Below are 144,179 nucleotides of genomic sequence, written 5' to 3'. Positions count from 1 at the left end.
GTTAACCTTTAAATGATCCTTATCATTTTCCAAGTTCTTAATTTCTGCTACCATTGCTACAATCTTTTGCGTCGCAGGCTTCAGGCTAGAATGAAAGAGGAACTTCAGAAATCATTCGACAAAAGCAGAAACAGAAGCATATCGAAATCTGAAGTGATATAATAGATAATGCTGTTTGATAACTTCCTAGGTAACATCAGTTGAATTACATTGAAATATTAGTCTCACCTACTCCACATTTTCAGTATTTTTGGGCAAACTTCGATTGCACTATTTGACTCCAAAAAGCAAAGTGCAGTTGTTTCTAAATCATCCTTGCCAAACATAGAAGTTAACAGTGAATCGAGTAACACTTGTTCCATATGCAGGCCGTTGTCAGGCACATCAACCTTCATTAATCACAAGAACAAAGTTGTTAGAATCAACAGAAGTGGATCTCCTGAACATTTAAGTAACACAACATAATTAACCAAATCCATCTGCATAATCCACTATACGTTGGGGGAAACATAAAGGCGAAACATATAGCTCACTAAAAGTAACATCCTACGCACACACAAAACTAATTAAGGAATAACAATACTACTATACCTACATGATCAAAATTTTCACCTATTACTGGAGGTTTCAGCTTCCAGAAAGTGAAAAGATTACATTACAGATTTTTGAACCCTTTATGTAACTTAGAAGCAGACACTTGGATCTTGCATTGACAGGCAAAGACTCCACAGAAGCATCTGAGGCAGAAGCATTCGAGATTTTATTAAAAAAAATTTGAACTTTGTAATATGACAGCCCTTTACAGCACAACCAACACATTTTCAACCAAATAACTATGTAGTTAACATAAATGACATCGTAAAAAATGGATGGCACATGGGACTGGGGTTTCACACAACAAATATTAAGATAGAATTATGTTGGATTACATTCCAAGGGCAATTGGTTACCGAGCTCGGGCATGAGAAATGACACTATCACATGGTGCCAACCAAAAATATGGGGACAAGAATGTTGTAGTTTGATGTACGGAAAGTGTGGGGATAAGAAAGTTCCCTATAATTCATTGATTAACCAAAAACGTACGAAGCTGAATTAAATAAGTCCTAGTCTACCAAAATATCCCTACAATACAGAAAGCAATATAATACTAATCAAAGTTTAAATTAAAGATACAAATAGATAATATCCTTGTCAACTAGACAAATATATAGATATTCAACATTCCCCCTCAAATTGGGTAGTATATGTCAGTCGTGCAAAGTTTGGACTACAAATCTTCAAAATTGGGTTGGTACAGGGATTTTGTTAAAATGTACTTAATCTGCAAATGTGAAGGGACGTAGTTGAGATTAAGTATTCTCTTCACGATCTTTTCACTTATGAGTGTCTATCAACTTCCTCATGCTTGGTCCCCAATCATGGTGAACTGGAGTTTTGGCTATCCTAATGGCTATCCAGTTGTCGCACATCAATTCTTCCAAATGGTTGTCTTCCATTTTCAACTCGTTGAGTAGTCTTTTAAGCCACATACCTTCACAAATTCCATGGGATAAAGCCCGAAACTCTGCTTCAGCACTTCTGTGAGCTGCAATTGATCGCTTCTAGCCTGCCAAGTAACTAGATTACCCCATACAAAAGTACAATACCCAAAAGTAGATCTTCTATCAATAAGAGAGTCGGCCCAATCAGCATCACTATACACTTTGATATTTGTGGTTGTGCGTTTTCTAAAAAGCAACCCATTTCCAAGCGTTCCCTATAGGTACCTCAATATTCGGTAGACTGCTTCCATGTGTTCCTCAACGGGTTTATTCTTGAATTGATTGATGACACTCACAACAAATTCAATATCAGGTCGAGTGTTTTCAAATTAATTTGAGAACACATTCTTCACATAGGCCATTTCTCCTTCATGATTTCCTGTGAGTACGATGTCAACAACATAAACAATGAGGAGTGAGATCTTTCCTTCATAGTGCTTCATGAATAAAGTATAATCAGACTGGCACTGTAGGTAACCATTTGTTAACACAATAGTAAATCGATGGAACCAGGCACGAAGGGACTGTTTTAGGCTATACAAAGATTTCTTTAACCTGCATACTTCGTTGTTCATAGTTTTGGTCATGAATCCCGGGGGAATGTCCTCAAGATCCACATTGAGAAATGCATTTTTGACATCTAGTTGGAATAAAGGCCAATCAAGACTTGGAGTAACTGATAAAAGTACTCGGACAGTGTTGAGTCTAGCAATTGGTGCAAATGTCTCTTGATAGTCAATTCCATACGACTGAGTGTATCTTCTTGCAACTAGTCGTGCTTTGTATTGTTCAACACTCCCGTCAGCCTTGTGTTTAATGGAGAGCTTTCATCAAAGACAGCTGATTTCCAATTTGGATCTTAGTGCAATGGGTTTATTATCAGTAACACAGAAAGTTGTAGTCAAGATAAGTAGTACCTTGGTCGTTTTCATGGGAAACAGGCTTTGGAGAAGTGTCAGTGGCTGGTTGATCTTATCTTGGACCGGTTTTGTTGACATTCCAGGTGAATGGCCTTTCTCCAAGAATAAACCTTGAGTGGTGTGTTTGGAGTAGTTTACTCAGGTGATGGAGTTTGTGGAGTATCATGAATTGTGGCTTCAGGTGGTTCGAAAAGTATAGGATCCCAATTTTGATATCCGATCATGTTGCTCTCCCCCAGAATAGAGCAATTGTGATAAAATGGCTCATCTTCAACGATCACATTCATTGAATTGTAGAATTTTCTCCTGAGCGTAGGGTAGCATTTATATCCTTTTTGATTTGGGGAGTATCCCAGAAAAATACACTCGATAGAGCGAGGAAAGATGATTAGTAGGATAGTGATGTAAAAGTGATACGTGTGTGCTTTGAAAGTTAGCAGATATCACAATGAACCAAAATAGGACTTACGTCGACGTCTGTGGCGCATAAACTATCCATCAGTGGGGACTGATTGTTGAGAATTGCGTGCCAATGATGGCTTGTGGGAAACAAGAGCAGACCCTATCAATAGTCGTTGTGTAAGGTGAGGATCCCAGCATCAATTTGCGATGGCTCTCTTCGTGTTGCACCTCGGAGAAGAAAGTCCGAAGGCTTGGCAGTTGGTTTGTTCCCATAATGCACCCCTTGACTTCATAAAGTGTGGTTTAGGCTCAAAAAAAACTTGAAGATCAGTTTCTTTTCCAATAGGTCTTTATATCGGGCTTAGTTATCCGGGTATTTCAAGTCATAGACTTTAAACAAGTTCAGCTTCTGCCAAAATTGGGTGAAGACAATAAAGTACGTAGGGACACTATTGTCACCCTGACGCAGATCGTGGAGTAATCATTCCGAAGGCTGGGCAGCAGTTGGTTTGTTCCCATAATGCACCCCTGACTTCATAAAGTGTGTGGTTTAGGCTCAAAAAAACTTGAAGATCAGTTTCTTTTCCAATATGTCTTTATATCGGTTTCTTTTCCAATATGTCTTTATATCGGGCTTAGTTATCCGGGTATTTCAAGTCATAGACTTTCAACAAGTTCAGCTTCTGCCAAAATTGGGTGAAGACAATAAAGTACATAGGGACACTATTGTCACCCTGACGCAGATCGTGGAGTAATCATTCAACTTTGAATAATACTGAGGTATTGTCACGGCAAGAATAAATGTCGCGGATGGCATCCCAAATCTCTTTGGCAAAATTGTAGATCAGGAAGTTTTCCCCAATGTAAGGCGTCTTCGAGTTAACGAGCCAAGAAATTACCATTTTGTTCTCGGCATTCCATGCTTTAAATTTGGAGTTGCCGGAATCCGGACATTTGGATAGCCTAATAAAATATCATTTTTTCCCTTGCCTCATGTGAACATCATGACAGACTGAGATTATTGGATATAATTATGCCCATCCAGTTTGTGGCAAATGATCGAGGTAGTGGGCGAGGAGTCGAGAAGAGTAGACAGGTGGTGGATTGTGATGAGGCGTCGGAAGAGAATGAAGATGTTGTGTTGCCGTATTCAGTCATGGGCTAGGGTTTTCCTGGTTCTTCTGATACCACGTAGTTTGATGCACGTTCACCGTGGGAGAAGAAAGTTCTCTATATTTCATTGATTAACCAAAAACGTACAAAGTTGAATTAAATAAGTCCTAATCCCTAAAATACATAAAGCAATCTAATCCTAATCAAAGTTTAAATTCAAAATACAAATAGATAATATTCTTATCAACTAGACAAGTATATAGATATTCAACACCTGTTAAAATAAAAATTGATATTATAAGCTTCCCAACACCTATTATCAAGGAAATTTTGAGTTGAATAAACTCTACAGTTCCATTCTTGGGTATTTTGAGGCCTGATTTTGGGAAAATAAGGTTCAAAGATGGCAAGGGAGAGTAGTAAAATGGAGAAAACATTGTAGAGATTGAGCTTTCCACCTACCATTCTCCTTATAAATCCCAAAAATATCCCACATACAAAGACAAAGATATTCAACTTTTCAATTAAAGGCCAATAAAATTCGCCTCGGCTCGTGCTTGTATGGTAAGGCATCAATCCACGGTGGAGAAAAAATTGGGTGAAAACATATTGAGATCAACAAGTTTCAACGAACAGATCGTGTTGATGTCGTTCACAATTTATTGCCAATGTGATGTAACAAGTTCACTTCATATTCTATCATTACGGACTTAGATCACTGGAGAAAATTCTGCCCATGTAGTTTATGGCAGGTGATCAAGACAATGAGTGAGGAGTCGGGAATGGCAGATACAAATGGTGGTGGTAGCTGTGATGAGGCGTCGGACGAGGGTGAAGCATTGTGTTGCCGTATTTAGTCCTGGGCTATAGGGTTTTCCTGGTTCTTCTGATACCATGTAGTTTGATGTACGGTGAGTGTGGGAGAAGAAAGTTCTCTCTAATTCATTGATTAACTAAAAACGTACAAAGCTGAATTAAATAACTCTTAGTCTACCAAAGTATCACTAAAGTTCTCTCTAATTCATTGATTAACTAAAAACGTACAAAGCTGAATTAAATAACTCTTAGTCTACCAAAGTATCACTACAATACATAAAGCATTTTAATCCTAATTAAAATTTAAATTCAAAATACAATAGAAAATATCCTTACCAACTAGACAAATATATAGATACTCAACACCTGTTAAACTAAAAGTTGATATCATAAGCTTCTCAACACTTTTTATCGAGGAAATTTTGGGTTGGATTAACTCTACAGTTGCATTCCTGGGTATTCAGAGGTCAGATTTTGGCAACGGAGAGAAGCAGAATGAGAAAACATTGTAGAGATTGAGCTTTCCACCCATCCACTTTTCCTTATAAATCCCAAAAATATCCCACATACAAAGACAGATATTAAACTTTTCAATGAAAGGCCAATAAAATTCGCCTCATTTTGTGCTTGTATAGTAATGCATCAATCCACAGTGGAGAAAAAATTGGGTGAAAACATATTGAGATCAACAAGTTTCAAAGAACTGAGTCGTGCGGATACCGTTCACAATTTATTGCCAATGTGATGTAGCAAGTTAACTTCATATTCTATCGTTACAGACTTAGACCACTGGAGAAAATTATGCCCATGTAGTTTATGGCAGGTGATCAAGACAGTGAGTGAAGAGTCGGCGAGGGCAGATACAAATGGTGGTGGTGGCTGTGATGAGGCGTCGGAAGAGGGTGAAGCGTTGTGTTGCTGTATTTAGTTATGGGCTAGGGTTTTCTTGGTTCTTCTGATACCATGTAGTTTGATGTACGGTGAATGTGGGAGAAGAAAGTTCTCTCTAATTCATTGATTAACCAAAAATGACAAAGCTGAATTAAATAACTCTTAGTCTACCAAATGATCCCTACAATACATAACGCATTTTAATCCTAATTAAAGTTTAAATTCAAAATACAAATAGAAAATATCCTTATCAATATTCAACACCTGTTAAACTAAAAGTTGATATCATAAGCTTCTCAACACTTGTTATCGAAGAAATTTTGGGATGGATTAACTCTATAGTTCCATTCCTGGGTATTCAGAGGTCAGATTTTAGCGACGGAGAGAAGTAGAATGAGAAAACACCCAAAAATATCCCACATACAAAGACAGATATTCAACTTTTCAATGAAAGGCCAATAAGATTCGGCTTATTTCGTGCTTGTATAGTAATGCATCAATCCATAGTGGAGAGAAAATTGGGTGAAAACATATTGAGATCAACAAGTTTCAAAGAACTGAGTCGTGCTGATGTCGTTCACAATTTATTGCCAATGTGATGTAGCAAGTTAACTTCATATTCTATCGTTACGGAATTAGACCAATGGAGATAATTCTGCCCATGTAGTTTATGGCTAGTGATCAAGACAATGGGTGAGGAGTTGGGCGGGCAGACACAAATGGTGGTGGTGGCTGTCATGAGGCATCGAAAGAGGGTGAAGACGTTGTGTTGCCGTATTTAATCATGGGATAGGGTTTTCCTGGTTCTTCTGATACTATGTAGTTTGATGTACGGTGAAGTGTGAGAGAAGAAAGTTCCCTGTATTTCATTGATTAACCAAAAACGTACAAAGCTAAATAAGTTTTAGTCTACCAAACTATCCTTACAATACATAAAGCAATCTAATCCTAATCAAAGTTTAAATTCAAAATACAAATAGATAATATCCTCATCAACTAGACAAGTATATAGATATTCAACACTTGTTAAATAAAAGTTGATATCATAAGCTTCCCAACACCTGTTGTCAAGGAAATTTTGGGTTGAATTAACTCTACAGTTCCATTCCAGGGTATTTCGAGGCCAAATTTTGAAAAAAAATTCAAAGATGGCAACAGAGAGAAGTAGAATGAGAAATCATTGTGGAGATTGAGCTTTCCACCAATCCACTTTCCTTATAAATCCCCAAAATATCCCACATACAAAGACAGATATTAAACTTTTCAAAGAAGACCAATAAAATTTGCCTTAGTTCGTGCTTTTATAGTAATGCATCAATCCGCAGTGGAGAACAAATTTGGGTGAAAACATATTGAGATCAACAAGTTATAAATAACAGAATCGTGCTAATGGCGTTCACAATTTATTGCCAATGTGATGTAGCAAGTTCACTTAATATTCTATTGTGACGGACTTAGACCACTGGAGATAATTTTGCCCATGTAGTTTATGGCAGATGATCGAAACAGTGGGTGAGGAGTCGGGGAGGGCAGACGACACGGGTGGTGGTGGTGGTGGCTGTGATGAGGCGTTGAAAGAGGATGAAGATGTTGTGCTGCCGTAATTAGTCATGGGCTAAGGTTTTCTTGGTTATTCTGATAACATGTAGCTTGATGTAAGGTGAGTGTGGGAGAAGAAAGTTCCCTGTATTTCATTGATTAACGAAAACGTACAAAGCTGAATTAAATAAGTCTAAGTCTACCAAACTATCCCTATAATACAGATAGCAATCTAATCCTAACCAAAGTTTAAATTAAAAATAAAATAGATAATATCCTTCTCAGCTAGACAAATATATAGATTTTCAACACCTGTTAAAATAAAAGTTGATTTCATAAGCTTCCCAACACCTATTATCAAGGAAATTTTGGGTTGAATTAACTCTACGATTCGATTCTTGGGTATTTTAAGGCCAGATTTTGGGAAAATAATGTTCGAAGATGGCAAGGGAGAGAAGTAGAATAGAGAAAACATTGTAGAGATTCAGCGTTCCACATATCATTCTACTTATAAATCCCAAAAATATCCCACATACAAGGACAGAAATATTCAACTTTTCAATTAAAGGCCAATAAAATTCGCCTCAGCTCATGCTTGTATGGCATCAATCCACGGTGGAGAAAAGAATTGGTTGAAAAGATATTGAGATCAACAAGTTTCAAAGAACAGAGTCGTGCTGATGGCATTCACAATTTATTGCCAATGTGATGTAGCAAGTTCACTTCATATTCTATTATGAATATTAGGAATTATCTCATCAGGATTTCAATTTTTTAATCCTCGAAAAACAAACCAGTCAACAATTATATTTCTATCATCCAACAAATTACCAGCTATACTACTAAAGCCCACAGCTCGAAATTTCCAAAATGTTTTGTTAAACCTTCAAAAAGCTTCAGGACACCTATTTAGTTGCTTTTTTCTGATAGTCTACTGCAAAATAACAAGAACGCAAGCATATAATTCTGAGAAGTAGCGTTCTTATTTCTTCCTAATATATGTTACAGAAAGATACAAATGGATCATGCGCACACTACCGTGGAAATCTGGTCCTCCTCTTGGTTAATTATGAGGATGCTTAACATATAATGCATGATAAAGTTCAACTAAGCAACACCATTGACTTAAGATAGTCATGACATGAATTACCGTATGTGCCTCAGCCCATAACTTAAAAAATTGCAACTCTTCTAACAATTTCTTGTTCTGCTCCACCAATTCTTGGTTTCGAGATTCAGCTTCCTTGCCTTTCTCATCTGTCTCATTTGCAAAATCCATTAATGCTTCACGATCTTGTTCGTAAAGCAAGCACTCCCTCTCCCATTTGTTGCTCTGCTCCAACAAATTGGTGCATTCCACAGCCAATTTTTGGTTTTCATCCACAAATTTCTTTAAAGCAATTGCATTCATACTCGCCTCTGCCTGAACATATAAAAAGTCGAAACTTTTTTCAAATCTCACACAAAATGCAAGTGTGCAGAAGTGGAAAAAACAAAGGGTGAGTGTAAAAAACCTAGCCCACTCAAATTTATATATTAAATCATATTCCTGACTTGAACAGTAAACATGAGTCAGAGAAAAGCATAAATTAAGACCTAAAATCTTTATGCAACGTTTTCTTTTCCAAATTGAACAAAGACATGAACGTGGGAGAAAATCAGGGATAAGAGTAAGAACCCTAGCCCGTTCGATAATTTCGTGTTTCTCTCTCATTTTGGATTGCAGAGACAGATATTTTTGGCGGAGACAAAGGTTGGCTGCTTCGACTGCATGAAGCTTATCAAGCACGGTGTTGGAGGGCACCGGGAGGCCCACGCTGTGATCGATTGATTCTCGAATATAATCCTCTGTTTCCTGCGGAAGTTCCATTATTGCAAAAAAACACCGATTAGGGTTTGCTTCCAATAAAACACCGATTAGGGTTTGCTTCCAATATTGATTGGAAATTTTGGGGAAATTACGGGGGATGGATTCTTGCAAAAATTTGGCCGTTTCGACTATATATACATATATGTGTGTGTATATATATACGCACGAGCATAGAGGGGTCGTTTGTTCGAAGAAACTAGCCGTTGAATGGTCAGATTGGCCAAGGGTCAATTTTCCGATTTAATTTAGCGCAGTGACCCTGAAATATATATGTGAAAATAACACCACGATTTTTATTACAATGTTTCCATTTTATATTTATTTATATTTTTTGGTTGGTTATAGTCTTATAAAAACATAATATATCGACATTTTGTAATAAAAAAATCTTTATTTCATTTTCTGACAGAATCTCTATTGCTAGATTCACATTAAATATCTTATAAAATTTTTAAATATTTAATAAATTTAATAAAGCCCATATTTTTTATTATAAAATTAAGCTATGGAAGTATTTGAATAAAACAAATAATCGGAGATAAATTTGAGACGGAGAAAGACAGATCTGGTGAGTTTTAGGCAAAAATATCGAGAACATTATATTTAATGTTGTAAATCATAAGTTAGAAGCTAGATTAATCGAGAGAATTCATAGTATCAATACTCGGTGCAATTTTCATTGAATTCAATCACCATATTTATAGAGAAAAGTGGAATAATACAATAATTACATATATTATCTTAGTCATATTTATCTTGATGACAAATAACTCAAATATAATCAAATATGTATAATCATCTACAACAAGAATATATTTATAACACTCACTCTTATATGATTATTTTCACAACAATTGATTTGTAAAAAATCTCCATTTGGCAAGATGGATGCTTGGTAAATTTATCGGATTCAAATGATGTCTCGTTAAACCTTCACGGTAAAACCTATGAGAAATACCTGAGCGAAGAAAATATAATACAATAATAAATACTTCTTTGAATGTCCTCCCAACGATGGATGTGCCTCGTTAAAAACAAACTAGGAAAACCTCAATGAGACAAAATTTTTAAAAAAGAAAAAGAGTACGACATCTCTTGTTATTTGTTAATTGTCTCATTAAAAATCTTGTCATGAAAAACTGCTGGGAGAAATCATAGACAGTGAAAAAAGAGCACAACTCTGATTGTTCTCTCTATTGCAAACATCACTTGAAATTATTAACTCTTCGTACTCGATCTTGTACACTGATTTTCCAAAAGTTGATGCAGGTGATGAGTTTGTAAAAAGATCAGTCGTATTATCTTCAGTTGTAGACTTTATGTGTAAATTAATAGTCTATTTGAGATTGCGAAAGAAAACTGGCCATGTACCTTACTGGTAGTCAATGTCTTTGAGTTGGGAAAAAGATACACATCACTATGGTAATTTGTGAGATATGATGATGCATAAATTGCTCTTATATATGGTACTTCAAGACCAAATATTTTTTCTTCATCTTCAATTAGCAAATAAAGATTTTTTTAGCATCAAATTGTCAAAAAATCATCAATAGATGTGACTTATAAATGTAAAAGTATTTCACTTGAAACATCTACACGTTTTTAAAAGTGCGGAAATATATATTTTTTAAAAGCTCGTACTTACAAACTATCACTTAAAATAATCGTATTTATTTGACAATAAAAATATTGCAGTTTAAAATAACCAACATCAAACGTAAACGTAAATGAGTAAAAATCGTAATATCCTCAACGTACATAAAATGTTTAACTCCTCTCAAATCTCATAAATAAATATGCGGTCCTCGGGTTGTGTCACCGCACCAGTGCTGCCTTGCTCAGAGTCCAGCACCTCCAGTCTCCTCAGAATCTAGCTCACCTGCGCCACACACGCCTAGTGAGTCTAAAGACTCAACACACCTGTACCAGAAATAACAAGTACATATACGTAGCACACAGCAGTGAAAAATAGCATAATCAACATACATTTCATGTCTGCAATAAAATCGTATACGTAATCGTGTCCTGTCAAAACATTGTAAACATCATAGCATGTATAATCGTATCAGAATATATGTGTTAAATTTCTTAATTTGAATTCCGTTCATTAGCTGTGACTTTCGTATCATCGTGTCAATCAATGGATCCATCTACGTGTAACCGCGGTACCCGTGTTAGAGTAGGTGCCCGTCGAACCAAGTGTTGGCCGAGGGTTCATGTTGAAACTCTATGTATAAACAATCTTTACTTTAATAATATTTGAAATTATTGTTTTGGCACATCTTTATCTGTATACCCATGCTAATTGCATAGATAATGTGACGCCTGGTTTAGGAATTCATAATTATTCCCTTACTAAGTGCCACATTTTTTTCTATCTTTATTGAACTTCTATTTTTATTTTTACCATTATTATTATTATAAAGATATTGTAGATAAAAAGATTATCTACAAATATTTACATTCTTATTTCAACTATGTAAAATTATTTTACAGCGGAAGTTTAACATTCATATGTACAATTATGTTACAGCGAAAGTTTAACATTCATTTATAAACAGATCATCCCAACTTTCAAATGCTCTTATTTCAGCTTCAGTTATTTTCCTCTTGTTCCAATTCGGGGGTTCCTGTGTCTGGAAATTACAATAGACGAAAAGAAACAGAGGGTTAAGTCTTTGAGGACTTAGTGAGTTTAAATTAGTATATGGCTTTTAAATAACACTTCATCATAATTATGCATGAAATAATAGGCATAAAAATTTAGATATTATGAATGATATGCAATGAAATAATAGATAAATGAAAATTCTATAAATTAACATTGGTGGCTCTAATTGAGCATGTTTTACGAGCCGGGTGAACCATTCTCCGGACCGAAATATTCGGTGCGCGTTGTTCAGATGAACCATATATCCGGTACTTTTGACCCGTTGTTCATTGGACTCATTTTTCGGGCCGAAGCCACGTTGTCCAGTGGACTCAATTTTCGGACCGAAATCCGTTGTCCATGACTCCATTCATTAATGGTATATCAATCCATTCATAAATATGCAAGAAAATATATCAGTAATTGAAATGAACTGTGGCTGATATTTGAACATTAAATAAATGCTATTGAAATTTCCAGGCCAAATGCCAAAGGCTTTAATAGAAGAATGAATAGTAATTTTCTCACCTAATAACTTACAGTTTAGGCTTGATTAATAATCCGAGTTGCTGGAACAAGTCCTAAAAATATATTATGAATGATATTTATATGTTAGAGTTTTTAAGTGACTAGCTGATCATTTTCAGATTATTTTTTTGTTCAAAATTTAACCCGGTTGATTTTACTTAAGTTTGCAAAATTCATATTAATTAGAATATATCTCCAAACATTACGAAAGTTGGCCAAAAAGTCGGAAATATCACCAGGAATGTTCGGCTGCCGGAGAAACGCCGATCCGGCGACGCATGCAGTACACGCGTCGACGGTGCCGGCGCGTGAGTAGCCTTTCGATGGCCACGCGCGGCCGGATTTTTTCCAGATTATGTAACTTTTGAAGATATTTAATTCTTCTGTTGAAAGTATTTTCAAATTCCTACCCGATCAATACCAGAATTAAATATCGTCGTATGGTTAACTAAGGTACTCCGGCATTCCGAAAATGTTAGTTCCGGCAATATTTTGGGACGACGGGCGGTATGTACCTCATCTATGCAACAAAAGGTACAACAGCTATAAGAAAAATAAGAGTAGATTACCTTGCTTGAAATGGAATTCCGATACCGTTTCTCGGAATGTCTTTGTTTGCTTTTTGTGGTTTTTGAGCGATCCTTTTACGTCACCACCAATGCTATATTGCTTTACGATATGAGGTGAATAACTGGTGATTTATTGGGAGTTTTCGGAAAGGGCATAACTTTTTCTTCTATTTTCTTTCTCTCCTTTTCCCTTTCCTCTCTTCCTCTCTCTTTTTTTTTTCGTTTTCTTCTCTCTCGGATGACCTTGTGAATGGATTCAGCTATATATATAGCCGAGGATCCATATTTATCCTTTTATTATTATTTTTTTATTTTTATTTATTTATTTATTAAATGAAAAAATGTTATGTTTATCCAAACTTAATATTATTATATTCGTGTATCTAATTATTGAACATAATTATCTTATATTGAACTTAATAATTATTGTAATTAATTACTTAACATATATGTTGAGTTTGATTATAATATTTTATTATATTTTGGGTATTTGATTTTGGAATGAGAACCTCATAGTGCTTGATGAATTTTTAAGTGTATTGTAATGTATTTTAATGTATTTCTAGATACTTTGGACAAATAAAATTTGTACAGAAAAATAATGTGATAACATTTTAAAAGTGAAAATGGTAAAATTTATACTAATAGAAATGCATTTATGCACCTTTGTTTTTAGGGTGTCACAATATCCCCTCCTTTTAAAAATCTGGTCCCTAGATTTAAGAGTTATTGGAATAAATGAGGATATTGACATCTCATATCTTTATCTGTTTCCCACGTTGCTTCTTCAATGTTGTGGTTTTTCCATATGACTTTTATCAACTGAATTGGTCGTCCACGAAGTTCCTTTATTCTTTGGTCCAAAATCTTCACAGGTTGTTCTTCATATGTTAGATTTTCTTCTAGATCTATCTGTTGGTGGTCAACTAATTGGGCTGTGTCTACTTTGCATTTCCTTAATTGTGATATGTGGAATACGTTATGTATACCAGATATATTTCCAGGTAGAGATAGACGATAAGCCACAGTGCCTATTCGTTCTATTACTTCAAAAGGTCCAACAAATCGAGGATGCAACTTTCCCTTCTTTCCAGTACGCTTGATTCCTTTTCTTGGTGATACTTTTAGTAATACGAAATATCCAACTTCAAATTTCAAATCTTTCCGCCTCTTATCTGCATAACTCTTCTGTCGACTTTGAGCTGTTTGTATTCGTTGCCTGATAAGTTGTATTTTGTCGATAGCTTCTTGTATAATGTCAGGCCTGATTGCTCGTTCTTGTCCATTCTTTGTGCCTCTCCATTCATCCATATCCCAGTTAAGAGGAGAGCGACATTTTCTTCCATATAATGCTTCATATGGCGCCATTTTATGAAAATTCAACTAGAGACAAATGTTTTCCCCAGTTTGCCCCAAAATCCAGCACACATGCGCGAAGCATGTCTTCCAATATTTGAATGGTTCGTTCAGACTGACCATCGGTTTGCGGATGTGCTGCTGTGCTAAAATTTAATTTGGTACCAAGGCATTCCTGAAGTTTTTTCCATAATCTTGACGTAAACTTCGGATCTCTATCAGATACTATGGTAGTGGGGATACCATGTAACCGTATAATTTCCTTCTGATAAAGTTCAGCCAGTTTTTCCACCCCATATTTGTGACTTATGGGTATGAAATGTGCTGACTTGGTCAAGCGATCAACGATTACCCATATGCTATTAAAACCTCCTGTGAGCTGGGGTAATCCGGTCACAAAGTCCATAGTTATTTGATCCCATTTCCATTCTGGTATAGGAAGTGGTTGCAAAAGACCTGCTGGTTTTTGATGTTCAGCTTTTATCATTTGGCAAGATAGGCATTGTGAAATGAAATCTGCAATATATCGTTTCATTTCTTTCCACCAGAAGTGTTTTTTAATCTCTTGGTACATCTTAGATCCTCCTGGATGAATGCTGATCCGAGACTGATGTGATTTTTCCATTATTTCCTTTTTCATTGAGCTAGGCACACAAATACGGTCATGATAGCATAGTATTCCTTGTGAATTGGTGACGAAATTGGTATCAGTACGGAGTTTTTAAACTTCTTGGTCCAAATCTTGATTTTGCTTAATTCTGGCATGAAATTCAGGTTCAATTCTCAATCCGGCCAAGTGCCCAAGGGAATGGATGTGTACCCATTCTCTTACTTCTTTAATTTCCAAACAAGCCATGCTAATCTTTCTACTTAAAGCATCAGCCAATACATTAGCTTTACCTGATTGATAAAGAATGGAACAATCGTAATCTTCCAAAAATTCAATCCATCTTCTTTGCCTCATGTTCAGCTCTTTTTGAGTAAATAAATACTTCAGGCTTTTGTGGTCTGTATAAATATCAAAAGTGGAACCGTACAAGTAGTGTCTCCATTTTGCTAATGCAAACACTATTGCTCCTAATTCCAGATCATGAGTGGGATAATTTAACTCGTGATTCTTTAATTTTCTAGATGCATATGCAATAACTTTATCGTTTTGCATTAATACACATCCAAAACCTTCTTTTGAGGCATCTGTGTAAACCACAAATCCTTCTGTCCCTTCTGGTAAAGCTAATACAGGTGCACTTGTAAGCATTTTTTTTAATTTGCAAAAACTTTTCTCACACTCATCATTCCATAAGAAAGGGTTGTCTTTGCGAGTTAGCTGTGTCAGGAGGACAACAATTTTCGCAAAATCTTTAATGAATCTTCGGTAGTATCCTGCTAAGCCGAGAAAACTTCTAATTTCTGTGATGTTGATTGGTTGTTTCCAAGATATGGCTTCTATTTTTTCAGGATCTACTTCCAGTCCTTTCTTAGAGATAAAGTGGCCAAGAAATGACACTTTCTCTAGCCAAAATTCACACTTACTGAATTTGGCATATAATTGATGCTCTTTCAAAGTTTTGAGAATCAATCGTAAATGTTGAGCATGTTACTCGTGATTTCTTGAAAATATCAAAATGTCATCTATGAATATGACAACGAATTTATCCAAGAATGGTTGGAATATTCGATGCATCATATCCATGAAAGCTGCAGGAGCGTTGGTTAATCCGAATGGCATTACCACAAACTCATAGTGTCCATAACGGGTATTAAAAGCCGTTTTGGAGATGTCATCCTCCTTAATTCTCAATTGGTAATATCCTTGTCGCAAATCAAGTTTTGAATATACTTGAGATCCTTGTAAAACATCAAACAATTCTTCGATATGCGGGAGATGATATTTGTTTTTGATGGTAACATTGTTAAGTTCTCGATAATCAATGCACATCCTTAGAGTTTCATCTTTCTTTTTGACTAATAATACAGGAGCACCCCATGGAGATGTACTAGGCCGGACGTATTTCTTGTCCATGAGTTTAATTCTTTTAACTTTGAAAGTGCCATTCGGTATGGAGTTTTAGATCTGGGTTGTGCTCCAGGTATTAGATCAATGGAAAATTCTACGTCTCTCTGAGGAGGTAAAGTATTGATCTCTTCAGGAAAAACCTCTGGAAATTCTTGTACAACTGAGATTTCTGAGATCTTGATTTGATCTTTTGGCTTATTTATCAAATAAGCTAGAAATCCTTGTCCATTGTCTTTTAGTATAGCTCTAGCTTCTGCGGTTGATACTATTCCCATGGTATGGTTAGCTTTGGAAATGATTGGATGAGAAGTTTGAAGATAAACTTCTTTTGTGTAGCAATTGAGTTGAGCTTGGTGTCTATATAACCAGTCCATTCCAAGAATAATATCATAGTTTTTGATAGGTAATTCAATCAAATCTGCTAGATATTCTTTTTCTTGGAAGTTTAAGGGACAGTTTCTGTAAATGATGTCAGTAATCATCGTTGTCCCTAAAGGTGAGCAAATTTCGAAGCTATATGGTAGCTGCTCAAATAACAGTGGTAATTTACGTACAAAAACTTTTGAGATAAAAGAATGAGTAGCTTCTGAATCAAATAAAGTTTTTGCAGAACTGGATAATATGGTAACAGTACCTTCTACGACTGCAGTGGGGTCAACTTCCTCCTCTTGGTTTCCTAAGAGGGCATATGCTCGAGCAGGTATCTTTGGCTTTGTTGTGGGTTGGGTCTTTTGCGTTCTTTTTGGACAATCTTGAATACGGTGTTGCTCACTTCCGCAAATAAGACATTTCCCACCTTTTCTCCAGCACTTTTCTTCTTCATGATTTGGTAATCCACAATATCCACACTTTTAATTGTTGTTTCTTGGAACTTTTCCTTTGACAGCTTCTCCTTGCCTGACTGGTTGTGTTCTCTTTTCAAATTTTCTTTTCCGGTTATTATCCTCAAAAGGGTTGGGTTTCCTGATTTTCTTTTCTTCTTCCTCTTTTTTAAGAAGTGTCTTGATGTCTTCTTCCACTCATAGGGCTTGATTAACAGCAGAAACATAACTGGTAACTTCTGTGGACAGTGTTGCCCAACAAATATCGAGCTTTAACCCTTGAACAAATTTTTTCATTTTTCTTACCTCATCTTCCATGTAGTGTGGTGCATAATGTATAAGACCGTGAAATTCTGCCTCATATTGAGCTACGGTCATGTCACCTTGGACTAAATCCATAAATTCACGTTCTCGGGTATTTAATATAACTTGAGTTATATATTTACCTTCGAACTCTTGCAGAAAATTTTCCCACGTTTTTGGGGTGTGATCTTTGTCCACCTATGTTCCACTATACGCCACCAGTTATGAGCTGCTTCTTCAAATAAGTAAGTGGAAAAATTCACCTTTGGTTCTTCAGAATAATTGGAATAGAGAATATTTTGTTGATTTTGCTTAGCCAAGATTCTGCTTGATACGCATCTGGTTTGCCTTCAAACTTTGGCGGCTTGAATCTCAAAAATCTCTCAAGAGCTCGATCATTTGCCTCAGTGCGATGTTCTTGAGCTTGTTCATGAGGTCGTGGTTGATTTTGCTGACAAAACTGCACAAATTGATGCATTATTTCAAACATATTTTGTATGTTTTGTTCTTGGGGGGATTATGTTGAGCGTTTCTGGAATTTCCACCAGTTGCCGAGTTGTGGTCATCTTGAGGGGGGATGTCTTGTCCGATTCTGACTTGAGTACTATTTTGTGAAGACGTCATTCTAAACACATAAATGTAAAAAATGAACATATCTTGCAATGAATGTACATAGTTATGTTAGAGGGTAAACAGTTAGTTTTATTTATAAACAAGACATGTTTCAAATATTTACAATACCCAAGCAAAATACAAACAGAACAAGCAAACTGAGTCATCATGCCTACAAAAAAATGATGACCATGATAATCATCATGCCTACAAAAGATGATGATTATTAATACTAGTTATATACTAGTGCCAAATAGTCATTGTCTTCATTCGTCGTCGGAGAGATCTATAAAAGTTGTGTGGCTCGAGCCTTCATTTGTGCTTATGGTTCCCATGGTAACATTTTGATCCGTATTCGGCCGTGATGTATGTGGTTCAACTGGGTCCGGTTCATAACTAAGCTCATTTTCATTTTCACTTTCAGGTAGGATAGTCATTGGAATAAATTCATCTACTCCAAATACAAAGTTTTCCCACATGGGGTCAGGAAGAAATTCAACTTCCGATGACTGCAATAGATAATCTTTTATCATAAAGGGTCTTGATCTATTGTTGTGTTCATGATTCCAGAATATTCTGCAAAAGGGGCTAGTACATACTCTGGAATACTACTACCTCCGGTTTCAAATGTGTTAGTGATGGGAGGAGCTGTGGTCTGATTTGTGTAAGATGGACCGATAACACCAGGTTCCATTCCGTGGATAGATTGATAAACCAGTTCACGCCCATGCATGATTAAGTGGTCAATGTGGATCGAAGGGTGTGATACTCCTTTTAAGAAACTAATCAAACCTCGGTCATAAAATTCATGCATGTCTAGTAAGTATATAAGAGTGCGGTCTCTTTCATACAGTACATGACCTAATTCTCCCTGATATGCTAGATTATCAGCCCTCATCCGTTCTTCAATAAATCCATGAAAAGTTTCAGTTGTTCCAAAGGTTTCAAAATGCTCCCGATACATGTTCACTAGACATTTCAAATCTGAGTTTTCTTTGCTTAATTTTGCTATTTCTTCCTCCATTTGTTTGATGATTATAGTTTGTTTTTTCTTTGATGTCCCACTAGACTCCGTCATCCTGAAAGGAAAACATTTCAATTATGAAGACAACATAAATATTAACGTATGACATTATAATAAACCTTAGGCTCCTGTCTCTAGGCTCTAAGAAACCTAGGCTCTGATACCACCTCTGTGACGCTTGCTTTAGGAATTCATAATTATTCCCTTACTAAGTGCCACATTTTTTTTCTATCTTTATTGAACTTCTATTTTTATTTTTACCATTATTATTATTATAAAGATATTGTAGATAAAAAGATTATCTACAAATATTTACATTCTTATTTCAACTATGTAAAATTATTTTACAGCGGAAGTTTAACATTCATATGTACAATTATGTTACAGCGAAAGTTTAACATTCATTTATAAACAGATCATCCCAACTTTCAAATGCTCTTATTTCAGCTTCAGTTATTTTCCTCTTGTTCCAATTCGGGGGTTCCTGTGTCTGGAAATTACAATAGACGAAAAGAAACAGAGGGTTAAGTCTTTGAGGACTTAGTGAGTTTAAATTAGTATATGGCTTTTAAATAACACTTCATCATAATTATGCATGAAATAATAGGCATAAAAATTTAGATATTATGAATGATATGCAATGAAATAATAGATAAATGAAAATTCTATAAATTAACATTGGTGGCTCTAATTGAGCATGTTTTACGAGCCGGGTGAACCATTCTCCGGACCGAAATATTCGGTGCGCGTTGTTCAGATGAACCATATATCCGGTACTTTTGACCCGTTGTTCATTGGACTCATTTTTCGGGCCGAAGCCACGTTGTCCAGTGGACTCAATTTCCGGACCGAAATCCGTTGTCCATGACTCCATTCATTAATGGTATATCAATCCATTCATAAATATGCAAGAAAATATATCAGTAATTGAAATGAACTGTGGCTGATATTTGAACATTAAATAAATGCTATTGAAATTTCCAGGTCAAATGCCAAAGGCTTTAATAGAAGAATGAATAGTAATTTTCTCACCTGATAACTTACAGTTTAGGCTTGATTAATAATCCGAGTTGCTGGAACAAGTCCTAAAAATATATTATGAATGATATTTATATGTTAGAGTTTTTAAGTAACTAGCTGATCATTTTCAGATTATTTTTTTGTTCAAAATTTAACCCGGTTGATTTTACTTAAGTTTGCAAAATTCATATTAATTAGTATATATCTCCAAACATTACGAAAGTTGGCCAAAAAGTCGGAAATATCACCAGGAATGTTCGGCTGCCGGAGAAACGCCGATCCGGCGACGCGTGCAGTACACGCGTCGACGGTGCCGGCGCGTGAGTAGCCTTCTGATGGCCACGCGCGGCCGGATTTTTTCCAGATTATGTAACTTTTGAAGATATTTAATTCTTCTGTTGAAAGTATTTTCAAATTCCTACCCGATCAATACCAGAATTAAATATCGTCGTATGGTTAACTAAGCTACTCCGGCATTTCGAAAATGTTAGTTCCGGCAATATTTTGGGACGACGGGCGGTATGTACCTCATCTATGCAACAAGAGGTACAACAGCTATAAGAAAAATAAGCGTAAATTACCTTGCTTGAAATGGAATTCCGATACTGTTTCTCGGAATGTCTTTGTTTGCTTTTTCTGGTTTTTGAACGATCCTTTTACGTCACCACCAATGGTATATTACTTTACTATATGAGGTGAATAACTGGTGATTTATTGGGAGTTTTCGGAAAGGGCATAACTTTTTCTTCTATTTTCTTTCTCTCTTTTTCCCTTTCCTCTCTTCCTGTCTGTTTTTTTTTTCGTTTTCTTTTCTCTCGGATGACCTTGCGAATGGATTCAGCTATATATATAGCCGAGGATCCATATTTATCCTTTTATTATTATTTTTTTATTTTTATTTATTTATTTATTAAATGAAAAAATGTTATGTTTATCCAAACTTAATATTATTATATTCGTGTATCTAATTATTGAACATAATTATCTTATATTGAACTTAATAATTATTGTAATTAATTACTTAACATATATGTTGAGTTTGATTATAATATTTTATTATATTTCGGGTATTTGATTTTGGAATGAGAACCTCATAGTGCTTGATGAATTTTTAAGTGTATTGTAATGTATTTTAATGTATTTCTAGATACTTTGGACAAATAAAATTTGTATCGAAAAATAATGTGATAAATTTTTAAAAGTTAAAATAGTAAAATTTATACTAATAGAAATGCATTTATGCACCTTTGTTTTTAGGCTGTTTTTAGGCAGCCCAAGGCTGTTTAGGCAGCCTTGGGCTGCCTAAACAGCCCCTTCATTTTAATTAAAAAAACATATTTTTTGTGCATGCTCGGGCTGCCCGAAACGGGCAGCAAGGGCAGCCCCAAACAGCCCCTTCATTTTAATTAAAAAAATATTTTTTGTGCATGTTGGCCGGAATCCTGCGACGGAGCTCTGGCGACGGCGATGACGACTAGGGTTTTCAAAAGTGTTTTGGAATATCAAATTGTCATGCGCCTTGAAGTTGTTGGGCTATTAGATGGTTAACATAATTTGTGAAATTTAAATGAGCCAAAATATTTTTGGTGAAAAATGTTTTTTTTTTGCCCTTAAGTTTAAATTTACAAAAGTTGTACATATTTTCTCATAAAATAAATAATTGAAGTTGGAATTTAATTATTTATAGTAAATTGTGATTTATAAGAAATTCGTTATAAATAAATTAATTAGAAAGTAGACAAAGAGTTTGTATACTTTGTTTATTTAGTTTATAATCGTGGCGGTTAGTGATTGGATTTAAATATATAATATTGGATCAATTGATTATTGTGATAATTAAGTGATGGTGTATGATATATGATATTACTCATTAAGGATGATCAAAAGCTCAAGCCCAATTTGCTAGGTGTATGCTAGGATATTTTGTGTTGATTGATTGTAATAATTATCAATTTATAAGTGAACTTGGTTTATAGCCCGTTTCCACCCCATGAGATGTATCCCTATTTGCCATAGATATTTATTTGTAAATATCTGTATAGTGAAAGATCAAGATTGGAAGATGGTGATCATGATAATTATGAGATCGAAGACATGTAAATATTGGAGGCTTATGTAAAAGTTGCATTTGCATCCCATGCATTTCCCTAGGATTTGACCTAGGCCCGTGCTTAGCTCACACATGCCATTAGTTTTTGGGGCGATTGATCATCCTTGTTTTGTTTACTGTTTATAATATGCATTATATAGTTATAAATAATGAGTATGTGCGTTATTATTATGATAATAACAAAGTTGCATGAATCCGACAAACATACGATCAAACATGGCGAGCTTTTAAATAAAATTAATGATGAGACCTTTCAAAATTTAAAAACCCTCATTTTGAATAAAATTCAAAATTAATATCAAGCCCGAAAAGGAGAATTATAAAGATGTTTATAATTTCCATGTCTTCCATCGAAAATGGGTGCATGATGAACGCTAACCGTGCTCGGGGCTCGGCTCATATTATTGGGGAGCCCTGAACACCGGAAAGCTGTGACATCCATTGACAGTGTTGATGTGAACTATGTGGAACTCCCATGATTTCGGCTCATATTATTGAGGGAACTCATGGCGACCGTCCATTAAGGTTCAACATCGATGGGTAAGGCTTGACATGTAAAGATGAACGACGTCATATTATTGGGTCCTAATCAAACGTGAGACAAAAAGTTTACGTAAAGGGTTGCATGGAGATATAATTGGAAACTACCTTTTGGGAATTATGATTGGCTGATATTATTCGGGATCATAATTTGCTAATTGAACCTTACGTACCTACTGAGGAAAGGAGTGTCCCATTTTCACTAGAGGATAGTGAAAATGTCAAAATAGTGGCATCGAAAATTTATGAAGTAAAAGTCCATACTTTATATCTTACTAAATATTTTAAAATAGTCATTAACATTTATCTGTTTTACTTTTCAGTACAATTTTGACAATTTCTTCGATTCGCAATCCGCTATCTGCAATACTCGACAAACACGTATTAACCGGACCTAATTACCTCAATTGGCTAAGAAACCTAAAAATCGTCTTGAATTCGGAAAGGATAGCGTATACACTTATTGAGTCGCCCCCTGTTGAGGCTTCGACTAGCTGCACTCCTGAGGAATTACAGACTTACAAGGATTGGTGTGACCATGACTTGCGAGCTAAGTGTTATATGCAGGCTTCTATGAATTATGAGCTGCAGAGGCGTTTTGAGGATGTAAAGAGTGCTGCTGTCATTCATTTGCATCTCAAGGAGCTCTTTGGTGAGCAGACTCGACCTCTTATGCATGCGACCGTCAAAGAGCTGATCATTTTATGCATGGGAGATGGGGCCTCGGTCCATGAGCATGGCCTAAAGTTGATTGGGCTTGTGGACAAGCTCGCTGGCATGGATCTTACGTTGCCTTCGGAGTTGACCACCGACGTGTTGCTCTTGTCGTTGCCTAGCTCATTTGATCCTTTTATGGTGAATTTCAACATGAACAAGCTAGAGCCTACCCTTGAGGAGTTGGTGAACATGCTTGTTACGTTTGAAGCCACCATCAAGAAAGAGAAGTCGGTTTTTTATGTGGGTTCTTCATCTGGTACGAAGACTGGTCCACCTGGGAAGGGAAAGAAGTGTTCTTTCCAGCGTCCCAAGAAGAACTTGCCCTTGAAGAGGCAAGCTCTGAATCCTGTTGTGGCAGCCACACCAGTAAAGGCTGACAAGACTGCGGATGTTTGTCATCACTGCAAGAAGTCTGGACATTGGAGGCGTAATTGTAGAGAATATATTGCCCAGAAGAGTTCTGGAAACGGTATGTTCTATATTGAAGTAAACATCTCAATTAACTCTACTTCTTGGGTATTGGATACCGGCTGTGGCTCACATCTCTGTAATGATTTACAGGTGATGGGAAGAAGTAGGAGGCTTAGGGAAAGTGAGACCTTCTTGAGGATGGGCAATGGAGCAAGAGTTGCTGCCAAGGCCGTAGGAGATGTTTACTTGCTTTTGAACAATGATTTGAAGTTGATTTTAAAATATGTTTTATTTGTACCTGATTTGGTGAAAAACATTGTTTCCAGTTCTATGCTTGATAAAGATGGATATTCTTGTTTATTTACCAAATGTGTTTGCAACATTTACAAGAATGAATGTTTGATTGGTACTGGAGAACTTGAAAACGATCTCTATAACTTAAAATTGAAAGATATTCCACTAAACAATGTCCAAGCAATAACAACAACAAACAAACGAAAACAAGATACTCTGAATTCGGTACAATTATAGCATGCTCGATTAGGACATATTTCCCTAAGAAGGATGAACAAGCTAGTGGGAATAAGCATGTTTGATATGTTTGATATTAATTCTCTCACGACTTGTGAATCCTGTCTGAAAGGAAAGATGACCAAAATTCCCTTTAAGAGCCATGTGGAGCGAGCCAAAGGGTTATTGGATTTGATCCATACCGATGTATGCTGTCCGCTTAGCATCACCACTAAGCATGGACATGCCTACTTCATCACCTTTACCGATGACTTTTCGAGGTATGGGTATGTGTATCTGATGAAATACAAATTTGAAGCCTTTGAAAAGTTCAAAGAATTCAGAAGTGAAGTAGAGAAACAGTTGGGACGAAGCATCAAGTCACTTCGATCGGATCGAGGTGGTGAGTATTTGAGTGCCGAGTTCCAAGAGTATCTTACGGAGAATGTGATTCTCTCGCAGTGGACTCCGCCTGCTACACCACAGTTGAATGGTGTTTCAGAGCGTCGTAACCGGACTTTGATGGACATGGTTCGGTCTATGATGGGGTTCACGGAGTTGCCGCCATCCTTTTGGGGATATGCGCTTGAGACAGCGGCACTATTGTTGAACAATGTCCATTCAAAGGCAGTTGATAAGACACCATATGAGATATGGATGGGTAAGGCTCCCAAATATTCTTATCTTATAATATGGGGATGCCCTGCTTATGTGAAGCAGGTAGTGGGAGATAAATTGGATAGTCGATTCATTTTATGTTACTTTGTGGGATATCCAAGGAATTCAGTTGAATATTATTTCTATCATCCCCAAGAAACAAAGGTGTTTGTTTCTAGGAATGCAACCTTTTTGGAAAGGAATTTCTATTGGATAAAAAAAGGGAGATGATAGAACTCGAAGAGGTTCGAGAGACACCCACAATTGTAGAACCCACACCCGAAGAGCCAAGAGAGGAGATACAAGCTCCTAGAAGATCCGAGAGAGTCTGGAGACCACCTATGAGGTATGGTACTGCTTCTTGAAGAGGGCCATGATGAGCTTAACCATGGATGTGATCCAAGGACCTTCAAGGAAGCGTTATCTGATGCCGATTCATTCAAATGGCTTGAAGCTATGGAATCTGAGATGAATTCCATGCATTCGAACCAAGTGTGGAATCTTGTGGATCCAGCCTGAGGGAACTGTTCCCATAGGGTGTAAATGGATTTACAAGAGGAAACTTGGGGCGGATGGGAAAGTATTGATCTTCAAGGCGCGATTGGTAGCAAAAGGATATACTCAAAGACAAGGAATTGACTTTGAGGAACCTTTTCTCCAGTTGCAATTTTCAAGTCTATATGGATATTGCAAGTCATAGCTGCATTGTATGACTATGAGATATGGCAGATGGATGTCAAGACAGTCTTTCTTAATGGGGATATTAAGGATGAGATTTACATGTCTCAACATGAAGGGTTTACATCTATTGGAAGTGAGCATATGGTATGCAAACTTCAAAGATCTATTTATGGTCTAAAGCAGACATCTAGGAGTTGGAACCTCAGATTCGATAGTACAATCAAAGAGTTTGGTTTTACTAAGAATCTCGAGGAACCCTGTGTGTATAAGAAGGTCAGTGGGAGTGCTGTGACATTCCTGGTGCTTTATGTTGATGACATTCTACTCATTGAGAATGATGTAGGGATGTTGCAATAAACTAAAATATGGTTAGCGAGTAAGTTCTCGATGCAGGACTCGGTTGAAGCATCTTTTGTATTGGGAATACAGATCTATATAGATAGATCAAGAAGATTTCTTGGTCTCACCTAGTCCACATACATTGATACCATCGTGAAGCGGTTCTCGATGGATGAGTCCAAGAGAGGACATCTACCAATGTGTCATATCATGTCTCCCAAGACTGATGCAGAGATAGCGGCGATGAAACGCATTTCGTATGCATCCGCAATTGGTAGTATCATGTATGAGATGATATCTACATGTCCTGACGTGGCTTATGCACTAAGTGTAGTGAGTAGATATCAATCGAACCCTATTCTTTCACACTGGAAAGCTGTGGAAGACATCCTCAAGTATTTGAGAAGGACCAATAAGTTGTTCTTGATTTATGGGGGTGGAGAACTGAAATTGGAAGGCTATACCGACTCTAGCTTCCAAAGCGATATCGATGACTCAAAGTCAGCCTCTGGGTTCATATTCATGCTCAATGGTGCTGCTGTCTGTTGGAAGAGTTCCAAGAAAGACACTACTGCGGATTCCACCACTGAGGCCAAATACATTGCTGTATCAGCTGCAGCAAAGGAGGCTATTTGGTTAAGAAATTTCGTCCAAGAGTTGGGCGTCATTCCTAATAGAGTTGCTCCTGTCCCGGTGTTTTGTGACAACACGGGAGCTATAGCTCAAGCAAAGAAGCCGAGGCCTCATCAGAAATCCAAACATGTATTGAGAAAATACCACCTCCTCCGAGAGATTTTGGAAAGAGGAGAAGTGTCGATTGATAAAGTCAGTTCCGCAGATAATGTTGCTGATCCGCTAACTAAGCCTTTACCTGGGCCATTATTCGAGAAGCATCGCGAATCGATGAGTTTGAAGCATATGGGTAGTTGGCTCTAGTGCAAGTGAGAGATTGTTAGAGTAGGTGCCCGTCGAGCCAAGTGTTGGCCGAGGGTTCATGTTGAAACTCTATGTATAAACAATCTTTATTTTAATAATATTTGAAATTATTGGTTTGGCACATTTTTGTCTATATACCCATGCTAGTTGCATAAATAAAATCCTTGAATATAAAAATAGTAGAAAAAATATGAGATGCTCATATGATGAGTATCATGAAACTCATATTTGCAATACTGTATATTCTAAACAGTTCCTAGTCGATTCAGCCGCCGCTAAGAAGGATATAGGCCGCTCGAGTTTGAGACTAGTATCTGCGATGTGAGGACCATGTTTCATTGGTAGGGGACATTGTAATGTCCGAACATGCAGATAGGTGCTTCTTGTAGAGTGCGCTGAACAACCCTCCATAAAGGACTTTCCAAGTGGTTCTCACTTATCGAGTGGAAACGTCCTAGTTTATGGTTGTACACCATTAGTCTTTATGACCCGGGATAACAATGAGACTCTATATGCTAGCATTGCACTTTGACTTGTTTACCGACTCTCATGGGGTCATCAGGTGGCAAGGTTGGGTGTTTTGTCGAAACATATTGGAGTCGATGCATTGTAGTCGGGGATTCACTACTTACCTTCGGGTATGGATATCCTATGTGTATGTAGTTTGAAATTTCTGATCAGAGTATGGTGGTAATTAAGAAAGGGACTTCTTAGATTACACCATCGATGCAACTACGACATGACACATAGTATCGATTCATTGACAACTCTCGATATACCAATAGTTGTCGAATCGGTCGGATATATGAGATGAAGGGACCGTACTGTACGCTAACCATAATTGAATAGTTCTTGCAGGCACTATCATTTGATACCTAGGAAATCATGTAAGCGATGCTGCTAGGCGTTTAACATGATTGGTTGGGTACTATCAGACTTGAGTTCTGACGTTCTTATTATCAAGGAGTTGATAATTAAGATTGGAGCAATTGGGGTATGCTCATATAAGGACATGTTTAGTCCCGAATCACATTAAGATGTGAAACCACGGCTAGTTGTATCAATGAACCATTGAGGGCCACACAAGTGCTAACTTTCTAGATCCCGTTGAGAAGGAAATTAGCTCAATGTGTTGAACGGCTTATAAAGGAGTTTATAAGCGCAAGAAAAATTAGAAGTATGACTTCTATAAGGGGAATGTGACTTTTAATTTGAGGAAGTGTTCCTAAAATAAAATATGGCTCAAACAAATAATGTATTTGAAAATTGTGATTTTCATAAAAATTATTATGGACTAAATTAAATTAATTCAAGTGTTGAATTAATTATACACTAGTTGACCTTGTAGAGTCCAAAACATTAAATTAATTCAAGTGTTGAATTAATTAAACAACATTGGGCCTCATAGAGCACAATTAGAAATAATTATCAAACTAGTGGGTTTGAGTAAAATCAAGTAAAATTTAAATGGTCTCAAATGTGTTTGAGACAATTAAATAAAAGTACATGGGCCTTGTAATTGTTACAAGCCCAAGTAAAAAGCATACAAGGGAGGAGAATGGTTGGAGGAAACTTTTTCATTAAACAATGCATGGCATGCTCATGCACTTTATCACTTTTTAAAAGCGACAAGAAAAACTTCTTCCTCCCCTTCTGAATAATGCTTTGGCCGAATTTTTGAAGCATTTTCTACTTCATTTTGCTTCTTCAATTGTTAAAGATTGCACTCTCTTTTCAGAAGAAAAACCCTCTAATATTTCTAGTGCAAAATTAGAAGGGATCTTCTTTGTTGGTGGTGGGCTTGATTTTGAGCAAGGAGTGCTCAAGGGAGGCTTGAAAATTTGTCTTACCATTGAAGAGCTAAGTTGTTTATAAATTAGTTGGAGCCATCATCAATCTTTTGAGATTGATATGTAATTTTTCTAAAACACTCTATGAATGTCATTTTGTGTTTTATTGTATTTGCTACACATTTTAGTATTTAGGGTGTTTGAATTCTTGTATGAAAAATATTTTGAAACTTCCGTTGCACAAGCGGGCACCTTAATAGATCCCCTTTCAACCAGGCGGAGAGGATCATCAGCGACCGCATTACCTGCCCACTGAGTTCCGGTCTTACATGTCATCGTGTCATCGTGTTAGTCACAACTAAATCACTTCCTTCAAAACGTGTCATTATATTCAACACTTAAACAAAAGCATGCATTTACGTAACTTTTCCTTTAAACCAAGAATGCACCGTATTTATCATAATTGCGTAAAAATAGTAAACGTGATGCATAAACATTTAAAATATTATAAATTTGTGCTGAGGGCGTTGTCATGACCAAAATCTCATCCCAGGTGCAAAATGACCATCTTACCCCAGGAAATCCAAAAATTATCGTTTCACCTCTGGACCTTTAAAATTGACCCGAAGCTTACCAAACTCCTTAAAATGTCCCAAATTTTTTTTAAAAGCATTCTTAGACGTAAACTCGAGCCCAATTAATAACTTAACCAATTCGTTTTAAAACTTGGACCGGGGTTCCGGTTTAACCCGAATCGACTCGAAACTTAACCGAAAATTTCCAAACTTTTTGTCATATCTTAACAACACTTAAAAAGATCATACAAACCTCAAAAACACCGAGTCCTGAACTCTCGGCCCTACCCAAGGTGGCTGGACAATTTTCAGCAACTCTCCAAACAACACTTGTGGAAATCTCCCCATGGTTTTTCGATCTTAGCCCAACCCGACGGAACCAGCTACTGACCCACCTTTCTTGGACCACCCCAAGACCCCTCTGAACCCATGGGACCAACGGATACCCTCCCATGCACGCAGCAACTCACCCCAACAGCTAGTCACCTAAGAGAGTACCCTCACGTCTCACCTCCCCAACACGCTCCTACGGTTCTATCACAAGGCCAGCGGCGTGAGGCTCGTTCTAGATCACGGCTCAGACCCACCAGGGTCTGAACCACGGCTTTGAACCGACCCTCGCGCCACCAGGTAACTCAAACTTCTGATCTACTTGAAACCATGCCCATCACCGATCCACCGATAGCCCCCTCTCCACTCGAGCAAGCTTGGGTTCTAGCTTAACCAACCCTTGCTCCTCTACATCTGCAGTCCCTCAGGACCCTCCTCAGCAGTCCCCTTACACCAAGAAATAAAACGTGAGATGCTAGGAAATGATACATGCAAAAACCGAACAAAACAAACCATATAGGCTTGATCCAAAATTGCTGAACGAAATATACATACACACCACACATATCAGCATAAATACACGTGAATGATGCAGAAATGGGGTTACAATGCGTTCCTTGATGATTATTATAGAACAAACGATCGAAGAATCAATGGCCGAAGGGATGAGGATGGAGCCACCGAACTTTGCAGCAGAAAAATCATGAGGAAGCTTGTGAGTGGAGGAGGTGGGCGGCTGCTGAAAGGTAATTAGTTTAGTGGGGAGTTTAGGGAAATAATTAGGTGCTAAAATAAGCTTTAAGATTAAATAAATGGGCCCTAAATGTAAATTAAATGTTTTAAAGGTATTTAAGCCCAAAAAACTTAAAATTAGGCCCATCAAACCCAAACACACTCCTGAAAAATATTTCGTGTTGGAAAGCTTAAAATTAGGCCCATCTCCGGTCTCCGTTCCTCGTTTGGGCGTGAAATGCATCTAGAAACCCTAATGCATGAACTTAAAATAAATTTCATGAATAAAATCCTAACATGCATGAATTATGCACAAAATGCATAAAAATAATTAAGCACATATTAAAAAATAAAAATCCTAGATTACATGCAGTCAGGTTACGTGAATTAAATTCATGGACCTTACATCAGTACTTTTTCTGTGTAATATAAATTAAAAACAAGTATTCCTTTCAGGAAATATTCAATATATCATTCTAGATGTAATTTTTTCTTTTCCATGTCTTTTATCATAAATTTATATTTCACATACTCTACCATTTTAGTAAACTTTTCAAGAATAATAAGTCGAATATATCACATGTATTAAAGTTGTCTCATATTGTCATTTGCCATTTATCAATCATTTTATTGACAATTTCTAAAAAAATTAGTTCTAGACACTCGTTATTTTGCATAATAGTAAAAACATATCAAGAGCAAAATAATTATATATAATTATATAATTTTGATCTCAAATAATTTGTGAAATCTCATATTTTAATATGCTCGTTATTCTTCATAAATAACATCATCCAAATTGGACTGATTGAATTAGTGGTCAATCACACTTTACTATCTTTTTTTCATTTATTAGCAAGTAAAATAAGATATGGTCTTGCAAGACATCGATTTCTTTCAGAACGACCAACCTTTATTATTATTGATATTCACTTTTTTTAAATGGATTATTCATCGCTTCAGACTAATTGTATAAATTGTTCAACCATAATATTAATGAAGCTAAATGGTAAAAGTAATCTTATAAACATGATCAAATACTATATTTTGAGAATTAATGTAGAACTCGTAAACCAAACTACGTATAAGTCATGCATAATTTCTAGCATTTAAAGTAAAATGATTTTTTTATTATTATTGCATGAGTATTTATTCTTCCCTTTAAATTTAATTATTTTATGCAGTAGTTTAATTTTTATCTTTTCAGTTAATTCAGTGAGGCCGGACTGGACTTGGAGTTTTGAGATAAAATTTAAGATTTAGAAATCATTCCCAGAGTTTATTTTAGCTAGATAATAAGTTAATTTAAGTTAAAAGAAGGTTTAAGGAATTATTTAAGTAACTTGAGGTAAGTAGGAAATAAGTTCATTTAGGTTCCATAATTAATGTGTTAATTCACTAAATTATTTAAAGGATAGGTAAGGCTCTAAAGGTTTAAAATACACTAACTAAACAATATTTTCCCTCCATTTATTAGATTAATTTCGGTCACCCCTTAAGTGAGATAACATTTCTTTGACAACTCACAACCTTTGACCATTTCCTTGTCATTTCTTAGCATGATAATCCTTTCATTTATTAACCACCATTAATTATTAATAGATCATTATTCTAGCCTTGAGATGACATGAAGAATCGTTCATACCCCAACTATCCCTCCAACAATCATTTTGATATCAAACCATTTCAAATTCAAAAGAGAGCAAGACTTGGTCTTGCCATCCCTTTTATATTGCAACTCCCTCCATCTCTCCTAACCATCATTCCCCCTCCTCACCACCGAAATTTAGAGGAAAAACCAGAGGGAAATCGTGAGGTAGCCATAGAATATAGGAGAGAAAAATCGAGTAGAAGCAAGAACAAGAAGATCACTCCGTCTCCTCCGCGCCGGGTCGTCGTTTCGTTCGTTTTTCTTTCATAACGAACCAAGGCATGTATATATTTTTATTTGCTCTTCAATCAAGTCATATAGATATTTTTAAACATCACTTATACATGATTTTAATTCAAGAAAACCGAAATACATCAACATATTTTCAGAAAATTCACATGCAGAATTTTTCGGTCTTCCTTTGCTACCTCACGGGTTGGCTTGTTTTCATTGTATCAGGTATTGGTTCGACCCTAGGCTCCCAAGACTGCATCTAGACATGTACTAGGACATGTTAGGATCATATTGGTCCAATAGTTCAAGCCTTGCATGATAGAAATCGAAAAATGACAGCAGCTCCTCCTTCATGCCATTTGAGTCTCGATTTCTGTCATGTTGCTGTCAAAGAGGAGAGTTGCTGATCTTGGCTGCCCTAGTGGCCTATAGCCATGGTTAGAACACCTCTCTATCATGTCTAAGACGTGACCAAGTCACCCTTTTGAGGCTTGGTCCATGGTGAATCGGTTTTCAAATCAAAAGAAACAAGAACAGCCCATGGCCCCTTCCCCTTATTGCATGTGTTGTTCGGTTTTTAGGGAGTGCTGTGGATCTTGGTTGGCCTCTGGCCCTTAGCCACGGTTCATACCATAACCCTTGATGTCAAGATCCTGCCATGGTCAATCGAATGGCCACTAGAACGATCCATGACAGCAAAACAATAGCAATGCCCCACGCGCGCAGAATTGGTGCTTGGTTGGGACGTGTGGTTTGTTTCTGGTGTGGTTCGAATTGTGGCTGGCCTAGGGCCCTTACCCATGGTTCAAATCATCCCTTAGGATGTTGGGAAGAGGCTCTGGTCGGTGGTACAAGCCCCAATGACCGGTAGTCTCGAAAACGACGCAAGGAAACGAAGGCGCTGTTGCTGTGCGTCGGTTCAGAGTTGCATTTCGGGTTCTTGGTTGGATTTTAGCCTATGGACTTGGACTGAATAGTGCCTCATCAAGTTGGGAAGGTCGTGTTTTTTTGGCCGTTCGTGATTCGGATCATTTTAGAGGTCGTACGAGGAATTTCGGTGCGATGTGCCAAATTGACTCTCGAAAGAGCGTTTCATGTTTTGGCCTCCATTCACCAAAAATTTCGGCCCTTACCATTTTAGGAGCATTATTTCATCATTTTAAAGTGTATTTTAATCATGACAAAATGATGGTTCGGTTTTGTTCGGGTTGGCACGGAGTCATGATTAAATACGAAGTCGTTGGGCGTAATTGTCTCGTTTTTGGATTCAATTACAAAGTTGGGTCAAGAAAATCATTTGCATATTTTTCATGTTAAATTTAGGTCGCAGGGAGCCTGGGAACGATCCAACTCATGGGGTAAAATAATAGAGGATATTTAATTATGCCATTTAATTATATTACGTGCATAAAAATATAAAATATTCATTTTTGAGATTTATGCGATATTGCTTGTGGCCATTTCACTATCATGAGATTATTGCATCACCCGGTCGTCAGTTACCGGTTCGGTTCAGTTCAGTTCAGTTCAGTTCAGTTCCATCCTGTATACTGTGGCATTAGTCTGATCAGACGATTATTACTTCACCTGCTCGTCAGTTACCGGTCAGTTCAGTTCCGTTCAGTGTAGGGGCCACTTGCGTAGAACATAATCTCAACAGAAAATTTATGACATGTTATTTTATGACAGGGATCGATTGAGCAAACATTTCACTTATAATTTTCAGTCAGTTATGCACGTATTATAATTGCTCATGATAAGTTATTTTCACGTTATTCCTCATGACATGATATTTTATCCCATGCAATTTTATTATATTATTTACTCGTTATTCACAATATATGCATGCTGAGTCTTTAAACTCACTAGACTTGATTGTTGTAGGTACTGATGAGGTCGAGACCGAGGGCGGGGACCAGTGAGCCAGCTTGGGTCGGCAGTAGTGGAACCCGAGGACCTCATTTACGGCATTTACCATTTTTATGCTCAAACATTTTTAACAGTTGTTGGATTACTTTAAACTTGTTATTTTGCGAACAATAATTTTTTTCGCTGCTATTTTGAACATTAAACTTGATTTATTAGTTTATTTTGGTGAATGAGACATTTTAATTATTTTAAAAAGAAAATTTTAAAATTTTCCGCAAATTTTCAAACACGAATTTTCGGTCCATTATAATTTAACTTTGAACTCCATGCTCACTTTATATTATATGGAGATCGATCTCAAAAATATTTTTTTAAATTTCTATTTTCTAATGTTGAAAACATTGCTTACAAGAATAAAAAATGAGAAATTGTGTCATAAAGATATCATTTTTGCAAATTCAAAATATTTGATCATAAAATCTAAAGTATTTCAAACGATCTTCTAGATATTTCAAACATTTATATTAACTTACGATGACAATCTAATTTGAGTACGGCTTCCACAAACTTTATATCGTTCTTGATATATATAAATAAAATCTTTTAATGTACTTCGAGTACAATATAGTATAAATAGTGACATGAGATACTGATGTACATTTAAAATAATGATTGATTAAGGCATATATTTTGTGTCGAGATTATAATTAATATCTCACTTCATATGAGAAATATATTCTTTTTATTTGAAGAATTAATTAACCCCAATATATCAATTGTATTCATTGGAACTGCATCATTCACTTTAAAGAACTGATCACATTAGTTAGACAACTTATAGTATTTGTCTCTCTCTCTTCTTTTTTTTAATCAACAAAACACAATAATTCGGATATTTAATTATTATTTTGGAAGATTGAAAATTGAGAAATTGAACGTACCTTTTCAAATTCTTAGGAGTATCAAATAGATTTGTTTACCTCAAACAATGTGTTAAAGTTAAAATTTGAATCAAAATTTTGGTGAACAAAAACTAAACTGATTTGACTTAACTAAAATGTGCAGATTATATAAACCGAACTAGTTCGCTAAAAGACCATCAAGCTAATCAAAAGCGGATACGCATTTCGTTTACAGCATGAAATATTTTAATAGCATGTTTTCATGAAATGTTTTACGTCCAGATTTTTATTGTTCAGTATTTAAATTTAAATAAATTATAGATATTATGCATGTTGGTTACGTATGAGTTATGTATGGAACAGTATGCCCCCTAGATGCATCCTCGAGCGCACTAGAGAGGATGAGCCTCGCCAGGAGGACGGCATGAACTGGAGGCAGGAGAGGGATTTGCCACCTCCACCACCCCCTCCACCTGACATGAATGCCCAGATGCTAGCTGGGATGACTCAGTTCTTCGCACAGTTCGCGGGGAACCATGATGTGACAGCCAGGCCGACAGGGCCCGAGGCTACTTATGAGCGCTTCATGAAGATGAGGCCGAAGGAGTTTTCAGGGACGTCTGATCCCATGGTTGCCGAGGGCTGGATCAGGTCCCTCGAGGTTATCTTCGAGTTCATGGAGCTTGGAGATGCAGACAGAGTCCGATGTGCCACCTACTTATTCGGAGGAGATGCCCGCTTATGGTGTGAAGGAGCGTCAGTAGCCCTGAACTTGGCTACGCTGAGCTGGACACTCTTCATGGAGGTATTCTACTCCAAATATTTCACTGAGGAGGTGCGCACCAGGTTGACCACGGAATTCATGAGTCTGAGACAGGGAGATATGACTGTTACGGAGTTCATCCGTAAGTTTGAGAGGGGTTGTCATTTTGTGCCCCTGATCGCGAATGTTGCTAAAGCCAAGTTAATGCATTTCCTGGTGGGTCTACGGCCGATCATGCGCCGTGATGTTAGGGTAGCTGACCCTAGTACTTATGAGGTCGCCGTCTCCAGAGCTCTAGCTGCAGAGCAGGACCAGCGTGACATTGAGCGGGATCGCCAGGGCAAGCGCCCAATCCAGGTACCGCACCGTCCTCCTCCTCAGCAACAGCATCAGAACAAGAGGCCTTTTCACGGCCCACCTAGAAACAGAGGTCAGCAGCAGCAGCAGCAGCGGGGATGCCCAGCCCCGAGGACTTTTGAGCATCCAGTCTGTCCTAGGTGCACACGCCGCCATGCTGGAGCGTGTATGTATGGTTCAGGGAAGTGTTATAAGTGTGGTAGTCCAGACCACTTACTTCTGCAGTGCCCTCAGAGGATTCTGCCTACCCAAGGCAGAGTTTTTGCTCTCCATGCCACGGAGGCGAACCCGGAGACCATGCTTATGACAGGTACCTTTAAGCTTTAAGTTTACATTTGGGATTTAATGTTTTGGGTTAAGATTTTTCAACATAGAATTTCAGTAGGATTGCATGCTCTACTCAGTATTATTTTGGGAATTTAAGTTAGAAGAACTTTGACCTTTGCATGTCTATAAGTTAGTTCTTGTGATTATTGGGTTCAGCTTAGTATTCCAACCTTTCAGGGAGAATATTTATATCTGGTTCCGCTACGAAGGCCTTGATAGATCCAGGGGCCACTCACTCATTTATTTCGGAGGTCTTTGCTAATTTCCTCAAGGTCAAGACCGTTGGGCTAGATGTAGCCTATTCAGTAGTATTGCCTTCTGGTGAGGAGATGGCAGCTACCAATATGATCCGAGACATAGATCTTGAGCTCCATGGAAACCTCGTTTATGCGGATCTGATCGTGTTGCCGATGCCGGAGTTTGACATCATCCTAGGGATGGACTGGCTATTGCGGAACAGAGTTTTGATTGACTTCCAGCAGAGATTTGTTCTAGTCCGACCGCCTGGAATGACGCAGTTCTTATTTGAGCCGGACAGGTACCTTCCCTTACCGCGCATTATTCCTTATGTCAAGGCTAGGAAGCTCATGCATAGAGGGTGTCGGGCGCTTTTAGCAACTTTTATATCTGTCCCCGAGGCGCCCAGTCAGTCAGCCGCAAACGTTCCGATTGTTAGAGACTTCTTAGACATGCCAGGTACGGCTCCGATCTCCAAAGCACCGTACCGAGCGAGAGGTGGAGTTTTCTATTGAGCTCATGCTAGGTACGGCTACGATCTCCAAAGCACCGTACAGACTAGCACCGACAGAGATGGCAGAGCTTAAGAAGCAGATTCAGGAACTTCTAGACAAGAAGTTCATTCCTCCGAGTTTTTCACCATGGGGCGCGCCAGTCTTATTTGTGAAGAAGAAGGATGGCACGATGAGACTTTGCATTGATTACCGGGAATTGAACAGGGTTACAGTGAAGAACAAGTACCCACTTCCGCGGATTGAGGATCTATTTGATCAGTTGCAGGGAGCTTCGGTATTCTCCAAGATAGATATGCGTTCCGGTTATCACCAGTTGAGGGTGAAAGATGATGATGTTTCCAAGACTGCTTTTAGGACTCGTTATGGCCATTATGAGTTTCTTGTGATGTCGTTCGGTCTGACGAATGCGCCAGCGATCTTCATGGATCTCATGAATCGCGTATTTCAGCCGTATCTTGACTAGTTTGTGATAGTATTCATAGACGACATTCTCGTCTACCCCAAGAATCAGGAGGATCACAGCAGACATCTGACCACAATGCTACAGACCTTGCAGAAGCACAAGTTATTCGCAAAGTTCAGTAAGTGCAAATTTTGGTTAGAGAAGGCGGCGTTCTTAGGCCACATTGTTTCTAGCAGTGGTATTGAGGTAGACCCAGCGAAAGTTTCCGCAGTCAGAGATTGGGTTGTGCCGCAGAATGCATCAGAGATCCGCAGTTTTCTTGGGCTAGCAGGATATTATCGGAAGTTCATTAAGGGATTCTCCTCTATTGCCGTTCCACTCACATCTTTGACCAAGAAGAATGCTAAATTTGTGTGGAGCGAGGAGTGTAAGAAGAGCTTCGATACTTTGAAGCAAGCTCTTATCTCAGCGCCAGTTTTGGCCATGCCGTCAGGGCCCGGTGAGTTTGTTCTGTACACCGATGCTTCGAAGCTCGGTTTGGGCGCAGTATTGATGCAGCATGGGAAGGTGATAGCGTATGCTTCTCGACAGTTGAAAATCCATGAGAAGAACTACCCTACCCATGATCTAGAGTTGGCAGCCGTAGTATTTGGCCTGAAGATTTGGAGGCATTATTTGTATGGAGAGAAGTGCCAGATCTTTACCGACCACAAGAGCCTCAAGTATTTCTTTACGCAGAAGGAGCTGAACATGCGTCAGAGGCGTTGGTTGGAGCTTGTGAAGGATTATGACTGTGACATTAGCTACCACCCGGGTAAAGCTAATGTAGTTGCGGATGCATTAAGCAGAAAAGTCGCAGTGATGGCTCATTTGACGATTCAGAGACCCCTTCAGCTTGAGATGCAGAGGTTTGATCTAGAGTCATATCCTCAAGGTAAAGTTCCTCGTCTATCTACTTTGACGATCCAGTCTTCTCTTATTGACCGTATTCGCAGTGGTCAGGCAACAGATGAACATTTAGCAAAGTGGAAGCAGAGAGATGAGGCCAAGGGCAGTGTCTTGTATTCAGTCAGTGACGGTATTGTGAGATATTGAGACAGGATGTGGGTTCCTAGCAGTGGTTCTATTCGAGCAGATATTCTATCAGAGTCCCACATGTCGCCGTACTCTATTCATCCAGGGAGTACGAAGATGTACCGAGATCTGCAGTTATTGTATTGGTGGCCTGGGACGAAGAAAGACATCAGACGGTTTGTATCCGAGTGTCTGACTTGCCAGTTAGTGAAGGCGGAGCATCAGAGACCAGCAGGTTTGCTCAAGCCTCTTCCCATTCCCGAGTGGAAGTGGGAGAATGTTACCATGGACTTCGTGACTGGTTTGCCGAAGTCAGTCAGAGGATCAAATGCCATCTGGGTGATTGTTGATCGTCTTACCAAATCAGCGCATTTCTTGCCTATTAAGACGACTTTCACCATGATTCAGTATGCAGAGTTGTATATCCGAGAGATAGTCCGACTTCATGGTATTTTAGTTTCTATCGTATCTGACAGAGACCCCAGATTAACTTCCTCGTTTTGGAAGAGTTTGCATTCAACCATGGGTACAAAGTTGCTGTTTAGCACAGCTTTCCATCCGCAGACAGATGGGCAGTCAGAGCGAGTTATTCAGATTTTGGAGGATCTTCTCCGTGCTTGTGTTATTGATTTCTCTGGGAGTTGGGAGTCGAACTTGCCATTAGTGGAGTTCACCTATAACAACAGCTTCCAGTCTTCTATTGGTATGGCTCCGTATGAAGCACTATATGGCCGCAAGTGCAGATCTCCTGTTCATTGGGACGAAGTAGGGGAGAGATCAGAGTTGGGTCCGGAGGTTATTCAGCAGGCTGCCGATGTATTAATCAAGATCCGTGATAGGATGAGGACTGCTCAGAGTCGACAGAAAAGTTATGCAGATCAGAGAAGGAGAGACCTAGAGTTTGCCGTTGGCGACCATGTCTTTGTGAAGGTAGCACCTATGAAGGGTGTCATGCGATTTGGGAAGAAAGGAAAGCTCAGTCCAAGATTCATTGGACCATTTGAGATCATCGACAGAGTTGGGACTCTAGCTTATCGTGTGGCTCTTCCGCCGAATCTGGCCGGAGTACACAATGTGTTCCACGTTTCTATGCTGAGGAAGTACATGGTAAATCCTTCGCATGTCTTGAACTTCGAGCCGTTGCAACTTACTCCGAACCTGTCTTATGAGGAGAGACCAGTGCAGATCTTAGACAGACAGGAGAAAAAGCTTCGGAACAAGCTAGTTAAGCGAGTGAAAGTCAAATGGCTCAACCATTCAGAGGAGGAAGCTACGTGGGAGTCTGAGCAAGAGATGAGGAGTCGGTACCCCGAGTTATTCGGTAAGTTTTAATTTCGAGGAAGAAATTTCTTTTAAGGGGGGGAGAGTTGTAGAACCCGTAAACCAGACTACGTATAAGTCATGCATAATTTCTAGTATTTAAAGTACAATGATTTTTTTATTATTATTGCATGAGTATTTATTCTTCCCTTTAAATTTAATTATTTTATGCAGTAGTTTAATTTTTATTTTTTCAGTTAATTCAGTGAGGCTGGACTGGACTTGGAGTTTTGAGATAAAATTTAAGATTTAGAAATCATTCCCAGAGTTTATTTTAGCTAGCTAATAAGTTAATTTAAGTTAAAAGAAGGTTTAAGGAATTATTTAAGTAACTTGAGGTAAGTAGGAAATAAGTTCATTTAGGTTCCATAATTAATGTGTTAATTCACTAAATTATTTAAAGGATAGGTAAGGCTCTAAAGGTTTAAAATACACTAACTAAATAATATTTTCCCTCCATTTATTAGATTAATTTCGGTCACCCCTTAAGTGAGATAACATTTCTTTGACAACTCACAACCTTTGACCCTTTCCTTGTTATTTCTTAGCATGATAATCCTTTCATTTATTAACCACCATTAATTATTAATAAATCATTATCCTAGCCTTGAGATGACATGAAGAATCGGTCATACCCCAACTATCTATCCAACAATCATTTTGATATCAAACCATTTCAAATTCAAAAGAGAGCAAGACTTGGCCTTGCCATCCCTTTTATATTGCAACTCCCACCATCTCTCCTAACCATCATTCCCCCTCCTCACCACCAAAATTCAGAGGAAAAACCAGAGAGAAATCGTGAGGTAGCCATAGAAAATAGGAGAGAAAAATCGAGTAGAAGCAAGAACAAGAAGATCACTCCGTCTCCTCCGCGCCGCGTCGTCGTTTCGTTCGTTTTTCTTTCAAAACGAACAAAGGCATGTATATATTTTTATTTGCTCTTCAATCAAGTCATATAGATATTTTTAAAAATCAATTGTACATGATTTTAATACAAGAAAACCGAAATACATCAACATATTTTCAGAAAATGCACATGCAGAAATTTTCGGTCTTCCTTTGCTACCTCACGGGTTGGATTGTTTTCATTGTATCAGGTATTGGTTCGACCCTAGGCTCCCAAGGCTGCATCTAGACATGTACTAGGACATGTTAGGATCATATTGGTCCAATAGTTCAAGCCTTGCATGATAGAAATCGAAAAATGACAGCAACTCCTCCTTCATGCCATTTGAGTCTCGATTTCTGTCATGTTGCTGTCAAAGAGGAGAGCTGCTGATCTTGGCTGCCCTAGTGGCCTATAGCCATGGTTAGAACACCTCTCTATCATGTCTAAGACGTGACCAAGTCACCCTTTTGAGGCTTGGTCCATGGTGAATCGGTTTTCAAATCAAAAGAAACAAGAACAGCCCATGGCCCCTTCCCCTTATTGCATGTGTTGTTCGGTTTTTAGGGAGTGGTGTGGATCTTGGTTGGCCTCTGGCCCTTAGCCATGGTTCATACCATAACCCTTGATGTCAAGATCCTGCCATGGTCAATCGAATGGCCACTGGAACGATCCATGACAGCAAAACAATAGCAATGCCCCACACGCGCAGAATTGGTGCTCGGTTGGGACGTGTGGTTTGTTTATGGTGTGGTTCGAATTGTGGCTGGCCTAGGGCCCTTAGCCATGGTTCAAATCATCCCTTAGGATGTTGGGAAGAGGCTCTGGTCGGTGGTGCAAGCCCCAATGACCGGTAGTCTCGAAAACGACGCAAGGAAACGAAGGCGCTGTTGCTGTATTTTGTGGACAGCAAGTGGTGCGTCGGTTCAGAGTTGCATTTCGGGTTCTTGGTTGGCTTTTAGCCTATGGACTTGGACTGGACAGTGCCTCATCAAGTTGGGAAGGTCATGTTTTTTTGGCCGTTCGTGATTCGGATCATTTTAGAGGTCGTACGAGGAATTTCGGTGCGATGTGCCAAATTGACTCTCGAAAGAGCGTTTCATGTTTTGGCCTCCATTCACCAAAAATTTCGGCCCTTACCATTTTAGGAGCATTATTTCATCATTTTAAAGTGTATTTTAATCATGACTAAATGATGGTTCGGTTTTTGTTCGGGTTGGCACGGAGTCATGATTAAATACGAAGTCGTTGGGCGTAATTGTCTCGTTTTTGGATTCAATTACAAAGTTGGGTCAAGAAAATCATTTGCATATTTTTCATGTTAAATTTAGGTCGCAGGGAGCCTGGGAACGATCCAACTCATGGGGTAAAATAATAGAGGATATTTAATTATGCCATTTAATTATATTACGTGCATAAAAATATAAAATATTCATTTTTGAGATTTATGCGATATTGCTTGTGGCCATTTCACTATCATGAGATTATTGCATCACCCGGTCGTCAGTTACCGGTTCGGTTCAGTTCAGTTCAGTTCAGTTCAGTTCAGTTCCATCCTGTATACTGTGGCATTAGTCTGATCAGACGATTATTACTTCACCCGATCGTCAGTTAACGGTCAGTTCAGTTCAGTTCAGTGCAGGGGTCACTTGCGTAGAACATAATCTCAACATAAAATTTATGACATGTTATTTTATGACAGGGCTCGATTGAGCAAACATTTCACTTATGATTTTCAGTCAGTTATGCACGTATTATAATTGCTCATGATAAGTTATTTTCACGTTATGCCTCATGACATGATATTTTATCCCATGCAATTTTATTATATTATTTACTTGTTATTTACAATATATGCATGTTGAGTCTTTAGACTCAATAGACTTGATTGTTGTAGGTACTGATGAGGTCGAGACCGAGGGCGGGGACCAGTGAGCCAGCTTGGGTCGACAGTAGTGGAACCCGAGGACCTCATTTACGGCATTTACCATTTTTATGCTCAAACATTTTTAACAGTTGTTGGATTACTTTAAACTTGTTATTTTGGGAACAATAATTTCTTCCGCTGCTATTTTGAACATTAAACTTGATTTATTAGTTTATTTTGGTGAATGAGACATTTTAATTATTTTAAAAAGAAAATTTTAAAATTTTCCGCAAATTTTCAAACACGAATTTTCGGTCCATTATAATTTAACTTTGAACTCCATGCTCACTTTATATTATATGGAGATCGATCTCAAAAATATTTTTTTAAATTTCTATTTTCTAATGTTGAAAACATTGCTTACAAGAATAAAAAATGAGAAATTGTGTCATAAAGATATCATTTTTGTAAATTCAAAATATTTGATCATAAAATCCAAAGTATTTCAAACGATCTTCTAGATATTTCAAACATTTATATTAACTTACGATGACAATCTAATTTGAGTACGGCTTCCACAAACTTTATATCGTTCTTGATATATATAAATAAAATCTTTTAATGTACTTCGAGTACAATATAGTATAAATAGTGACATGAGATACTGATGTACATTTAAAATAATGATTGATTAAGGCATATATTTTGTGTCGAGATTATAATTAATATCTCACTTCATATGAGAAATATATTCTTTTTATTTGAAGAATTAATTAACCCCAATATATCAATTGTATTCATTGGAACTGCATCATTCACTTTAAAGAACTGATCACATTAGTTAGACAACTTATAGTATTTGTCTCTCTCTCTTCTTTTTTTTAATCAACAAAACACAATAATTCGGATATTTAATTATTATTTTGGAAGATTGAAAATTGAGAAATTGAACGTACCTTTTCAAATTCTTAGGAGTATCAAATAGATTTGTTTACCTCAAACAATGTGTTAAAGTTAAAATTTGAATCAAAATTTTGGTGAACAAAAACTAAACTGATTTGACTTAACTAAAATGTGCAGATTATATAAACCGAACTAGTTCGCTAAAAGACCATCAAGCTAATCAAAAGCGGATACAAGACGAGACGGACATACTCGAACATCTACAACAACTTAAATTAAACCAAGATGTCAACATATATTCTATAGCAGAACATATCAGATCACATACCGATCTGGCAAGTTTTTCTGAAGACTATATTCCAAGCATTGTCAGCAAGGATGAAATAAAAGATCTATTGGTTACCCCTTTCAGCTAGTGTCCGTAGAATTTGAATTGGTCGTCACTATTTTTGAAAAACACAATAAAGACATGTGGCATTATCTGCATAACTGTCAGCTACCCAGTACATCTATGAGTACCGTCTCTACTTATTAACATTGGGGACCAACACTTATAAAAAAGGATACATCGAAATTGAAGAAGACTGGTGTTATATTGATCTTCATCAAACATTCTCAAATTACTCAGAAATCTCTCAAAAAAATTTATCATAAGCTGATTTTCACACGTACAAAGTTTTTATCAGATCAAGTAATGATCATTTTGTGCATACTTTGTTCTAACTTATCATTTTTTACACGAGCTTTATTGTACCGTGAGAATCTTAGTAACTGTCGGAAACTTGTTTCTCAACAGATTGAGCTAAGAAAGAGTTACTAGGAGTTTCAGTTCATTAGAGTTGGTTTATCAAGCTTAATTGAGTTTTACAAAGGGTTTTACCCATCAAATATTCTAGTGGAATCCTTCCTAGGTGAAAGATTTTGATGAGAGGTTCAATATCATAGTAATCGAGCTAACAACTCTTGGAAAGGAATACAACAATTGAGAAGTTGAACGGAAGGTGATAAGCTTTACTAAGAGAATGGGACATCAAAACCATCTCCATGCAGGAGTCCAAAGATCTGAATAAGCTCGAGTTGCACTATCTGTTTGTTGATCTGAAGGATTATGAGTTTGAGTTGGGAACAAAGAACGAAGAAGAGTCATATGTTCCATAAGTTACAAAAGCCCCTGTTGTAGCAGAAAAATCTTTATCAAAGTCAGAAGAACAAATGAGAAATTTTGGAAAATTCATGAGAAAAATTCGTAATAATCTTCAAATTTTTAATAAGAAAATTAAGTATAAAAATAAATCTTATAATATGATCAAGCATGTTTTAACTGTGAAAAAATATGTCATTTCATTGCTGATTAAACCAGATCTAAGAAGGATGATGAAAAAGTCGGCTAACAAGAGACGAACCAAAGAAGAGAAAATATCCTTCAGGAAGAAGAGATAACAAAAGATGCTGATAGCATAAGAGAGCATGAGCAAGTGGGTTGAGTTAAACTCAGAGATCACCAGCTCAGATGAGGATTCCAGTGATAGTGACGAAGATTCAATGAATTTTCTTAATGGCAGATGATGACTTGGAATCCAACACTGATGAAGTATTTTATTTTACCTCTGATAAATTTACACGAAATGACTTAGTCAGTGCACTTAACGAAATGGTTATGGAGTACGAAAGACTTTTGCAGACATTTGAGGAAGTCAAAGCAGAAAACAAGTGTCTGATAGCTCAAGTTGTGAACAACTTAATGAGCTAGATAGTCTTAAGATCAAAGTTATTATGCTAACGACTGAAAATAAAAATATGGGATTTGAAGTCCGAATAATAGTTGAAAATCAAAGGTTGAACAATCTGGTCAACATTTGAACAAAGTCTTTTGTTCAATTGGAAAGATGCAAGAAGGTCAAAAGCAAGCCGGCGACAGACCAGGCCTAGGCTTTGACAATAATGATTATTGCTCTTCTGAAACAAGTACTCAGTTGTGTCTGGAGAAAAACAAAATCTAAATTCATAGATTTTGTCAGATCGAGCACCATATATGAATATTTAGAAACTGAAATTTAAATTAATCAACTTCTCTATCAGAAGAAAAAATGAATGCATCATGGACTTGGATATGTAGAACTTGAGAGTTCTAAGTCAGGTTTGCTTAATAACATATTAAGCAAGAATGGATATGATTCTCATTCCTAATCAAGTTGGTCTAACAAGAGTCATATCATATAGAATTCTATGAGGTCAAGTATAAAAATTACTACAATTGCAAACCCGTTCAGAAGAGATACATGCTAACTGATTAGAAAAAAAAACCTAAACAAAAAAACTTTTAGCACACACCACACAACACTAATAAGATTTCAGAACAACCACACACTCTATTGAAGACACTTAATGGAAGATCTGTCAGTATAATTCAGGTTTGGGTCTCAAAAAGACTAATATTTTTTGGACTCAAATAGATGTGAGTAACAAAGTCATTATTAATATGTGATTACGGTTAAAACAGATCGATCTGTTAAAGAAATCAACCTAGTACTTGGATAGTGGATGTTCAAGACATATGATAGGAAATGTTATATTATTATATGATATAATTGGTTATCAAGATCACTTTTGAAGATGATTCCAAAGGGAAAATTGTGGATAATGATAAGATTATTCATGGTAATATTATTATTAAATATGTACTTTTAGTTGAAAATTTATGTTATAATCTAATTAGCATAAGTTAGTTATGTAATAATGAATATATTATAGAATTTCACAAGCAAACTTGCACTGTTAATAATCCAAATTGTAAAACTATGCTAATTGGAAATATGATCGATAATACATATAAAAAAAGACATATCTGTTGAACAACCACTCGATCTTACATGTTTTATTGATGTTAATGCTAAAAAACGGGTTATGACACAAAAGATTAAATCATTTGAATTTCAAGACCATCGCTAACTAGAGTGAGAATAGCTTTGTAGCTAGTCTGCCCAAGATTGACTTCTCAAAAGACGTGATCTGTTCAGCATGTCAGATAAGAAAGCAATTTAGATCGACCTTTAAGAACAAAATATATATGTACTGCCTCAGCTCGATGCATGGAACTACTTCATATGGACTTGTTTGGTCCTATACCCTTTATTAGCTTAGCGAAAATAAAGTACACATTGGTGATTATCAATGATTTATCAAGATTTACGTGGGTCATTTTATTGAAGTCCAAAGACCAAAGTAGTTATCAACTGATAAAGATCCTAAAACGTATACAGAATGAGAAGACCTTAGTGTTTGACAGGGTCAAAAGTTGTTAGAATCAGAATTTTGGAGTTTGACAAATAAAGCTTTTGAAGATTGTAGAACTGACCAACTCAACTGAATTAAATTCGAAATAAAACTACCCAAACAAAAGTTGTCTGAACTGATAATTAATGAGTTAAATAATCGGAAGCAATCAAACTGATCGAAGTTAACTGAATATGTAATGATAACTGAACCATAAGTTGGAACTGATAAGTCATACAGTTAGTTCAACTGATCGGCTACATAGTCAACTGACAATCAGTTTGACACGTCATCAATTAAAGCGCAGCTACCGACCGAGAAATCATATGCAGCAGACTGCAACAATCAAAAAGAGCACCACATAGCAATGCCACAATGTACTATTGTCAGAAGAATGTTGACATTTTCAGAAAGGACAAATCAACAGATAAGTATTAATTAATGTATTCAATGTTACCGTTGGAAGCAAAGCCTATAAATAGCCGAGGAATTCAGCTGAGACAAGAACTTTTGAACAAATATTCTGATTGGCTTTTGAATTCAGTTATACACTTTCTGTTACGATGTTCATACAAAAAAACTTACACTTAACAGAGATATTTCATAGCTTTCAGGCTATCATCCGAGCTAAAATATTAACACATTACATTGTTGTATTCGATCTTCTAAGATCAGTTGTGCTAAGAAAAAAATCAGTTGTATACTGATAAATTGTAAAGGGAACTAAGAGTTTTAGTTTGGCAGTGTCTAAGTCCAAACTAAAGTAAGTTATTACAGCTTTTGTAATTAATCAAAGTCTTTTAGTGGAAAGCATATCCTTGTGATAGAAAGGGTGACGTAGGACTATTTGAAGCCTCCGAACATCCATAAAATCTTTGTGTTCTTTCTTTCAGTTATTCTTTGAGTATTCAATCTATCAGTTGGTTTATTTCCGCACTTATAGTAGCTAAATGACTAATATCGACAACAATATTCTTGAACTCAATTTATCACTAAACACTTTGACCCTTCAAACCGATCCTAACAGAAGTGATCGAGGAACTGAGTTTATCAACATGTTGCTTACAACTAATCTTGAATACTATGGAATTAAGCATGTGTTCTCAGCTGCCCGATTACCTCAGCATAACGGTGTTGCCGAGAGATGGAACTGAACATAACATTTATGGAAGCAACTTGAACCATGTTAGCTGACTCCGGGATCTCATAATGTTTTTTATTTAAAATTTTCAACACAGTCTATTATATTCATAACATATCGATGATCAACAAAAGGGATGGAAAAACACCTTATCTGACCTGGAATGGAAATCAACCAGAAATATCATACTTCCATATATTTGGTTGTAAATGATTTATTCACCACAATAATAAAAATCATTTAATCGTTTTTGATGTAAAATCAGATGCTGGAATCATTTTAGGATACTCATTTGTTAGTAAAACCTATCGTGTTTTTAATACGAAAACACTAGCTGTTGAAGAATAAGTTCATATAGTATTTCATGAATCTTCTATTGTTCCTAATACACAAAATGCACACTTAAATTATCTTACAAATTGAATGAAAGACACTAATTTTCAATGTGAAAGTGACAATGAGATTCAAACCAGAAGAACATTTTCATTGTGAGCCGGACATTCACATTAACCAAGATGATGAGGACATCGAGCCTATATAAGAAGATCAAGGTGAATCAGCAGATCAAGTTGATAAAATTCAAAATAAAAATGAGTTTTTGTAACGCCCTCGACCGATTTCATAAAATAACAGCGGAAATTGAAATAATTTACTTAGAGGAAAGAAGGATTTAAAAATTCTCTTGACATGAATACATTTTCCAAATATATACAATCAAAAGTATATACATGATGAATTAAATGTTGCATCAAAATACAAAATATCATTTTTGATCATGTCAAAATGCTAGCAAAATATCTTTCTTCCTTCCATCTTTGTATGCATATGACCCCGACTCCAATCAACGTCCTGGTTCGACGCTCTTATCTGCATCACATGAAATAACTGGAATGAGTATAAAACTCAGCAAGTGAAACTCTTACATAACAATATGTACATATCATACTCTGTAAAACATGACTTTGAAATCATTAAATACCATCTAACTCTTAAAACATGAATAACATAGTAGAACATGAACATAACGATGATATTTCTCTTTTCTGGTGGATTGATATTTCAATAGTATCTCTGTCTCTGTACCTATATCCCATCGATATAAATCGATTATTCTGTTGGGATATAAGCCTATGGTCGTTGATCAACTAATTGCATGCAATCTCTGACTATCTCTTTATCAATCCAATAAATCATTTGAACTCTCTCTTGGACATTAATTCAAACACTTTGAAGACTCTTCTCTTTTGCATTCCCTTTGACATAATTGAGACATACAAATGCCTCTAATATACAACCAAGTGTATCAATACATAACATGAATCAAATGGAAGGGAATAGCATGTTAAAACCATTTTATACAATACTTATACTTCATGTGAGCACAAGAAATGAATTCCACTTACAACCAATGGAAAGCTTGATTGTAATCTCTTGGTACAAATCCTACAACAATAAATCATGTATTGAACCATCAACAACTTAATAATCAAATAACCATACCATAAAACCAATAAAACCAACACAATCAAACATTCCATGATTTACCCCAACACCATAAACCAAGAAATAACTAATGCCACAAGATTATCTTAGCTCCTTGAACCCAAAATGATCTTTTTCTCACTTCAAATACCCAACAAGAAGTTTGAATCAAAGAAACAAAAACAAGAAATGAGAACCCTAGCTTCCCTGTGAGCTGAAGAATCGATAGGAGCGGGAAAGAATGAGGGAAATGAGGGCAAACTCTTTTATTATATCACTTAAAACTCCAAAACACGACTTTACTATTCACCGACCGCGGGTGCGGTAGCCCTTGGACCGCGGGTGCGCTACACATACTGTACCACTTCCGAAAATCCAAAGGAACGACCGCAGGTGCGTTGCTCTTCCTACCGCGGGTACGCTGGAGGTTCTGCCCAAACACCGCGGGTGCACTGCATAATGGACCGCGGGTGCACTCTCCTCTGTAGCCAACAATAAACTCTTTGCAACTAAAATCGAATCGCAACGTCGCTTCTCCTCATAATTCGGCAACACTCTCAACATGAAAGTTGCACTTCTATGTCTTATCTAACCATTCCAATTGGCCTCATACCAATTGACTCAAAATACGAATTATCATGAATCAATCATAACGACGCTACCATATAACTACACCTCATCTAAAATCAACAATACTATAAATCATAAATCGGAATTCTTAACATCTAAACTATACTTAAACTCGACCAAATAGTCCATAAACATAAGAAATCTTAAACCGTACCGTTCACCGAGCTTGGATATTACAATCTCCCCTCTTTAAAGGAATTTCATCCTCGAAATTGACGTCACTACGCAAACAACTCAGGATACTTTTCTTTCATCTCATCCTCTGGTTCCCACGTGGTTTTTTCAATCAATTTATTCCTCCAAAGGAATTTAACAATGCCGATCTCTTTGTTTCTCAATACTTTAACTTTGCGATCCAGAATCTGAACTGGAATCTCTTGGTACGTCAAACTCGGCGTCAAATCCAATGGCTCGTGACGAAGAACATGGGAAGGATTCGCAATATACTTCCTGAGCATGGAGACATGAAAAACATTATGAACTCTATCAAGATCTGGTGGTAAGGCTAACCTGTAAGCTCGATCACAACCTCTATCCAAAATCTCAAATGGGCCAATAAACCTTGGACTCAACTTTCCCTTTTTGCCAAACCGCATCACACCTTTAAGAGGTGCAATCTTCAAGAACACGTGATCGCCAACCTCAAACTGCAACGGCCTTCGCCGTACATCAGCATAACTCTTCTGTCTTGACTGTGCTGTCTTCATCCTCTCTCGAATAACAGCAACAACATCAGCTGTCTGTTGGACCAACTCTGGACCCAACATCTTTCTCTCACCAATCTCGTCCCAATATAAGGGGGATCTACATTTTCTGCCATAAAGTGCTTCATACGGTGCCATGCCAATCGTCGTTTGGTAGCTGTTATTGTACGTGTACTCAACCAGAGGCAATTTGGAATCCCAACTACCAGGATAGTTGATAGCACAAGCTCTGAGCATCCTTCAAAATCTGAATAACTCTCTCTGATTGACCGTCGCTCTGGGGATGATATGCTGTACTGAATGCTAACCGTGTACCCAAGGCTCTGTGTAAACTCTTCCAAAACTCTGAAATAAATCTAGGGTCACGATCGACACAAGAACACCATGAAGTCTGACAATCTCTGCTATATACTCTTCGGCATACTGGTTCATGGAATACGTTGTCTTGACTGGAGAAAATGCGCTGACTTGGTCAACCGATGAACGATAACCCAAATAGAGTTATAGCCTTTCTGCGTTCTGGGAAGACCAATCACAAAGTCCATTGTAATGTGCTCCCATTTCCATTGAGGAATCGGCAATGAATGCAATGTCCCAGCAGGTTTCTGGTGTTCGATTTTCACCTGCTGACAAACACTGAGAAATAAACATGGCAATATCCTTCTTCATACCTGGCCACCAATAGAGTCTACGAAGATCCTGATACATCTTGGTACTACCTGGATGTATCGAATATGGCGCGATATGTGCCTCTGTCAAGACGTCTCGCCGAATATCATCACCAGTAGGCATGCATATACGGCCTCTGAATGTCACCAAACCATCTTTATTCATCCCAAACTCTGAATTACCTCTCTCTTCTGCTCTGGCTCTCATCTCTATCAACTGTACATCATTGGCCTGCTTTCTACGGATTCTGTCCGTCAATGTAGCCCGAATGATCAACGGTGAAAAGCAAGCAATAGTTCTTGGTACTACCAAAGCTTTCTCTTCTCGTTGCAAGTCTAATAACAACGGTTTCTGGATCATAGAACTCAAAGAGGAACTCGACTTACGGCTCAATGCATCCGCTACAACATTCGCCTTCCCAGGGTGGTAACTAATCGTTACATCATAATCTTTGACAAGCTCTAACCACCGTCTCTGTCGCATATTGAGTTCTTTCTGGGAAAACAAATACTTTAAACTCTTGTGGTTCGTGAAAATTTCACACTTTTTGCCATATAAATAGTGTCTCCAGATTTTCAGGGCGAATACCACAGCTGCCAGTTCCAGATCGTGCGTAGGATAATTTTTCTCGTAATCTTTCAAATGACGAGAAGCATAAGCTATAACCTTTCCACGTTGCATCAGTACTGCACCGAGGCCCTTCTTTGACGCATCGGTATAAACAACAAAGTCTTCTGTACCACTGGGCAATGCAAGTACCGGAGCTGTCGTCAACCTATCTTTCAACTCTTGGAATCCACTTTGGCATTCATTGGACCACTCAAACTTCACAGTCTTCCTCGTCAAATTAGTTAAAGGCAGGGCAATTTCGGAAAAGTCTGAAATAAAACGACGATAATAACCCGTCAAACCAAGAAAAGTGCGTACCTCTGATACAGTGGTAGGGATATGCCACTTCTGTATCGCCTCTATTTTTACTGGATAAACCGTTAAACCATCCTTCGAGACAACATGGCCTAAGAAAGAAATCTTCTCCAACCAGAACTCACATTTCTTCAACTTAGCATATAGCTTCTTCTCTCTCAATAACTGAAGAACGACTCTGAGGTGTTCTGCGTGAAGCTCTCTGGTCTTCGAATAAATCAATATATCATCGATGAAAACAATGTAAAAGCTATCCAAATACGGCTTGAACACCCGGTCCATAAGATCCATGAAGACTGAAGGAGCATTAGTCAGACCGAACGACATAACAAGAAATTCGTAATGACCATACCTGGCCCAGAACGCCGTTTTAGGGATATCAGACTCCCTAACTTTCAACTGGTAATAACCAGATCGCAGATCGATCTTCGAAAACACTGTAGCTCCCTGCAGCTGATCAAAAAGGTCGTCTATTCGCGGCAACGGATATTTATTCTTAATCGTCACTTTGTTGATTTCCCTGTAATCAATGAACAGCCGCAAAGACCCATCTTTCTTCTTGAAGAAAAGAACCGGAGCTCCCCAAGGTGAAGAACTCGGCCGTATGAAACCTTTATCTAATAGATCTTGCAACTGCATCTTCAGTTCTTTCATCTCTGTCGGAGCCATTCTGTACGGAGCCTTAGAAATAGGAACCATCCCCGGAACTAGATCGATCACAAACTCTACATCTCTGTCCGGCGGTAAACCCGGCATATCATCCTCAAATACATCAGGGAAATCTCTCACAACATCAATATCATCAATATTCAACTTCACAATTCTATCCATATCCACAATCGAAGCCAAAAACCCATCACAACCTCTAAACAAAAACTTCTTAGCCTCAAGACATGAAATAAAAGGAAGGACCAGCGAAGTACCTGCACTGGCGAGCATACTTTCCTTATTATCATCATCTGCAAATTTCACAGTCTTGGCAACGCAATCAATCACTGCACGGTAAGTTGATAGCCAATCCATGCCAAGTATAATATCAAATGCAACCATCGGAATAACAATCAAATCGGCATAAACCACTCGCTCAACAATTTGAACAGAACACGCATACATAATAGACGTCGGGCACAACACATCCCCAGAAGGCAATACAACATTAAACTGGAGGGGAAGAACAGAAGGAACTAAACCCAAAGATCTCAAAAATAGTTCAGACATAAAAGAATGAGTAGCACCTGTATCAATCAATGTCGTAACTACTCTGCCTGAAATTAAGATAGTGCTAGAGATCACAGAAGAATCAGGATTAATACCTTCCTTCGTCATGGTGAAGATGCGACCCTGCACCTTCTCTTTACTCAATCCTATCGGACAGTCCTTGGCGATATGGCCTGCAGTACCACATCGGTAGCACGTATGAGTACCAAACATGCACTCACCCCTATAATGCCTATTGCACTTGGGACACAACGGCTTCTCTGGATCAAATGGGACTGTCGGTACTTTAGAACTCGGCTCTATCTGCCTTTCCCCTTGTAACTGCCTTTCCCTCTTTGGCTCGAACCTAGACCTCTTTGAGCAATAGCCTGCTGCCTCGCCTGTCTCTCTCTAGTAATGTCCTTCTCATCTTGCTCGGCTAACAATGCTTTAGCCACAATCTCTTTAAATGTCACTGTCTTAGACATATTGATATCCCTCCTGATCTCTGCTCGAAGTCCTATAATGAAATGAGCACCCTTGTCTTTGTCATTTGAGGCAATATATGGGGCAAACAGACAGCCCTCCTCAAACTTCAAAATGTACTCGTCAACATTCATACCTGCCTGACAAAGCTCTAAAAACTCAGTCACCTTCCGAGTTCGAAGTGCATCTGGGAAATACTTGTCGTAGAAAAGATCCATGAAATCTTGCCTCTTCAATGCCGGAACATCAACACTTACCTTAGTGGCATTCCACCAAATACGTGCAGCTTTGACTAGCATGAATACTGCACAACCAACTCTGTCCTTGTCTTCATACCTGAGATGATCAAATATCGCCTCAAGTGCTTTAATCCACTCCACAGCCACCAATGGATCAGTACTTCCTGCAAACTCAGGCGGATCCATCCTCTTAAAAGCAGTAAAGATCCCATCAGTTCCAACTGCTTGAACCACTTGGCCTCTCCCTTGGCCTCTACCCTGAACTGAACCTTGCAAACGGAGCAACTGCTGAATCTGTTCACTTGTGAACCTTAGATTGCTCTTTCAATAATTTGCCGAACTCGTCGACAACTCTCGATGAGGAATTATCCTCACCCTTTGAAGATTTTTTCTTAGGAGGCATTAAAATCCTACAATGTGCTCACATAATACATATCAACCAATACTATAAATAGATGTAGAAGAAGACATACCCGGACAGTTGAAAATAGACGAAGTCATATGCATTGGTCCGAAGAACGTTGCTCTGATACCACTAAATGTAATGCCCTCGACTGATTTCATAAAATAACAGCGAAAATTGAAATAATTTACTTAGAGGAAAGAAGGATTTAAAAATTCTCTTGACATGAACACATTTTCCAAATATATACAATCAAAAATATATACATGATCAATCAAGTGTTGCATCAAAATACAAAATATCATTTTTGATCATGTCAAAATGCTAGCAAAATATCTTTCTTCCTTCCATCTTTGTATGCATATGACCCCGGCTCCAATCAACGTCCTGGCTCGTCGCTCTTATCTGCATCACATGAAATAACTGGAATGAGTATAAAACTCAGCAAGTGAAACTCTTACATAACAATCTGTACATATCATACTTTGTAAAACATGACTTTGAAATCATTAAATACCATCTAACTCTTAAAACATGAATAACATAGTAGAACATGAACATAACGATGGTATTTCTCTTTTCTCTGGTGGATTGATATTTCAATAGTATCTTTGTCTCTGTACCTATATCCCATCGATATAAATCGATTACTCTGTTTGGATATAAGCCTATGGTCGTTGATCAACTAATTGCATCCAATCTCTGACTATCTCTTTATCAATCCAATAAATCATTTGAACTCTCTCTTGGACATTAATTCAAACACTTTGAAGACTCTTCTCTTTTGCATTCCCTTTGACATAATTGAGACATACAAATGCCTCTAATATACAACAAAGTGTATCAATACATAACATGAATCAAATAGAAAGGAATAGCATGTTAAAACCATTGAAATACAATACATATACTTCATGTGAGCACAAGAAATGAATTCCACTTACAACCAATGGAAAGCTTGATTCTAATCTCTTGGTACAAATCCTACAACAATAAACCATGTATTGAACCATCAACAACCTAATAATCAAATAACCATACCATAAAACCAACACAATCAACATTCCATGATTTCCCCCAACACCATAAACCAAGAAATAACTAAAGCCACAAGATTACCTTAGCTCCTTGAACCCAAAATGATCTTGTTCTCACTTCAAATACCCAACAAGAAGCTTGAATCAAAGAAACAAAACAAGAAATGAGAACCCTAGCTTTCCTGTGAGCTGAAGAACCGATAGGAGTGGGAAAAAATGAGGATGAGGGCAAACTCTTCTATTATATCACTTAAAACTCCAAAACACGACTTTACTATTCACCGACCGCGGGTGCGCTACACATACTGTACCACTTCCGAAAATCCAAAGGAACGACCGCTGGTGCGTTGCTCTTCCTACCGCGGGCGCTGGAGGTTCTGCCCAAACACTGCGGGTGCACTGCATAATGGACCGCGGGTGCACTCTCCTCTGTAGCCAACAATAAACTCTTTGCAACTAAAATCGAATCACAACGTCGCTTCTCCTCATAATTCGGCAACACTCTCAACACGAAAGTTGCACCTCTATGTCTTATTTAACCATTCCAATTGGCCTCATACCAATTGACTCAACATACGAATTATCATGAATTAATCGTAACGACGCTACCATATAACTACACCTCATCTAAAATCAACAATACTATAAATCACAAATCGGAATTCTTAACATCTAAACTATACTTAAACTCAACCAAATAGTCCATAAACATAAGAAATCTTAAACCGTACCGTTCACCAAGCTTGGATATTACAGTTTTTTTAGAACAAGCTGATCCGATGTAAAAACAACATCATTTTACTCTAGATCCAAATTCTTTTTGTCATGTTGTAGGTGGAGTAAAAATCATCCACCTGGACTGGTCATAGGTAACCCTTCTACTCCTTTAAGAACTAGGAAACAGATGATTAATGAATATTTCACGGTGCTTTTATTTATCAATTACAACCTAAGAAGAATGGTGAAGCTCTAAACGATTCAAATTGGATCAATATTATGCAAGAAGAATTAAATAAATTTGACAGAAATAAAGTATGACATTTAGTTCTCAGACCATTCAAATAAATCTATTAAGGTACCAAATGAGTTTTCAGGAATAAATTAGATGAAAAAGGTACTCTAATTAGAAATAAGGCTAGATTAGTTGCACAAGGATATAGGAAAAACAAGGCATATATTTTGCTGAATCTTTTGCACTTGTAGCCAGGTTAGAAGCTATTACAATATTCTTTGTATATGTTGCATTTAAAGAATTCGAAGTATAACAAATAATTGTTTAGAGTGCTTTCTTAAATGGATTATTACAAGAAGATGTATATGTAGAACAACCTCTTGGATTTATGAATCATGTATTGCCTGATTATGCATTTAAACTGGATAAAGTTTTGTATAGTCTGAAGCAAGCTCTCGGAGCTTAGTCTGACACTTTCTCTAAATTTATTATTGATAATGATTATATAATCGACACGGTTGATAAAACTCTATTAAAATTCTTTAAAGGAGATCACACCTTATCTGATCAAATATATGTTGATGATATTATTTTTTAGTCAACTAACCCCAAACTATGCGAGAAGTTCTACAAGCTGATGCATGATAAGTTTGTGATGAGTGATAGGATCGGTTAAGGTAGTTGAAGGGTTTAGAAGGGGGCTGAATAAACACTTAGGATTTTTTGTACTCTTTTTCAAATATGGGAATCAGTTCTTTGAAAAACTGATCCTAGAATCTTGTTTTTTGATATAGATCAGTCAACTGAAAGTAGTGCAGAATAAGACTGAAATATAGATTGAATACTTATTGTAAACTGAAATAGTAACTGAAGTAAACACAGGAGTTTTTATTGATATTTGGAGACTTCAAATGCTCCTACTTCACCGCTTCTATCACAAGGATATGATTTCAATAAAAGAATTTGATATATTACAACATATTATAATAATTTACTTCAGTTGATCTTACACATTGCCAAACTGAAACTCTTAGTGTAACAACTCTTATACATTTATTAACTGAAACGCTCTAAATTGGTAGCCTGAATGTTACTTATAAATACAATGAATGTAGAGCTTGAGTGTGTGATCTCTAACTTGATAAAATACTCATGAAAGGTATCACAATTGATTGAAGGTTGTATCTTGATTGCTTCGTGTGTGTTCACTTGTAGTCACTGGCCTTCTTCAACTGATTCGATCAACTATATATAGTTTTCAATCCCAACGGTCGTACTGAATGCATTTAATGACAAATATCTGTTCAATCGTCGTGTAGTTATTTTATCTGATAGTAGTACTAGGTATTCAGACTGTTCTGTTCTGATTCAAATGTTCTGCTTTGGTACGACTTGCCAGTCTGTCTGCTAATATTTCAACTGATGACGTGGCCAACTGATTAGAATTCAACTGATCAGCCGATTAGTTCAGCTGGACATTATCAGTTGTAACTGATGTCATATCATTTACGAATACTTCGGTTGATAAGGTTTTTCTAGTTCAGCTAGAACGAGGACTTCAGTTACGTTTACATGACTATTCAATCAGTTAGATTTTTTAGTTCTCTTATTGATTAATTTGTCAAATTCTAAAACTTATAATATTCTAAAAATTTCTCCCTTTTTGGTGTTGGACAAAACTTAAATTTCTTGAACTGATGATAGAGAATAAAATTGATTCTAGATAAAATAATATAAAAATTCATACATATTCTGTAATAACAATTTTATAAATTTTAAAAGAAGTACAGATTTGTACAAACATTTCAAAATAAAAAAATAGCCTCTAGACTAACAAATGACTTAGGAAACGAATTATTTTTTCAACTTCTTCTCATCCGGTCATTTATCAGTTGGCTTGTCTGGTGTTCTCTTCTTGTTGCTTGCTCATATTGCCTCCGACTTCTGTTCTTCCCCCTTTTTGTCAACAAACAACACTCTTGTGAAGAGGACTGCTGAACTAACTCGAGCAGATACCTCAGCCAGATGATTCTGCATTATGTCAATCTTCTTAGACAGACTTGTATGAACAAAATCAATCTGATTGCTGAGTTGTTCTCGGGAGGAGAGCTGAGTAGGAAGTGTAACTGATTCTCTTTTAATCTTTTCCATGCCAAAATTCTACATCAATTCCTTCACATATTTGGTCTGACTGATAAAAATCCAGTTTCCAGTTGTTTCACTTGCAAGCCTAAGAAGAATGTCATTTCACCCATCATGCTCATCTCAAATTTTTCCTGCATCAGCTTAGCAAACTTATCACATAATTTGGGGTTATTTGACCCAAATATAATATCATCAACATAAATTTGAAAAATTAATGAATTATCTTTCTTGGTAAATTTGAACAGAGTTTTATCAACTGTTCCTACTATAAAATCATGATCAATCAAGAATTTTGATAGGGTCTCATACCAAGAACGATGAGCTTGTTTTAGACCATATAAAGCTTTGTTCAGATGATAAACATGATTAGAGAGTAAGTGATTAACAAAACCTGTAGGCTGTTCTACATACACCTCTTCTTGCAACTAACCGTTCAGAAATGCGCTTTTGACATCCATCTGGTACATTTTGAAGTTTTTGTAGGATGCATAGGCTAGGAATATACAAATTACCTCCAACCAAGAAACTGGAGGATAAGTCTTGTCATAATCTATTCATCCTTCCTGTCTATAGCCTTGTGCGACCACTCTCGCTTTGTTGCGCACAACTAAACTATCTTCGTTCAGCTTGTTCTTGTATACTCATTTGGTACCTATAATATATTTTGAAGAGGGTCTTGGAAATAACGTCCTGACATTGTTATTTGTAAACTGATTAAGCTCTTCTTGCATAGCAATGATCCAATTGTGATCAGCTAGAGTTTCTTCAGTTTTTTTTTCAAGTTGCGAGATAAAAGCAGAATGAATAAATAAATTCAACACCTGATTTCTGGTTAGTTCTAAGGATGGTTCATGCTCCATCTGTAGTTAGGATTTATTTGACATGTTTGCAAATCTGGTTCAGTTTGTAACTGACCAGTTCCTTCAACTTCAGTTGGAACGACATTAGTTTGAGGTTGAATATTTTCTAGATGATCGTCAAACTGATTATTAGGAGTTGTCTCCTGTCCAACTGGTGGCTCTACCACTTTTGGCTCTGGTGTTTGAAGGGAATTTTTGACAATATGTTTTTCATCTTCATTGTCATCCTCCAAACTTGTATCTATTAAGCAATTAATTAGTTCAATTGGATCAGTTGGCTTATCAGTTAGCATATTCTCATCAAACACAACATGTACATATTCTTCAACATTGATAGTGTGTTTATTAAAGATACTATATGCTTTGCTAACATATGAATATCCTAAGAATATTCCTTCATCCGATTTAACATCGAAGGCAGTTAGGTGATTCTGACCATTGTTATGAATGAAGCATTTGCACCCGAATATTTTAAAATAATAAACCATACTTTTCTTGCCATGCTAGATCTCATAAGGCGTTTTCGAATGATTTTTATTAATCATTAATCTGTTTTGAGTATAAAAGGCGGTGTTAACTGTCTCAGCCCAAAATCTTTGAGAAATACCAGAATCAGCTAGCATTGTTCTCGCTGCCTCTTTAAGAGTCGATTTCTCTGTTTAGCTACACCATTTTGTTGTAGTGTTCTTGCAGCAGAGAACTCATACTTGATTCCTAAATTTTCAAGATATTGAGACAAAGTCTGATTGACTAATTCAGTTCCTCGTTCGGATGTGAGACCCCATGATCTGATTAACGTTAATTACGTAGATTATGAGTAGTAAATCAACTCATAATATAATTGTAATTGGAAATGAATTTGAAATAGTCTATGTAAATGGAAATAAACTATACAAGTTGAAAATACTCCATACTTCTTTGAAAAATAATGCATTTAATTTTAATGGAAACATTGTAAATAATTTGAAAAATAGTCAATTAATTTTTAAGTGTAAAATGATAATTTTTAAAAGAAATTTACATGTGCAGATCCATTTTGTACGCATGCAGTGATGTCTAAGATAGATTCACAGCCACCGTCTGATATTTATTCCATTTTATTTTGTATATTTGTCATTTATTTTACGAAAAGTACTGTAAGCAACAAATAAATAGAGAAAAGTTAAAGGAGACTCATCATCTTCCTTTCCTTCATTAAGTATTGTATAACATTAAACCAGCAGCATAATATTCACTCTTGGCATAGCTAGTAAGTATTCGAGATGAGTTCTTGGATTTTTTACTTGAATTGAGAATTTATGTCATAAGTGGATTTTTTTTATGTGTAGACTCGTGTTTATGAGAACATCTATCTAGTAATATGTGTAAAATAAAAGAATCTGAAAGGAATATTGTATCCTGAATTCATTTAAGATATTATTTTGATTTTGCACTTCTAGACAAATTTAATAGATTTGTTTTTCAAGATATACTATATCCTATCATTAGGAATGATTTAATTTAGTTAGAAAATTATCTATAAGATATAATGTATTGTCTTTAAATTAGAGTTTGATTCATATTAAACTCTAGTTTCCTTGTTTATAGGTGTGAAGGATCCATGAAGATCTAGGTCAAAGAAGGGACTATATATACGAGGGTCAATTATCAATAATAGGACGTGTGGCACAAATATACCTTGACGGAGACAGGAGCTTTGTTGGAACATATTAAGGTCTTGGAGATTTGCGTACGAAGCAAGGGTGGTTCATCTATCGTGTGATCGTGTTGCCAATTGGTGTTGCCAACACTCAAGAACAACACTGACGCAGAGTGTTGATCGAAGAGTGATTTCATTTGATATTTAAGCAATACGTGTTTGGTTTAGGCATCTAGATTTGATTTGAGTTTTTGTATGCATATTTTAATTCCTTGGAGTGTCAAGTAATTTAGCTTTGTTTCTTTCACTAGTATCGTTTGTGGTGTGAATGATTTATATAAGTTTTCTAGTGAAATTTTTACCATGAGGCATCGCACAAGTCTTTGTACTTGTGCATGATTTAAATTCAAGTATTTATTTAGTAAAGTTATATCCGTGTTAAGTAATAAATTTCCGCTACTGTGTTGTGTGCCGTGTTGACAACACCGAGCACAACACCCAATTCTAATATACCATTTTTTTAATACATATTTCCTGTTACTTTATGCACAATAATTATTACAAGTGGTATCAGAGCCTTTCCTTGATACACTAAGTGATTGATTCTGGTATTGCTGTTTTTACAGGAAATACACTGATAGCTTAATGGATCCACTAGCGGCTAACACTGCTTTTAGACCACCAGTCTTAGATGGTTCGAACTATGCTCTCTGGAAAGTCAAGATGAGGATGTACATCAAATCTATCGAAGAAAGGGCATGGCAACGAGTCTTAGATGGTTGGTCTCCACCAAGGATAGTTGATGATGATGGAGATAGTCGAAGCAAATCAGAGAGTTCCTGTTCCAATGATGAAGTTCAAACCTCGAACTTCAACTCAAAGGCGCTAAATGATATATTCACCTCTGTTGATGTCAACATGTTCAGTCTCATCACCAACTGCATTTCTGCCAAAAAAGCTTGGGATATTCTTCAAAAGCACTGCGAAGGATCTGAAAGTGTTCGCAGAACCAAACTCAGGATGTTAACCAATTTGAAAGCTTAAGGATGGAGGAAAACGAGACTATTGTGGAATATGATCGGAGATTGCGTGAGATTGCATATGAGGCCTTTAGTCTCGGTGATCCTATGTCAAACGAAAGACTGGTTAGCAAGGTCCTAAGATCCCTTCCTGAGTGTTTTAATATCAAAATCTGTGCTATTGACGAATCCAAGGACACCTTTACACTTAATCTGGAAGACCTAATTAGCTCTCTCAGAACATTTGAGATGAATCTAGACCTACAGAAAAGAAATACAGGGAAGGCTGTTGCCTTACAAACTACTGATGATTCTATGAATAGCCTAATTCAAGAGGAAAAGGACTCTGATCTTGGCGAGGAATCAATCTCCTTAATCACAAAAAAATTTGGCGACTACCTAAAAAGAATGAGAGATAAGAAGAAGATTGTATCAACATCAAGACCACAGTTTGTTTCTTTTGAAAGAAATAAAATAACTGCATCAACTCAAGGGAATTTCATATCGAGAAATGATTCATCAGCTCGAACAGAAACAAATAAACTTGATTCAGTCCAATGTAGAGAATGCTCTGGATTTGGTCATTATGCAAATGAGTGCGCAAATCGGCTTCGCAAAAACAAAAATATGGCAACTACACTGAGTGATGAAGAACCTGATGATGATTTTGAAACCAAGGAAGGAGATGATTGCACCCCTTTATCTGCCATCCAGGAACAAACATACAAACTACAGGTCAATCCCTTTGGTGTTGCCACTGGTGCTACCACACTAGGGCGCAACACTGTGTCAGAATCACTGTGTCTCAATGCTAACTCTCTGGAAATTTCAGAAGCTGACAAAATCCAGGAATCTGACCAAGAAGAGCTTACTATGGAAATTGTCCAAAGGATGTATGAAGAACTTTATGATGACTGGCTCAAAAGAAATAATGTAAACTCATTACTGTCAAAAGAAAACATTGAGTTGAAGAGCAACTTGTCTCGTCTAGAAGTTTTGGTGAGTAGGAAGGATCTTGAACTATGTAAAGTCAAAGATGATATTGAGAAAGCATCAAAAACTCTTGCCAAATTCAATTCAAGCTCATCAAAACTTGACACAGTACTGACTATAGGAAAGGACAACAGATCTGGCCTTGGTTATGTTGCAAGCATGTATGAACATGGTGAGTCATCTAACTCCAGTTCAAGGACCACAGTATTTGTGAAGGGTGTAGGAGTCGACGCTGTCACTAAAACAGAAAATCCACCCATGAAAACTGTACAAAGCTCAAAGCTGGTCTCTGAACAGACGCTGAAAACATCCTGTTCAGCTTCCTCACCGTCAAAAAGTCACTCCTCAGCAAAGATGTCTCAAGACAAGAAGCATGTATCAATCTCAAATCCCAAGCAGCGAAAGCATCATTTCATCTGTCACTACTGTCGGAAGTCTGGGCACATCAAACTTTTCTGCTACAAACTCAGAACTGACTATCTCAGGTGGCATTCAAATCAGGTGTTGTATAAGGTGTTGTCCAACACCATGTCCAACACCACAGTCAAAAGTTCTTCCACTAAGAAAATTTGGGTACCAAAAACTGTTATACAATGCAATGTCATTTATACATCGCTAAAAACTAACATTGCAGGAGCATGGTACTTTGACAGTGGGTGTTCCCATCACATGACAGGTTCTAAAAAACACCTCATTGATTATTCTGAACTAAAAAGTGGACGTGTAATTTATAGAGGTGGTGCCAAAGGGAGAATTGTAGGCAAAGGAACCCTGAATGTTGATGGGCTTCCTATGCTTCATAATGTTCTACATGTTGAAGGACTTAACTCGAATTTAATAAGCATAAGTCAACTTTGTGATGATAACTTACATGTTAGGTTCAACAAGAATAATTGTGAAGTTTTTAATGATGCAAATGTTTGTGTCATGTCAGGAACACGGTCTGCTGATAATTGCTATTTTGTGGGAGATAGTGATAATTGTCGAAGTGCCAAGGTAAGCAATCTAGATTTATGGCATCAAAACTGGTTCATGTGAGCTTCAAGACCTTGAAAAATCTCTGTAAGTATGAAGCTGTGAGAGGTATGCCTAATTTGTGCTCAGATAATGCATATATCTGTGGATCATGTCAAAAAGGTAAACAAACCCGTGTTGCACACCCGATGTTGCAACACTTTGGGACAACACGGTGTCTTGAACTTCTACACATGGATCTAATGGGTCCAATGGATGTTGAAAGCTTGGGTGGTAAGAAATACTCACTCGTTTGTGTTGATGATTTTTCTCGTTTCACTTGGGTAATTTTTATAAGAGAAAAATCAGATACTTTTGATGTCTTCAAGAAATTGCATGCAAGAATAACTAATTTCCATGATGAGAGAGTTGTTAAAATACGAATTGATAATGGCAAAGAATTTGAAAATTCTCTTTTTACTTCCTTATGCGAAAAGAAAGGAATCTCTCATGAATTTTCTGCTCCTAAAACTCCTCAAAAAAATGGAATAGCCGAAAGGAAGAATCGAACTCTTCAAGAAATGGCACGAGTCATGCTGAGCTCAAAGAATGTGTCAAAAAGGTTTTGGGTTGAAGCCTTGAACACAGCTTGTCACATTTCCAATCGTGTGTTTCTAAAGAGTGGATCCACTATGACCTCCTATGAAATCATCATGGGGAGGAAACCAAACCTCAAATACTTTCATATTTTGGATGTATTTGCCACGTTCTAAATGATCGAGAACATCTCGCAAAATTCGACTCCAAAAGTGATAAGTGCCTATTTCTCGGATATTCAATGAATAGTCGGGCTTATCGTGTGTTTAACTTAAGAACAAGAACAACCATTGAATCTATTAATGTTGTGTTTGATGATCTTGCCGGACTAACATGAAAAGCTAAAGAGGATGATACTGAGGGACTGTTGGATTCAAGTGAGCCATCAACCAGCATTGGTGTTGAGGCTAGTGTTGAGACCAGTGAGGTAACACCATATACAACACCGCCTGTAACCAGAACGGAAACCATGGAGAATGAAAACGTCGATGATAATGATGTGGTGATCAATTGTGAAAAAGAAATTCCCAGCAAGATTCAGAAGAATCATCCATCATCACAAATCATTGGTGAAATACATGAAGATGTGCAAACAAGGAAAAAGGAGAAGGTTGACTACCGGAAAATGATCGGATTAGTTTGTATGAACTCCACATTCTCCCAGGTAAGCCACTCATGCTTTGTGTCTTTAATTGAACCTAAAAATGTGAATGAGGCCCTAAAGGATGAATTTTGGGTTAATGCCATGCATGAAGAACTAGAACAATTTGTCCGCAATATTGTGTGGGACTTAGTTCCCAGATGATACCCCATGGATGGGCCCAGATGAAAGACATGGATGGGCCCAATACCCTTGGCCCGTCCCTAGCCCAAATGGAAGACAAGCCCATCAAGGGCCCAGGTATCCTCCTATAAATACCAGGTTTGAGTGTTCAGTTGATTCATTCACTATATTGTTTTCAGCAGCACCCTTAGCTGCTCCCCCCATATATCTTCAGTCTCTGACTTGAGCGTCGGAGGGGCTATGCCAGGACACCCTCCTGGCCCCCTCCTAACGATCTTATTTGTGATTTCAGGCTCAGGATAATTTCAAAACTGCGTTTGGACTAGTGACACTTGCTGGAATCAGACCTTAAATTTTCCGTGAGTATCAATTGGCGCCGTCTGTGGGAATCTTTGAGTTGAGACGTAGAGATGGTAGGGAGGAGAGGGAGTGGAAGAGCCACCTCAGCATCATCGCGTCCTCGGAGGGGACCCGAACCATCTCATGCTGAGGCAGGACAGGAACAACCTCGTCAAGAGACAAGAACTGAGCAGCCCATTCACGAGACGAGGGTCGAGCAAATGCGTCCCAATGAGAATGTGGGGAACTTGACCCTGGAACAGCTGGGCCAATTTATCACCCGAACTGTGGATGAGATCATGAAAAGGAATCAAGAATCTATCTTTGTAGAGGAACAGGCAGCCCGGCAGGAGCGTGAGGAAAATGTTGAAGTTCACCAGAGCAGGGTTGAAGAGACGCAACCCCCTCAAAGTGGAGAGATTAGTGAGATGGGGGAGATGTGGAAGGAGATACGGAGATTGAGGGCAGGTAGGAAGCAAGGCGCCGTTACCCAAGAGAAGAAGCCCTTTTTCATTATCCATCTTGGAAGAAGGGCTTCCCCAAATTTCCGACAATCGAACGTTGGAGAATATGACGGACATACAGACCCAGAAGAACACTTGGGGAGATTTGAGAATGTGGCTATGTTGCACCAATATTCAGATGGAGTCAGGTGCAGGGTGTTCCTGGGCACGTTGGTGAGGTCAGCCCAGCAATGGTTTAATACCCTGCAGCCCAACTCCATACAGTCTTTTGAGGATTTTGCTACAGCTTTCTTGCACAGATTTGCCAGCTGCAAGAGGCATCAGAAGAATTATTTGAGCCTGTTTGTGATGAAACAACAAGAGGCTGAAACCTTGCGGGAGTTTGTCCAGCGCTTCAACAGCGCAGCGTTGGAAATACCAGCGGCTACCCCCGACATCATGATAAGCGCCTTTACCCAAGGGCTGAGGGGAGGAGGAGAATTCTTCAAATCGCTGGTCAAGAAACCTCTGTCGAGCTATGATGACTTGTTAGCTCGGGCGGAAAAATATGTGAACTTGGAAGATGCGCAACGGTATAGAAGGATGGAAAACCGACCCGGAGGGAGTAGGGTGGAGGGAGCCGAGAGAGGCGGTAAGACGAGGGGTGCATGCGAGAGGGAGGAGGACAAAACTAGAAGTAGAGGACAATTCTCATCACATGTTCCTCTGAATAGGAGTCGGGATAAGGTGATGGAGGTGAGGGAGTCAAGGGAGAGGGATGAGAAGTCGCAGAGAGTTGAGAGTAGTGCCCGACCTCCTCCGCGGGGTAGACAAGAAGGATCCTCGTCCAGGAGTGAATTGAGATCTCGCCCATCTTCTAGGCGAGGTCGAGGCCCTCCGTGGATACATCAGAGGGCCGAGGAGCCGAGGAGAGAAGGTTGAGGTCAAGATGCCCCTCGGGAGCCCCCTGAACCGAGGAGGGGAACGAATGAGGATAACCACCCTACGAGAGGAATGATTCATATGATCTCGGGGGGAGCTACTGATGGGGATTCCGGGCGAGTGCGAAAGGCGCATGGCAGGAGGTTGGAGAATTTTGAAATATCTAGGGGTACGGACTTACCCTAGGATCCTGTCATCAGTTTTGGACCAGATGACCTCTGGGGCATTGTGGCTCTTCATCACGATGCCTTGGTGGTAACGGCCACTGTTGCCAATTATGATGTGGCACGAATCTTTATTGATAATGGAAGCTCTGTTAATATCCTGTTCAAGAGCACTCTGGATCAGATGAAGGTGGAGGGATTTGAGTTCGAGCCAATCTCTACTCCTCTATATGGATTTGCAGGACATGCCATCCCGCTGCTCGGTCAGATTGTCCTTCCTCTATCTTTGGGACATGAGCCTCGGCGGGTAACAAAGATGACAACATTTACTGTGGTGGACACCCCATCTACTTACAATGGAATTCTGGGGCGTCCAGCCCTAAAGGATTTCAGAGCCATAGCGTCCATGTATCATCAGAAGTTGAAGTTTCCCGTAGGGAAGGAGGTTAGAGTCTTGTGCGGGGACCAGAGGGTCGCGCGTCGGTGTTATGAGGGGATAGTAAAAGAAGAATGGAAGAGGGCGCGTGTGGAGGTCATTATGATTAGAAGGGGACGAAGTGGGTTGCCCGTAGTAGTGAGGGAGGTTCATGAAGTGATAGATGAGAAGCCGGAGATCGTGACATTGGGGCCCGACAAAAAGACGCTAAGAATAGCCCCTGACCTTGACCCAGAGGTCAGGGATGAACTCATTACTTGTTTACAGTCTAATCTCAGCGGGTTCGCTTGGTCAGCCCAAGAGCTCACAGGGACGAGCCTAGATGTAGCAGAACCCCGATTAAACATCTTACCAAATTCTCGTCCCGTGAAGCAGAAGAAAAGACACTTCGGGCCGGAGAAGGATATAGTTATAAAGAAAGAAGTGAGGGAGTTGCTCAGTGCGGGGCACATTCGAGAGGTACAATTTCCTACTTGGCTCTTGAATGTCGTCCTTTCCGAAGAGTTTAGGGAAGTGGAGGATGTGTGTGGACTTCAGAGATCTCAACAAGGCATGTCCTAAAGATTGTTATCCTTTGCCTCGGATAGATCAGTTGGTGGACTCCACAGCTGGGCATCAATATCTGTGCATGCTGGACGCTTATCAGGGATACCATCAAATTCCCTTGGCTGTGGAAGATCAAGATAAAGTGAGTTTCATCACCTCTGAAGGAACTTTCTGCTACGTGGTAATGCCCTTCGGACTCTAAAATGCTGGAGCCACGTATCAACGATTGATGGATAGAGTCTTTTCTGAGCAGGTGGGAAGGAATGTCGAAGTATATGTGGACGACATCATGGTAAAGTCTAAGGATTCGACCCAACTCATACCTGACTTAGTGGATACCTTTTCCACTCTCAGGACCTATGGGCTGAAGTTCAATCCTCAGAACTGTATCTTTGTGGTGAGGAGTGGGAAGTTTCTGGGTTATATGGTGATAGAGAGGGGGATTGAGGCCAACCCCGAGAAAGTTCAAGCTATCCAAGATATGGTCTCTCCTCGGGGACCCAAAGATGTTCAACAGTTGACAGGGAGGATTGCCGCATTAGCGCGTTTTATCTCGAGGTCCGCCCACATAAGCTTACCGTTCTTCTGGACTTTGAGAAAGGCAAAAAAATTTGAATGGGATCCAGCTTGCGAGAAAGCGTTTGAAGAGTTGAAAAAATACCTTGCTGAGCTGCCTGTCCTGGCCAAACCGACAGCAGGTGAGCCTTTGTGGGTATATCTATCTGCCACCGTGGAAGCTGTGAGTTCGGTCCTTGTCAAGTTGGAGGGATCAACTCAACAGCCAGTCTATTATGTCTCGCATGCACTCAAGGGGGGTAGAGATCAGATACTCAGGGTTGGAAAAATTGGCTTTGGCTTTAGTGATGACAGCGAGACGCTTGAGACCCTATTTCCTATCTCATCCAATTGTGGTGCTTACTAATAGTCCGTTGGGCAGAATCCTCACTCATTCTAATATGTCCGGCCGCCTGGTTAAATGGACTACGGAGTTGGGAGAATATGACATCCAGTATGAGCCGATAATAGCTATTAAAGCACAAGCCTTAGCCGATTTTCTGGCTGAGACTGTGCATCAGGAGAATGAAGACCCTTGGAAGGTGTATGGAAGTGGGGTGGGAGTAGTACTGATTTCACCAGCGGGGGATGAAGTGAAGTTGGCTGTAAGGTTGGACTTTTGAGCATCCAATAATGAGGCAGAGTATGAGGCTGTGTTGGCAGGGCTTCGAGCAACCATAAATGTGGGAGCTACCCGGGTACTTATTTTTTCTGACTCACAGTTGGCAGCACAACAGACGAAGGGGATGTATGATGTGAAAGATGAGAAACTTATTGAGTATGCCCGAGAAGTGGACAGAGTCAGAGAGAAATTCACAGAGATTACATTTGAACAGATTCCCAGGAAAGAAAATGAAAAGGCAGATACTCTAGCCAAAATGGCTGGAACGATGGGAAGTTGGAAGACTAGAGATGTGTTATTTCAGGTTGAGCTCACACCTCACACGAGTTTACCTGCAGTTGAGCAAGAAGAAGAGGATTGGAGGACTGGCATAATTGATTACGTGAAAGAGGGAAAGCTTCCTGATAACCCTCGCGAAGTTCGTAAGTTGAAGGCCAAGTGTTTGCGTTATGTGATGATCGGAGAAGTGTTGTATAGAACGTCTTTTGCAGGGCCGCTTCTTCGGTGCTTGAGTTACCAAGAGGCTGATTATGTGCTCCGAGAAGTTCACGAGGGATGTTGTGGAAATCATTTAGGGGCTTATGCGTTGGCGAGAAAAGTGCTGCTCGCCGGTTATTCTTGGCCCTTCGTGCTTCATGATGCTCAAGAGTTAGTGATGTCTTGTGATAGTTGTCAACGCCATGCCCGTTTGCATCACCGGCCGGCCGCGGAGATGAAGGCTATCACAGCCGCCTGTCCTTTTGAACAGTGGGGAATAGATATTGTGGGGCCTTTTCCTATAGCTCCTGCTCAGAAGAAGTTCCTATTGGTAGCAGTTGACTATTTTTCAAAATGGGTAGAAGCAGAGCGTCTAGCCAGAATCACTGAGAATGACGTCCTGAAGTTCTTGTGGAAGAGTATAGTATGCAGATACGGAGTACCTAGGAAACTGATATCCGATAATGGGAGACGGTTCCAAGGGGCCAAGATCCAAGCTTGGTGTAAAGAGATGAAGATCCAACAAGTCTTTACCTCTGTAGCTTACCCGCAGAGTAATGGTCAGGTGGAGGTGACTAATCGGACACTGGTGCAGGGTCTAAAGGTTCGACTTGGCAAAGCTAAGGGCAATTGGATGGATGAGCTACCAAGTGTCTTATGGGCATACCGAACCACTCCGAGAGAAGGAACCAAAGAAACTCCTTTCAGTTTGGTCTACGGTAATGAGGCAATGCTCCCGGCTGAGATCGGGTTGGAATCGGCGAGGGTAGTATTTTATGACGAGGATAATGATACGAGACGCGCTACTGACCTTGATCTTTTCGAAGAAAAGAGAGAGGCTGCCAGCATTCAACTGGAAGCTTATAAGAACAGCATTGCACAGTCTTATAATCGAAGAGTCATTCAAAGAAACTTCCAGGTGGGTGACTTGGTCCTGAGGAAGGTACAGGAAGAGCAGAGAGGAAAGTTGGACCCAAAGTGGGAAGGCCCCTTCAAAGTTATCGAGAAGCTGAGCTCTGGAGCCTATTACTTGGAGAACGCGCAAGGCAAGGCGTTGAAGAGGCCTTGGAATGCTTATCACCTTAGGAAGTATTATGCTTGATTCTATCGTTGATGTATTTTGTTTTCTGAATTTTCCAATGTAATCCGTTGGAATTCAATAAAATCAAGTTCTTCTTTTCAGTTAATGAGTGCTGAATGTTGTTATATTATGAGGGTGATAAGAATTTTATTTTCCTACTAAGGCATCGCCTAGTAGAGGAGCAGCGTGTAGAAGAAAAATTTTATTTTCCTACTAAGGCATCGCCTAGTAGAGGAGCAACGTGTAGAAGAAAAAATTTATTTTCCTACTAAGGCATCGCCCAGTAGAGGAGCAGCGTGTAGAAGCAAAATTTTATTTTCCTGCTAAGGTATCACCTAGCAGAGGAGTTAGAGGATGTCGAATTTTTATTTTCCTGCTAAGGTATCACCTAGCAGAGGAGTTAGAGGGTGAGGAGAGTGAATTTTTATTTTCCTGCCAAGGTATCACCTAGCAGAGGAGTTAGAGGGTGGGGATGTTGAATTTTTAATTTCCTGCTAAGGTATCACCTAGCAGAAGAGTTAGAGGGTGGAGGCGTTGAATTTTTATTTTCCTGTTAAGGTATCACCTAGCAGAGGAGTTAGATGGTGGTGACGTTGAATTTTTATCTTCCTGTTAGAACATCGCCTAGTAGAAGAGAAGGAGAGTTGGATATTTTATTAGCCCTTGTGGTTTAATAACATCAAAGATAAACTCGTCAGAAGTAGTAAATTCAAATGCAAAATACTCAAGGTTGCATAAAACGAGTTTCATACATGCCAAAAGTGCGCAAAAGGAAATAACCAAGTATAAATATCGCAAAAGTCGCATAATCCTACGAAAAAAAAAGCAGTGCAGAAAATAACATAAATAAAGGTGCTCGATCTAAGAATCGGGGGGGGGGGGGGGGAGACTCGATATGAAGCCCTCAAGGTCGATGAAGTCAGTAGGGGTGCCTGGCGGAGGATAACCCTGAGCCTTGAAGAAGCCGACTGCACCCTCGAAACCCACCCCCAGGTAGTGAAAAGCTTTCGGGCCACAGATCTCGACAAATTCTTCGGATTTGAGAAATTCCTCTTTGAAGGAGGAGGCTTCGGCAGCATGTCGTGCCTTGGCGTCTTTAAGCTCAGCCTGTGAATTCTTTAATTCTTCCTTCAGCTTCTGGATCTCTTTAGCTTGGTCCTCTGTCAACCGCTTAAACTCCTGCTTCTGTTTCGAGAGCTCGCTGCATTGGATTTGGGACTCCGAAAATTGAGCTTGAGACTCCAAAAGCTCCTTAGCATGCGACACTTTCATCTCGTCAATAATAGCCTGAAGCTGTTCACGGAGAGCCTAGCCCTCGCGTAATTCTTTAAAGGCGTCAGATCGAGTGGCGTTAGCGCGCTCAGCCAACTCTCCGATGTACATCATGCCCTGCATAAGTAGACGAGGGTGAAAAAACGACAAGAAGATCAAACGTATGTTGGACATCAATCTAAAGACTAGAAGGAGAAATATACCTCAGTGACACTGCTGCATGTCCGGCGAAGGAGTGCAGACCACTCCAGTGAACCCATGAACGCTGCATCTACGTTGGAAAGAAGCTGATACATCACCTTCTGAGCCAATTGAGTAGGACCCCGCCCCACGATGGCCGTATCCGAGGTGTATAGAGGATGTACCCTCGACTCAGCAGGAGGCTCCTCCTCTGACTCAGACCCTTCGAGAGAAGAGACCGATACGACTGAGATCTCAGAAATCTTGCGCTTACCATGGTGTGGGAATGACGGGCTAGGATCAGTGGATGCCTTTTGCTTACCAGACGGGGAAGGGGACTTGGCGCGAAGAGGTGGAGAGGAGACTCGCTTTGAGGCGGAGGAGGAGGGGGCTGCCTTCTTCTTCTTCACAGCAGTAGGGGAACTGGCAGGCCTCTTCGCAGTAGTAGAGCAGGAATCTGTTTTCTTTTTCTCAGCAACAGAACAGTCTCCCTTTGTGCCCGTCGTGACTGCCGAAATAACTGACTTCTGGGGTGCCGATGAGGAACCCTCAGCCTTCTTCTTGGAAAGTTCACGGAGAAATAGGGCGCTCATGACTCTAGTACCTGCAAGCAGAAACATTGAACCAGATAAGAATGTTATCGAGTAACATAAAAAAAAAAGACGAGAAACATGAAAAGTGAGAGTATCTACCAACATTCTCCTTCAGCTTAATGTTCGCGGGACTTAACCCGACGTGACACAGAAGATCTTCATATAGAAGTTTGGGAATGTTAAAGCATCGGTCTCCTAGTACACTCATTATCCGCGGGTACTCCTCATCTTTTTTGTAACCCTTGGAAAGGTCGGGCTTGGTGAAGGTAGGATACAAATCCGTGAAGCAAGTTAATTCTTTGGGAGGCTGGATAAAGAGGTAATATTTTTTCCAGTCCTTCACATGACTGGGGGCCCTGTCAAAAAGTTTGTGGCTAGACCGGGAGGTTACGTAAAAAGGTCCATATTTTGATCTGGACAGAACTAAGAAGTAGGAGAAAGTGGTGCAATTTAAAGGGAGGTATAAGGCCCTGAATAACACAACGAAACATAAACGGAAAGCATTGGGCGTGAGTAAACCTAAATGCACCTGGTAGTACTTGCTCAATTCTTGGAAGAAATCGCACAGAGGAAAACGAAGACCTGCATCAAAATGATGCTGAAAGAAGGTATAATAGCCCTTAGGGGCTAGATAGGGCCGGTCCTTTGGGCTAGGAATGATGATCTGGTGGGAGGAAGGAATGTGCCACAAAGTCCTAAGTTTTGACTCACTACCAAGAGGGATTTGGGATGACAAATGACCGTACCATAAGTTATCTGCCTCAGATATGTTCATTTGTTGAATCACATGACGAACTTCCTTACCCGAATGACTATGAGTGGTGACTTCCTTCTCAGGAGGATCAAGGGTAAAATCAGGATCAGCTAGGAAAGTCCTACACTGGTTAGACTCGCTGGACCTGCTAGACTTGCTAGACTCACTAGACCAACCAGATCTCTCAAAATCGCTTGAGGAGCTAGACTCGGAATCGGAAGAAGACATAAGTGTTATGGATAATCAAACAGCAAAAGAAGAGAACTGACTCGGGTGAGATGTGAAAGAATACTCGAGAAGTAGGGCCACAAGGACGAGCAAGTGAGGAGAAAGGAACACGTGACCGAGTGCTCGAGGGCGAGCGTGAGGTGATGGGGTGAGTGCGCGCGTAGAGGCGTGTGGCGCGCGGGCGAGCGTCGGCAGGTGCGGGGGCGAGCGCACGCGCAGAGGCGTGTGGCACACGAGCGAGCGTCGGCAGGTGGTGGGGCGAGCGTGGACAGGCGCTCGGCTGGGCGAGCACTCAGCGCTTGGTTGGACGAGCATGGGCGCTTGGCCGGGCGAGTGTGACTGGGCGAGCAGACGCGTTTGGGCGAGAGTGGACTGGCGTGAGGCGAGCTGGGGGCGCCGGGCGAGAGCTTGGCTGGGCGAGTGTGGCGCTCGGCGAGGACGAGCGCTTGGCTGGGCGAGCGTGGGCGTCCGGCGAGGACGAGCGCTTGGCTGGGCGAGCGTGGCGCTCGGCGACGACGAGCGCTTGGCTGGGCGAGCGTGGGCGTCCGGCTGGGCAAGCAGGTGTGCAGGGGCGAGGCGAGCAGTTGATGGCAAGGCGGGCTTGGCTGGGCGAGCGTGATGCTTGGTGAGGGCGAGCGCTCGGCTGGGCGAGCAGGCGTGCTGGGGCGAGGCGATGGCAAGGCGCGCAGCGTCGGGCAGAGAGGGACGAGCGTGCGGCGCGGCTAGTAGCAGGGCGAGCACGCGCTAGGGTGGCTTGCGTGCAAGGGCTAATGTGCGGCAGGCAGTGTGTGCTCGGCGTGGGCTGGCGGCGAGGCTTGATGAAGGGGTGCGAGGGCTGCCAAGCAAGGGAGGTGCAGGGTGAGGAAGCAAGCGCGTTGAGCGTAGGCGGGAGAGAGCTAGTGAGTAAATTGCAGAGGAAATTATGTAGGGGTGAAATGAGAATGAAGTGGGGAAGGAGGCTATATTTATAGGGGGAGCCCAAATCTTACCAAGATTGCGATTTTATTTGATATCTTTTCCTTTCAGAGCAGGATTATGATTTGATTTGTTTCCAAATCTTCGGAGACTGGCGAACGGTAGGAAAAATGCATGGCCTCACCCTTGCGAGTGCTTATTTCTGGAAACAAGCAAACATCGTTCGTTAACGACAAACGAAATAAAATTTTCTATTATGGTACGTCCTTGTCGCCGATAAATCAAGGACAACACAACTAATCGAACTTTGAACCTACGATTCAGTTCGACTCGGGAGGGGGAGACTGGTGATACCCCATGGATGGGCCCAGATGGAAGACATGGATGGGCCCACTATCCTTGGCCCATCCCTAGCCCAAATCAAAGATAAGACCATCAAGGACCCAGGTATCCTCCTATAAATACCATGTTTGAGTGTTCAGTTGATTCATTCACTATATTGTTTTCAGCAGCACCCTTAGCTTCTCCCCCCATATATCCTCAGTCTCTGACTTGAGCTTCGGAGGGGCTACGCCAGGACACCCTCCTGGCCCCCTCCTAACGATCTTATTTGTGATTTCAGGCTCAGGATAATTTCAAAACCTGCATCTGGACTAGTGACACTTGCTGGAATCAGACCTTAAATTTTTCGTGAGTATCACCAGACCTTCGAACGTCAATGTTATTGGATAAAAATGGATATTTAAAAATAAAACAGATGAATCTGGTAACATTATTCGAAATAAGGCTCGATTGGTAGCTCAAGGGTATATACAGGTTGAGGGAGTGGACTTTGATGAAACCTTCGCACCTGTGGCACGAATGGAGTATGTCCGATTGTTACTTGCTGTTGCATGTCATATGCGTATTAAATTGTATCAAATGGATGTGAAAAGTGCTTTCTTGAATGACATTTTAAATGAAGAAGCCTATGTCTGTCAACCTAAGGGATTTGAAGACCCTCACCACGTGGACCATGTCTACAAACTGAAAAAGGCCCTGTATGGACTGAAACAGGCTCCACGGGCTTGGTACGACAGGTTACCTGACTATCTGATAGACTTGGGGTTCAAACGAGGTGAGGTTGACAAAACCCTTTTCATTCAACAACTAAATAATGATATTTTGATTTGTCATGTTGATGATATTTTTTTCGGTGCCTTATCCCAAATACTTGTGAGTAAGTTTGTGGAACGCATGGCGTCTCAATTCGAAATGAGCATGGTAGGAGAACTAAATTTCTTTCTTGGATTACAAGTTAAGCAATTGCATGATGGTATATTCTTGTGTCAGTCCAAGTATGCAAAAGATTTGATCAAAAAGTTCTCTACTGTCAGCTTAAAACATGTGAGAACACCTATGGGGTCGAGTGACAAGTTATCTAAGGATGGTTTTGCCGAGGGTGTTGACAACACCATGTATCGCAGCATAATTGGGAGTCTTCTGTACTTAACTGCTACTAGACCCGATATTATGTTCAGTGTGTGCTTATGTGCTAGGTACCAAGCAGATCCAAAAATTTCGCACCTAAAAGCTGTGAAACGTATACTAAGATACATTGCAGGTACACTAGAATTTGGTTTGTGGTACACTCATGACACAAACACAAACTTGGTAGGTTTCTCTGACTCTGATTGGGCAGGTGATTTAGATGATAGAAAAAGCACCTCGGGAGGGTGTTTTTATTTAGGAAATAATCTTGTTTCATGGGCTAGCAAGAAACAAAACTATATCTCCCTGTCCACAGCTGAATCTGAATATGTGGCAGCTGCCAATTGTTGTTCTCAACTTATGTGGATGAATCAAATAATTAATGATTATGGGTTTCATAGTTCTTCTAGTGTGGGAGCTACCACTTCTAAGAAAAAAAATAGTAATGGAAAAAGCTACCTAGAGGAGTTCTTTGAAGACCGTTCTTCTAGTGTGGGAGCTACCATTTCTGAATCAAAATAAAATTTTATGGAAGTTTGAATGAAACTCAGTGGTGTTGCCAGGAGGTGTTGCCAACACTAAGTTCAGACACTGCACAAAGTTATACACTGCTTGACATTTTCTGAAAAATCATCATTTTAAAGTCATATGTAAGTCATGCATATTGATTTTTTTTTGTTTCGTGAATTCATCATATTCAGTGACATATCAGTGTTGACTCATGACGGTTGATAAAAACTTTAATTGGCCATGTTGAAAAGAAGTGACGTCTTATGGATATGGGGTGACCTCGAAGTGGTTGTGCTCAGGCTGGTCTTTGAAGTTATTGTGACTTGAATTGTCCTTTACCATTGGATGTAAGGAGTAAAATGAAATTTAGTAAGATAATTTCGAAAATGGTAAATGTTGAGTCCGAAATTTTTTACCGTTACTGTGCAACGTTCCGAAATTGAAATTATTTGTTACGGCTGATGTGAGTGTCTTTATACCAATTCAATTGAATTCTAAACAATTTCGTTTTTTCTCTCTTCTTTCAGATTTATCAAATTTTATTATTGCTCCCCGTTTCCTCCCTTAACTGTGAAAATTGTTCTTCTCAATTTACTGTCTCACACTATCCTTTTCGAAAACAAATGGCAGATCATCAATTCGATCCACAGGACATTCGAAGTGAAATGGCAACAAGTCGCGTTGTTTTACCTTCGGCGACAACACCTCCAACAACACCACCTTCTGAGAGCCCTCGTGAAAACCCATTGCAGATGGTGGCTGTTGACCCAGAAGCTGTCCCGCTGGAAGAAATTCTCCCTGGAGAACTTGGAAATCCATTGGATGCTGACAACCCCATTGATAATGAGATTTATTGAAGGGCTTTTCCCACTCAACCTCCAGTTTTTCGAAGGCGATCAAAGCGAAAGGCAGGGTACAGCCCAAACTTCGATGCGCCAAAGAAACCCCGAAAGGCCACCTATTTTACTCTTGATCCAGATTTTTCGTCCGGAGATGACTCAGATGATGATAATTTTGAGTTGGTTCATCGGAAGTGATCAACTCGTACAAAGAAAACATCTGCTCCATCATCCTCCTCCGCTCCTCCAACTGATAAATCTTCTGAGCCCCCTAACGAGGTATGTTTCTCTTCTGAGAATGAAAAATCTTTGGCAGACTTTATGAACAGTTTGAAAGAGGCGAAAGGCAGGCAGACCGTGGGATCTCCTAGGGATGAAGGCTCTCCAGTTATCTCTGAGGAGATTGAACCTAACCCTGATTCTCACTCTGAAGCCAAAGAATCAGAGAGTGGCCCTTCTCCTGAAGTTGAACCTGAAGAACCTACTGATGGTGTTGACACAGGTGTTGCAGATAATGTTGGTAACACAGAAACCACAGACTACAATCTTGCCCACTCCTTCTCAACAAGATTCTACACTGAGGCGGCTGTCAGCAGATGAGCTCTTTATGCTCATCGAGAATTTATCGAAGAACGAAATATAGACTTCGAGGCATACGGAAGGTATAACGTATCCACATTTTTGCAACAACGAAGGCTGAGCTCCACTGTTAATTCTGTCATGCCTTATGCAAGAAGACCAGTACTTGAATTCTACTGCAATTTGGTCTCCGCTATCGGAAATGGGCGTTCTGTCAAGTACGGCTGAGTGTTTGTTCGGGATATCATTTACAATTTCTCTCTGTCCTCGATAAATGAATTTTACAAAACCCCATCAGAAGACGATATTCGTGACCTTCCTCACATTGATACAATTACTACTGTTCTTACTGGCGGATTTGTCACTACGTTTCCTTCCCTTCCGCAACGTCTCGCTGCAGCAAACTTGACTTTGTTTTACTCTGTACTACACAAAACGGAAATTCGTAACTGGACACCATCCACAAACTCTACGGTGGTTACACGACCACAAGCTATTATTCTGTTCTCTATAGGCACCGGGCGTCCTTTTAATTTTGGACAGTTAGTCTTCACCACTGTCATGAAGTTTGCTGAAGGACATATGAAGTCTGTGAAATTTCCCTTTCCCTCTCTTATATTTGGGATCCTTGAATCTCAAGGGTTTGTGCCGGATGAAGATGATCAGCTAACGGAGATTGGAGAACCATTAAAAATCTCTCCTGCTTTTCTCCGAGGAAATCGGAAAGTGGACCTTCCCTGGTCGGCCAACGTGGAAACTAATGCTGCTGCCCCCACTGCTGGTGTTGCCCCCAGTGTTGCCCCTGGTGTTGGCAACACCCCTACCTCGTACCACTACTTTTGGTCTTCGACAGATTCAACAGGCCCGGGATACCATTGCCTCAGCAACCAAGATGATCAACCAATTCAATGCCACAATTGCCTATTTTGAACAACTGATTGCGGATTATCGGCTGCGTCTCGCGGTAGGCGTACATTCTGGCCAAAAAGGGGGAGATAGCGATGATGTACCTGGTTCAGAGGCTGGTCCCTCGAGTGCAATTCAGGGAGGCAGTGATAATGAGGAAGACACTGATGAACGAGTTGATTAGGCTTATGTGTTTCTCCTTGTTTTATGTCTACTTTGTTTTGTTTTTAATGAACTTGTTTTATGCTTACTTTCCTTTGTTATTTTCCATATATATGCTGATTGAAGTAATGATATTGTGTCTTGATAATTCAGGGGGAGAAGCAACTTACAACTCAGGGGGAGTCATGACTCAGGGGGAGTTGGGTTATTTTGTCAATTTTTTTTTGGGAAGTTTTTTTTTGTCCAGAATTGCAAAAAAGGGGAGAATGAAAGGAATATTGTATTCCGAATTCATTTAAGATATTATTTTGATTTTACACTTCTAGACAAATTTAATATATTTGTTTTCCAAGATATACTATATCCTATCATTAGGAATGATTTAATTTAGTTGGAAAATTATCTATAAGATATAAGGTATTGTCTTTAAATTAGAGTTTGATTCCTATTAAACTCCAGTTTCCTTGTTTATAGGTGTGAAGGATCCATGAAGATCTAGGTCAAAGAAGGGACTATATATACGAGGGTCAATTATCAATAATAGGGCGTGTGGCACAAATATACCTTGACGGCGACAGGAGCTTTGTTGGAACATATTCAGGTCTTGGAGATCTGCATACGAAGCAAGGGTGGTTCATCTATCGTGTGATCGTGTTGCCAACACTCAAGAACAACACTGACGCAGAGTGTTGATCGAAGAGTGATTTCATTTGATGTTTAAGCAATACGTGTTTGGTTTAGGCATCTAGATTTGATTTGAGTTTTTGTATGCATATTTTAATTCCTTGGAGTGTCAAGGAATTTAGCTTTTTTCTTTCACTAGTATCGTTTGTGGTGTGAATGATTTATATAAGTTTTCTAGTGAAATTTTTGCCATGAGGCATCGTACAAGTCTTTGTACTTGTGCATGATTTAAATCCAAGTATTTATTTAGTAAAGTTATATCCGTGTTAAGTAATAAATTTCCTCTGCTGTGTTGTGTGCCGTGTTGACAACACCGAGCACAACACCCAATTCTAATATACCATTTTTTAATACATATTTCCTGTTACATTATGCGCAATAATTCTTACAGAATTCTTCAATATCAGTTATATAATGATACTGCAATTTTATGAATTTAATGCTAATGGAGAATTTTTATTGTAATACTTGATTGAGGGTGAAACAAAGAATCAAAGTAGTAAAATTATTTAGAACAACATAATATTAAATCATAAAATAATTAAATAATGAGGTCTTCTTTGTACAAGTCTTGTAATTCGAATTTTGATGGTCTTTTTTGCTAAGAATATTAAAATGATAATCAGTGATAATTGTTTCCACTTAGTTTAACAGATTGAAGAATCATATAAAATAAATTAGTAGACTTGTTTGGATTATCAAATGAGAAACTGAAAAAAAAAAGAAATATATGGAATTGTGTAGATTCCATCCAACATCAAAGATATCAAGTTTGGATAATCAGAAATAAGGTATGTTGCGATCGAGTAATATACGACAGGTATCTGTGTCATATGACATATGCTTGATTGATTTGACTGAAAATATATGTCTATATGCCTTATTTGTTGAGTTGATGTGGCATACACGACATTCATGATTGGTAGATCGATGTATCAAATAAATATATGGTAAACACACATCATTTTATATATACATCGATACATGACATACACGTTGAGATATGATCCTTGGATACCTTTATATCATTGGATTTTGATTATGGGGTTTTGAACACGATATTGTATTTGGCATTATGTGACTTTTAAAACATAGTTATTTGTGGCCCCTACGATTGATTGGTTGATATTTGGGATTTGATGGCGCTTTGCCGACGCTATCATACGGATCATCCCTTATACTTGACTGAGGCCGGTGTGCTAGATAGAGCATTGATTTGATAGAGATTCGATTGGTTCCGATATTTACTCAGTGGATGGGCATTTGACCTGATATCTCGACGACATGCATGTTTTGTATATCATATATCATTGTGTAGATACATGTTGTATATATTATGGTTGTTCTATACGGAGCTTTTGCTCACCCCCAAGGAGGGCTGTTGTTGTTTTTGTGTGTGGACAATGGCATGTACTACAAGTTATCAGGAGACCGGAGAGGGTACTTCTGGAGGGAGTCACATCTGAGTTGAGGTTGAGTGGTCTATCCCAGTGTATATACGTATCTATATACCGGGGCATATCCCGGGGATATTAGTTGGTTGTATGTAGTTGATTTCAGTAATGTGTGAGCTTATTTTATGATGTGATGTGTTTAGAGAAACTTTATTATATATTATTTTTAGTATTATAATCATAGTTGACACAATTTGGGCTCATTGTAAAGAAAATTTTTACTCGTTTTCTGCTATAATTAATTAAATCTAATCAAATTGCATTGTAATAACGATTAGGAGTTAAGGGCCCACATCGGATCTTATTCTGTCAATCCCGACTGATTTTTTATTTAAAATTCTTTTAAAGAGTTTGATCCTATGATTTTAGAAGGATGACCCAAGTAAATCTTAAGAAATTATCAACAATCACAAGACTATTTCATTCCATCTAAGCTCATGAATGGTCTTGAATCAAATAAGCCCATATGCATTATTTTTAAAAGAGGATCTAACTTGCTTCCCAAACTAACAAGTTGAAAAAATTTTATATTTTGAAAAATCAGATTTGGGTAGACCAATTACCAACTCGTGTTTGCTCAGTTGTGCAATGGCTTTGAAGTTTAGATGGTTCAATCTTTTGTGTCACAACCAGTTCTGTGATTGATTAGAAGCTACTAAGCAAACAAGCTTATCGGGTGGATTGCTCCAACTCACTTTGTATGTATTTCCACATATTTTTCCTGTCATGATTAAATTACAAGTTGCATTTATAACTAAACATACACGCTTACTGAATTCAACTGAATGAGCATTATCGCATAGTTGACTGATACTAATTAAGTTATATTTCAAATTGTCAACTAGTAATACATCATTGATGATAATGTTAACATGGATAAGCTTACCATTACCCATGGTTTTACATTGTGAGACATCCCCAAAACTGATCTTGGGATCAGAATGCTTGATCAATTGAGATATCAGTTCACCGTTTCCAGTCATATGTCTTTTACATTCAATGTACAAGTACCAGACTGAATCTTTGATCAAATTACATGTAACCTGCAATCACAAATAATGAATAAATTTTGTACCCAAATCTATTTGGGTCCAAAACTGATTAATCCTTTGGGAACCCAGATTTGGATCAGTCGAACTGATCTACCAGTTTCTATGTTCCATATAACCTTTCCTGATTTGTATGTAACATATGAGTGCGGTGAAGATGATTTAACATGTGTTTGTGCTCTTTATCCTTGTTGTTCCTCTGGTAACGTTTTTGAACAAGCTTGCAATTATAATACTTGTAATAATAGCCTCTGGCTGAACTTTGTTTGGTATAACTAGACTTCTTGGGTGACCAGTTGTTTGATTCAGTTGAACTTTTGGGACTGTACCCAATTCCATGTCTCTTTGCCTTGTTCATATTTTCAAATGATTTTTCAATTGGTTTTTATACCTAATTTTTGAACTCGGGTGTGGGGACCCGGACGCTAATCATGTTCTTAATCATCATTGGGACAATTTAATCGAATATAATAAACAGGGTCTAAATTTTTTTTATACAATATTAAATGCGGAACGTAATGGAATACATTCTAATATACATGTCAGTATTAAAGTAAAACAAGTTTTGTACTATATACAATCATTCAAACTAAGGTTTAACAACTAAATATCAAGTGTCCAAACCCTATCTTAAATCATGGTCCGTAGTCTCCACTCTAATCACGATCTCTCTTCATCTCCTCGACCCCGATCTTGTCCCACCTATTGCCATGCACACATACAAACACGACAACAGCCGGATAACTCCGGTGAGAAATATATCCCAGTATAAATCAATGAAACATGGAATCATATAAACAATGTAAAAGCATGTAACAGATATAAGTAATATGTATCAAAATCAGAAACATAACCAATATAAAATCGTCAATCAGATTCGTGAGTCCACGTCTCAGACTAGACTCAATCCTAGTCTAGGGATCCCGGTTTCCAGACGTTGGCATTCCTATATCGAATTTCAGTAATAGAAGAAACTTCAATTCTATTCAACATCGATATAACCAAACATCTGGTGTCTTAACCTATCCGTCATAGACTTTGGCACTTTCGTCAAATCACTATTCTGTGACAATGTGCAATGTGTCAGTGACGATTCCATCACTATCTGACACCTATGTCACAAGATCACTCGTCTAATACATGCTTTCTATAAATCAATAGAATAAGCATGTCAATTCAAATCAATGCACACAATAACAATAAGTATGTGATTTAGGGAAACTCAAGTATATCATACTCGAGTCGTTCTCCCGGTACCACATTGACTTATACCTTTTTTCCTGTAGATCTGATTCTGTCGTAGTCTCTGATCCGAATCTGTCAATACTCAATCTGGCAATGACAATATCAAGAAGTATAATATCAATACATTACTCAATCAATACTGGATATAATCAGAACTCAATCAAATTCTGTTTCAACGGCATAACGGCGCAATCTCAATATACCCAGCGATACAACATCAATCAGATATCAATCCCAACATCTCATAATCGGTAATAATACAATTCTGATATCAATTCTCAATCAATTCGACTCTGAAAATCATAACAATTTCATAATCAATCTATTTCTCATTCCGACTTCGATTCTACGATGTCTAACATGTCAAGAACATCATATATGAATCCTATCCGATTCCTTCAATATCATAATTTCAAGTCATATCAAAACGTAATAAAACTTACGTCCAGTTTAAGCTGGTGACGAGAGGATCTCAGTACCGTGTTCGGATTCAAATTCGGATAACTAGATCTTTCAAAATCTCAATTCTATTGTACGAAGGAATTTGGAAGTTCCTGTAGCTTTTCTCGATTTTTTTGCTGAGGAATGAAAAAAAATGAAACAAATTTATATATATCATGCAAAATGAAGCCAAGTGGATCATCCTTCATAAAACACGTCTCGCGCATATGCGCGACCCTCTTCGGCGCATATGCGCAAGACATAATGTCTCAGCGCGTAGCATCACGATGATTCGCGCATATGCGCGCCCTTACTCGGCTCATATGGGCGAGGCCCTTTTCCATTCTTCACAACTCTCGGGTACCCTCGCGCACATGCGCGGATTCATGTCGCGCATATGCACGAGGTGCTCTGCCTGCCTCGCGCATATGCGCCCGGCAGGGTCGCGCATATGCGCGAGGTCTTTTCCTCGCACATAATCCCAACTTCTTTCCGGCTTCCCCGGTCTGATCCGTTCAGTCTATAATCACATCAATTAATCAATGAATCATTTCATATTACAATAATCCAAATCTCGGGCATTACATCGGGATTCTCATGTACCATGACTGATTTAACAAAGTGAATGTATTTCCCTTTGCTTGTATTCAATTTTGTCATTGTACCACTAGTTGAGGGTTCATCTTGACTATCAAATCCTGGACCAGTCTTATCTCCAACTGGTTTTTGCAACCCTTGCATTTCCGTCAGTGTAACTGAGGACTTGTTCCATGCCTGAATTACTTCGGTCAGTTTATAGTTTTCAGCTCCTAGATGTTGAATCAATATATCACTTTCACCTTTTTTGGATTTCAGTCTATTAATCTCCTCTGTGACATTCAATCTCTCAACGGATTTAAGGCTATCAGTTGTGTCAGTTCAGAGATCATTTTTCTTTGCTTTGGCTTCCTCAAAGGAGATAGCTTGAAACGTCTGCTTAATCGTTTCTAAAAAAAGTACTTGAATTTTTTTAAAAACTCTCAAAATTTCGGCCATTACATATACATATACATAAAAATACTTTTGCACCATTTTAAAAGAAAACATCCAAGTAGTAATTGAAAATCAAAGGGAAATAGTTAAAACATGAAATCCTTAAACGTTTTACCAAACCTAAAAAGAAACAAATATGAAAAGTATAGCCCATACTATAACCTCTCAAAAATCCCTCATAAACATAAATAAAAGTCATAAAATATCTTTAACATAACTTAAAATCATAAACTAGTGCGGAAAACTAGCGTCGGTCCTCGGGTTATGTGCACCTTCAGTCCAGCAAAATCATCCATCAAAACCTCCATTATCATATTCATAATATTATCATCTGCATCAATCACACTTAGTGAGTCTAAAGACTCAACACACCATAATTTTGATAACAAGTACTACATATACAGATCACATGCAACAGTGAAAATATTTGTACTTAAAATATCGTTTTCATGAAGATGCATAAACTTTAAACATAATCATTTTCATAAACATTTTCATGATGCATAAACTTTAAATAAAAATATTTTCATAATGCATCAGCTTTAAACATAAACATTTCCATAAACTTTTCATAAACATTTCCGTAAACATTTTCATATCATCATAAACATATTCATATTTAACATGTTCATATTCATATCCGTATCAACATATTCATATTCGTATCAATATATTCATATTCATATTTGTGTTTGTTGAATTCAGATCGTGATTGTGACTCGTATTCTTAATCGTATTGGGTGATGGATCCATCTACATAAAACCAAAGTACTGGCGGCGTAAACATCAGCAACACTCTCACCGATCAACTGAGTCCATGGCCAACGTATTAACATATCAACGTATTCGTATTCATATCACGTATTTGTATTCGTATTCGTATCAATTGAAACACGATCTTCGGGCTCCCACTGGGACCATAACCCTCACGATATTTTCAACATGTCATTGTAGTAGTCACAATTCCTTCAAGTCCTTAACATTTCATATTTTCATCACTTAATAAAAACATGCATATAATATCATTTTTCTTTAAAACCAAGCATGCAACATGTCTTTTAAATGTCCATGTTAAATCATAAAAATCCATACACATTTAAAAATCATAATTTAACATATTAAAAATCATACACATCCATGAACATTTTAAAATAAACATTTTAACATCATAAACATTTATAATAAACATTTAAATAAACGTTTTGACATATTAAATCATAAAAACATCCATAAACATTTAGAACCATCATTTTAACATATCATAACATTTAAAATAAAATTTGACATATTAAACCATAAACATTAAAAATAAACATATTAACATAATAAAAATTCATAAACATTTAAAATTGACATATTAACATATAAAAATTCATAAACATCCATAATCATTGAGAATAATCATATTAGCATAAAAAACAGCATTCAGGACACTACCATGACGTTTACAAATTTCTAGGTGTAACGACAGTTTACCCCTAGACATAAAATTTTACGTTTTGACTTTTTTCTTAATTTCATTGACTCTTACATGTCCCAAATAATTATTTAAGCTTACAAAAATTTTCTCATATTTTTATTTAGCTTAAATCGAGGACTTTTAATTTATTCTTTAACTAAGACGTATTACTGCGTTTTAATCCCGAATTAAACCAAACCTTAATATAAAATTACCAAATTAAAAACTTAGACTTTTAATAATTATTTGAGCTTAATTATAATTTTCCATACTTTTATAAAGCTTAAAACTAGACTTTTTAATTAATTCCTTAATTAGCGTTTCGTGAGGCGATTAAATCCCGAATAAATCCAAAACTCGTTATTTTGATCCCAAACTTTAAACATAGCATTTTTATTATTTATTCTATCCTTAGAAGTTATGAGCCACACTCGTGAACCCATGGATTCAATTTTAGTTCTTAAAATCTCGAAATTGACACCTTTACGAACCACCCGAGCCATCTCCCATTTTACTCGAGCCATTGTCGAGCCACCTAAAGCCAAACCCGATCCAACCCACCTAGACATCCTACTGACAAGCCCTGACCCCTGGACATAGCCCTTAACTCACCCAAACCCTGCTGGAACTAGCCCCACGTTTCTGCATGTGTGTGTGTCTTGTGTTCTAGTTGTACTAGGACTCCTAGCTAGCCTAGGGCTCATCCAGCCGAGCCACCACCGAACCACCATGACCCTAACTGACCTTGGACCACGCCAAGACCATACCCAGACCAATGCAAGCCCTGGATGCCATGCAGCGAGTCACTAAACCAGCCCAGCAGCCTCGCGCATACACATGCTGCCATGTGCTTCCTCATGTTTTGCTCCAGCCAGCAGCCACCCAAGCGCACCAGCCCCTAGACCAGCCCTTGTGCACCATCCTAGGACCCTAAGAACCTAGCCTAGCCCAGCCCAAAGCCCCCAGGCCGAGCCACTTCTTCCTGCACAACAGCAACACCTGCGTTATTCCCTTCAAGAACTCGGGTAGGAGTACTTGTGTAACGCCCCGAAAATATAAAGGCCCACGCGAACCACATGCATTTGAATTATTAAATTCTACTGTATTTTAATTAAATGTTTTAATTGCATGAATTAATTATGTTGTGCATATTTACATGTTTAAAATATATTTTTCTACATGTTGCATTAAAATGGTATTTTTAAGGAATGTTCAAGTGACGATCGAGGAACGGGGACCGAGGGCTGTAAATGTAAAATGTTTTTGTTAAATAATTATTTTTAATTATTTAAAATAAAGTTGATGGTTTTTCATATTTTTGAAAATAGTGGGTTTAGAGGTGATTTTATACGCCGGGACGTAAATTTTATCGGTGTTGGCTTTTCAACTAAAATGCGAACTTTTTGGCAACCCGGCTATTTAATTCATAAACTTTTTACCAAAACTTTACTAATATATTTTATTCTAATTAAAAGACTAATGGGCTTAATTGTGGCTTGATAGGCCTAAAGCCTAGTTAGTAACTTAATTAGAGTTTATATGAGATTAAAACACCTAAAACCCTAAACCTTGCACACAAAACAATCGGCCACTTTTATTTTCTGAAAAATATTCTCTCCCAACTCCACCTATCTCACGGCACACACATAACACACTTGGAGGAAGGATTTTCGAAGGATTCAAGGAGTAAGTAGCCAAAGTTTCTCCCGTTCTTCGTCGTCAACGATTATTCGAGCGTATAATACGCAAAGGCATGCCTACATCTCCTTTTTCTCATCCATCATGTCATATTTATATTTTTAAAGATGGTTTGTATGAAGCATGAAGCACCGAAACCTTGCTGCTCTCGTTTTGTTCATATGCTTGATTTTCATGCTACCCGTTGATGTTGAAACATGTTTTTACTATAATAAGGGGCTGCCATGATGTCTAGGTATGGTTAGGTAAGTTTTATACTTTTTTTAGAATCACACCAACTCACCTTAATCACCACCAAAAGTTACGGCAGAAACAAAAACACCAAGCAGCGCGAGTTGCTGTCTTGGGTTGAGGGTTCGGGTTTTCATTGCAGGGGGTTGGGGTTGGGTTGGCTGGTTCCAGAGGCTAGCCAAGGTCACGAGGGAGTCAAGGAGGGAGTCCTAGCCAAGCTAGGACTCACGGTCAGGGCTGGGGAAGAGTACTAGCTATGCTAGGACTCCACCCGAGAACCATGCACAAGTTGGTGCAGGGTTTACGCACAGGTCCAGGGGATGAGGGGCTCAACTCAGGGTTACGGGCTGGGCTTGGGTGGCTCACTAGGGTCCTAGCGTGGTGCACAATAAGTTGGTTCAGGGGCTGGGGCATCGGCTTAGGGTCTAGACACCAAAATCGTAGAGTCCATGAAAGCTGAAAGTCTCGGCCAGCATGGGGTTACTTAGGAAGCTGTCGTTTTTGTGGTTTGGGCTGGTTTCTTGGTGAAGTTAGAGTCCAGTAGGGTACTCCAACATGTTGGGCAGGTTCTGGTTCGTTATGGTCCGAGGGTAACTCGATAAAATTAAGAGATGGCTAAGAGTCGAAGTTTAGGTGTCGAATAGGGTGTTTTAAATAATGAAAAATTGGAAAATGGCTCACGGGGCTCGAGTCGTGGTCCATAAGGGCTAAAATAATATAAAAAGACTAAATTTAGAATTTAGGAATTTTATATTAAAGTTTGGGATTTTTCGGGATTAAAACACCGTTAAAACAATTAATTAAAGATAATTGAAAAAGTCTAAGTTTTAAGACAAATAAAATTATGGGAAAATTAAATTAGGCTTAAATAATTATTTGGGACATGTTAGAGTCATGAAATCAAGAAAATAGTCGAAATCGGAAAATGTCGAGTCTAGGGGTAAAATGGTCTTTTTACACCTAGAACTTAGTAAAGGTCATGGCAGTGCCCTAAATGCTGTTTTTATGGAATTATGATTATTTTTAAATGTTTATGAAATGTTCATGATTAAATTAGGATTTTTAATGTTTAAGGGATTTTATGATTTAAGGAAGACATTTAAAAGACATGTTACATGCTTGGTTTCAAAAACAAAATGTTATGTTATGCATGATTTTTATAAAGTGATGAGAATGTAAATGTTGAAGGAAGTGAAGTGATTGTGACTAATTCGTTAATGTTGGCGACATCGTGAGGGTTATGGTCCCAGTGGGAGCCCGACGATCGTGTTTCCATCATTGCGAATATGTGGTAACGGTTTTGTGGTAACGGAAGAATAGGAATATCGTGAGGGGAAAAGGCCCCAGAGGGAACCCATTGATGGGAAAAGGCCCCCGAGGGAACCTCGACGATCGTATTTCTATTCAATCATGATAGGCCAGGGCCCAGTTGACCGGTGAGAGTGTTGCTGGTGTCCCCCGCCGCCCAGTACTGCGGTTTCACGTAGATGGATCCATCGATTTTCATGTCATGTCATGTCAAGAAAGTCACAATTAACAATCTGAATTCAACAAAAGGGAAAAGAAAATGTTTTTGATCATGTTAAAAAGGTTTTATGTCATGTCATGTTGAGGAAAAAGGAAAAGGTTAAGGTTTATGTTATACATGTCATGAAAATGTTTATGCTTAAGGTTGATGCATCATTATGAAAATGTTTCTATTTAAAGTTCATGCATCATAAAAGATTTACAAAAATGTTCATGTTTGAAGTTTATGCATCTTCATGAAAACGATATTTTAAGTACAAATATTTTTCACTGTCATATGTTTACTGTATTACATATTACTTGCTATAAAGATGATGGTGTGTTGAGTCTTTAGACTCACTAGGTGTGATGGATGCAAGTGAGGTTGGGGGAGGTCTTGACGGATTATTTGACTCGACTGATGGCGCACACAACCCGAGGACCAGCTGTAAGGCCCGAGATTTTATCATTTTAATCCGAGATTATTTAATTTATGAATTTTGGAATGTTGAGTCATATTCCATGGTTTTACAATTCCATAGGATTGAAATTGAATTAAAAAGAGTTGTGAGGACCAAATTGCATATAGTGAAGACTTCAGGGGCTAAAGTGAAATTATGGGATTTTAGTTGGACACTTGTCCTTGCCATGTATTTGGATATATTTCCTTCATTCTACTTCAGAATGGCAGCAAAGAAAACCGAAAGCTTCCATAGAAATTCCTCAAAGCTTCATTTTATACTAGAATTGTGATTTTTAAAGATCCGGCCTTCAGATTTTCAATCCGAGCACAGTTCTGTGATCCTCTCGTCAATAGCTTCAAAAAGACGTAAGTTTTATTGAGTTCTGTTATCATTTGAAATTATGATAATGGAGAAATTATTATTTGATCATTATTATGTGTTCTGGGAATACTACACATCATAGAATCGAAATCGGATTGAAGAACAGACTGATTATGGAATTGTTATGATTTTTTAATTATATTGATTGAAAACCGGACAGATTTGGTGTGGAGACCCGGACGCTAATCAAGTTCATAATCGTCATTGGGACCATTTAATCAATTATAATAAACAGGGTCTAAATTTTTTTTTAAAAAATGCGGAACGTAATGGAAATCATACTAGTATACATATCAGTATAACATGAGGTACAAGTCCTGTACAGCATACATTCAACACAGACGAAAGTTCAACAATTAGCTATCAAGTGTTCAAATCCTATCTACAGCAACGTCAAAGTCCGTGGTCTCCACTCTATTCATGATCTCTCGTCATCTCCTCGACCCTGATCATGTCCCACCTGTTTTCATGCACACATACAAACACGACAACAGCCGGATAATTCCGGTGAGAATATAATCCCAGTATAAATCAACGAACATGCAATCATATGATAAACATAAAAGCATGGATAGATAACAGCAATATGTATCAAAATCTGAAACATAATCAATATAAAACTGTCGACAATGCTCGTGACTCCACGACTCAGACTAGACTCAATCCTAGTCTAGGGAACCCGGTTTCCAGACGTTGGTATTCCTATATCGACCAATAGTAATAGAAGAAACTCCGATTCTATCCATATCAATATAACCAAACATCCAGTGTCTTGATCTATCCGTCACAGACTGTGGCACTATCGCCAATACACTATCTTGTGACATCATGCAATGTGCCAGTGACGATTCCATCACTATCGGCGCTTATGTCACAAGATCACTCAACTAATACTCATCTAATACATGCTTTCTATACATCCATAGAACAAGCATATCAAGTCAAAGCAATGAACATAATAATAAGAAGTATGTGATTTAGGAAAACTCAAGTATATCCTACTTGAGTCGATCTCCCAGTACCACATTGACTTATACCTTTCGTTCGTAGTCTCGGTCTGAAGCAATATCAGTTCTGAACTCAAGACTGTCTCTGTAAATCTGAAACGACATATCGAGAATCATAATATCAATATTTCATTCCCAATTCAATACTGAATCTGATTAATCTGAATTCATTTCAAAATCAACAGCATAACGGAACAATCTCGATATCCCCGTCAATACAATATCAACAGATATCAATTAAAAATCATAACCCATACCCGCTACAATCTGTAATCAATCAATAATCCAAATCTGACCAATCTCAATCAATATAATCAGAAAATCATAACAATTCCATAATCAATCTGTTCTTCAATCCGGTTTCGATTCTACGATGTGTAGTATTTCCAGAACACCTAATAATAATCAAATAATAATTCCTCCAATATGATAATTTCAAATGATAACAGAACTCAATAAAACTTACGTCCGGTTGTAGCTGTCGACGAGAAGAGTACAGTACTGTGTCCGGATTCAAATTCTGATAGACGGTTCTTTAAAAATCACAATTCGAAGCAAAATGAAAATTTATTAATTCTCTGTATTCTTTCTCGTTTCCCTTGGCTGAAGAATGGAGGAGAATTGAACTTTATATATCAAGTTGCATGACAAGTGTCCCACTCAAGTCCCAAAATTGCACTTTAGCCCCTGAATTCTTCACTATTTGCAATTTAGTCCTCAAAACTCTTTTAATAATAATTACAAAAATCGTGGAATTTAATTCATCATTCCAAAATTCGTAAATTAAATAATCTCGGATTAAAATGACATAATCTCGGGCCTTACAATTCTCCCCCTCTGCGACATGATTTCGTCCTCGAAATCTCAAGCAATCATATCAAAGGTAATCAAATAAGAAATAACAGAAACTAAAATAGTAAACTCACATCAGTGGAGTAACTCTGGGAATTCCTATCTCATATCTGATTCAGTCTCCCAAGTAGCTTCTTCAATGCCATGACGAGTCCACTGGACTTTCACAAGTGGGATGGTCTTCGTTCTGAGTTGCTTTTCTTTACGATCAATAATCTGAAACCGGTTTCTCAATATAACTCAGAGACTCATCAAGCTCAGCCTCGTCTGGCTGGATAATATGGGAATCATCGAGGAGATATTTCCGTAACATCGATACATGAAAGACATCATGTATTCCAGATAGAGAAGTCGGTAATGCAAGTCGATAGGCACGATCTCCTATCTTCTCGAGAATCTCATACGGACCAACGTATCTTGGAGACAATTTGCCTTTCTTGCCAAATCTGACCACACCCCTAAAAGGAGAAATCTTCAGGAATACTCGATCTCCTACCTCAAATACCAACGGTCTACGTCGAAGGTTGGCATATTTGGTTTGTCGGTCCTGAGCTGCCTTCATTTTCTTCTGAATCGGTTTCACTTTTTTCAGTCATATCTCTGATCATGTCAGGTCCAGTCTCAGGAACTTCAGAGATATCATCCCAATAAAGAGGGGATCGACACTTCTTTCCGTACAAAGCTTCAAAATGTGCCATCTCAATACTCGTCTGATAGCTGTTGTTGTACGAAAATTCACAAAGTGGCAATGCATCTTGCCATCCAGTGCTAAAATCAAGCACTACAGCTCTCAGCATATCCTCCAATGTCTGGATCGTTCCGCTCTGACTGTCCGTCAGTCTGTGGATGATATGCGGTACTCAGATGCAACTTCGTACCTAGAGTCTGCTGTAAACTCTGCCAGAAGTGCGAAGTGAACCGAGGATCACGGTCTGATACAATCGACTTCGGCACTCCGTGCAATCTGAACACCTCTCTAACATAAATCTCAGCCATCTGGTCATACATGTATGTCCTCTGGTACGGAATAAAACATGTTGATTTGGTCAATCTGTCAATCACGACCCAAATTGCATCACCACCTCGGGAGGATCTCGGTAAATGCGTCACAAAATCCATGGAAATGTGATCCATTTCCATTCAAGAATCGATAAACTGTGCAGTAGACCTCCTGGTTTCTTTCTTTCAGTCTTTACCTGTTGGCAATTCAGACATTTTGACACAAATTCTGTGACATCAGATTTCATTTGCTTCCACCAAAACTGTGTCTTCAAGTCATTATACATCTTTCTGCCACCAGGATGGATACTGAATCGACTGTTGTGCGCTTCAGTCAATATCTGCTGTTTCTACTCTGAAACATTCGGCACAACAAGACGATTATTCACATACAGTACATCCTTACGTATCTGAAACTCTGATTGATGACCTGATCGGACCATCTCAATCGATTTCTGAACTTTTTGATCAACTTTCTGAGCCGCTTTAATCTTCAAAATCAGCTCTGGTTCAGCTTGAATAGCATATAATCTCAACGGTCTACAATATGTCTCAAATACCAATCCAGACAAACAGCAGTCTTCAATCAAATTTGAAACACCTATTGTCGATAAGGATAAAACACATACCTTTCGACTCAATGCATCCGCTGCTGCATTGGACTTTCCCGGATAGTTTTTGATTTCACAATCAAAGTCTTTCAGTAAATCTAGCCATCTTCGCTGTCTCATATTCAGTTCTGATTGTGAAAACAGATATTTCAAACTTTTGTGATCAGAATAAATTTCAAATTTCTCACCGTAGAGGTAGTGTCGCCATATCTTCAAAGCAAATACAATGGCTGCCAATTAAAGATCATGAATTGGGTAGCGAGTCTCGTGTGGCTTCAGCTGTCTCGAGGCATAAGCAATCACATGCCCTCGCTGCATCAACACACAACCCAAACCTCTGTGAGAAGCATCACAATAAACAACAAATCCACCAGTACCTGAGGGAATAGTCAGTATCGGTGCACTGGTCAATCTTTTCTTCAATTCCAGAAAACTGGACTCGCAGTTTTCTGACCACACAAACGGAGCATTCTTCTGAGTTAAGTGAGTAATCGGTTTGGCAATACTCGAGAAATCTTTAATAAACCGACGGTATATCCTGCCAAACCCATAAAACTGCGAATCTCTGGCACTGATGTTGGTCTCGGCCAAGAAATCACAGCCTCAACCTTGCTGGGATCCACTGATATACCGTCTCCGGATATAATATGCCCTAGAAATACAACTTGTCTCAACCAGAACTTGCATTTCGACAGTTTAGCATATAACTTCTCAGTCCTCAGAATTTTCAACACAGTTCTCAAATGTTCTGCATGCTCAATCATATTCTTCGAATAAATCAAAATATCATCAATAAAAATAATCACTAAATCATCGAGATATTTTTGAAATACACGGTTCATCAGACCCATAAACACAGCTGGCGCGTTGGTCAAACCAAACGGCATGACAATAAACTCATAGTGTCCATACCTGGTTCTGAACGCTGTCTTCGAGATATCAGAATCCCTGACTCTGAGCTGATGATATCCAGATCTCAGATCAATCTTGGAATAAATAGAAAAACCCTGCAACTGGTCAAACAAATCATCTATACGGGGCAATGGATACCGTTGCTTTGTTCAGTTGCCGGTAATCAATGCAGAGTCTCATTGAACCGTCTTTCTTCCTCACAAACAACACGGGAGCACCCCAAGGAGATACACTTGGTCGGATGTATCCCTTTGCCAATAAATTCTCCAACTGATCTTTCAACTCTTTCAGTTCAATCGGTGCCATTCTGTACGGAGCTCTAGAAATCGGAACTGTACCTAGCATCAACTCAATGCTGAAGTCTATCTCTCGAATCGGAGGCAATACAGGAATCTCGTCTAGGAAGACATCAGCAAACTCACACACCACTGGCAAGTCCGCCAATGATGGACTCGACTTCAGTAAATAAACTGAATATACAAGGAATCCTTCCGCTCCTTTCTGCAATAATCGAGTCATAGATAATACGGATATCAAAGGAATTCTGGCTCGAGAACCCTTATCGTAAAATTTTCACTCCTCAGCCATCTCAGGTCTGAATCTCACAATCTTGTGGAAACAATCAACTGCAGCTCTGTACTTGGTCAACATATCAATTCCGATAATACAGTCAAAATCAGACAACCCAAGCACAATACAGTCTAACTCAATCTCATGCCCGTCATATCGTAGTATACAAGATCTAACAGAAGTCACTGATACAAGACCTTTTCCCAAAGGAGAAGAAAGAGATACTACAGTAGATAGGGACTCAACAGGTAATGCATGCATCAATGCAAATCTCTCAGAAATAAATGTATGTGATGCACCAGTATAAATCAATACATAAGCAAGGTAACCAGAAATAGAACAGTTACCTGCAACGACATCATCAGGTGCATCATGTTCCTGCCCCTCAGTCAAAGCAAAAACTCTGGCCTGCTGTCTCGGAGGCTGGCTCACTGTCTGGCTTCCTCCTGGCCTCTGCTGTGACTGGGTAGACGGTGCTGGCTGGAAAAAATGGACAGCAGATGGTCGTCTCCCGGTCTGAGCCACTGATCCAGATGACTCTGCTGCCTGGGATCCCTGTGCACCTCTCTGGGGTCATACTCGGGAAAAATGTCCCTGCTGTCGACATATACGACAAGAGCCAAACACTCCTCGGCACTGCTCTATGGAATGCTTCCCTCCACAAGTGCTGCAATATGATCCTGTATAACTTTGGCTCTGACCAGTCTATCTCGAGCCACTGGAACTGGAAGAACTGCTGCCAGACTTCTTAAACTGTCTTCCTCTGGCTTTCAGATAGTCCTTCTTTCCACCACTGCTGCTACCACTCTCGAATCTTGGAGGGGGTTGCTGTGGTATCGGTGCTGGGGCAACATATGAAGCTCCTCTCTGTCTCATCGGACCAGCTTCTGCTCCCTTTGCTCTGTTCAGGGCATAAAAAAAGTTGTTTGGTCGCCCAGTGTTCACCAATGTAAATATCTCTGGATTCAAGCCATTGATGAACTGATCAGCCACCGCTTCTTCATTCTCGGCCACAGGTAGAGCAAATCTCAATAGTGTAGAGAATTTAGACACATATTCCTCAATGGTCAACTGCCCTTGTCTCAGATTCGCAAATTCGGCCCCCTTGTCCTTCCTGTATGAAACTGGAAAGAACCGCTGATAAAATTCGGTCTTAAACACATTCCAGGTAATAGTCGTACCTCTATGCTCCAATGCCTTCTTCGTTGTAATCCACAAGTTCTTTGCAACGTCATGCAACTGGTGCCCTATCAGTTTCACTCTCCGCTCATGAGTGTAGTCCAAAGAGTCAAACATCATCTCTATGTCGTCTAACCAGCTCTCACAATCCACTGAAGTCTCAGTGCCCCTCAGAGTCGGCGGATGAAAAGACTGAAATCTCTTCAATAATGTCTCCATCGGAGTGGCTGTAACATCCATCGGAGGATTTAAAGTACTGCCCTGTTCCAGAATTCTTCAAGGAGGCATATCTGATTATCAAAAGGGTTAGCAATCACAATTGACAAATCTATCTCAGTCCCTTTCTGATCATCTTACCGCTGATCTAGAATCGGTGCTGATTCATTCTCAATAAAACATATTACCATATCAAATCAGATAAATCAACTAACATGTATTAAAGCAGTAAATCATGCTAGCAATCAAAAGCAGAAAAGAAAACTCAATCTACCCCGCTCACTAGCTTCTATCTCAATCTGAAAGATCTATCAGCTCTGATACCACCTGTTGTGGGGACCCGGATGGTAATCAAGTTCATAATCGTCATTGTGACCATTTAATCAATTATAATAAACAGGGTCTAATTTTTTTTTTAAAATACAGAACGTAATGAAAATCATACTAGTATACATATCAGTATAACATGAGGTACAAGTCCTGTACAGCATACATTCATTACAGACGAAAGTTCAACAACTAGCTATCAAGTGTTCAAACCCTATCTACAGCAACGTCAAAGTCCGTGGTCTCCACTCTATTCATGATCTCTCGTCATCTCCTCGACCCTGATCCTGTCCCACCTGTTGTCATACACACATACAAACACGATAACAGCCGGATAATTTCGATGAGAATATAATCCCAGTATAAATCAACGAACATGCAATCATATGATAAACATAAAAGCATGGACAGATAACAGCAATATGTATCAAAATCTGAAACATAATCAATATAAAACTGTCGACAATGCTCGTGACTCCACGACTCAAACTAGACTCAATCCTAGTCTAGGGATCCCGGTTTCCAGACGTTGGTATTCCTATATAGACCAACAGTAATAGTAGAAACTCCGATTCTATCCATGTCGATATAACCAAACATCCAATGTCTTGACCTATCCGTCACAGACTGTGGCACTATCGCCAATACACTATCTTGTGATATCGTGCAATGTGCCAGTGACGATTCCATCACTATCGGCGCTTATGTCACAAGATCACTCGACTAATACTCATCTAATACATGCTTTCTATACATCCATAGAACAAGCATATCAAGTCAAAGCAATGAACATAATAATAAGAAGTATGTGATTTAGGGAAACTCAAGTATATCCTTTTTGAGTCGATCTCACAGTACCACATTGACTTATACATTTCGTTCGTAGTCTCGGTCTGAAGCAATATCAGTTCTAAACTCAAGACTGTCTCTGTAAATCTGAAACGACATATCGAGAATCATAATATCAATATTCCATTCCCAATTCAATACTGAATCTGATTAATCTGAATTTATTTCAAAATCAACAGCATAACGGAACAATCTCGATATCCCCGTCAATACAATATCAGCAGATATCAATTACATAAAAATAAAAATTAGTTTTGATAAACATAAAAATTGTACATTAATTAAATGTTTTATAATATAAATATATAGTTTTTGTTTTATTAAATGTTTAAATATTATATGTTTTATAATAAATTGTATAAAATATAAGTTGTTGTGTAATTACAGGTTTTTACTATTTTTTACAGGTTCGATAAAACAAGAATAAACTTGGCGTTGCGAATGGGATTAATGTGATTCTTGGACCTGTAGAAAGTTGATATTAATATCTACAATATTGGTGGCAAGCATGAGATAAAAATCCTCTCACAATTGGGATCAAATTAAGCAACAAATAAAGTTACCAAAGGAGTGGCAGTTTTACCATGCTCTAGTATTTTGACCATATTTCTCAAATTACTTGGTCAAATGGTTTGAAAAAAATACCACAACTAGACAACTCAATTATCCACATGTTTCTTTTTATGTGAAGAAGCAAATTTGGAGAAGAAGATTTTCAAAAGTGATGTGTAATATAATATAATATATTGAAACACCAATGAAGACTTTTGTGTAAAAAAATAATATTTTATTTGTTGTTGTCTCCCCAAATTTGGCTATAAAAAGGGGTGCATTGTAATGTATTGAGATATCCCTCATTCTATGAACAAACCTTTGAGTTCATAATATTTCTCTCTATATTTTTTCTTTATTTTTTCATTTAAATATAATTAGCATGTTAATTTCATATTCAAAGTTTTACACTTTGAATAATGAATAGCTAACTTCCTAAAGTTGAGATGAAAAGGTGAAACTCTTGGCATGATAATAAGGTTACTATAAGGTAAGAATCTATGTTTTATATTATTTAATCATTATTTATTGTTTATGTTATATTTATTTTTTTAAGCATTTTTATACCCTACTTATAAGTGAGAGTTTTGATTTATTGTTGCTATATGTTACACTAAATTCTTGGAACCATTTAAATGTTAGTTTGGTATTACCAACCATTTAAAGTGGATGCCTTGATTTATTATATATAAATATATTATAATATTAAATTCTTGGAACCATTTAAATGTTAGTTTGGTTTTACCAACCATTTAAATTGGATTCCTTGATTTATTATATATGAATATATCATAGTATTAATTTATTGATACCATTTAAATGTTTGTTTGGTTTTACCAACCATTTAAAGTGGGAACCTTGATTTAGTGTTTACAAATATATATAGCACAGTAAATACTTGACCACATTTATAAGTTTTGGTATATATTATATACTTATAAGATAATAATATATAGCATAATATAAATATGATTATTTAATATATTGGAACCATTTTATTAAGTGGATTTCAATAATGTTCGTTAATGTTAACTTTATTAAAATACCAAGAGTGGATCCTTTAATCTCAACTACTTAAATTAAAATTTGAACAATTAAAATTTACCCATTAAAGATTAAAACAATTAAAATTAAAAAGAAACAAAAACAAAAAAAAAAACAAAAAGACATTGTAGTGGACTTGTAATTACCTTAGCTTCCATGTGGATACGATAATCGGACTCATCGAATTATACTACTTGTAGGACAACCTGCTCTTGGGAGTGCAACAATCAAAGTCGCAACAAGTTTTTGGCGTCGTTGTCGGGGAAGTATAATTTAATTTCAAGTCTATTTAATTTTTTTTATAGTTTATTTTTCTTTATTTGAATTTTTATTGCTTTTGTGTGTTTTTATTCTTTTGCATTTGCATTGGCATGAGCATTTGGTCACGTACACTTAGTGGTCGACTCATTCGAAATAACCCTTTATTTTTACAAAACATGGCGGAAGAACCTATCCAAGAAAATGAAGATGAAATTCAATCTCAACATGATCATGATAGACGAAGAACACTTAGAGATCACATGAATCCTACACGTACTAGTGCACCTTCATGTCTAGTTTTTCCCCCTGATGCATCTCATTTAAATTTTAAGCCTGGTATTATCCAACTTTTACCCATTTTCATGGCTTAGATTCTGAAAATCCATACATGCATTTACAAGAGTTTGAAGAAGTGTGCAACACATATAATGATCTAAATTGTAGCATGAACACCATTCGACTTAAGCTTTTTCTTTTTTCTTTAAAAGATAAAGCTAAAACTTGGCTACAAAATCTTAGATCGGGATCCATTCGAACTTGGGATGAATTGCAACAACAATTTTTGAAAAAGTTTTTTCCATCTCATAGAACAAATTCTTTCAAAAGGCAAATCATCACTTTCACTCAAAAACAAGGAGAAACTTTTTATCAGTGTTGGGATAGATACAAAGAATTGCTTAATCTTTGTCCACATCATGGTTTCGAAATTTGGAGAGTTGTTTCTCAATTTTATGAAGGCTTAACACCTAAAGATAGGCAAATTGTTGAATTTATGTGTAATGGAACATTTGAAGATAAAGATCCAAATGAGGCAATTGAGTATCTCGATTCATTAGCTGAAAATGCTCAAAATTGGGACACTATAGGTACAATCGAACCATCAAACAAGATTCAATCTCCTACATCTGATGGAGGTATGTACACTCTCAAAGATGAACATGATCTTCAAGCTAAATTTACCTCTTTGGCAAGAAAAGTTGAGGCACTTGAATTGAAAAAGAATGGTCAATTAAAATCTGTTCAAGAAATTGTGTGTCACATCTGTGATACAAGTGATCATTTTACAAAAGATTGTCCCACTTTGCCCTCTTTTAAAGAATGTCTCCATGAACAAGCCAATTTTTTGAACAATTTCAAAAGGCCAAATTTTAAACCATTTTCTCAAAATTACAATCCAGGTTGGCGAAATCATCCAAGTTTTAGTTGGAGGAATGATAATGCTGCACAATTTTCACAACCACATTTCCAAAATCAACAAAATTTTCAAAATTATGCACCTTATGTTCCTCCACCTAAAAGAAATTTGGAAGATAATGCTGCACAATTTTCACAACCACATTTCCAAAATCAACAAAATTTTCAAAATTATGCACCTTATGTTCCTCCACCTAAAAGAAATTTGGAAGATACATTGAATTCTTTCATTGCAAAGCAAGAGTCTATCAATACTCAAACTGCTCAAACCATGACAGATTTGAAAGATACTCTTGCTAAATTTTGCATCTGCACTTAATGTTCATGAAAAAGGTAAATTTCCTTCATAACCTCTGCCTAATCCCAAGGATCATCATTCACAAACTGGAACTTCTGGAACTCAATCGATGGATCAGGTAAAATCTGTTATTACCCTTCGAAGTGGTAAGGTTGTGGAAAAATCCATTCTTTAACCTTGTGAAGATGATGATAAATCAACTCCAAAGGGTAAGGAAGTGGAACCCATAACTTGCGAAGAGGAGGTTCAACAGACAGTGTCACCACCATTCCCTCATGCATTGAAAAATACAAAAAAATCAAATTTGAATTCTGATATATATGATATTTTTAAACAAGTAAAAGTTAATATTCCTTTATTAGATGCAATAAAACAGGTACCATCATATGCTAAATTTTTGAAAGACTTGTGCACTGTGAAAAGAAAATTGAATGTGAAAAAGAAAGCATTTTTAGCCGAACAAGTAAGTGCGATCATTCAAAATAATAATACTTTGAAATACAAAGACCCTAGTTGTCCTACTATTTCATGTATTATTAGAGAACAAAAGATTAAAAAAGCCTTGCTTGATCTTGGAGCTTGTGTGAATTTACTTCCATATTCAGTTTATCAAGAACTCAATCTAGGCGAGTTAAAATCTACTTCGATAACACTTTTACTTGCCGATAGATCTGTTAAAGTGCCAAGAGGTATGGTAAAAGACGTATTGGTCCAAGTTGATAACTTTGTATATCCTGTCGATTTCATAGTTTTAGATACACAACCTATCGAAGCTTGTAATGCAATTCCTGTAATTCTGGGTCGTCCATTTTTAGCAACTTCTAATGCCCTTATAAATTGCAGGAATGGAATAATGAAGTTGTCATTTGGTAACATGACCTTGGAGCTCAATGTTTTTAATCTTTGTAAGCAACCACATGACAAAGGATATGAAAGTGAAGATGAAAATCTTATTGAAACTCTTGTGGAAGAAAACAATCAAGAAGGGAGTACTCGTGATCAATTAGATATTTGTTCAATTGAAACTCTTAAAGAAAATATTGAAATTGATCTTGATGATTTTATCAGGTATCACTCGTTACCAGGATCAGAGAAAGAATTTGATGCAAAATATGAGAACAAAGACGAACCACCCATATTGGAGTTAAAACCCTTGCCAGAAGAATTGAAGTATGCATTTCTTGGAGAAGATGAAACATATCCGGTGGTAATTTCTTCCAAACTAGAAAGTGATCAAGAAGGTAAATTAGTTGATATGCTTAAAAGACATAAAAATGCAATTGGTTGGACACTAAAAGATCTCAAGGGCATTAATCCACTAATTTGCACACACAAAATTCATTTAGAACAAAATGCTAAAACATCTCAACAACCACAAAGGAGATTAAATCCACACATGAAAGATGTTGTGAAAACTGAAGTTCTCAAACTACTTGATGTTGGGATTATCTACCCTATTTCTGATAGTAAGTGGGTAAGCCCAACACAAGTAGTTCCAAAAAAATCTGGCATCACAGTGATAAAAAATGAAAAATGTGAATTTTTAACAAGTCGAGTCCCATCTAGTTGGCGGATGTGTATTGATTATAGAAAATTAAATGACGCCACTAGAAAAGATCATTTTCCATTACTATTTTTGGATCAAATTTTAGAAAGAGTAGCAGGTCATCCATACTACTCTTTTCTTGATGGATATTCAGGTTATTATCAAATTCCCATTGCACTCGAAGATCAAGAAAAAACTACATTCACATGTCCTTTTGGAACATTTGCATTCAGAAGGATGACATTTGGTTTATGCAATGCCCCAGCAACATTTCAAAGATGTATGCTAAGCATTTTTTGTGACATGGTTGAAAATTGTTTGGAAATTTTCATGGCTGATTTAACTGTCTTTGGGAATACATTTGATAATTGTCTTGAAAATTTGGAAAAAGTTTTAAAAAGATGCGAGGAAAAAAGTCTTATTTTAAATTGGGAAAAATGTCATTACATGATTACTTCTGGAATTGTTTTGGGACATGTCGTGTCATCTCATGGAATTGAAGTTGATAAAGCAAAAGTTGATGTCATTGCCAATTTACCCCCTCCAAAAACCATTAAAGAAATTCGCTCATTTTTGGGAGGTTTATAAAGGACTTTAGTTTAATCTCTAAACCCATTTGTAACCTCTTAACAAAAGACACTGCATTTGAGTGGACTCAAGAATGTCAAAATGCTTTTGATAATATTATTCGACATTTAACATCAGCTCCTTTCATGCAACCTCCTGATTGGTCTTTACCATTTGAAATCATGTGCGATGCGAGTGATTATGCAATCGATGCAGTACTGGGTCAAAGAAGAAACGGTAAGCCTTATGTGATATATTATGCAAGTAGAACTTTAAACAATGCTCAAATGAATTACTCCACAACTGAAAAAGAACTACTTGTTGTAATATTTGCATTAGATAAATTTCGTTCTTATTTAATTGGATCAACGACTATTGTGTTTACTGATCATTCTGCTATTAGATATTTGTTGACCAAACAGGATGCAAAGCCACGACTGATACGATGGATTTTGTTACTCCAAGAATTTGGCATTGTGATCAAAGATAAAAAAGGAACCGAGAATGTCGTAGCCGATCATTTATCGAGACTAGTAACAGGATCATCTTGTGAAATGACACCAATTAACGATAATTTTCCTGATGAACATCTATTTTCAGTTACTACTACACCTTGGTTTGCTAACATAGTAAATTTTCTTGTGACAGGAAAAATGTCACCGCAATGGAGTTCCCAAGATAAAAGAAAATTTTTGAATGAGGTAAAAAACTTTTATTGGGATGATCCGTATCTGTTCAAGTATTGTCCAGATCAAATTTTTCGACGTTGCATACCCGACAATGAGGTAAGTAGTGTCATTAAATTTTGTCATTCAGAAGCATGCGGAGGACATTTTTCTTCAAAGAAAACGGCTGCAAAAATCTTGTAGTGTGGATTTTATTGGCCCACTTTGTTTAAAGACACCCACAAAATCTGCAAGATCTGTGAAAATTGTCAAAAATTGGGTGCGATTTCAAAAAGAAACATGATGCCTTTAAATCCTATCATTGAAATTGAAATCTTTGATTGTTGGGGAATAGATTTTATGGGACCTTTTCCACCGTCGTTTGGATACTTGTATATTTTAGTTGCAGTTGATTATGTTTCCAAATGGATAGAGGCAATTCCATGTCGAACAAATGATCATAAAATCGTCATCAAATTTTTAAAAGAAAATATTTTTAGTAGATTTGGAATTCCTCGGGCCATGATAAGTGATGGGGGAACTCACTTTGTTAATAAACCATTTGCTTCATTAATGAAAAAATATGGTATTACTCATAAAGTAACTACTCCTTATCATCCTCAAACAAATGGACAAGTTGAATTAGCTAATAGGGAGATAAAGCAAATTTTGGAAAAAACTGTTAACTCAAATAGAAAAGATTGGTCTCTTCGACTTAATGATGCACTTTGGGCATATCGAACAGCTTTTAAAACATCATTGAATATGTCTCCCTATAGGTTGGTTTATGGAAAACATTGTCATTTGCCTGTGGAATTGGAACATAAAGCTTATTGGACGATCAAAACTTTAAATTCAAGCATGGATGATGCCAACAAATTGCATAAATTGCAACTTAATGAACTTGATGAACTCAGAAATGACGCGTATGAGAATTCAAGGATTTATAAAGCAAAAATCAAATCATTTCATGATAAAACAATTCTTAGAAAATCTTTTGAGATTGGTAAAAAAGTTTTTCTTTATAATTCTCGACTTCACATATTCCCAGGAAAATTACGATCAAGATGGACTGGCCCATATGTTGTAAAGCATGTGTATACTTATGGAGCTGTGGATATTGAAAATCCTAAAAATGGTGATATTTTTAAAGTAAATGGACAAAGGCTTAAACCATTTTTAGAAAATGAAATCTTTCAAGAAGAGTTTATTTCCCTTTCTGATCCTTGATTTTTTTTGTGTTGCATTTAAGTTTGTTTGTTTTTATTTCAGGTTTTCTTAATATTTTTATTTTTCCCGGTTAAATGGCGGATAACGGTACTCCGTGACTCTCATAGTCGGTTAAATCAGTTTCCCACAATTGCTGATACAAAAATAAAAAAAATAATAATTTCTTTTCTTTTCAAAATGGATGAAATTCTCTCAAAAATTTGTAAATATTTTCCCTCTGTTTCTGAAAATGTTCTAAGAAACATTTATGCAGGAAGGTGTGAAAGATTGAGATTGCTAATGCAAAAAGGAATTCCAGAAGATATTCGTCTTGTAATAGAAGCTAAGGTCCGATTAGGAGGAGAAGTTCCACAATCATTGCTCATTCGGTATTTGCCTGGATTAGGAAAAAGCACTTATGCGAAAAAACGAAGGGCCAAAAGTTTAGGGGTTTGTCATAAGTGTGCAAGATGGACTTGTGACAAACGATGCAGATCTTTGGGATGTGTTTCCAATAACAGAGAAGATAAAATTGGTTTCATTAAGAATGGGCTGAGTAAGGAGTCTTTAGATAACATCTTATTGACTCTTGAGACGCATTCTAGTGGACATGTGCATATTGAACTTCTCCGTTTATGGAAACAATTCCAAGATGAGCGTCATAGTCTTGGGAATCCGACTAAAAAAGACCCTGTTTGCCAATTTATAAGAAAATTGGATGGGAAGCATATCTTCGACTCATAGAAGGCGTTGAAGCCATTTCTGGACGTAAAACCAGAGGAAAATTGTGAGCCACAATCACACTACTGTTTATATGCATGTGTGTTATTATTGTTTTTACTATTTATTCTGTTTACAGCTGTGACCCATAGTTTTGTCATTATAACATATTACTCCTATAAAATCTCTCATCTTTCTCTCTATTTTCACAGACCAAAAAAAAAAGTAAAAATATGGCTGGATCCTCTGCACAAACATTGAAAAATATTTGTGTATTTTGTGGGTCGAGTCCTGGAAAAAATGAAGTGTTTGTAGAAGCAGCGAATAATCTTGGAAAGATATTGGCTGAGAGAAAAATTCACTTGGTATATGGGGGAGGTAATATTGGGTTAATGCGATCTATTTCAACATCTGCTTATCTTGGAGGTAGTCAGGTTTTGGGTATTATTCCTACAGCTTTAGCTGAAGGAAATATTACAGGTGTTACGATTGGGGAGGAATTAAAAGTTTCTTCTATGTATGAAAGAATCACTCAAATGATTGAAAATTCTGATGCTTTTATCGCACTACCAGGTGGTTTTGGTACATTAGAAGAAATTTTTCACACTGTTTCTTGGGCACAACTTAATATCCATAATAAACCTGTGGGCTTGTTGAATATCAATAATTATTTTGACAGTTTGTTGACATTTCTTGATAAAGCTGTGGAACAGAATTTCATTTCAGAAAATTCACGACGGATGCTCATCTGTGCTTCGACTGCCGACCAATTAATTGATGATTTGGAAGCTTTTGTTCATAAGCCTGATCCGATGATAACAAAGATCAATTGGTCGCAATCAAGCAGTAAGAAAAGGAAGTTGGATCAGTTGATTTAAAAGTCGTGGATTGGTTTGCGTTTGTTTCAGTTTGTTATCTTCAATAAAATTCCAAGTGATATCTCTTTCATTACGTACTCTTTATTAATAGTTATTTTGACATTAGGGACAATGTCATATTCTGATTAGGGGAGAACAAACTTATAAAAAAAAAATTTAAAAAATAAATAAAAAAAATAATATATATTATTTTAAAATAAAATCATGTTTATTGTTTGTATCTTAGTAATTTTTGCAAAAATGTCATACATTACATGTTTGAAAGATTTAAATTAGAACATGCATTGATCTATTTAAGAATGTTTAAATTTTTATTTGAAAAAAAGTCAATTTTAGTATTCTGATCAATATAAAAATATGATTTATAAAATCTTTTTGAGTGATTAACCATTGTGATAAAATCAGGTATTAAAGTATATGGCCCAAGATATACCTTATAAGAGTGCCTATAATTTTAAACTCACACATATTTTGTGAGTGAGTGGAGAGGATTGAGAAAACAGCTTTCGAGCCTTTATTGATCATGAGAGAGACTATCTATTGTTTAGATCTTGAGTTCTTATTTTGAAGAAAAAAAATGATATTTCCTGAAAAAAAAAATGGGAGAAAAATACAAAAAGAAAGATATTGAAGATCTATGTAATTTTTAAGTTATATGCTACGACCCATATATCTCTCATAAAAAAAAAACAAACAAAAAACAAAAAAGAGAGAGAAATTTATTGTACAAATTAAATAAATATGTGGTCAAGAAGCATAAACTTAGTCTGATTCCATGATGTTATGCAAAAAAGAAAAAAATATCAGGAAAAAATATATAATAAGAACAACTAGATTTTGAATCAATGGATTTTCTATCTTTTGATTAGTTTGGCTCGTTTGTCTGTCAGCATTCTGTAAACCATTTTTCTGAGCATTTATCTGTATTCCAACTCCATGAGAGAAATCGTTGCCATAAATTGAAACATTTATTAACCTGTGAGGATATGGAGTTGAGACTCTTACTAGGAATTTCTGAAGGCCGTGTACATTTAACTACCTGAAATAAGCTTTGAATTGATCATCTCAAATTATTTCATAAATTATAATTATGATGATCTTGATATAACTTTGACAATTTTCAAATTTAATTTAAACACTTAGATAGTTTTGATTACATTTCTATTTAAATTAATCAATATGTTTTGTATTGCTATTAACGCTTAAATTGCTAGGGACTAGCAATAAGCTGGTTGGGAGGTGTGATAAACACAAAAATTGTACATTAATTAAATGTTTTATAATATAAATATATAGTTTTTGTTTTATTAAATGTTTAAATATTATATGTTTTATAATAAATTGTATAAAATATAAGTTGTTGTGTAATTACAAGTTTTTACTATTTTTTACAGGTTCGATAAAACAAGAATAAACTTGGCGTTGCGAATGGGATTAATGTGATTCTTGGACCTGTAGAAAGTTGATGTTAATATCTACAATATTGGTGGCAAGCATGAGATAAAAATCCTCTCACAATTGGGATCAAATTAAGCAACAAATAAAGTTACCAAAGGAGTGGCAGTTTTACCATGCTCTAGTATTTTGACCATATTTCTCAAATTACTTGGTCAAATGGTTTGAAAAAAATACCACAACTAGACAACTCAATTATCCACATGTTTCTTTTTATGTGAAGAAGCAAATTTGGAGAAGAAGATTTTCAAAAGTGATGTGTAATATAATATAATATCTTGGAACACCAATGAAGACTTTTGTGTAAAAAAATAATATTTTATTTGTTGTTGTCTCCCCAAATTTGGCTATAAAAAGGGGTGCATTGTAATGTATTGAGATATCCCTCATTCTATGAACAAACCTTTGAGTTCATAATATTTCTCTCTATATTTTTTCTTTATTTCTTCATTTAAATATAATTAGCATGTTAATTTCATATTCAAAGTTTTACACTTTGAATAATGAATAGCTAACTTCCTAAAGTTGAGATGAAAAGGTGAAACTCTTGGCATGTTAATAAGGTTACTATAAGGTAAGAATCTATGTTTTATATTATTTAATCATTATTTATTGTTTATGTTATATTTATTTCTTTAAGTATTTTTATACCCTACTTATAAGTGAGAGTTTTGATTTATTGTTGCTATATGTTACACTAAATTCTTGGAACCATTTAAATGTTAGTTTGGTATTACCAACCATTTAAAGTGGATGCCTTGATTTATTATATATAAATATATTATAATATTAAATTCTTGGAGCCATTTAATTGTTAGTTTGGTTTTACCAACCATTTAAATTGGATTCATTGATTTATTATATATGAATATATCATAGTATTAATTTATTGGTACCATTTAAATGTTTGTTTGGTTTTACCAACCATTTAAAGTGGGAACCTTGATTTAGTGTTTACAAATATATATAGCACAGTAAATACTTGACCACATTTATAAGATGTCATACATTACATGTTTGAAATATCTAAATTAGAACATGCATTAATCTATTTAAGAATGTTTAAATTTTTATTTGAAAAAAAGTCAATTTTAATATTCTGATCAATATAAAAATATGATTTATGAAATCTTTTCGAGTGATTAACCATTGTGATAAAATCAGGTATTAAAGTATATGGCCCAAGATATACCTTATAAGAGTGCCTATAATTTTAAACTCACACATATTTTGTGAGTGAGTGGAGAGGATTGAGAAAACATCTTTCGAGCCTTTATTGATTATGAGAGAAACTATCTATTGTTTAGATCTTGAGTTCTTATTTTGAAGAAAAAAAATGATATTTCCTGAAAAGAAAATGGGAGAAAAATACAAAAAAAAGATATTGAAGATCTATGTAATTTTTAAGTTATATGCTACGACCCATATATCTCTCATAAAAAAAAACAAACAAAAAACAAAAAAGAGAGAGAAATTTATTGTACAAATTAAATAAATATGTGGTCAAGAAGCATAAACTTAGTCTGATTCCATGATGTTATGCAAAAAAAAAAATATCAGGAAAAAATATATAATAAGAACAACTAGATTTTGAATCAATGGATTTTCTATCTTTTGATTAGTTTGGCTCGTTTGTCTGTCTGCATTCTGTAAACCATTTTTCTGAGCATTTATCTGTATTCCAACTCCATGGGAGAAATCGTTGCCATAAATTGAAACATTTATTAACCTGTGAAGATATGGAGCTGAGACTCTTACTAGGAATTTCTGAAGGCCGTGTACATTTAACTACCTGAAATAAGCTTTGAATTGATCATCTCAAATTATTTCATAAATTATAATTATGATGATCTTGATATAACTTTGACAATTTTCAAATTTAATTTAAACACTTAGATAGTTTTGATTACATTTCTATTTAAATTAATCAATATGTTTTGTATTGCTATTAACGCTTAAATTGCTAGGGACTAGCAATAAGCTGGTTGGGAGGTGTGATAAACATTAAAATTGTACATTAATTAAATGTTTTATAATATAAATATATAGTTTTTGTTTTATTAAATGTTTAAATATTATATGTTTTATAATAAATTGTATAAAATATAAGTTGTTGTGTAATTACAAGTTTTTACTATTTTTTACAGGTTCGATAAAACAAGAATAAACTTGGCGTTGCGAATGGGATTAATGTGATTCTTGGACCTGTAGAAAGTTGATGTTAATATCTACAATATTGGTGGCAAGCATGAGATAAAAATCCTCTCACAATTGGGATCAAATTAAGCAACAAATAAAGTTACCAAAGGAGTGGCAGTTTTACCATGCTCTAGTATTTTGACCATATTTCTCAAATTACTTGGTCAAATGGTTTGAAAAAAATACCACAACTAGACAACTCAATTATCCACATGTTTCTTTTTATGTGAAGAAGCAAATTTAGAGAAGAAGATTTTCAAAAGTGATGTGTAATATAATATAATATCTTGGAACACCAATGAAGACTTTTGTGTAAAAAAATAATATTTTATTTGTTGTTGTCTCCCCAAATTTGGCTATAAAAAGGGGTGCATTGTAATGTATTGAGATATCCCTCATTCTATGAACAAACCTTTGAGTTCATAATATTTCTCTCTATATTTTTCCTTTATTTCTTCATTTAAATATAATTAGCATGTTAATTTCATATTCAAAGTTTTACACTTTGAATAATGAATAGCTAACTTCCTAAAGTTGAGATGAAAAGGTGAAACTCTTGGCATGATAATAAGGTTACTAAAAGGTAAGAATCTATGTTTTATATTATTTAATCATTATTTATTGTTTATGTTATATTTATTTCTTTAAGCATTTTTATACCCTACTTATAAGTAGGAGTTTTGATTTATTGTTGCTATATGTTACACTAAATTCTTGGAACCATTTAAATGTTAGTTTGGTGTTACCAACCATTTAAAGTAGATGCCTTGATTTATTATATATGAATATATTATAATATTAAATTCTTGGAACCATTTAAATGTTTGTTTGGTTTACCCAACCATTTAAAGTGGGAACTTTGATTTACTATATATAAATATATTATAATATTAATTTCTTGGTACTATTTAAATGTTAGTTTGGTTTTACCAACCATTTAAAGTGGGAACCTTGATTTAGTGTTTACAAATATATATATAGCACAATAAATACTTTAACACATTTATAAGTTTTGGTATATATTATATACTTATAAGATAATAATATATAGCATAATATAAATATGATTATTTAATATATTGGAACCATTTTATTAAGTGGATTTCAATAATGTTCGTTAATGTTAACTTTATTAAAATACCAAGAGTGGATCCTTTAATCTCAACTACTTAATTAAAATTTTGAACAATTAAAATTAACCATTAAAGATTCAAACAATTAAAATTAAAAAGAAACAAAAACAAAAACAAAAACAAAAAGAAATTGTAGTGGACTTGTAATTACCTTAGCTTCTCTGTGGATACGATATTCGAACTCATCGAATTATACTATTTGTGGACAACCTGCTCTTGGGAGTGCAACAATCAAAGTCGCAACAAGTGTTTGTAAGCTAAGGGAATTACAAGTCCACTACAATGTCTTTTTGTTTTTGTTTCTTTTTAATTTTAATTGTTTGAATCTTTAATGGGTAAATTTTAATTTAAGTAGTTGAGATTAAAATATCCACTCTTAGATTTTAATAAAGTTAACATTAACGAACATTATTGAAATCCACTTAATAAAATGGTTCAAATATATTAAATAATCATATTTATATTATGTTATATATTATTATCTTATAAGTATATAATATATACCAAAACTTATAAATGTGGTCAAGTATTTATTGTGCTATATATATTTGTAAACACTAAATCAAGGTTCCCACTTTAAATGGTTGGTAAAACCAAACAAACATTTAAATGGTTCCAAGAATTTAATATTATGATATATTCATATATAATAAATCAAGGCATCCACTTTAAATGGTTGGTAAAACCAAACAAACATTTAAATGGTTCCAAGAATTTTATATTATGATATATTCATATATAATAAATCAAGGCATCCACTTTAAATGGTTGGTAAAACCAAACAAACATTTAAATGGTTCCAAGAATTTAATATTATAATATATTCATATATAATAAATCAAGGCATCCACTTTAAATGGTTGGTAACACCAAACTAACATTTAAATGGTTCCAAGAATTTAGTGTAACATATAGCAACAATAAATCAAAACTCCCACTTATAAGTAGGGTATAAAAATGCTTAAAGAAATAAATATAACATAAACAATAAATAATGATTAAATAATATAAAACATAGATTCTTACCTCTTAGTAACCTTATTATCATGCCAAGAGTTTCACCTTTTCATCTCAACTTTAGGAAGTTAGTAATTCATTATTCAAAGTGTAAAACTTTGAATATGAAATTAACATGCTAATTATATTTAAATGAATAAATAAAGGAAAAATATAGAGAGAAATATTATGAACTCAAAGGTTTGTTCATAGAATGAGGGATATCTCAATACATTATAATGCACCCCTATTTATAGCCAAATTTGGGGAGACAACAACAAATAAAATATTATTTTTTTACACAAAAGTCTTCATTGGTGTTCCATGATATTATATTATAGTACACATCACTTTTGAAAATCTTCTTCTTGGAATTTGCTTCTTCACATAAAAAGAAACATGTGGATAATTAAGTTGTCTAGTTGTGGTATTTTTTTCAAACCATTTGACCAAGTAATTTGAGAGATATGGTCAAAATACTAGAGCATGGTAAAACTGCCACTCCTTTGGTAACTTTATTTGTTGCTTAATTTGATCCCAATTGTGAGAGGATTTTTATCTCATGCTTGGCAACAATATTTTAGATATTAATATCAACTTTCTACAGGTCCAAGAATCACATTAATCTCATTCGCAACGCCAAGTTTATTCTTGTTTTATCGAACCTGTAAAAAATAGTAAAAACTTGTAATTACAGAACAACTTATATTTTATACAATTTATTATAAAACATATAATATTTAAACATTTAATAAAACAAAAACTATATATTTATATTAAAAAACATTTAATTAATGTACAATTTTGATGTTTATCACACAAAAACTTGTTGCGACTTTGATTGTTGCACTCCCAAGAGCAGGTTGTCCACAAGTAGTATAATTCGGTGAGTCCGAATATCGTATCCACAGGGAAGCTAAGGTAATTACAAGTCCACTACAATGTCTTTTTGTTTTTGTTTCTTTTTAATTTTAATTGTTTGAATCTTTAATGGGTAAATTTTAATTGTTCAAATTTTAATTTAAGCAGTTGAGATTAAGGGATCCACTCTTGGTATTTTAATAAAGTTAACATTAACGAACATTATTGAAATCCACTTAATAAAATGGTTCCAATATATTAAATAATCATATTTATATTATGTTATATATTATTATCTTATAAGTATATAATATATACCAAAACTTATAAATGTGGTCAAGTATTTATTGTGCTATATATATTTGTAAACACTAAATCAAGGTTCCCACTTTAAATGGTTGGTAAAACCAAACAAACATTTAAATGGTTCAAAGAATTTAATATTATAATATATTCATATATAATAAATCAAGGCATCCACTTTAAATGGTTGGTAATACCAAACTAACATTTAAATGGTTCCAAAAATTTAATATTATAATATATTCATATATAATAAATCAAGGCATCTACTTTAAATGGTTGGTAACACCAAACTAACATTTAAATGGTTCCAAGAATTTAGTGTAACATATAGCAACAATAAATCAAAACTCCCACTTATAAATAGGGTATAAAAATGCTTAAAGAAATAAATATAACATAAACAATAAATAATTATTAAATAATATAAAACATAGATTCTTATCTTTTAGTAACCTTATTATCATGCCAAGAGTTTCACCTTTTCATCTCAACTTTAGGAAGTTAGCTATTCATTATTCGAAGTGTAAAACTTTGAATATGAAATTAACATGCTAATTATATTTAAATGAAGAAATAAAGGAAAAATATAGAGAGAAATATTATGAACTCAAAGGTTTGTTCATAGAATGAGGGATATCTCAATACATTACAATGCACCCCTATTTATAGCCAAATTTGGGGAGACAACCACAAATAAAATATTATTTTTTACACATAAGGCATCCACTTTAAATGGTTGGTAACACCAAACTAACATTTAAATGGTTCCAAGAATTGATCATCTCAAATTATTTTATAAATTATAATTATGATGATCTTGATATAACTTTGACAATTTCAAATTTAATTTAAACACTTAGATAGTTTTGATTACATTTCTATTTAAATTAAACACATAAGTCTTCATTGATTACACCAATGAAGACTTATGTGTAAAAAAATAATATTTTATTTGTGGTTGTCTCCCCAAATTTGGCTATAAATAGGGGTGCATTGTAATGTATTGAGATATCCCTCATTTTATGAACAAACCTTTGAGTTCATAATATTTCTCTCTATATTTTTTCTTTATTTCTTCATTTAAATATAATTAGCATGTTAATTTCATATTCAAAGTTTTACACTTTGAATAATGAATAGCTAACTTCCTAAAGTTGAGATGAAAAGGTGAAACTCTTGGCATGATAATGAAGTTACTAATAGGTAAGAATCTATGTTTTATATTATTTAATAATTATTTATTGTTTATGTTATATTTATTTCTTTAAGCATTTTTATACCCTACTTATAAGTGGGAGTTTTGATTTATTGTTGCTATATGTTACACTAAATTCTTGGAACCATTTAAATGTTAGTTTGGTGTTACCAACCATTTAAAGTGGATGCCTTGATTTATTATATATGAATATATTATAATATTAAATTCTTGGAACCATTTAAATGTTTGTTTGGTTTTACCAACCGTTTAAAGTGGGAACCTTGATTTACTATATATAAATATATCATAATATTAATTTATTGGTACCATTTAAATGTTTGTTTGGTTTTATCAACCATTTAAAGTGGGAACCTTGATTTAGTGTTTATAAATATATATAGCACAATAAATACTTGACTACATTTATAAGTTTTGGTATATATTATATACTTATGAGATAATAATATATAACATAATATAAATATGATTATTTAATATATTGGAACCATTTTATTAAGTGGATTTCAATATTGTTCGTTAACGTTAACTTTATTAAAATACCAAGAGTGGATCCTTTAATCTCAACTACTTATATTAAAATTTGAACAATTAAAAATTACCAATTAAAGATTCAAACCATTAAAAGAAATAAAAAACAAAAACAAAAAGACATTGTAGTGGACTTGTAATTACCTTAGCTTCCCTGTGGATACGATATTCGGACTCACCGAATTATACTACTTGTGAACAACCTGATCTTGGGAGTGCAACAATCAGAGTCGCAACAAGTTTTTGGCTGTAGAAAGTTGATGTTAATATCTACAATATTGGTGGCAAGCATGAGATAAAAATCCTCTCACAATTGGGATCAAATTAAGCAACAAATAAAGTTACCAAAGGAGTGGCAGTTTTACCATGCTCTAGTATTTTGACCATAATAATAATCAAACAATAATTCCTCCAATATCATAATTTCAAATGATAACAGAACTCAATAAAACTTACGTCCGGTTGTAGTTGTCGACGAGAAGAGTACAGTACTGTGTCCGGATTCAAATTCTGATAGACGGTTCTTTAAAAATCACAATTCAAAGCAAAATGAAAATTTATGAATTCTCTGTATTCTTTATCGTTTCCCTTGGCTGAAGAATGGAGGAGAATTGAACTTTATATATCAAGTTGCATGACAAGTGTCCCACTCAAGTCCCAAAATTGCACTTTAGCCCCTGAATTCTTCACTATTTGCAATTTGGTCCTCAAAACTCTTTTTAATTCCATTTCAATCCTAATTAATTACAAAAATCTTGGAATTTAATTCATCATTCCAAAATTCGTAAATTAAATAATCTCGGATTAAAATGATATAATCTCGGGCCTTACATTTGGATTATTGATTGATTATGAATTGTATCGGATATGGGTTATGATTTGTAATTGATATCTGATGATATTGTATTGACGGAGATCTCGGGATTGTGCCGTTATGCCGTTGACTTGAATTAAATATAGATTAATCAGATTCAGTATTGAATTGAGAATGGAATATTGATATTATGATTCTCGCTATGTCGTTTCAGATTTACAGAGACAGTCTTGAGTTCAGAACTGATATTGCTTCAGACCGAGACTACGAACGAAAGGTATAAGTCAATGTGGTATTGGAAGATCGACTCAAGTAGGATATACTTGGGTTTCCCTAAATCACATACTTATTGTTGTTATATGGATTGATTGGATTTTATATGCTGTTCTATTGATTTATAGGAAGCATGTATTAGATAAGTATTGGACGAGTGATCTTGTGACAGAAGTGCCTAATAGTGGTGGGATCGCCACGGGCACATTGCACGATGTCACAAGATAGTGTATTGGCGATAGTGCCACAGTATGTGACGGATAGGTCAAGACACCGGATGTTTGGTTATATCGACGTGGATAGAATCGGAGTTTCTTCTATTACTGTTGGTCGATATAGGAATACCAACGTCTGGAAACCGGGATCCCTAGACTTGGATTGAGTCTAGTCTGAGTCGTGGAGTTACGAGTATGATTGATAGTTTGACGTTATTTATGTTTCAGACTTTGATATATATCTGATAATTGCTGCATGCTTTATATTGATTATATGATTGCATGTTCGTTGATTTATACTGGGATTATATTCTCACTGGAATTATCCGGCTGTTGTCGTGTTTGTATGTGCGCATGACAACAGGTGGGACAGGATCAGGGTCGAGGAGATGACAAAAGATCATGATTAGTGTGGAGACCACGGACTTTGATGTTGCTGTAGATAGGGTTTGAACACTTGATAGCTAGTTGTTGAACCTTAGTTGTATTATATATGTTGTACAGGACTTGTACCTTAATTTATACTGATATGTATACTAGTATGATTTCCATTACGTTCCGCATTAAAAAAAATAAATAATAAAATAAAAATTTAGACCCTGTTTATTTTAATTGATTAAATTGTCCTAATGATGATTAAGAGTATGATTAGCGTCCGGGTCCCCACAACAGGTGGTATCAGAGCGATAGATCCTTTAGACTGAGATAGAAGAACCTAGTGAGCGGGGTAGATTGAGTTATCTTTCCTTGCTTTTGATATGCTAGCATGCGTTACTGCTTTAATACATGTTACTTGATTTATCTGAATTGATATGGTAATGTGTATTAATGAGTATGAATCAGCACCGATTCTGAATAAGCAGTAAGATGATCGGAGGAGGACTGAAACAGAATTATTGTTTGGGATTACTAATCTTTTTGATAATCAGATATGCCTCCCAGAAGAATACCAGAACAGGGTAGTACTTCAAATCCTCCGATGGATGTCACAGCAACTCCGATGGAAAAACTCCTGAAGAGATTTCAGTCATTCCATCCACCGACTCTGAAGGGTACTGAGACTGCAGTGGATTGTGAGAGTTGGCTAGATGACATAGAGATGCTGTTTGACTCATTGGACTATACAGATGAGCGAAGAGTGAAACTGATAGGGCACCAGTTGCATGACGTTGCAAAGAACTGGTGGATTACAACGAAGAAGGCATTGGAGCATAGAGGTACGACTATTACCTAGAATGTGTTTAAGACCGAATTTTATCAGCGGTTCTTTCCAGTTTCATACAGGAAGGACAAGGGGGCCGAGTTTGCGAATCTGAGACAAGGGTAGTTGAACATTGAGGAATATGTGTCTAAATTCTCTACACTACTGAGATATGCTCCACATGTGGTCGAGAATGAAGAAGCGTTGACTGATCAGTTCATCAATGGCTTGAATCCGGAGATATTTACATTGGTGAACACCGGGTGACCAAAAAACTTTGCTGACGCCCTGAACAGAGCAAAGGGAGCAGAAGCTGGTCTGATGAGACAGAGAGAAGATTCGTATGTTGCCCCAGCACCGATACCACAGCAACCCCCTCCCAGATTCGAGAGTGGTAGCAGCAGTGGTGGAAAGAAGGACTATTTGAAAGCCAGAGGAAGACAGTTTAAGAAGTCTGGCAGCAGTTCTTCCAATTCCAGTGGCTCGAGACAGATTGGTGAGAGCCAAAGTTATACAGGATCATATTGCAGCACTTGTGGAGGGAAGCATTCCACAGAGCAGTGCCGAGGAGTGTTTGGCTCTTGTCGTATATGTCGACAGCAGGGACATTTTGCCCGAGTATGTCCCCAGAGAGGTGCACAGGGATCCCAGGCAGCAGAGTCATCTGGATCAGTGGCTCAGACCGGGAGACGACCATCTGCTGTCCATTCTTTCCAGCCAGCACAGTCTACCCAGTCACAGCAGAGCCAGGAGGAAGCCAGATAGTAAGTCAGCCTCCGAGACAGCAGGCCAGAGTTTTTGCTTTGACTGAGGGGCAGGCACATGATGCACCTGATGATGTCGTTGCAGGTAACTGTTCTATTTCTGGTTACCCTGCTTATGTATTGATTGATACTGGTGCATCACATACATTTATTTCTGAGAGATTTGCATTGATGCATGCATTACCTGTTGAGTCCCTATCTACTGTAGTATCTGTTTCTTCTCCTTTGGGAAAAGGTCTTGTATCAGTGACTTCTGTTAGATCTTGTATACTACGATATGACGGGCATGAGATTGAGTTAGACTGTATTGTGCTTGGGTTGTCTGATTTTGACTGTATTATCGGACTTGATATGTTGACCAAGTACAGAGCTGCAGTTGATTGTTTCCACAAGATTGTGAGATTCAGACCTGAGATGGCTGAGGAGTGGAAATTTTACGATAAGGGTTCTCGAGCCAGAATTCCTTTGATATCCGTATTATCTATGACTCGATTATTGCAGAAATGAGCGGAAGGATTCCTTGTATATTCAGTTGATTTACTGAAGTCGAGTCCATCATTGGCGGACTTGCCAGTGGTGTGTGAGTTTGCTGATGTCTTCCTAGACGAGATTCCTGGATTGCCTCCGATTCGAGAGATAGACTTCAGCATTGAGTTGATGCCAGGTATAGTTCCGATTTCTAGAGCTCCGTACATAATGGCACCGATTGAACTGAAAGAGTTGAAGGATCAGTTGGAGGATTTATTGGCCAAGGGATACATCCGACTGAGTGTATCTCCTTGGGGTGCTCTCGTGTTGTTTGTGAGGAAGAAAGACGGTTCAATGAGACTCTGCATTGATTACCGGCAACTGAACAAAGCAACGGTAAAGAATAAATATCCATTGCCCCGTATAGATGATTTGTTTGACAAGTTTCAGGGTTCTTATATTTATTCCAAGATCGATATGAGATCTGGATATCATCAGCTGAGAGTCAGGGATTCTGATATCTCGAAGACAGCGTTCAGAACCAGGTATGGACACTATGAGTTTATTGTCATGCCGTTTGGTTTGACCAACGCTCCAACTTTGTTTATGGGTCTGATGAACCGTGTATTTCAGAAATATCTCGATGATTTCGTGATCATTTTTATCATGATATTTTGATTTACTCGAAGAATATGATTGAGCATGCAGAACATTTGAGAACTGTGTTGAAAATTCTGAGAATTGAGAAATTGTATGCTAAACTGTCAAAATGTGAGTTTTGGTTGAGACAGGTAGTATTTCTGGGTCATATCATATCCGGAGATGGTATATCACTTGATCCCAGCAAGGTTGAGGCTGTGATTTCTTGGTCGAGACCGACATCAGTGCCAGAGATTCGCAGTTTTATGGGTTTGGCAGGATATTACCGTCGATTTATTAAATATTTCTCGAGTATTGCCAAACCGATTACTCAGTTAACTCAGAAGAATGCTCCGTTTGTGTGGACAGAAGACTGTGAGTCCAGTTTTCTGGAATTGAAGAAAAGATTGACCAGTGCACCGATACTGACTATTCCCTCAGGTACTAGTTGATTTGTTGTTTATTGTGATGCTTCTCACAGAGGTTTGGGTTGTGTGTTGATGCAGCGAGGGCATGTGATTGCTTATGCCTCGAGACAGCTGAAGCCACACGAGACTCGCTACCCAATTCATGATCTTGAATTGGCAGCCATTATATTTGCTTTGAAGATATGGCGACACTACCTCTACGGTGAGAAATTTGAAATTTATTCTGATCACAAAAGTTTGAAATATCTGTTTTCACTATAAGAACTGAATATGAGACAGCGAAGATGGCTGGATTTACTGAAAGACTTTGATTGTGAAATCAAATACTATCCGGGGAAGTCCAATGCAGCAGCTGATGCATTGAGTCGAAAGGTATGTGCTTTATCCTTATCGACAATAGGTATTTCGAATTTGATTGAAGACTGCTGTTTGTCTGGATTGGTATTTGAGACAGATTGTAGACCGTTGAGATTGTATACTATACAAGCTGAACCAGAGCTCATTTTGAAGATTAAAGCGGCTCAGAAAGTTGATCAGAAAGTTCAGAAATCGATTGAGATGGTCAGATCAGGTCATCAATCAGAGTTTCAGGTACGTGAGGATGTACTGTATGTGAATAATCATCTTGTTGTGCCGAATGTTTCAGAGTTGAAACAACAGATATTGACTGAAGCGCACAGCAGTCGATTCAGTATCCATCCTGGTGGCAGAAAGATGTATAATGACTTGAAGACACAGTTTTGGTGGAAGCAAATGAAATCTGATGTCACAGAATTTGTGTCAAAATGTCTGAATTGCCAACAGGTAAAGACTGAAAGAAAGAAACCAGGAGGTCTACTGCACAGTTTATCGATTCCTGAATGGAAATGGGATCACATTTCCATGGATTTTTTGACGCATTTACCGAGATCCTCCCGAGATGGTGATGCAATTTGGGTCGTGATTGACAGATTGACCAAATCAACATGTTTTATTCCGTACTAGAGGACATACAGGTATAACCAGATGGCTGAGATTTATGTTAGAGAGGTGGTCAGATTGCACGGAGTGCCGAAGTCGATTGTATTAGACCGTGATCCTCGGTTCACTTCGTACTTCTGGCAGAGTTTACAGCAGACTCTAGGTACGAAGTTGCATCTGAGTACTGCATATCATCCACAGACTGACGGACAGTTAGAGCGGACGATCCAGACATTGGAGGATATGCTGAGAGCTGTAGTGCTTGATTTTAGCACTGGATGGCAAGATGCATTGCCACTTTGTGAATTTTCGTACAACAACAGCTATCAGACAAGTATTGAGATGGCTCCATTTGAAGCATTGTACGGAAAGAAGTGCAGATCCCCTCTGTATTGGGATGATATCTCTGAGGTTCCTGAGATTGGACCTGATATGATCAGAGAGATGACAGAAAAGGTAAAGCTGATTCAGAAGAGAATGAAGACATCTCAAGACAGACAGGCCAATTATGCCAATATTCGACGAAGACCGTTGGTATTTGAGGTTGGATACCGAGTATTCCTAAAGATTTCACCTTTCAGAGGAGTTGTCAGATTTGGCAAGAAAGGGAAGCTGTCTCCACGTTTTATCTGGCCGTATGAGATTCTCGAGAAGATAGGAGATCGTGCCTATCGACTCGCATTACCGCCTTCATTATCTAGGATACATGATGTCTTCCATGTATCTATGCTGCGGAAGTATCTCCCTGATGATTCTCACATTATTCATCCAGACGAGGCCGAGCTTGATGAAAGTCTAAGTTATGTCAAAAAACCGATCCAGATTATTGATCGTAAGGAAAAGCGACTTAGAACGAAGACTATTCCTCTTGTGAAAGTCCAGTGGACTCGTCATGGCATTGAGGAAGCTACTTGGGAGACTGAATCAGATATGAGACAGGAATTCCCAGAGTTATTTCACTGATGTGAGTCTTGTATTTTAGCTTATGTTATATCTTCTTATCTGATATGATTTGACTGCTTACGATTTCGAGGACGAAATCATGTCTCAGAGGGGGAGAATTGTAAGGCCCGAGATTTTATCATTTTAATCCGAGATTATTTAATTTATGAATTTTGGAATGTTGAGTCATATTCCATGATTTTACAATTCCATAGGATTGAAATTGAATTAAAAAGAGTTGTGAGGACCAAATTGCAAATAGTGAAGACTTCAGGGGCTAAAGTGAAATTATGGGATTTTAGTTGGACACTTTTCCTTGCCATGTATTTGGATATATTTCCTTCATTCCACTTCAGAATGGCAGCAAAGAAAACCGAAAGCTTCCATAGAAATTCCTCAAAGCTTCATTTTATACTAGAATTGTGATTTTTAAAGATCCGGCCTTCAGATTTTCGATCCGAGCACAGTTCTGTGATCCTCTCGTCAATAGCTTCAAAAGGACGTAAGTTTTATTGAGTTCTGTTATCATTTGAAATTATGATATTGGAGAAATTATTATTTGATCATTATTATGTGTTCTGGGAATACTACACATCATAGAATCGAAATCGGATTGAAGAACATACTGATTATGGAATTGTTATGATTTTTTGATTATATTGATTGAAAACCGGACAGATTTGGATTATTGATTGATTATGGATTGTATCGGATATGGGTTATGATTTGTAATTGATATCTGATGATATTGTATTGACGGAGATCTCGGGATTGTGCCGTTATGCCGTTGACTTGAATTAAATATAGATTAATCAGATTTTGTATTGAATTGAGAATGGAATATTGATATTATGATTCTTGCTATGTCGTTTCAGATTTACAGAGACAGTCTTGAGTTCAGAACTGATATTGCTTCAGACCGAGACTACGAACGAAATGTATAAGTCAATGTGGTACTGGGAGATCGACTCAAATAGGATATACTTGAGTTTCCCTAAATCACATACTTCTTATTATTATGTTCATTGCTTTGACTTGATATGCTTGTTCTATGGATGTATAGAAAGCATGTATTAGATGAGTATTAGTCGAGTGATCTTGTGACATAAGCGCCGATAGTGATGGAATCGTCACTGGCACATTGCACGATATCACAAGATAGTGTATTGGCGATAGTGCCACAGTCTGTGACGGATAGGTCAAGACATTGGATGTTTGGTTATATCGACGTGGATAGAATCGGAGTTTCTTCTATTACTGTTGGTCGATATAGGAATACCAACGTCTGGAAACCGGGATCCTTAGACTAGGATTGAGTCTAGTCTGAGTCGTGGAGTCACGAGTATGATTGATAGTTTGACGTTATTTATGTTTCAGACTTTGATATATATCTGATAATTGCTGCATGCTTTATATTGATTATATGATTGCATGTTCGTTGGTTTATACTGGGATTATATTCTCACCGAAATTATCCGGCTGTTGTCGTGTTTGTATGTGTGCATGACAACAGGTGGGACAGGATCAGGGTCGAGGAGATGACGAGAGATCATGATTAGTGTGGAGACCACGGACTTTGATGTTGCTGTAGATAGGGTTTGAATACTTGATAGCTAGTTGTTGAACCTTAGTTGTATTGAATATATGCTGTACAGGACTTTTACCTTATTTTATACTGATATGTATACTAGTATGATTTCCATTACGTTCCGCATTAAAAAAAATAAATAATAAAATAAAAATTTAGACCCTGTTTATTTTAATTGATTAAATTGTCCTAATGATGATTAAGAGTATGATTAGCGTCCGGGTCCCCACACCAGCGCTTCTACTATCTCCGCATTATGTTTTATGATTACTGATTTTAGATAAAGATTTTTAATACTATTTATTTATGCTTTTGAGAGATTTTTGAGAGGTTTAGTATGGGCTATACTTTTCAAACTTATTGCTTTATTTAGGTTGGGTAAAACAGTTGACGATTTCATTTTATGACTATTGCACTTGATTTTTAAAATGCTAGTTGGTTGAGATTTTGTTTTAAAGGGTAAAATATTTTATAAAAATATTTTCATGTGTTATTTGTCATAGTCGAAAATCGAGTGTTTATAAAAAAAAAATTTAGTACTTTTAAAGCAATAAAAAGGACAGGACGTTTCAGTTGGTATCAGAGCAATGGTTCCTGTAAAGGGTTGTGCCACCATCAGCGCCGGAAAGATCAGTCGTCAAGCCTCAAAGTTGTAAGTTTTACATGCTTTATATGATTTATGTGATGATACCTACATGTTTACATGATCTAAATGTTTAAGCTACATGTGCATACACATTTTGAAGTTGATTGGCGTTACGTTTAAGGTTGCATGGCAAACGATTTTTACCCTGCATGGTTGCATGACTTTGTTATGCTAAAAGATTAAATGCTTCATGATTTTTATACATGATACGATATGAAATAAGAAATTATTTGATTTCAAGGCATGTTGGCTTTGTGGTGGAATTGGACGACGATGATTTTTGGGTTTTAGTATTGACATTTTACTTTTTGGGCTATAAGTTAATCATGAATATTATGAATGCTTTGGGACACGTAGATTTTCTAAGAAAATATTTATGATTCATGGTTACTAGTTGAATTAATTTTTGGAAATTACTCATAAGCAATAATTATTCGAGGATTGCAACGACTTTAGTAATATAAAAATGTATAATTTGGGATTTTAAGTTTTGATAAAAATGTAAGATTGGTGATAGGAAATGATTTTTGGGTAAATAAGTTTAAAATTTCGAAATTTATGTTATGGGAAACCCGTCGAAGGAAATTAAGAATGCCAAAAACTTATGGTATAATGGTAGGATTTTCGAAATTTTGGGACCAATGTGATATTTTTGGGAAAATTAAGAATTTATTTTTTCAATTTGCTAAGGAATTTGGGCACTAGTTAGCAATAAGAACGAATTTAATGGTTAAATAGTAAGAATTTTGAGGATTTAGATTTTTTAAGAATATTTGGAACCTTGGGATATCTTGGATATGTTGTTATAAGGAATGTTAATCAAGGGTTTTTAAGGATGAATCGATATTAGGCTTGAAAAATCTAAGCGTTAGCAGATGCGTTTGGGATTTTATAATTTAAATATGATAAGTCGACGAACATTTTTGGGTATAATATAGGGAAAGTAACATACGATAAGTGTGGTCATCCATTTCGAATATTGGGAAAAGTTGAAATTTGGGATTATAATAGTATAGCACTAAGTTAATATGGGTTTTCTTAAGTTGCAAATTGCAAATAAGGATTTAGAAGACAAAATTAATTGGGATCAAAGAGACGTAAGGACATTCTAGAACTTAAGTTTGATCAGAGTAGCGCAGCGGAAGCGTGGATTTTTGGGATACTAAAACTAAGACTAAACTTTGGATTATCTAGGATAAGCGAATTTCGAGGATGAAATTCAATTTAAGGGGGGGAGATTGTAACGCCCCGAAAATTTAAAGGCCTACGCAATCCACATGCATTTGAATTATTAAATTCTCCTGTATTTTAATTAAATGTTTTAATTGCATGAATTAATTATGTTGTGCATATTTACATGTTTAAAATATATTTTTCTACATGTTGCATTAAAATGGTATTATTAAGGAATGTTCAAGTGACGATCGAGGAGCGGGGACCGAGGGCTGTAAATGTAAAATGTTTTTGTTAAATAATTATTTTTAATTATTTAAAATAAAGTTGATGGTTTTTCATATTTTTGAAAATAGGGGGTTTAGAGGTGATTTTATACGCCGGGACGTAAATTTTATCGGTGTTGGCTTTTCAACTAAAATGCGAACTTTTTGGCAACCCGGCTATTTAATTACCAAAACTTTACTAATATATTTTATTCTAATTAAAAGACTAATGGGCTTAATTGTGGCTTGATAGGCCTAAAGCCTAGTTAGTAACTTAATTAGAGTTCATATGAGATTAAAACACCTAAAACCCTAAACCTTGCACACAAAACAATCGGCCACTTTTATTTTCTGAAAAATATTCTCTCCCAACCCCACCTATCTCACGGCACACACACAACACACTTGGAGGAAGGATTTTCGAAGGATTCAAGGAGTAAGTAGCCAAAGTTTCTCCCGTTCTTCGTCGTCAACGATTATTCGAGCGTATAATACGCAAAGGCACGCCATACATCTCATTTTTCTCATCCATCATGTCATATTTATATTTTTAAAGATGGTTTGTATGAAGCATGAAGCACCGAAACCTTGCTGCTCTCGTTTTGTTCATATGCTTGATTTTCATGCTACCCGTTGATGTTGAAACATGTTTTTACGATAATAAGGGGCTGCCATGATGTCTAGGTATGGTTAGGTAAGGTTTATACTTGTTTTAGAATCACACCAACTCACCTTAATCACCACCAAAAGTTACGGCAGAAACAAAAACACCAAGCAGCGCGAGTTGCTGTCTTGGGTTGAGGGTTCGGGTTTTCATTGCAGGGGGTTGGGGTTGGGTTGGCTGGTTCCAGAGGCTAGCCAAGGTCACGAGGGAGTCAAGGAAGGAGTCCTAGCCAAGCTAGGACTCACGGTCAGGGCTCGGGAAGAGTCCTAGCTATGTTAGGACTCCACCCGAGAACCATGCACAAGTTTGTGCAGGGTTTACGCACAGGTCCAGGGGATGAGGGGTTCAACTCAGGGTCACGGGCTGGGCTAGGGTGGCTCACTAGGGTCCTAGTGTGGTGCACAATAAGTTGGTTCAGGGGCTGGGGCGTCGGTTTAGGGTCTAGACACCAAAATCGTAGAGTCCATGAAAGTTGAAAGTCTCGGCCAGCATGGGGTTACTTAGGAAGCTGTCGTTTTTGTGGTTGGGCTGGTTTCTTGGTGAGGTTAGAGTCCACTAGGGTACTCCAACATGTTGGGCAGGTTCTGGTTCGTTATGGTCCGAGGGTAACTCGATAAAATTAAGAGATGGCTCGGAGTCGAAGTTTAGGTGTCGAATAGGGTGTTTTAAATAATGAAAAATTGGAAAACGGCTCACGGGGGTCGAGTCGTGGTTCATAAGGGCTAAAATAATATAAAAAGACTTAATTTAAAATTTAGGAATTTTATATTAAAGTTTGGGATTTTTCGGGATTAAAACACCGTTAAAACAATTAAGTAAAGATAATTGAAAAAGTCTAAGTTTTAAGACAAATAAAATTATGGGAAAATTAAATTAGGCTTAAATAATTATTTGGGACATGTTAGAGTCATGAAATCAAGAAAATAGTCGAAATCGGAAAATGTCGAGTCTAGGGGTAAAATGGTCTTTTTACACCTAGAAGTTAGTAAAGGTCATGGCAGTGCCCTAAATGCTATTTTTATGGAATTATGATTATTTTTAAATGTTTATGAAATGTTCATGATTAAATTATGATTTTTAATGTTTAAGGGATTTTATGATTTAAGGAAGACATTTAAAAGACATGTTGCATGCTTGGTTTCAAAAACAAAATGTTATGTTATGCATGATTTTTATAAAGTGATGAGAATGTAAATGTTGAAGGAAGTGAAGTGATTGTGACTAATTCGTTAATGTTGGCGACATCGTGAGGGTTATGGTCCCAGTGGGAGCCCGACGATGGTATTTCCATCATTGCGAATATGAGGTAACGATTTTGTGGTAACGGAAGAATGAGAATATCGTGAGGGGAAAAAGGCCCCAGAGGAAACCTATTGATGGGAAAAGGCCCCCGAGGGAACCTCGACGATCGTATTTCTATTCAATCATGATAGGCCAGGGCCCAGTTGACCGGTGAGAGTGTTGCTGGTGTCCCCCGCCGCCCAGTACTGCGGTTTCACGTAGATGGATCCATCGATTTTCATGTCATGTCATGTCAGGAAAGTCACAATTAACGATCCGAATTCAACAAAAGGGAAAAGAAAATGTTTATGATCATGTTAAAAAGGTTTTATGTCATTTCATGTTGAGGAAAAAGGAAAAGGTTAAGGTTTATGTTATACATGTCATGAAAATGTTTATGCTTAAGGTTGATGCATCATTATGAAAATGTTTCTATTTAAAGTTCATGCATCATAAAAGATTTACGAAAATGTTCATGTTTGAAGTTTATGCATCTTCATGAAACAAATATTTTAAGTACAAATATTTTTCACTGTTATATGTTGATTGTATTACGTATTACTTGCTATAAAGATGATTGTGTGTTGAGTCTTTAGACTCACTAGGTGTGATGGATGCAGGTGAGGTTGAGGGAGGTCTTGACGGATTATTTGACTGGACTGATGGCGCACACAACCCGAGCACCAGCGCTTCTACTATTTTCGCATTATGTTTTATGATTACTGATTTTAGATAAAGATTTTTAAGACTATTTATTTATGCTTTTGAGAGATTTTTGAGAGGTTTAGTATGGGCTATATTTTTCAAACTTATTGCTTTATTTAGGTTGGGTAAAATAGTTGACGATTTCATTTTATGACTATTGCACTTGATTTTTAAAATGCTAGTTGGTTGAGATTTTGTTTTAAAGGATAAAATATTTTATAAAAATATTTTCATGTGTTATTTGTCATGGTCGAAAATCGAGTGTTTATAAAAAAAAATTTATTAATTTTAAAGCAATAAAAAGGACATGATGTTTCAACTTGTTGGCTAGGACTCCTCCCAGCCCACTTAACTCTAGTCCTAGCGTACTTCCCTGACTCAGAACATGACCCAGCCCTGACCCCAGATGATCCATGCAAGGCCTAGCCTCTTATTCCCCAAAACTGAGCCTTTAGAACACCCCACCACATGTTTCGGTTCCTGCTTGTATTATTCATGTTTGTGCAACGTTTAGGTTGTGTTTTATGAACCTAAAGCTTCGTGTAAACATCATTAATTATACTCCTAACATGGCAGCCACCTTAACCACATAATAACATGAATTTGGAATCAAAAAGCACAAATTTAGAACACGTATACATATAGTTACGAAAATAACAACTTTGCATGCCATGTTTTCCTTCAAAATATGCTTAGATATTTAATATGGTGTGATAGATGTTTGAAGGAAGAAATATGGCGTGCCTTTGTGTAATTTACACACGAATATACGTTGACGAATCGAAGAACGACGACGAACGATCATGGCTTGAACTCCCTTGAAGCTTTTGAATTTTTCTTCAAATTATTGAGTGTGTGCCGTGTGATGTTTTTGCTAGGGAGAAAGAATTTGTATTGCCTTGGAGATTGAGGCATGGGGTTTTAGGAATTATGGGGTGAACTTAGCATATTATATATTAATTAATCTACTAACAAGGCTTAGACCCATTAATCAACTTAATTAAGCCCATTTAGCCTATTAGTGTTTAATTAAAATAATTTTGCTTAAATAAGTTTGTGAATTTATTAGTCGGGTTGCCAAAACGTTTGTATTTTTGTTGAAAATCCAACACCGCTAAAAATTACGTCTCGGCGTATAAAATCACCTCCAAACCCCATATTTTCAAAAATAAGAAAAAGCATCACCCATAATTTAAATAATTAAAACAAATAACCAAAAATATTTTCTATTTTTCAGCCATCGGTCTCCGTTCCTCGATCGCAACTCGAATAACCTTTAAAAATACATTTTAATGCAACCATATAGAAAAATATAATTTAAACATGTCAATATGAACAACATAATTAATTAATGCAATTAAAATAATTAATTGAAATACACAAAGAATTTAATAATTGCATGCATGTGATTCGCGTGGACCTTCAAATTTTCGAAGCATTACATAACTAGTTTGTTGTACTCATTTACCATATCATGCAGTATTGAAATAAGCTCTTCTCGTGTAAAATCAATTGAACTGAAGTCAAATACCTGATCACTGCTGGATTCAAGTTCAGCATCATCAGTCATGAGGCATTTCACCTCATCTTTATCACTAGAGCGGCTTAAGATCTCGGTTTTGGATGCTTTACCGTTAGAGTCAACCCATTTTGACTTGTTTTATTATGCTACCAAAGCTTCATGCTTATTTTTGGGTTTGGATAGTCGGTAATAAAATGGTTGGTTTTTCCACAGTTGAAGCACGCATTAGGTTCCACCTTGGGTTCATTCCTATGATAGTTCCTATGAAAGAAGCCTTGATTCTTTCTCATGAACTTTTCAAACTTTCTTACAAACAATGACATTGCATCATTGTTTAACTGTTCTGTTGAATTTTCAGTTTAAACTGATGGTTTTAAATTATGATAGTGGTGCTCCATCAATCAGAGCAACTGCTATATTGGCTTCCATGATTTTCATCGATCTATCTGTGATAACATACCACATGTCATCATCTTGAGCAGCTAGATGAGCCTGCATTCTTATCTTCCAATCATCAAACTCTTCCCTGGAGAACATGAGAATCTTGTTGAAAGAATACATGATGATCTGTATCAGTTTGAGCTTTTGAAAATATTCAAGACAAAATTAACCGTTATGATACTACTTGATAGAATCGGTTAAGGTAGTTGAAGTGTTTAGAAGGAGGGATTCAATAAACACTTAAGATTTTTGTAGTCTTTTTCAAATGTGGGAATCAGTTTTTTGAGGAACTGGTCCTATAGTTTTATTCGTCGATATAGATCAGTCAACTGATAGTAGTGCAGAATAAGACTGAAATATAGATTGAATACTTAGTGTAAACTGAAATGGTAACTGAAATTAACACGAGAGTCTTCATGGATGTTCGGAGACTTCAAATGCTTCTACGTCACCTTTTACATCACAAGGATATGATTTTACTAAAAGACTTTGATATATTACAACATATTGTAATAATCCAATTCAGTTGGTCTTACACATTGCCAAACTAAAATTCTTAGTCAAACAAATCTTATATAGTTATTAACTAAAATGCTCTAAATTGATAGCTTGAATGATACTAATAAATAAAGTGAATATAGAGCTTGAGTATGCGATCAGCAACTTGATTAAATACTCATGAAAGGTATCGCAATTGATTGAAGGTTGTAGCTGGATTGCTTCGTGTGTGTTCACTTGTAGTCACTAGTTTTCTTTAACTGATTCGATCAACTATATATAGTTTTCAATCCCAACAGTCATAATGAATGCATTTAATGACAAATATTCGTTGAATTGTCGTGTAGTTACTTTATCTGAGAGTAGCACTAGGTATTCAGACTGTTCTGTTCTGATTCAACTATTCTGCTTCGGTACGACCTGTCAGTCTATATGCTGATATTTCAACCGATGACGTCGCCAACTGATTAGAAGTCAATTGATCAGCCGATCAGTTCATCTGGACATTATCAGTTATGAATATATCAGTTGATAAGGTTTTTCCAGTTCAACTAGAACGAGGTCTTCAATTACGAATACACGACTATTCGATCAGTTGGGTTCTTCAATTCTCTTCTTGATTAATTTGTCAAACTCTAAAACTTATAATATTCCAACAATGAGTATGATGGGTGAGCTAACATTTTTCCTCGGATTGGAAGTCAGACAACTTGATATTGTAAATTTTATTAATCAAGATAAATATACCAAAGAACTTCTCAAGAAGTTTGAAATGGAGAACTACTCAGCAGCATTAACACTCATGGGCTCATCAATCAAGCTGGACATGGATGAGAGTGGACAATCAGTAGATGAATCACTATACAAAGGTTTAATCAATTCAATTTTATATTTAACTTCTAGCAGACAAGATATCATGTAGCAGTCAAAATTAAAATTGTAATATATTGATGTTAAATGTATCTTGAAATATCTTCAGAGTACTCAAAATGTTGAACTCTGATATCCAAAAGATTTTATTTTCAGTTTAAGTGGCTACTTTGATGCAGACTATGCAGATTGTAAGATAAACATGAAAAGAACAAGTGGAACTTGTCAATTTTTGAGAGACAGACTGATCTCTTGGTTAAGTTGTCACGTCCCGAAACCGAGGTTAGTCGACACTGACGTTTTTCAACAATCATATAATCGCCAAACAACAAGCCTCATAGTCCAGTATAAACCAAAACCAGTCTATTTATAATTAAATCAAAATAATCTTCTGTTACAGCGATAAATTCCAAAACGAAATAAAATGTGAGGAAGCGTTGTACAACTTGAATCAAAACTTAGGAAGAACATAATCGAGAAATCTTCGTATCCCGAAACTTCATCACCAACCAAAGCATGTCTTGTTCATCCTCGTCTAATTGATCTTCATTCTTATCTGGGGAGAGATGTAAGGGGTGAGTGTTTTGGGAAACACTCAGCAAGTGGGGCCGATCGAATACCAAAAAACATTTGATACATAATACTTTTAAAATCTTCTTCTTTTACATAGCATAGTATATCAGAGTTAAGTGAACATAAGTTAATTATTGAACAAATCAGAGCTTCAGAGTTGGATGAACAGAAATCAGACTAAGAGCAAATCAGAACTTCGAATCAGAACATTTCAGAACATATCTTATCACACAAACAGATTATAATGATCATGGGCTATCCTTGATTTTGGCCTCCTCTGGATTTTCTCATGTAAATAGGCTTTCTCTGGGGCCTTTTCCCACATTCGGGCTCCCTTTGGGGCCTTCTCTTATAGACAGGCTCCCTCTAGGGCCTTTTCCCTTACAGGCTTTCCCGATATACCATTATCAGATTCAAACAGATAACTTATCATTTGGAGACAAATTGGTTCAAACAGAATGACAACAACATAGAACGAAACGGAGAAGCATAAACGAACAAACAGACGGAATGAAACGGTTTGAAGTAACTTATTGATTTTCGAAATCCACTCTTATTCACATCATGCAGTAGACGATCTAATTTTAAAGCATACATAATCTTTAAAACATATAAACCCACTTACTTGAAAGATTGTTCCAAAATTTTTTGAATGAACAAGTTGGAGTTTGACACTGAAAAACCAGTCACCCTGCAAAAATGTTTGCGCCTAATTGAACCATTTGATCGGTATGAATTTTGGTTATTTCGCTCAAAACACTGTAGGTATATTTTGAATGGTGGAGATCGGATTTGGATTTGTTAAACATTGAGCAAAACTTTCTGAAATTGAGCAGAATTTTTGGTACTCGAAAATTTCAACTTTGGAGAAAACTTTTGATGTTGTTTTTGGTGTGATTTCACTCATTCCTTTGCCACTATTTATAGGCACCAATATGACTTTAAGTATTCCCCCTCCATGCCAAAGGTTGCATGATTTATGGCATGTAATCACCGATGTGTCTTTAGGTATTCCCCTTCCATGCCAAAGGTTGCATAGTTTATGGACTTAAATGTCACCAATGTGACTTTAGGCCTTCCCCCTCCATGCCAAAAGTTGCATGTAATTTTATTCTCCTCCATAATTCATCTTCAATGCAAAACTAAAATCAAATTGGTACTTTTTCTCTTCGTAATGCAAAATTTTGGGTCTTCACATCCTTCCCTCCTTGTTTAAAGTTTCTTCCTCGAAACTTGAATTAGCTTGGTCTTTGAAAACGTAAGGATAGGGACTTCTTCATAATTTTATCTTCACGTACAAGATGGTGCGGTGGCGTTGCAGTTGTTCTTTGGTGTCCATTATACGGATAGGGACTTCTTCATAATTCAATTCCTCATTCAGGTTGCCGTCGAGTAGCAGTGGTGCAACCTCGAGAATATGACTCGAGTCGGGAATGTATCTTCTTAGTTGCGAAACGTGGAAGACGTTATGGATTCTTGACATGTCAGGCGGCAAGGCTAGCCGATAAGCTAGGGTTCCGATTATTTCTAGAATTTCGAAGGGTCCGACATATCTTGGGTTCAATTTTCCCGATTCGCTGAAGTAGACCACTCCCTTCATAGGTGAAAACTTGACATTGGTCTTCTCTCCAACTTCAAACTCCAACGGCCTTCTCTTCAAGTCAGCCTAGCTCTTTATTAATGAACCATTACTTTTCTCTTCAATATACGGCGTTTCCATTCATTTATTAATGGTTCACATATACCTGGTCTTAGAAATAATCTTAATCACTGCTTTTGAACAATAAATCGCAAAAATTTCTAAGTGTTGTAAATTAGACGGGAACTTCTACAAGTAACCAGGATGTTGAATCGTCAACTAAATAAAAATCCTTGTACTTAGTAAATAATCGAGGTGTAGAACCTCTAAATCAGGGTACAGAGCCCTAGATTCTTTCAATAACCAGAGTGCGAAACCCAGGCCGGGGGTCATGTCCCGGGCCTTCTGAATGGTCGAGGTGTGGTGCCCCGAGCCAGGGTACGGAGCCATGGGCTTATTAATAACCAAGATACGAAGCCTTGGGCCGGGGATCATATCCCACGACTTGGGAATGGTCAAGGTGTAGTGCCCCGAGCCAGGGTGTAGAGCCCTGGGCTTATTAATAACCAAGGTACGGAGCCTTGGGCCGGGGATCATGTCCCGAGACTTGGGAATGGTCGAGATGTGGTGCCCCGAGCCAGGTTGTAGAGCCCTGGGATTATTTATAACCAAGGTACGGAGCCTTGAGCCGGAGATCATGTCCCGAGACTTGGGAATGGTCGAGGTGTGGTGCCCCAAGCTAGGGTGTAGAGCCCTGGGAGTATTAATAACAAATGTACGGAGCCTTGGGCCGGAAATCATGTCCCGGGACTTGGGAATGGTCGAGGTGTGGTGCCCCGAGCTAGGGTTTAGAGCCCTGGGCTTATTAATAACAAACATACGGAGCCTTGGGCTGGGGATAATGTCCCGGGACTTTGTCGATTAACTGGGGCTTCGTACCTCCCGGGTTTAGATATAATATCCGTACACTTTCTGAGAAGAAAGGGACTTTTATTATGTCTTCAAACAAATAATTACATCTTTCAAGCTTAAATGAAATACATTCCATGGTCGCTTGAGAGAGCGTAGATAAAAATCTCCCGAGCTAACTTTTCGGGTTATTTTAAAAGATCCTTCTCAACGAGCTTCCAATTTTACAACATCTCCGGCTGGATTGACTTTTTCATCACCAGATCTCCTATCTGAAAGTCTCGGATTCCGACTCGCTTGTTATATAATTTCATAACCCGGCCTCGGTAAGTTTCCATTCGAATCAATGTCTGCTCTCTCTTCTCTTCTAATAGATCCAATTCCATTGCCCGGCTCTGATCATTGTCATCCGGGTAAGATTCTACCCGAGCAGAAGATTACTTGATTTCAACCGGAAGAACTGCTTCAGAACCATATACTAAATTAAAATGAGTCTCTTGAGTAGGTGCTCGAGGAGTAGTTCTGTATTCCCAGAGAACACTAGGCAATTCCTCCACCCAGTCTTTTCCTTTGCCCTATAGCCTAGTTTTCAAGGCTTGCACAATAATTCTGTTCACCACCTCTGTTTGGCTATTTGCTTGAGGATAGGCAACTGAAGTGAAAGACTGAGTAATTTTCATTTCCTGGCACCAGGCTGTGATCTTTTTTCCCTGAATCTGCCTCCCATTTTCTGAGATTAGTCTCATGGGGACTCCGAATCGACATATAATATTCTTCCACAGAAACTTCAAAACTTCCTGCTCAATAATCCTTATCAGGGGCTCGGCCTCTACCCACTTAGAAAAATAATCAACAGCCACCAACAAAAATTTCTTATGAGTCCGGGCAAATGGAAAGGGACCAACAATGTCCATGCTCCACTGATCAAAGGGCAAGATGCCCATATAGGCTTCATGAGAGTGGTTGGGTTGTGCTGAAAATTAGAGTGATGTTGACAATCCTCACAAGCCCGGACAACTCTGGCGGAGTCTTGGCTAATAGTGGGCCAACAAAATCCGGCAAGTATTGCTTTTTGGGCTAATGTTATTCCTCCAAGATGCTCTCCACAACACCCTTCATGAATCTCTCGGAGGACATAATCCAACTCTCCCATAGATAATCACTTAAATAGAGGTCCCTGAAATGATCTTCTGTACAAGATATTATTTAAGAGAAAAAACTGGGAGCTTGTCTCTTGATCTTCTAAGCTCGATCTTTGTCTTGTGGTAATTCATTACTTACAATCAATTTGATTAGGGGTGTCATCCAAGAATCCTCTGGTGCTGGAATTGTCTCTTCTTCCGTGGAGAGGATTAGCCGGGAAACATGCAATATTTCTCGGGTACTGACTTCTGATAAAGAGGCGGCCATCTTCGTCAAAGCGTCTGCTTGCCCATTCTCATCTCAGGGTATCTGCTCAATACTTCAATCCACAAAAACTTATGTCTATGCTTGAATGAGCTTGAGATATTTAAGCATCATGTCATCCTTAGCTTCATAAATGTCCTTTATCTGCTGAGTGATCAGTTGTGAATCAGAATACAAAATGATCCGGGAAGCTCCAATTTCCCGGGCAGCTCGGATACCGGCGAGAACAGCCTCGTACTCTGCCTCATTGTTAGTCACCCGGGAGTCAATTCTTAGTGTCAGCTTAATCTTCTCTCCCGGGAGAGCTATTATCACAACTCCTACACCACATCTCGAAAGGCTAGATGCCCCATCCACAAATACCTTCTAGACCTCCTCTTCATCAGGTTGAATCATACTCTCCTAGCTCCACTGTCCACTTGATCATCCTCCCGAAAACTTCTGAATGAGTCATAATCCTCCCAAGAGGACTATTAATCTGCACAATAATTTGATGCGACAGAAAATAAGGTCGCACTTTCCGGGCAATCATAACAAGAGCAAGAGCTATCTTCTCCACTTCACTATATCGGAGCTCGGGGCCTCTAAGAGCATGACTGACATAATATACAGGCTTCTGATCAGAGCCTTCTTCCTTTAACAGTACTGAACTGACAGCATACTCAGTAGTGGAGAGATAGACAAATAATATCTCCCCGGGCTCTGGCTTCACTAGGACAGGAAGCTCTGCCAGATGACTTTTAAGATCCCGGAAGGCCTGTTCACATTTTTCATCCCACCAAATTTCTGTGTCTTCCTAAAAACCTGAAAAATTGGATAACTCTAATGCGCTGACCGGGATATGAACTAGGAAAGAGAAGCAATTCTCCTAGTCAACTTTTACACTTCCCGAACAGACCGAGGGGCCGACATGTTTAACACTGACTTGAATTTCTCTTGATTCACCTCGATCCCCAGGTCAGTGACCGTAAATCCCAAATATTTACCACTCTTTAAGCCAAAGATGCACTTGGCTGGATTGAGCTTAATTCCATACTGCATCAGAGTGGCAAAAGTCTCTTCTAAGTCAGAGATGAAACCAGAAACCTACATGGACTTGCCCAAGATGTCATCAACATATACATCTACATTCCTGCACAACTGCTTCTCAAACACTTTGTTCATGAGACGCTGATAGATGGCCCCGGTGTTCTTCAACCCAAAAGGCATGACCACATAGCAGAACATGTCTTGTCTTGATCGTTCTTGGCCAGGGGAATTTGATGATACCCCTAGTAAGCAGCCATAAAACTCAGTAGTTCATGGCCAGAGGTGAAATCCACCAATTGATTAATTTTGGGCAGAGGATAATGGTCTTTGGGGCAAGCTTTGTTAAGGTTCCTGAAGTCAACACACATCCTCCACTTCCCAGTAGATTTTGGTACCAGCACCACATTCGAGATCCAGGTAAGGAATTGTATTTTCCGAATGTGACCGGCTTTCAACAAATCTTGAACATGTACATCAATTACTTTGTTCTTCTCTGGACCAAAGTGTCTCTTCTTCTACTTCACATGTTGAGATCCCGGGAGGATGTTCAAATGATGCTCAGCTACCCGGGGAGAGATCCCGATTAATTCTTGTTGGGACCAGGCAAAAACATTAAAGTTAGTTTTAAAAAATTTATAAAACTTACACCGGTGGATGAGTCAAGGTCTCGAGCCACCCGAATCTCTTTGCCTGGCCCAATCTCCACCACCTCATGCTCTTCCTCTGCCACAAATTGCAATTCCCCTGTAACGTACCGTACTTTTAATTATTTTCAAATTTGCGGAAAAATAAAAATTTTCCTACATAAGAAATAAACACTCAAATTTCGATTTAAAATAATTGTTCATTCAAAAATAATTGAAATAAAAAGATCGTAAATAAAGTTTGTTAAAAACACTCATTTAAACATCGTAACCCAAAACATGAAATCAGAGTAGTTGAAGCTTTTCATAAACTAAAAACATGGGTGGTCCTCGGGTTTAGCCTCCCACTAAGTTCAAGCCCGCTCACTGGTCCGCACGCCTCGTCTCCTCAAAGTCATCCTCACCTGCATCGATAAAGTCTAGTGAGTCTAAAGACTCAACATGTATAAACTAGATATAACAAGTACTAGATAATAAAACCACATGCATCTTTAAATTAAAGCGTACATATTTGAAACTTGAACGTAATAGCATAAACATACTTGGAACTTGAACATGCGTGTAAAAGCTTGAACTTACATACATAACATAGACGAGCCATACGTGAAACTTTTCTGAAACATGCTTGCAACATACATACTTGAACATACATGAACTTCATCATTTTGCGTAGAGATATGTTTCAAAGCAAGTGACCCATACATAAAACGCTTGATCATACTAAACCATAGTACTGGGCTGACAGGGAAGATCCACTGCCACATACATGAGATCCCCGTTCATGCTTTAACGGGCGGATTGGTCCCTGGTCATGCTTTACCGCTTTCCAATCCTGATCTAAACTCGGTCATTCTTTACCGGGGTGGATTGATCCTTAGTCATGCTTTACCGCTTTTCAATCACATACATAATTTGGTCATAAGACATTTAGCATACCTCCAAAACTTAAAAATATTTTCTTTTGCACGTCGAACATACTTACATGGCGTTGAGGGATTCGTTGGATCTCGCTTAGGGCCACTGTTGCACATACACATGATAACATGCATTTAATATTTCGTATCCTAGACGAAATTGTTGTGTTCACCACCCGAATGACAATCTAAAATCACTTGGGACTTGACCTCGTTAAATCATCGTACTAACCAATGACATCGAACCCCGAACAATCTCTAAAATGACGTGTGAACATTTCCCAACAATAAAAGACATGAACTCACTAATGGAAAATAAGTGGACATCGAACCTTCTTACAGCTGGGGCCGCGCTCGGGCGGTAACATATTACCACTCGAGTGCCAAGTCTTCTGGAAGCCTACCCTCGGACAGAAATAGCGGCGCTCGAGCGGTAAAACATTACCGCTCGGGTACCGAGTCTTCTTGACTCCGCAACTTGGAAGCTTATTCTCTCCAAATTCGATTACACAGACAGCGAACAACGCCTAGAGACCCATCCTAGGACACTATGGCACTGACTTGACTCCACAAAACTGTTAGAGTAGGTGCCCGGCAAGCCAACTTGTGGCTAGAGCTTTTATTGGCTCTAATGCAAAACAATCTTTATTTTAATAATATTTTACGATTTTATTCGATTATGGCATTATACTTTATCTGTATACCCATGCAAGCAACATAGATAAAGTCCTTGAATATACAATAGGTACCATGAGGTCTGCGTCTCAACGTAAGATAATGAAACACATTAGGAAGCGTACCGTATATTCTAAACAGGTTCCTAGTCGATTCAGCCATCTAAAACAAGGATAAAGGTCGCTCGATCTCGAGATTACCATCTGTGGTGTAAACGGCATTTTCATTGGCAAGGGCATTGAGATGTCCATTCACACAAATGGGTGATCATATGATGATGCACTAAACAACCTTCCCTCGGACTATCCAAGTGGTTCCCACTTATCGAGTGGAATAGTTCGCAGTTATGGTTGTACACCATTAGTCCTTTGACCCGGGACAATGTAGGGACTATACGTACTAGCATCCACTTTGATCCGTTTATCGACTCCATCGAGGGTCATCAGGTGGCGAGGTTGGGTGTAGTTTCGAAATACGTAGGAGCAAATGCATTGTAGTCGGGGATTCACCGTTCGCCTACGGGTGAGGATATCCTATTTGATCTAATGAGTTAATAGTGCAAGGAGTCTCTGGCCAGAGCAAGAAATGTGCTTTAGGGAAAGGTGTTTTCCTAGTTGCACATGCCATGCCACTATTAGTACTCAAAGATAAATCACATCGCTATCGAATTCATATGCAACTCTCGATGTACCAGTGGTTGTAGATTCGATCGGGATATATGTGTTGAAGGGACCGTACTATATGCTAAACATGACTAAAGGTTCTTGCAAGCACTATCGGTGATACCTAGGGGATCATGGGGCGATGCTACTAGACGCTCTTATCATGATCCGATGGGTGCAATCAGAAATGAGTTCTGACATTCTTGATCAATGAGTTGATGAAAAGAATGGGGTTAACTAGGGTAAATCCGAATAAGAATAAATGTTATTCTGAATCACATGGAGATGTGAACCCACGGCTAGCTGTATCCCTTAACCATTGAGGGTCACACAAGTATCGGATTCTGTGTTCCCGTTGAGATAGTCAAATTTCAAGAAGTTGGAATTTGGCGACTATAGTTTGATGGAGATCAAACAGGAGCTTATAAAATAGTTTATGAGTTGATTCCATAGGATGGAAGAAGTGGAAGTTAGCATGATTGCTAAATAAAGAAGGAGAGTGGAACTGCCTGTTTTCTGAAGGAGTTCACTAAAACTGGCAGCTGCCAAATATGGTAACTGCCATATCTGGTAAGTTCTAAATTTGGTAAATGAAAACTTTGATTTTCGAAATTTTCGATTTTCATTATATGAACAAGATTTGTATCCTTGACACATCGATGCTCTCGGATCGTCGATCGGGATTATGATGAGTTCGAAATCATTTATTTAGTGAATTGAGAATTTACTAATTAAATGATTGTGCTAGTAGTGGTGACTACTAACTTGCACAAATTCTCATATATGTTCTAGAGCAGTCTAGAATTAAATTAACCAATGAGTTAATTTATTAATTAAATAATGGTTATTTAATTTAATTAATATACATGTATATATTTTACATGGAGATATAAAATATGTGTATATAATATTATTATATCATGTATTATTAAAGGTTAATAAATACATTATATATTAATTATATGAGAGTTTAAATATAATGAAATTATTAGAGTCCTTGTGGGAGATGGACTCCTAATTAGATTAGGAGACTCATTCTATATTTACACAACTAGGACTCATAATAAAAAACCTAGTTTTTGCTCACAAAACAAAAGAAAAAAATTTCTCTCCAATCCCTAAAACTCACGGCCAACTTTTGGGAAATTGAAAGAGATTTTGGCAACAAAGCAAATTTGATTTGCTTGATATTTGATTAAGAATCAATATTATTTCTTAATGATTGATTAAGAAATAATTAGCCAAAAACCCATGATTTGAATCAAGGGAACTCTCGGCCATCTCTTGAAATTGGGTGCAGAAATTTTCGGCCACTTCCTTTGTTCTATCGCCGCGCCGCTTCGTCTCCGGATTTTGGAAATATGGAGGCTACAGTCTCAATGCAAAAATCGTTTGGATTTTCTAATTCAAACCAAACGAGGAAAATAGTTTCGATCGTGGACCTAATTAGACGATCAAAGGAGAAGAGCCGTTCGTAGGGATTTACAAGAAGGGCTATATCCGCTTAAACATCGGAATAGTTTGGAGTCCAGCGTTAAGAACGCAAAGGTATAATTCTAAACACCCTATGGATGTTTTGAAACACACGACGCCTAAGAATAAAATATTTTAAACTTCCGCTGCGTCTTGGGTGCGAGAATTCGATGTCCCAACAGTGGTATCAGAGCCAGGTTATTCTCAATCATGTGTTTTAATTAAATTGTGCTGAGCTTATTATTTCTAACCGCGTAAGAATTTTTATAAAAAACGCCCCTAAAAATTATTTTTGAAAAAAAAAATTAATATTGGGTCTGCCCGGAACTGTTCCAGGCAGACGCGCGGGCAGCAGCCGCGCGGCGTGCGCACAGCGCTCGCGCGCGGTGCTGCACGGCGCACACACAGGCGCCGCATGGCAAGCGCGCAGCGCGTGCGACAGGCGCTGCGCGCGCGCACGGCGACGCATGGCGCGCCCACGGCCTGAGCGCCTGTGCGTGCGGCCAGCGCACAGCGCGCCCGATCGGATCGAGCAGCGGGCGGGCGGCGCGGACGGGTACCCGGGAATGTCTCGGGCACCGCGCTGCATCGTGGTCTTGAATTGTTCGGGCCAGGGGCGATTTTCTGATTTTTTAAAATTTTGGGTTAAATTGATATTTTATGAAAATACGGACGATTTTACCCCTACAATAATTTTTATAAAATCAATTTCTTACAAAATAAATAATTGAAATATGATTTTAATTATTTATGGTAAAATGTGTTTTACAAGAAATTTAATTATTTGAAATTAAATAAAAGTGTTTATTTAATTTGATAATTATGGCGGTTAGTGATAATTTACGAGATACACGATTTATTGATGATATGTGATATTATCGGATTTATATAATTTATGATATTATATGTTAAAAGGATGATCGAGAGCCATGACCAATGTGCTAGGCGTATGTTAGGATATTTTACGTGTTGTAATTTTTGATTATTTGATAATTAAAAGTGGACCTGATTTATGGTCTGTTCCCACCCCCTAATTTGTATCCCAATGTGCCATGGGTATTTTATGTAAATATTAGAATTAGTGGGAGATCAAGATTTGAAGACGGTGGGCCCGATCCTCGGAAGGAGTTTTGAAGATCGAAGACATGTAAAATATTGGAAGCTTATGTAATATTGCATTTGCATCTCTGCATTTACCTAGGTTATGGACATGGATCCGTATATGGCTCGTGCGGATCAATTAGCTCTCGGTTATCGATCATCCTTTATTATTTATGATGTATGTGATATATTATAAATAATCAGTATGTGCGTTATTATATAATAACAAGAGTTGATGGCATGAGTTTTTAAAATTAATGATGAGACAAATTTTAAGATTAAA

The 144,179-nt window shown here is 37.3% G+C and overlaps 5 protein-coding genes across 5 annotated transcripts in view; 3 read left to right on the top strand and 2 right to left on the bottom strand.

Moving 5' to 3' along the window:
* The window catches only part of LOC142547382 (uncharacterized), a 10,012-nt gene extending 723 nt beyond the window's left edge, over positions 1-9,289 (bottom strand). Inside the window, exons 1-4 of the mRNA XM_075655643.1 lie at positions 8,904-9,289; positions 8,376-8,648; positions 229-389; positions 1-85 (exon numbers count right to left, since the gene is read on the bottom strand). The exon at positions 1-85 is cut by the window's left edge and continues 21 nt beyond it. Coding sequence (XP_075511758.1) covers positions 1-85; positions 229-389; positions 8,376-8,648; positions 8,904-9,095 — 711 coding nt within the window. The 5' untranslated portion in view covers positions 9,096-9,289. The remainder of the gene's footprint in view (positions 86-228; positions 390-8,375; positions 8,649-8,903) is intronic.
* A 53,172-nt stretch (positions 9,290-62,461) lies between these two features.
* Positions 62,462-64,465, top strand: LOC142544308 (uncharacterized). Its single transcript, XM_075651368.1, has one exon. The coding sequence runs from the start codon at positions 62,462-62,464 to the stop codon at positions 64,463-64,465; it is 2,004 nt and encodes a 667-aa protein (XP_075507483.1).
* Positions 64,466-67,834: 3,369 nt separating this feature from the next.
* LOC142544307 (uncharacterized) lies at positions 67,835-69,554 on the top strand. The gene is made up of 3 exons (XM_075651367.1): positions 67,835-68,545; positions 68,733-68,813; positions 68,886-69,554. Exons 1-3 carry the CDS (start codon positions 67,835-67,837, stop codon positions 69,552-69,554), a joined length of 1,461 nt encoding a protein of 486 aa, XP_075507482.1.
* A 2,293-nt stretch (positions 69,555-71,847) lies between these two features.
* Positions 71,848-73,890, bottom strand: LOC142544949 (uncharacterized). The gene is made up of 3 exons (XM_075651954.1): positions 73,512-73,890; positions 72,843-73,423; positions 71,848-72,756 (listed from the first exon to the last, which is right to left on the bottom strand). Exons 1-3 carry the CDS (start codon positions 73,618-73,620, stop codon positions 72,676-72,678), a joined length of 771 nt encoding a protein of 256 aa, XP_075508069.1. The 5' UTR covers positions 73,621-73,890; the 3' UTR covers positions 71,848-72,675.
* A 6,013-nt stretch (positions 73,891-79,903) lies between these two features.
* Positions 79,904-137,379, top strand: LOC142544305 (uncharacterized). Its single transcript, XM_075651366.1, has 8 exons — positions 79,904-79,979; positions 103,637-103,768; positions 104,473-104,667; positions 104,869-105,225; positions 105,472-105,749; positions 106,161-106,206; positions 107,376-107,747; positions 137,288-137,379. The coding sequence occupies exons 1-8, from the start codon at positions 79,904-79,906 to the stop codon at positions 137,377-137,379; spliced, it is 1,548 nt and encodes a 515-aa protein (XP_075507481.1).
* Positions 137,380-144,179: the final 6,800 nt, after the last annotated feature.

This window comes from Primulina tabacum, chromosome 5 (assembly GCF_025594145.1).
Source record: "Primulina tabacum isolate GXHZ01 chromosome 5, ASM2559414v2, whole genome shotgun sequence".
In the NCBI taxonomy this organism is placed as follows: Eukaryota; Viridiplantae; Streptophyta; class Magnoliopsida; order Lamiales; family Gesneriaceae; genus Primulina; species Primulina tabacum.
This window is presented reverse-complemented; position numbering and strand designations above follow the sequence as displayed.

What these genes read in the sequence shown, in the direction of transcription:
- LOC142544308 (XM_075651368.1), top strand. Translation starts at nt 62,462, where the DNA reads ATGGAGGAAAACGAGACTATTGTGGAATATGATCGGAGATTGCGTGAG.
- LOC142544307 (XM_075651367.1), top strand. Translation starts at nt 67,835, where the DNA reads ATGAAGGTGGAGGGATTTGAGTTCGAGCCAATCTCTACTCCTCTATAT. An exon ending in GTGCGGGGCACATTCGAGAG is followed by an intron (nt 68,546 to 68,732) that starts GTACAATTTCCT and finishes GACGCTTATCAG; the next exon opens with GGATACCATCAAATTCCCTT. An exon ending in AAGGAACTTTCTGCTACGTG is followed by an intron (nt 68,814 to 68,885) that starts GTAATGCCCTTC and finishes TTTTCTGAGCAG; the next exon opens with GTGGGAAGGAATGTCGAAGT.
- LOC142544949 (XM_075651954.1), bottom strand. Translation starts at nt 73,620, where the DNA reads ATGAGTGTACTAGGAGACCGATGCTTTAACATTCCCAAACTTCTATAT. An exon ending in TAAGCTGAAGGAGAATGTTG is followed by an intron (nt 73,424 to 73,511) that starts GTAGATACTCTC and finishes TTCTGCTTGCAG; the next exon opens with GTACTAGAGTCATGAGCGCC. An exon ending in CATGCAGCAGTGTCACTGAG is followed by an intron (nt 72,757 to 72,842) that starts GTATATTTCTCC and finishes CTACTTATGCAG; the next exon opens with GGCATGATGTACATCGGAGA.
- LOC142544305 (XM_075651366.1), top strand. Translation starts at nt 79,904, where the DNA reads ATGATATTGTGTCTTGATAATTCAGGGGGAGAAGCAACTTACAACTCA. An exon ending in AGCAAATTTTGGAAAAAACT is followed by an intron (nt 105,750 to 106,160) that starts GTTAACTCAAAT and finishes TATGTTGTAAAG; the next exon opens with CATGTGTATACTTATGGAGC. An exon ending in TTCACGACGGATGCTCATCT is followed by an intron (nt 107,748 to 137,287) that starts GTGCTTCGACTG and finishes CAATTTGATTAG; the next exon opens with GGGTGTCATCCAAGAATCCT.